Source organism: Pleurodeles waltl, chromosome 2_2 (assembly GCF_031143425.1).
Source record: "Pleurodeles waltl isolate 20211129_DDA chromosome 2_2, aPleWal1.hap1.20221129, whole genome shotgun sequence".
Taxonomy (NCBI): Eukaryota; Metazoa; Chordata; class Amphibia; order Caudata; family Salamandridae; genus Pleurodeles; species Pleurodeles waltl.
The window spans coordinates 487,683,440-487,827,618 of record NC_090439.1 but is presented as its reverse complement, the minus strand read 5'-3'; positions in this window follow the sequence as shown (position 1 = coordinate 487,827,618).

The following is a 144,179-nucleotide window of genomic DNA, read 5'->3' as shown; positions in this document are numbered from 1 at the left end:
ACATACCTGTGACAACAGGCACCACTGGTCTCGGTGATTTTGTGGCTGAAGTGCTAGTACGGGACCTATGAGTTGGATGGGGGGTGGTGGGAAATAGGTTAAGGGTGGACAGGAAAAGTTGTTTGGAGACACTGGGACGGGTAGCTGGAGGGGGTTTGGGAGTGGAGGAAGAGGAGGTGGTTGTAGGAGGTGTAACTTCTGTGGCTTTGGGTGCAGGTGCATGCGCTGGAGGCTGTCATGAGGTGGGTGTATGTTGAGTGGGTGTGTGCCTGCATTTGTGTATCTTGGGAGGGGGCGTCACAGACACACTGGGAGAGGACACAGGGGACATGTGTATGGTAGTGGGGTGGTGACTGCACGTGAGCGGGGTGTGCTGCTGGGTGTGCTGGTGCGGGACGTAGTGGCTGTAGAGGTAGTGCATGCAGGTGTGAGTATAGACGAGACTGGGAGGGAGGAGGGAGATGACGAGGAGGGGGACGCAGTGGAGGCAGTGGATGTTGGTGTGTCTGTATGTGTGTGATGCTTGCGTGAGTGCCTGTGGGATGTGTGGTGCTTATGTTTGCCTGAGCTTCCCTTGTGTGTTGAGGTGTGTGCAGGCTGGTCTGATGCTGTGCTTGGGATAGGCAGAGGTACAGGAGATTGGGTCTGGGTGGAGGAAGTTGGATGGGGGAGGCTAGACACAGGGACAATGGCTGCTGTCAGTGCTGAGGCCAGAGTCTGAACGGTTCAATGAAGGGCAGCCTGACCAGAATGAATGCCCTCCAGTAATGCATTTGTGTGTTACAACTCCTTTTTTACACCCTGGATGGCATTCAAAATGGTAGACTGCCCAACAGTGAGTGACCTGAGGAGGTCAATGGCCTCCTCACTGAGGGCAGCAGAGGTGACAGGGGCAGGGGCTGAGGTGCCTGGGGCGAAGTTGATGCCCACCCTCCTGGGTGAGGGGGCACGGGGCGAAGGCTGAGGGGCTGCTGGGAGGGCGGTGCTGGTAGGGGGGTGGCGGCTGTACCTGTTGAAGTGGGGGGCACAGATGTTGCCACCACCACAAGGGAGGTCCCCTCGGAGGACGAGTCCGTGTCGCTGGTTGCAGATCCTGTGACCGCCGTGGTGCTCCCCTCGCCCTCCGTCCCACTGGTGTATTCTGAGTCCGTAGTGTGGGCCTCCATGCCCATGTGGGATGCAGCTCCCTCATGCTCCAGTGCCACTGCACCTCCGCCTGATGATGCTAATGCACACAAGAACAGGGAGACCGCAAAAAAAATGGGGGGGAACAGAAGAAAGACATGTTGAGTGCATGCATTACCGCTACCATTGGCGGACAAGACAGACACAGCAGCCCCCTGCACAACGTCGCGCTGTTGGGCTCTACAGTGCAATTCCTGGGAAATGGCCTACAAGGCTATGGATGACATCTGCACACATAGATGACACAGGGGCATGAATACCTGTACTTGGCACTCTACAGAGGTGGGGTGGGGGGCCACAGGGCCATGCCTTACGAAGGGGCCTAGCCTACGGAATTCGCCCTGGCCTAGGGAAACCCACAGCCCTCCTCCACAACCGAGACACCTCTACTGCGCGCAAAGTCAGTAGAATGAGAGTGTACTCACCCCCTTGTGTCTGCTGTGATGCCCTCAAGCGCCCATCCAAATCAGGGTAGGCCACTGCCAGGATCCTGAACATCGGGGGGTCACGGTTCAACGGGCACCCCTCCCACGTTGGGAGGCCATCCCCAGCTGAGCCCCCGCCGTCTTCTTGCTCCAGCGACGAATGTCCTCCCATCTCTTCCGGCAGTGGGTGCTCCGTCTGTGGTGGACCCCCAGGGTCCGGACGTCCTTGGCGGTGGCACACCAAATATCCTTCTTCTGGTGGGTGCTGACCTACATGAAAAGTACAGGGGAAACAGAGAAGTCATTACCAACTGCACCGTCAAAGTGAGTGGCCCCCATCCCTACCCTTGCCATGTGGCACATGCACCCACCATCTTTCATGCACGCAGAACTCTGCCCCCTTCCTTCTTACAACCAGCCCTCTCCACACACGCATAGCCCATACAGCATGCTCCCTGTGTACTTACCTGTTGGTCTGGAGGACCGTAGAGTAGCGTGTACTGGGGGAGGACCCCGTCGATGAGCTTCTCCAACTCCTCCGCAGTGAAGGCAGGGGCCCTTTCCCCAGACGCACGAGCCATTGTCTCTTCCAGATCGAGGTCACAGCAGCACTTGCAGTGTAGGTCCTCTCCTGTCGAAGATCAGGTATCGAGTGATTCAACAGCTAGAAAATGGCGGTCACGTCCGCGGCGGTCACGTCCGCGGCGGTGCGTACCATCACCGCCGGCGTACATCGTCATTGGCTCCTGGGACCCATAGGGTCCAATGTTAACCAATGCAGCATTGCGCCGCGGTCTTCGACCGCCTACCGCGACGGTGTACAACGCCAGCGCTGTTACCTTACATCCCATTGTTCCGCTTTAGAGGTCAGGCAACCGCCATTTCAGGGGCCCACATGGCCTAATTACCAACTGCGTCACACATACCTAAGCCTATTCTCAACACACATACAGGCCAGAATTTGTGTATGAATCGTGTTCTGTCTAGACTGTGGGTACATACCTCTGAGTTGTTTGACTCTGTGCTCGCTGTTGTTCTTCATAGGCACCGTCCACTGACACATGTGAGGAGATGGCGGAATCCTCTGGTGTACCGACCGCTGGTGGACCTGTCGACAATAGAGGAAAGAAATTTGATCATCACCTACAGGTTTGATTCTGCCACAATCCAGGAACCGTGTACCCAGTTGGAGCCAGACCTGATGTCAGCAATCCGCCATTCCACAGGAATCCCCCCTCAAGTGCAGGTGCTGTCAGTGCTCCATTTCCTTGCAAGTGGGTCTTTTCAAACAACTGTGGCCATGGCATCAGGGATGTCCCAGCCTATGTTTTCCAACGTGTTGTCCAGAGTGTTGTCTGCCCTGCTGAAACACATGCGGAGCTACATCGTTTTCCCTCAGGTGGAGGACTTGCCTACAGTGAAAGGTGATTTCTATGCCCTTGGACATATCCCCAACATCATAGGTGCTATTGATGGGACCCATGTGGCTTTGGTCCCCCCCCACTGGAGTGAACAGGTGTACAGGAACCGGAAGAGTTATCATTCCATGAATGTACAGATGGTGTGTTTGGCAGACCAGTACATCTCCCATGTGAATGCCATGTTCCCTGGCTCAGTGCATGACGCCTACATCATGCGGAATAGCAGCATCCCTTATGTGATGGGTCAACTACAGAGGCACCGGGTGTGGCTATTAGGTGACTCTGGTTACCCCAACCTGTCATGGCTACTGACCCCAGTGAAGAATCCCAGGACAAGGGCAGAGGGACGCTACTATGAGGCACATGGGCGAACTAGGAGGGTGATCGAACGCACCTTCGGCCTCCTGAAGGCCAGGTTTAGGTGCCTCCATATGACAGGTGGATCCCTATTCTACTCACCAAAGAAGGTGTGCCAGATCATCGTGGCCTGCTGTATGCTTCATAACTTGGCTTTGCGACGACAGGTGCCTTTTCTGCAGGAGGATGGTCCAGATGGCGGTGTTGTGGCAGCTGTGGAGCCTGTGGACAGTGATGAGGAGGAAGCAGAGGAAGAAGACATTGACAACAGGGACTCAGTCATCCAGCAATATTTCCAGTGAGACACAGGTGAGAATACATTCCTGCCTACTACAAGTACTTTTTCACTTCTACCTCTCTCCTGTCTGTCGATTTCACCCAGTGTATGGTCACTGAGTTGTCACATTCCCTTACGGTTTCACAGGTGTGGGCCCCAACGTGTGTCATCTGCTTAGATTCCTCATGGACTAAAGCTGTGTGACAACGGTATGTTGACATTACTATTTCCTGGAAATTTTGTCACTGTAATTGCAAATACACTATTTCGAAATCACAGACAGACTCCAGATTGTTTAGTGCTTTAAGTGTGTTTATTTAAGTGCTCAATATTGGAGGGGGTAGTAAAATGGTGAGGGGTGATGGCAGAGGAATGTCCATGGCAGAGTCCAGTCTATTTGTTTCATAGGTGCATTGCCCATATGGGCATAGGAAGTGGAGCTGGGGCAGTTCCAATATGGACAGGGTGACAAAGTGGGACAGTGGGTTGACAATCAGGGTGGTCTCATTTCTTGGCGGGGGTCTTGGCATCGTGCTCTGTGTTGTTCCTGGATCTCAGGGACCCCTTGCGGGGTGGTTCTCCATCTGCAGGGGGTGGGGTGCTGGTGTCGTGGTCCTGTGGCGGTGCCTCTTGTCCACTAGCGGCGGCAGAGGTGGTGGGCAGTTCATCGTCCATGCTAGTGTCAGGGGTCCCTTGGATGCCACAGTGTCCCTCCTGGTGCTGAGTATTTCCTTCAGCACCCCTACGATGGTGCCCAGGGCGGAGCTGATGGTTCTGAGTTCCTCCCTGAACCCCAAATACTGTTCCTCCTGCATGCGCTGGGTCTCCTGAAACTTGGCCAGGACCATTGCCATCGTCTCCTGGGAGTGGTGGTATGCTCCCATGATGGAGGAGAGGGCCTCGTGGGGAGTGGGTTCCCGGGGCCTGTCTGCCCCCTGTCGCACAGCAGCCCTCCCAGTTCCCCTGTGTTCCTGTGCCTCCGTCCCCTGGACCGTGTGCCCACTACCACTGCCCCCAGGTCCCTGTTGTTGTTGGGGTGGTGGGTTATCCTGGGTTCCCTGTAGTGGTGGACACACAGCTGATTGATGTGTCCTGGGGACGGAGGTATGGGCCCGCTGGGTGGGTGCTGTGCTGGTGTTACCAGAGGGTGGAAGGTCTGTGGTGGCCTGTGCCTGTGTGAGGGGAACCGACTGTCCCGAGGTCCACGATGGTCCGGGCTGGTCATCTAGATCCAGGTGGACAGAGCTGCTGTCATCACTGTGGGCCTCTTCTGTGGGTGGGGTGGAGATGTCTGGACCCTCCTGTCTGGTGACGTTGGGTAGTGGTCCTGCAGGGGTGGAAAAGCATGATTATTGCATCTGTGTGTGTCATGGTGTGCAATGGGTGGGTGACCGTGTACCTCAGTGCTGGCATTCCTGTGTGGGGGCTTGTGTGATGATGGTTTAGGGGGTTGTATGGGTATGTGCAGTGGGCATGCTTTAGTGATGGGTGTCCATGCTTTGTTTTTGCATGCAGGGCTTGGTGTTGGGATGGGTGGTTTGTGATATTGGTAAATTTGTAAGGAGTTGGAGTGCTGGGGGTGAGGGTGAGGGTGGGGGTATGTGCTGGCATGCAGGTAGGGTGGGGGATGTAATTGTTAAGATTTGTCTTACCATAGTCCATTCCTCCACCGACTCCTGCGAGGCCCTCAGGATGCAGAATCTCCAAGACCTGCTCCTCCCATGTTGTTAGTTGTGGGGGAGGAGGTGGGGGTCCGCCGCCAGTCCGCTGAACCGCCTGGTGGTGTCTTGAGACCACGGAACGCACCTTCCCCCGTAGGTCGTTCCACCTCTTCCTGATGTCGTCCCGATTTCTTGGGTGTTGTCCCACTACGTTCACCCTGTCGACTATTCTTCGCCATAGCTCCATCTTCCTTGCAATGGAGGTGTGCTGCACCTGTGCTCCAAATAGCTGTGGCTCTACCCGGACGATTTCCTCCACCATGACCCTGAGCTCCTCCTCCGAGGACCTGGGGTGTCTTTGCCGTGCCATGGGGTGGTGTGGGTGAAGTGTGGGGTGGAGTGTGTGGTGATAAGTGTGGTGATATGTAGTGGTGTGTGGTGTTTTGTGCGTGGAAGTTGTGTGGGTGATGGTGTTGAGTGCCTGTGGATGCTAGTTTGTGGATGGTGGTGTCTCTCTCTGGCCTTCTCTCTGTAATATTGGTCATAGGGGTTTGTGGGTGATGTGGGTGTGTGTTTTATATTGTATAGGGTGTGTGGGAGTGGTGTGTGTGTGTGTCTCAGGTGTGTGTATTTGGAATTGCCCAATGTGGCGGTGTTTTGTAAGAGTGTGTGTATTTTGAGCGCGGCGGTGTGTACCGCCAATGGAATACCGCGGTTGAAAGACCGCCACGTGGATTCGTGTGTCGTGATAGTGTGGCCGTATTTCTGTTGGCGTGACGGTGGAGGTTTAGTTTTCGCCAGTTTATCACTGACCTTTGGTGTGACGGAGTTGTGTGGGTGTCTGAATTTTGTCGGATTCCGAGATGTGGGTCATAATAGCTGTGGCGGAATTCCGCGGCGGTGTGTTGGCGGTCTTCTGCACGTCGGTAAGCGGCTTTTACTGCCAATGTTGTAATGACCACCTCTGTCTTACTCACAAAGCATTACAGTCGGAGGGATGTGACTATTTGAAGTCTACTCTGCAACTTTATCAACCATCGAGATATCTGAGATCTTCTTCCGAATTTATGATCAAGGTGCCCTGCTGTAAAAAGGCCAGATGGGGAGACCGGGCTTTTACAGTGGAAGCGGCTAGGCTTTGGAATGCCCTGCCCCTCTCGCTCCGTCAAATGTCGATTCATTTTTCTTTTAGGAAAAGCCTTAAAACCTGGCTTTTTGTAAATTAGATTCTCTTGGGGTAGCTTGTGCTCTTTCCCTGTGTCTCTGGTTTGATTAGTGCTTCGATGCTTTTGCCGGAATGCGCTCTACAAATAAACCAATACAATACAATACAATACAAGGCGATATCGGGAGAGGCTGTCGTGAGTAGGTCCCAGAGCTCAATGGCGTGCTTGTGGACATAGCGGGTGTTGAGGAGGATGCAGCAGAGATGGTTGGGGTGTCTGGTGTTGTTGTGGTGTTTTGTTCGGGCTCAGACAGGCTTGCCTCTGGCCTTGAACTCGCGGCAGCAGCGAGGGCGGGGTCAGGAGCACGAGGGCAGTCTGTTGGAGCTGCTCATCGTGCAGAGTGGTTCCTGGCCTAAATCAGGTCAGGAGTCACTCTGGGCAGCGCGCAGCGGACGCCATTAAGAAGGGGTGGTGGGAGGGAGGAGCACCTGGGAGGTGGGAGGGTGTGACGAATGGGGGTGTGAGGGGGTGGGACACAGGGGACGCAGCGGCGGGAACCGGGCAGGACCAGAAATGGATGGGGAAGCCCGAGAAAGGCACAGGGTATGCAAACTAACAGGCACAAATGAAAAGCAAACTAAGATGGCACAATGAAAGGCACAATAGCAAGACACAATAAAAGGCACAACAACACGGCACAATCAAAGCAAAAGAGGCACGAGTTAAAAAATGGCACAACAGTCAAGGAAAGAACTTAACAAGAATAAGAACAGCGATACTCACACCTACCACTAGGCACCAGGGATGAGGCGCAGGTGGGTGCCTGCGGGTGGTGGAGGGCCTCGAGCTCGCGGCAGCAGAGAGGGCGAGGTTGGGAGCACAAGGGCAGTCTGTTGGAGCTGCTCGTCGCACAGAGTGGTTCCTGGCCTAAATCAGGTCAGGGGTCACTCTGGGTAGTGTGCAGCGGCTGCCATTAAGAAGGGGAGGTGGGAGGGAGGAGCACCTGGGAGGTGGGAGGGTGTGACGAGTGGGTGCGTGAGGGGGGTGGGGCCGCAGGGGACACAGCGGCGGGAACCGGGCAGGACCAGAAACGGACGGGGAAGCCCGAGAAAGGCATAGGAAAGGCAAACTAACAGGCACAAATGAAAAGCAAACTAAGATGGTACAATGAAAGGCACAATAAAACACACAACAACAAGGCACAATCAAAGTAAAAAAAGCAGCGAGGGCGGGGTCGGGAGCATGGGGGCAGTGTGGCGGAGCTGCTCATTGTGCAGAGTGGTTCCTGGCCTAAATCAGGTGTATGGGTGAGTAAGTGGGTGCATGAATGGCTCAATAGGTGAGTCAGTATTACATGAGTGGCTGTATGGGTGACTGAGTGAGTATGTGAGAGCTGCATGGGTGACTGAAAGAGCATATGAGTGTGTGTATGGGTAAGTGAGTGAGTACATGAGTGCATGATTTGTGTATGGGTGCTTAAGAGAGTGGATAATTGCATATATGGGTGAGGAAGTGAGTGTAGGAGTGTAACTGAGCGAAATAGTGGTATATGAGTGATTCAGTGAGAAGATGAGTGCATCTTTGAGTGAGTTAGATAATTAGTACTCTATGGGTCATTGACTGAGTTTATGTGTGTTTGTAGGTGAGATTGAGTGCATACGTGGTGTATGAGTGATTGATTGAGTGCATCTATAGGTAAATAAATAAGTGACTGCCTTAGAGGTGAATGTGCGATTAATTCAGTGCATGAGTGGAATATGGCTGATTGACTGAGTGCATGTATGGATGAGTGACTGACCCGAAGAGCAGTGTATGAGTGACTGACTGATTGGGTAAGTACATGAATGTCAAGAGAGTTAGTACATTAGTGTTGTATGAGTGAAGAACAGTGTATGAGTTGCGAAGGGCAATTGACAGTGTACATGAGAACATGTATGTGTGAGTGAGAGAGTGCATGAGAGTGTATATGGGTAACTGGCTGAGGCATGAGGGCCTGTACAGGCAAGTGAGGGAGTGCATTAGTGGTGTGTAGCTGATTGAGTACTTGACTGCATGTATGGGTGAGTGAGTGTAGTAGTAAAATCTTTATGCGGATATAATATTAGCCACAAAAGAAACACCAATAAAAACACACAGGCAAATCACCGAGACCACACATAAGTTCACAATACTAAAATTCACACAAGATAAATAGGCATATAAAATATAAATAACACTTACAGGTCCTCCCCTATATGCGATTCAAACAAGCACCTATCACATGAAATGTGAAAACACATAAAATATTAAAAACAATAACAGGTCCTCGCCTACGAACAAATCATCCCAACTGTTTTAAAACAGCATCCTCTCACGCCAGGCAACCGGTCCTTGAAAAAAATGGCCCACAGAGCTACATACCTCATAAAAAGCAAAGCAGCCCTGTAATTGGTAAAGCTATAATTTTTTAACAGAGATACCAAGTGCTATTTTCTTAGAGGTGCATAGTATTTACAGAAGAACATAAAATGTAGCAGCATTTGTGGGGAGTGTTCATCACAGGGGCAGAAACGGATAGTGCTGGAGGAGAACTGTCTTTGAGAAAAGGACAGTAACCAGTGAAGGGACCCTAGTTTGAAGCAGGTTTAAAGCAATCTCTCATACACATTATGTACAAACAATAAATGAGGGGCTGGGGCTGGGCCCGGGCACATTTGTACCATACAGTAATCTTTGTCAGTTACCTTGACCACTTCATTTGATTCACGAGCCGCCCGCCTTAACTCAAGGAAGCGGTCACATATCCATGTTTTGTCTTTTTTGGTAATCAAATACGTATTTTTAAACACGTGTGGGCAACCCACTTCATTCAGAAGTCCTTTGATGGGGGGAGGAGTCTGGCTGCCTTTGGAAAATGGCCGCCTCAACGTAGAGCTCCGAGACTTGAGGGGAGAAGGATTAACCAAACAGCTGTCAAAAAGCCTCCTTCGAGCCAGAATGAAAGGCAATATAAAAGTGATAACAGTGACATAACTCTGAAGTTATTTCGAAGTGGCTCCTCAGCTGAGCAAAGAACAACACTTTCTGTCAGGAAGCAGAGTCAGCTGCTGAAGAGATAAGGGGCTTTCTTCCTGTTTCAACTGGGAGGCTGCTCCAGGGGATTTAAATTACTGTTGACCTTTGGTTGAACTCACCACATAGTACAGGGAAGCCTCTGACAACTCTCAACTCTGAGGTATTTTCTCTGCATTTAACTGTTCAGATTCCATTACCTGAATATGTGAGCACAAGAATCTATTGTCAGCAGAGTCTGTGGAGCAAATACAGTTCGGAAAGTGAGTGTTGTACACAATTTCTGCAACTGGGAGAGTCTGTGAAAGTTACTCATTCTGTTGGGCAAATCAGCCATTTCCTTAACATATAAGTGGAATTCCCTTTCTTGAAAGTTGAAAGGCTACTGTAGGGGAAACATATGAACATTCACTTCTGAGGTATTTCTCTGCATTTGACATTTGAAAGTCTGCTACGCAATTAAGTAAATGCTGGAATTCCTATCAGCAGAGGGTGTAATGCGAAAAAGTATAGGCAGGAAAAGATGTGAGCTGTTTCTGATGCACTGGTTTTCAGGGACATTTGTCTGAAAGCATTCAGTCATTATTTTTTAAAATTCTAGAAGTCTGTGGAAAAGACTAAGGCCCTCATTACAACATTGACGGTATTGACTGCCTAGTGCCATGGCGATGGGTGCCAACATACCGCCGCCCTGGCTACCAGCCGTCTACGCGTATCATGACCCCCAACGGTATTCTGCCAGAATGCTGGCGGAACACCGCCGACAGTCATGGCGGCGGATGGCGGTAAGGCCGCGCTGCTGACAGCAGCACCGCCACGCCAGAAAAACACAGCTGACCGGATCATGACCAATGATACAGCCTGGCAGTGTTTTGCTGGCGGACGCTGCTGCTGACAGCAGCGCCGCGGAACGTCTCCAGCCAGAGGACCCCCTGCAAGCAGGTAAGTCGGGTTCTCCGACTGGAGAGGGGGGTGTTGTGTGTATGTGGGGTGTGTGTGTATGTTTTGGTATGCATGCATGCGGGTGTGAGTCACGTAGGATGCATGCGTGAATGAGTGATTGTGAGTGTTGTGTGTTGTGAATGCATGTGACAAGGTATGTTGGTGTGTGTTGCGGTGTGTGGGTATGTATGTGTGCATGCATGGGTGGTGGTGGGTATGCATGTGTGTATATGAGTGCGCGTGTGGGTGTGTTTGTGTGCGGGGGCAGGAGAGGGAGGGGGAGGGTGGTGGAGGACTCTTGGGAGGGGGGTGGGGAGGCCCCTATCAGTACCAGGGAAGGGATTCCCTGGCATTGATAGTGCCTACTGCCATGGTTTTCATGGCAGTAAGATTGGCACGAAAACCATGGCGGTAGGCCGGGTCATAATCCCGAGGATGGGATTGTGACGGCCACCAGGCTGGAGACTGAAGTCTCCAGCCACGCGGTCACTACTACCCTGGCGGTCGGTGTGTTAAAGTGGCGGTCTTGGATGGCAATAACCGCCATGGTCAAAATCCCAATTTCTTTACCGCAGGCCTGTTGGCGTTATTACAGCCGCATTAACTCCGACCGCCAGAGTTGTAATGAGGGCCTATTTCGGTCAGGAAACACAGCCAGCTGCTGATGAGATAAGTGAAAAGGCTGCTGTAAGAGAAGCATATGAGAACTCTCAACTCTGAGGTATTTCCCTTCACTTAACTGTTCAGATTCCATTACCTGATTATGTGAGCACAGGAATTTCTTGTCTACAGGTGTGTGGTGTAAATACAGTTTGGCAAGTGAGTGTTGTACACCATTCCTACAGCTGAGAGAGTTTGTGAAAATTACTCATTCTATCAGGAAAGACAGACAGTTTCTGAAGAGATATGTGAAATTCCTTTCCTTAAATGTCGAAAGGCTGCTGTATGAGAAGCATGTGAACTTTCACTTCTGAGGTATTTCTCTAAATTTGAAAATTCAGACTCTACTATGAAATTAAGTAAACGCCGGAATTCCTGTCAGCAGAGGGGGTAAAGTGAATTTGGATAGGCAGGCGAAAACTGTACAACATTTCTGATGCACTGTTTTTCAGTGACGGCCACTTGAAAACATATAGCCATAATCTTAAAATCCCAGATGTCTGTCACCATCTAAACATGTAGCTATATTTACATTGTTAATATCTACCTACTTTGTGAGCTGATTGGATCACTAAGCTGTACTTATTTATTGTCTTCTCTAACACTGAAGTATAACAGTATGAGCAGTGGCAAATCTAATAGAAAGCCTTTGTTTACACAAATAGTAGGGAACACTGTACCTCCAGACACTTCTACTAATGTCCCACAAGCCATTGCTTCTATGGACCTTACTTTAAAAGAGATCTCTGCTGTGGGGCAAAGATTGTGATCTATGGATGTCAAAATGTCAGACCTCGCAACAGAAATGAAGACAATACAGATGGATCTAAACTCTTTTCATACCAAAGTGGAAATTCTAGATAAAAGAACCACCTTTTTGAAAGAGAAATTAGATAATGCAGAGAATTGTGTCCCAGATAACTGGCACCTAAAACAAAAAGTTATAGATTTGGAAGACAGGGCACGACGAAAATAATATTTGTTTTTATGGAATTCCAGAAAAAATGGAAGTCAATAATAATGTGAAGAACTTGCTACTAACGTTAATACCACGGCTACTGAACATATCTTTTGAGCATCTGCTTCAGTTGCAGAGAACTTACAGAATTCAATCAAGAACTTCAACTTCAACTCTTGAATCTAGACTTAGACTGATTATAGCATACTTCTTACGTCATGAACAGGTCCACCAAATATTAACAGCTACTTATAAACATGGTCTGTATGACTTGGAATGCCATAAAGTATTCATTGCTGCAGACTTCCCCATTGAAACCAATGCCAAACAAAAAGCGTTCCTGCAACTTAGGCCAAGACTTCCCAAATGGGATATCAAAAATTATCTGTTAGAACCTGCCACAAAGTGGATCACAATGGATGAGAAATAAAGGGTTTACACAGAGCCAGAGGATCTGGTACGCTTCCTGGACAGTTTGGATGACCAACATATGGACTCAACACCAACACCACCACCCCTGAACAAAACATCTATGAATAGTCCACTTCAATTACAGAATGATCCACAAAGCCATCGTACCAATAGATTACACGTCCACACCTTTCAGAAACAGTTTGACAGAGATAAAGCAGTCCACAGCGTAGAGGTATTCACACAGGAAAATTCCAGAGACATATCAATATCACCACTAAAGTCATCCATGTCTTTTAATAAAGTAACTGACGCTCAAACTTCCACTATCACTTCTTCCAGCTAGATGAGTATATTTATACATGGTATGTATTAATATAATGTTATTACTGTTTTATTGCAGTTATTCATTCTGATGCATATGATTAATTTCCTTTCCTCATATATTGTTGTTAAAAAATCATGTACATTTAATACTGTATTTGTATATGCAGATTTTCACTTGGATAGAATATATAACTCCATGGAGTGTTTTTTTCTTATAATCTATTTACCATGATGAGTTTTCCTTTCCTCCCATGCAGAGTCTGGGTCTTGAAATGAGGTTTGGACCCACTGACGAAAGATACATATTCTTTGATCTGTAGTGTTCTTTTATATTTTAGCATTTAGAACTGTGTACTTACACCATTTAGAGTTTAGTGTTAACAATATTTTATGATTATAGTTCCACATATTGATTTCAGGTTTACAAAACTCCAGATAGTTTATTTTTTTCCTCCAGTAATTTCCCATTATCACATTACCATATAATGTATCTACTTCCTTTTCCCTTTTTAGCATTTTGAACCAGTTTCAAACAGTATGAATATACTCTAACATTTCCAGTCAGCATCATGACAAGTCCTATGCAACTTTCCTATTTAGCCTCCAAACATACAGACATTGCTCTCATCCTGGAGACTCATCTATCTGATATAGAATGAGAAAAATTGAATAGAGATTGGGTAGGCCAGATTCTTTAGAGTGAAAATCCCCGTCTCACGTATCAGGAGATCCTACATCCCATATTACTACTAGGAACAGTGGTGTAGCCATTCTAATACGGAAAACACTGCAATGCTAATTACTACAGTCATGGTCAGATGAGGATGGTAGATTTGTTTTAGCCAAGCTTAAAGTTAATAACAATATATTAGGAGTGGGTTCCATTTATGCCCCTGTTGGGACTAAAGCCTCCCTTTTCCTTCATCTAAATAGAATTCTAACAGAAATGGGAAGTTCCAGAATAGACACAACTCATGGTAGAGATCGAGCCATACTGGGAGACATCGAAGAAGATCATGGTTTGATCAATATCTGGTGTTTACTATATCCATCAGATAAGGGGTTTACATGTCACTCAACAGTACATGATTCCCATTCTAGAATAGATTGCTTCCTTATTTCACATTCTATTACACCACAAGAACTAGATTGTGATATTTTAGAAATTGCACTGTCAGATCACGCTCCTATCAGTCTCCAGCTTAATTAGGGTCTGAAAAGCCCCTGTAGGAAACCATGGTGATTAAACTACAAACGCTACAAACTACCAGCAGAAGAGTCACAATTACAATCACATTTGACTACTTATATGAAAGATAACAAGGGCTCAGGGGCATATTTATACTCCGTCTGCACCGAATGTGCGTCAATTTTGACACAAATCGGCGCAAACCTTGCCCCATATTTAAACTTTGACCCCCGAGCCCGCGGATGACATAATTCCCCGTGTCATTTTCTGGATGCGGGAAACTGCCTTGCATTGATCATATGCAAGGTAGGTGTCCAAAAAAAGACTTAAATGCCGTTTGTCCTATTTATGCTTCCAGGCAAAAATCCTGCACGGCCGGGAGGCGGAGTCAGAAAATGACGCACAGCCTGATTTGCGTAAAAAATTAACGCCTGGGTCAGGGCAGGCGTTATCATTGGGCAAACACACCTGTATTTAATCAGAACACACAGAAGCAACAGCAGAGCAGCAAAAGGGAGACATGGAGGTGCTTCTCATCCAGCGTGAAGGCAGACGCAGAGCCCAGCAACAACAACAGCAGCTACCACAACACCAGCAGGGACACCAAAGGTGGCGCAGAAGGCAGGAGAGGATATTCCGCACCAGGACAACCCTTCATGGCCTCAGGGAACATGACATCATCCAGAGGTACAGGCTGAACTGGCAGGCCATTCAGCAGCTGCTGCGCAACATAGAGCCACAGTTGGCACCCACCTTCCCAACAGAAACCAAGCTGCTAGCTGTACTTCACATTTTGGCAAGTGGCTCCTTTCAAAGCACTGGCGCCCTGGTTGCCAGGATATCACAGCCATCATTCTCTGCCTTTTTGCCCAGAGTACTGGATGCCATCATTGGACTCACACCCGCCTCATCTGCTTCCCAAACACACAGCAGAAGCAGCAGGAGACAAAACAGGGGTTTTACCTCATTAATGGATTCCCACACGTCCTTGGTGCCATTGACTGCACACATGTACACCGTGTGCCACCTGCTGCAACTGAACACCTCTACCGCAACAGGAAGCACACACATTCCATCAAAGTGCAGACCATTGCCGATCACCAAAGATTGATCACCAACATTGTGGTAAAGTATCCTGGGAGTGTCCATGACTCATTCATCTTCTGTCACTCTACCATCAATCAACACTTCCAGGATGGATGATATGGCAATGGACTACTTGTTGGTAGGTACAGAAACCTACTTATATACACACTGCACAGCAACCATCTAGGACACATAACACATACACCACGACAGCAACATGTGGACAGGAACACACTGAGGTCATGACACCGCTAGCCATGTTTGATAGGTCTGCAGTGAACCTGTCACACATCTGAAATTAGCGTACAGTCTAATGTCAATACGTCAATGATCACAACATATGGAGAGGTTTGGCTAATTGTCACCTTGCAAAATGTAAGCGTCTCACTGATGTTTAAATTAATCCATTGCATATGTCTAAAGGTATGGGATGTCCAGGGTACATAGATGCTAACGTGTTACCACCACTGTCAATTTGAATCTGTGTATGGAACTATCATCTCACCCCCAGTGAAGACACAGGGACACCTGTATCACAAGTCACGATGCTAGGGAGTGCACACTGTACTGCAAATCCCAAAACATACTGCTGACAACCGGTCAGCAGGCAAACACTCATTCAGCCAAGGAAACAACACAATGCAGATGGTACATCCTAGAAGCCTAGCGATCAACACAACAACACAAAAGAGTCACAGACAACACAAGACAACTACTGCCATGCAAGGTGATATTAATGGGGCAAGCTACATCAACATGATCCCAATAATTTTCTCTTTCAGCTGATCAGGGGTATGGGATCCAGCCATGGATTATGACACCATTTGGCAACCCAAGCACTGCAGCAGAGTGTGCCTACAATGAGGCACATAGGAGGACACGCACCATAGTGGAGAGGACCTTCGGCTTCCTCAAGTCGAGATTCAGGTGCCTCGACATCACTGGTGGCAGCCTCCTATATTCACCAGAAATGGTCTGTAAGATCATTTTAACATGTGCCATCCTGCACAACATTTGCATATGAAGGAACATTCCTCTATTAGAAGCAGAGTCACAAATGCCTGAAGAGGAGAAGGCTGGCCTGCAACATGAGGGGGAACAACAAAACACAGCTGCTGGATTGTGTAGGCGCCAACAGATTGTGAACAATTTCTTTTAAAACAACTCACCATCACCACTGTAGCAACATATGTAAATAATCACTGATAATAATCACCATATCATGGTCTGGGTAATCATTTTTGCTCACCTTTACTCTAACTATCAGAATAACAGTGTAGCCTCATGCAGCATTGCTGATATACCGATCAGGACACAGAAATTTCCAAAGCAATTGTGATGCGTATTACACAACAGTCACATACACACACACTGTAAATGACATACATCCTGTACATTTCACCTTTGAAGGGCAATAGCAGAGGACCACACCTATTTCACACATACATGTTGGCGATATGGTCCATCGCAGCATATGGCACACAACTAAGACACCATCAGTTTATAAGAGAAAAAAATGCCTCATACATGAGGCAGTGGATGTCAAATTGCATTGGTAACAGGAATGTATGACCAGACCCTTGACAGCAGTAAGTCGTACAGCACCTATCTTTGCAAGGACTATCTGTGACTAGAGTTCCATATAAGCAGAACATAGACAGCACAAGTGGCACACCTATGACAAGCATTGTGCACATGACATTCCATGTACGTGTCAGCCCATTTCCTAACTCCTGACACACCCATGCTCCTAGTCTCACTCCACATGTCTGAAGAGGTCCCTGGAATGGTAATATGTGTACCCAGATATTCCCTCCTCTCCACACTCAGACTAACAATAGTAATCCAGTGTGCTTCACCCCTCCCTATGGTATGCCATTGTCATAGTACATCTGACTGCATGAACGTCAGGTCAATTAATACACTGGCTTGTAGTTTCTAAGCCCTGTTATCACCTCTAGATAGCTTCCCATGTGAAAGGTACTGTTGGCCATTTGAACTCAAATCTCACCTACAGGACTTGTGATAAACTGATGCAGCACACACCTGTGAGCCCCTCCATGCAAACCACCCATTTGTACATGCACTGCCCTTGCAGATGCTTGGAACAGCATAGAAGTTGCCATTTTGTCAAATACACTGTTCTGCATTGCTAGAAAATAAGCAGTGTAATACAGCCCTTGGGTTTATGTGTCACCTTCCAAAACATAGGACAAACACCGTTTTCCATGTCAACTGTCTTGTTCTCCCTCCAACCAGTGTCAGTCAGACAACTGAGTATATACCTTGTGAAATTTCTGGATCCTGATTGACCCTGCATCCTGTCAGCCTGACTGGCACCTGTCTGTGCGTTACCCTAAAGGTTCCTTGTGGCTACATATGTACCACACTTGCTTTCCCAAACCTCACATTCCTCTGGGGGTATTTTGTCAGGTGTTTCCTCAATGCATACCCAAATACATTGTATAGAATCATCTGCTTTTTAATTGTACCATAATTGTAAAATTGTCTTGGAATACCAAAATCATGGCCTATCCCTTGTCTGGGTCTCATGTATGCATGAACGACAAAGTGTGACAGTGTACCAGGGCCGTATGCACGGATTGGGTATGGTACCTCCAGCAGAACCAGAAACCTCTGATAATGTGCATGAAATTTCCACACATGTTAGGACTCTGACAGATCACATGCTGAATCAGATTGCTCACAACATATTGATGGCCTGTGCATGCTGAATAGCTGCAAGATTAATCAACACAGAGGCTATGATGTTCCCAGATGCAGTGGGAACTTTACAGGCCAACCTGTGTACAAATGTTGTAATGACACCTGCAGGAACAGGGAAACATCCTTTTTTACGACTTTCTTTTTACAAAAGTCGTGGTTAACGAACGCTTTTTTTAACCACGACTCCGTTATTTTGTGCCTTAACTACGTATGTTCTGAACAACGAACATGCGTGGTTAAGGTACAAAGAAGGGAGTTGGCGAAGGAGGACGACGCAGGTGAGAAGGGGTCGACTAAGGTAAGTGGTGGGTTTAGGTTTTGGGGAGGGGGTGGGGGGTTTTAGGTTTTGGGGTGGGGTTGGGGGGGTGGGGCGTTTTTGGTTTTGGGGAGGAGGTGGGGGGTTAGGGGGTTTTAGGTTTTGGGGTGGGGTTGGGGGGGTGTGGCCTTTTTGGTTTTGGGGAGGGGGTGGGGGGTCAGGGGGTTTTAGGTTTTGGGGTGGGGTTGGGGGGTGGGGCGTTTTTGGTTTTGGGGAGGGGGTTAGGGGGTTTTAGGTTTTGGGGTGGGGTTGGGGGCGGTGGGGCCTTTTTGGTTTTGGGGAGGGGGTGGGGGTCAGGGGGTTTTAGGTTTTGGGGTTGGGTTGGGGGGTGGGGCGTTTTTGGTTTTGGGGAGGGGGTAGGGGGTCAGGGGGTTTTAGGTTTTGGGGTGGGGTTGGGGGGTGGGGTGTTTTTGGTTTTGGGGAGGGGGTTGGGGATCAGGGGGTTTTAGGTTTTGGGGTGGGGTTGGGGGGTGGGTTGAGGGATGTAGGGTGAATGGTGCCTATTACTAATGCTTTTATCAGGAATGCCTTTACAACTAAATATCGTTGTTAAGGCATTCGTGGTAAAATCATTAGTAGTAAGAACGAGGTCGGTGTTCCGACCTCGTTGTTAAGGCAGTAGTTGATTTTAAAGTCGGTGTTCCGTCGTACAATCGCCGGAACATGACTTCTGAGATATGATCTCACTCAGCACACCAAGGTGGCCCTGTTGACAGTCTCATAACACGTCTGCAGTGACAGGGTGGGACCATCCACATGTAGGTTCTCATGTCCTCATTGGCTTTACTTCCATTGATCTCCAAAGGATACTCAGTAGATACAGGAATAGCCGCCACTGACTCATGATGAGACCTGGACATAACTGTGACAACATAGACCCCTAAAAATATACAGGATCAACATTGGACCACACACATGAACCAGACACCTCTGTGCAATTGATCACTGGAAATATGTGGCCATGTGCTGCCTCGTCTGCTGGTCCACCACTGCCACAGGAGAGTTGTGGCTCAGTCATGTGACTACAACTGTGGGGGGAAATTACAGTTGTTGGTCACTTTTGGCTTTCCGTGTCAATAACATGGTACCCACTTAGTCTGTACATGTGCCTGACTCACAGTGGGTTCACCAACAAGTGCCCAGGAAGCAGTTTCCAAATTTCCTGGACACGTGATGGGCAACTTTTGGACCATTGACATGAACAAGTGACTGCCATCTATCCGGTGCATGCTGTGTCATTTGTGGTGTCTATGTTACCCAAAATCTTGGAAGTGCACACAACAGATGTTGCTACATGTATGACTAACACATGTCCTCTCTCATTTCCACACTGACTTGCATCTAAAGTTAGGACACGTTGACTTCACATTCATACAAGCATATTTTCAATAATGCATCCTGTGATGCACACAGACTGGGTCAACAACTACATTAGTAGCCAATGCACACACATTGAGCCATAGGCATTGAGGTATTGTACTTATGTGCGTCACCTTGCTACCTCTCCTGATGCCAAACATGCCCAATTTGTGCAGTACATATATGTAGGCCACACATATTGCCATCTAGTGCGTCAGCCAAGAGTGAAAATCATGTTAAGGAAGTAGCGGATCATGGTCCACAGCAGTATGATGTCTCACATGTGCCCATATACAGTCAAGGCCAAAGTGGGTGCAATCAGCCTATCGCAGTTGTGTCACGAATGTAACATTACATTAAAATGGTAAAATTACCCAAACCCAGTTAATGCCCTGAAATTTTTACGCATACGCATAAAAAAATGGCGCTTATGCCTGAAAAATGACGCATAATGCCCTGAAAATTGGTTGATTGTTAGACTATTTCAAAATTTATGGATGCAGCCTAATTTTTACACCTGTGCGTCGAAAAAAATGACGCCCAGACTATATGCGTCAAAAATGTTTGATGCACAACAATAAAAACGGCGCCCATTTTATGCAGGAAGTGATGTAATAGGATATCCTGTTTACAGATTCTGTACACTAGGTGTACTTTCACTTTCACTTTGCTGTCTGTGATTCTTCTAGACTGTGTGGCAGTGTTCAGAGTTTTGTCTAGTGAAATTGTGCTTTTGTCTCCTGTGTGGTCCATTACTTGTCAGTTTGTGAATAAAATATTGTTGTTGTATCCTCTCCGAGTCTTTATTGTATACTATTGTCTAGTATTGTGTTGTCTTTGTTGTTTTTGGGAGTCTGTTGTGGTTAGTGAGGGTTTGGGGATAGTTGGGCTCTTTTAGTTGTTTAGTTTACGTTTTTCTAATTCTACTTTCCCCCTATTCTCCTTTGTTCTCCTTTATCCCCTATTACCCTTTTTTGTGCTAAAATGTTGGGTAGGCCACGTCTTGGCAAGATGGGTGAGGAGGAGCTTGGGGAGTTCATATGGCTGGTGTGCCATTTCCTCCCCCTTATGATTGAGGCAGGTGGGTGGGTGATACAGGGGTATCACACCGAGGCACTTAGGCTCCGGTGGGGAAAGGTCCTGCATCACTTGCAGCGCGTATATTGGAGCCAGAGGAATGACCACCAGCTGAAGCACCGCTGGGCTGACCTCATCTCCAGGGAGCAAGATCTGCTGGATCACCTGGGAATTGCGATTGGTGGCCCTGTTGGTGAGTAAAAATCATGTAAATGTGCACGATTAAATGCTCTGTAGTGACATCAGATGATTTGTACAATATCTGCTGCAATGTTGTTGAGTGTGTGGAATTCTTAGGAAACATACAGGGTAATTGATGGACTATGTTAAGGACCAAAATTGCTAGCTGTCAGGAAGCAAGTGCTCTGCAAACTTACTGAATACTTTTGCTTAATGTAAGTTGGTGGCACCTTTGTGTGAAACAGCAACAGAAATCAGGAGCTAATTATGTCTATATAGGTCACATTAGCCTGTGAGGTATAGATTTTCAAAATCATTACCAACATTTGTTGACGCAACAGCTAGACTGACTTTCGAAACACTACATGATACTGAAAATGAGTGCAGGCTTCACGTCAATTGATGATAGCAATGTGGCCCAATCATATGTCTCATGTGTATCTGGTGAGTGTGTAAGGCACGCGATCACTGAAGTTCTATATATGTTAAGGATTATTGTGGTCCTTTGTCATTTTGGATAGATGTCAGATCTGGATTTGGAGACATAGGGAAAAAGTGCAAGGTGCCCTCAGCTAACATCTTAGACTGGTATTTGGTGTTTGTTGTTCCACCTTTCATTTAGGGATGGCTGGCCAAAGGTATGCACATGGGTTCATATCTCTATGGTTGGTGCAACTCATCATAGCTGGGCTACATCAAATGAAGAAACAGTAACAACATGAGGGCTTACAACTGTCCCTGCCCCTCTGTACATTGTACCTGTGTGTCATAAATTTGTCATGGCCACAATGGCTGGTTGAATGGTAATGCACTCCTCAAGGAAAGTGGCTTTGGATGTCTCTCTTAGATACACATGATTAGACCAATACACTCCATTATTATGTCTGCTCACTAATGAAGGAGCATGTTTGCCAACACATGATAGTTAGGGCCATTGCATGTGTGCAGATATGTGTGTAAATTTCCCAGGAGACCCATGGTATGTACATGTTAGCCGTGCTATATCGGATGCAGTATCATCATGTCTGAGTTGCTTTACTTACTTATGTAATCTTACACATATTTTTTGTCTTTGGAATTGTTGGACAGTGCACAGAATTTGAGCACATTTCTCCCTTTCGTGCCTTACAGGTGGACCTGCACCCTACACTGTGGGCGAGATGGCTTCATTCGAGGACCCCGACAACTGCAGTAAGTGTTGATATGTCTGCTATGTGTGGTGTTTACTGGTGATGTGTGATGGACTCCTGTGTGTTGAAAAAATAGCAAGGTGTGATGCGCTGGCCCATCATTTGTCTTGTTTCATTAGTGGGATTTCATTTTCTCACCATTGTAAAGTTGGCCAATGCTTATCCTATTGTCTTAGTTAGGGATTCTAGGTCAGTCCTGTAGGCCCTGCAATGTAAATGGGGATGAGTCATGTGGATAACACTTGTATCAGCAAGAGTTGCACTGGACCTAATCTGTGATTTAGTCAGCCTGTCAGACCCACATTCTCCCAGAATGGGGCTGCAAAATACTTACCAACAGACTTCTACTTCCATATTCACTAATGTACTGATTAAACTGTAGGTTGAATTTCCTAGCAGCATGTAGCTCCACATGTAGTGTTACGAGTATGTGGCACTTGAGTGCAATGGCCTAGGTGTGGATGCAAATCATGGCCAGGGGTGTTCTTGCATCTCTGTGTTAGTTGTATGTCATGGCTTACTGGAAGTATATGATGTGGACAAAGGTCTGCATTGCCAGACTTGTGTGGTGCTGGGATTGGTCAAGGGTTTGCTGTCTCCTATTTGTAGATACACCTTACCTGTGGTGTGTGTGTTGAACCAAACACATGTCCTGATTTCATAAGCTTCCTGGGTGTCCATGTTGTTTGAAATTGTTGGTTGTTTCTCCACCCCCCATCCTCAAACACAGGCATGGGTTTGTGAATAGTGTACCTAGGACTGATGATACAAGTTTGGTACACAGACATGTAAATCACTGAATCTTTTGTCTGAACCTAGTATACACACTCATGTTTAGCACATGAGTACTATACTAGCAAGTCCATTTACAAATTGCAGATCATGTGGCCCTAGATTTCCATCCCGTACAATGACATTTGTAGCCCTGGCATTGGTGGAGAATGTGCTGCATGATTGTTTTCTGACAACTGGCAGAACTCTGATGCCAAAACATGCCAGTTGTTACCCATCTTGTAGGGTGTGGATGTGCTATGTGTGATACGACCTTTGTAGGCTGGCCTGCCACGTACTTCCTCAGGGACATTCAATGATCTCTATGATGATATGAGCTGTTACAAGTAAAGTAGATGTATTGTCTGATTTACTTCTTGTGCCATTTCACACAATGCAGTTCCTAATGTAATTTGTTTTAATTGTCTTCACAGCTGCTAATATGACACCCATCCAGGTGCGGGAATTCCAAAGGCGGGCAATGTGGTACCAGTATATACCTCAGGTAGAGTTGGGGTACCAAAGAATGGCCCGCAGATACCGAAATGAACGGGCCTCCGGAGCCTGGAGGGCATTCCCACAGGGTGGCCCTTCTTTGCCCACCACAGCAACCACCACCACCACTACCATCCAGTGACCGTTGTGGCAACAACATCTGCAAGTGTTCCAGGCCCTAGCACAGGACCACCTGCAGGGCAGCCCACAGACATTGACCCTACACGGTCCCACACTTCCTCAGCTGGCACACAGACCACCCCAGCTTCTACTATTGACCCTGCTGCTTTTGTGGACATGCAGCGTAATATGGACCGTGTCCTCAGGAAAATGAGTCGCCTGCGGCAGGATGTTCTCAATATTAACCGGCGGGTGCGGTCCATTAAGCGGACCCTCCGGAGGGCCAACCTCTAGACATTTTGATGGACACTATTCCCTCCCCTCCCTCCTCTTTCCTTATTCTTATACTTTGTGTGTTTAGGGGGCTTAGTGTTAGGTTAGTATAGACTGTTAGTTTAGTTAGTGTTAGTTTTGGTCCTGATTATTTCTACTGTTTCCTTTTGCATGTGTGAGTGGGGGGCAATGTTGGGGTTCGTATGTGTTTTGAAAAAAAACAAAAAACTTATAAAAATGATAAAATAAAAAAGTACAAAAAATATATATTTGTTTAGTATAGGATAGTATGTGTTTAGGTTAGTATCTGTTGTCCTCCATGTGTCCCGTCTCATAAGTGGGGTGGGGGGTTGATGTTTAGAACGTTTCATTACATGTGATAAGTAAGTTTAGCTTCGGTTAGTTAGGGACAGTTGTGGTTAATGAGTAGTTAGGGTAGATTAGGGTAGGTAAGGCTTTTCCCCATGTTATCTCTTCTGTTTTTACAGTTTAATAAATTTGTAGTAAACCCTTTACAGTACATGTGAAATGCATGTAGTTCAGGGGCTTGGCATAAGTGTACATGATTTCTTTTGTATTACATTTGTGTCCTATGCTACAAACAAATCCCAAATTAGCTGTAACATTGGCAGCTACCACAAAGTTACCTTGCAAAGATTTGACCATTCATTGCAACCACCAATCACAGTTACTATGGATACCAACGTGTTTTTTTCAATAAGTATGTTTTCAATGTCACATACTGTGCTTCCAGATTTGGTATTGGGGACACTGTGTTATGTCTGACTTCAGTGTGATGTTCAAGGAAACCCTTATAAGGGGAGTGGTAGTATGCACTCTTGTAGTATCCTGATCATGACTCACATAGATCTTTTGTGACACTGTTCAGCATGATTACTTCTTTGAATGTAAACTCAGACACCTTCATTCATGCAGTTTGTTGACTGTTTGCTTAGATTTGAGGGCAATGTCATATGTGTTAGTATTGCCTGGAGGCGAACATTTTGCTGCCACTATTTAATGGCTTAGATATCCCATGAGGAAGCATTATTCTGTCCAACACAGCATTATGGTGTATGGGTTCTCTTTTCATCAGATATTACCCTCAGGAAGGGCAGAGTATGGTGCAATCCAGGCCACTGTGCATAGTTAGCAGACTACATTATTTCAGGACAGTTGTATTGACAAGCTATGTCATTTGACAGGAGGCAAAATTCAGTGATCTACTGCACGGTTGATTTGTCACATTACACAGAGACAAAGTGGTTGTGGAAGTGCTATTTATTGAAAAGTGCTGTAGTGTGATATATGTACATTGTCCATGATTGTGAGTCCATTACAGTGACATCTTCCATTGTGATCCTACACAAGTGCTACAGGAAAATGCATTTGACATGATGGGGTGATGTGTCAGACAGTGCAGAGGGACAGGATTTGCCAATGAGTAAGAGAGAGACAATCACTGGGCAGGCTGACAAGATATACAGTGGTTTGCAGAACAGTCATTGAGTACAGTTGTTGCAAGACTGGCATGTTACAAAGCGCAGGACCTTGGTAATAGGTGGCCATGTGGCAGGGAATAGTGCTTCCGGGTACTTTTACGTGTGAAGATGATCTGTTCCATGTCTTCTTCTTCTGATGTGTGTGTTGCCTCCTCTGTCCTTGGTGGTGGTGGTTGTGAAGAGGCAACACACACCGCAGTTTTTGAAGACGTGGAGTGAGACATCTCAGTCGCTGCTACCTGTGAGGGTCTTAAGGGCAGTACTGCTGCAAGGAGGATCTGCTGGTTCTTAAGAATAGCAGCCACATCACAATGGTAGGCAGCCAGGTCAGCCCTGAAGGGTTCAATGTTGCATTCATGCACGCGTTGACAGGATTGCTGTTGTAGGTGTTGGGTCAACTGTATTGCAGCTGTGCTGATTTCTTTCAGCCTTTTTTTTACTTCCTGCAAAATAGTTGTTCGCCCTTGCATAGCTGCTGCCTGTTCTTCAGTTGACATCATGCACAAACGCACCCCCTCTAGGCTGGCTGCCATAGTTTGCATCCCCACCCGCACCTCCTTGGCCAGATCCCGCTGTACTCCGACTGCAGTTCTCTCAAAGCTGGTGCCTGTGTCATCTGAGTCCTCAGCTGTATTGGATCTTGCAGATCTTACAATTGGGGTTGTGGGTGAGTCCTCTGTGATGGCTGCTTGTTCTGTGCTCCTCCTTGTGACTGAAGGTGGGGTCTGGAGGGTTCCAAGGACATCTTGGAGGGTCTGGTGGCTGATGTTTGTCAACTCGTCATCCATGTCATCAGGGTAGTCCTGGACAGGCATATCTGCAGGAGATCCATCGTCCTCTACAATGAAATAGGGTACAATTAGTGTATCTGTGTTGTGGCATTTGTGATGTGACATGCCTGCTTTATGATGATTTACACATTGTGATCTTGGTTCCTGTTCATTGATCCAGTCTTTCAGATGGGCATTCTCCCAGGCCTATGTCCCACCTGCACGTCACATGTATTGTGGTAAGTTTTTTGACTTGTCGGCATCATCTCCTCTAGGTGTTGGTTTAGGCCAAATAGTGAATTGCCACCTTCTTGTCCTACACAACCCTCCGTCTACATCCATTCTCATGGTGAGACCTTTCACTGGCTGTGGGTTCTCTAATGGCACTAGCAGCACACTTAACAATCTGGACCTGCCCCAGTCTCTGATCTTTCACATCAACTTATATGTAGTTGAAATGTAGCGTATCCTATGCATAGCATTGTTATGGCACGATATGGATGTTAGCATTGGTAATGTGTACAGCTGATGCTGGGGAATGTGTGGACATTGGATTGCCCTGATAGTTGTAGCAGTGTCCTATTTCCTCCTCTGACTGTGCAGATGTATTTCAGTGACCAGTTACATGTGTCCCCCCCCTCAATGCTGTTGTCTGAGTGGTATGACATTTGGGATGTTGCATTGTGACCCAGGCACAGGATGGACCCTGGCATGTGCTGCATGGGTGTGACCTTAGTGCTGTGTAGCTCCTAATGCTGATGACATTGGCTGATGTTTGCGGCAACTATGGGCATTCACAATTGACAGGACTGGAACATTAGTCTTGTTTCAGGGGATTGTTAAAGTTGTCTTCCTCAACTCACTAATTTAGGTGTGTATGATCCATGGGGACGGTACTGCCATTGGCTATTTGAGCTGCACACACAGCGGAGGTGGTATTGGCAACTGTTGTCAAGGTTACATTCCAGCTGTCGGTATGGCTAGAGGTTGTTAATTGGGACCTAGTTAATGTAGGGGGTATAGTGGCTGACGTGTGACAGGATGTCAGTTTGACGTTGTGGCCTTTCCTCCTGGCGTGGCTTTACCTTTGCTACATCGTTGGCATGGCTGCATGCCCCAATGGAACTGTTGTTGGTGTTGTGTTATGGTGTGCCCCAGCTTCTCTCTGTACAGGCCATGCCCCCGTGCCGTACCCCTTTACCCATGCCACTCCATGTATATGATGACTTCCATGCATTTTGTAGTCGGTATCCCCCCCCGGTTGTAGTTGACATTAGTGCATTTTAATTCCCCATGCAACTTACCCTGCCTGTGTGTTGTCTCCTGGTAGTCTGCGCTGTCCTGTCCTTGAATCCCTGTGACGACCTCCTCAGGGATGACGGCTGCAACCATCTTCTCCATGTGGTCCAGGGCCTCCTGGTGTGCTGGACTCCCACCTCCAGTCTGCAGTGCTGCCTTCCTGTTCCTGGCCATCTTTTCCTTGGTCCTGCGCTTGCAGTCATTTCAGCGTTTCTTGCACTCGATGACTGTTCTGCGTACTTCTGCCACACTGTTAATCTTGTCGACAATTTGTTGCCATATTGCCTCTCTCCTACTGATTGGCAACTTTGAGGTGACAAACAGTTGGTGCTGGTGTTCCGTCACCTCGTTAACCAGAATTTCCTGCTCCTCTGCACTGAAGCAACACTTTCTCTTCTTCTTAAAACTGTCCTGGGTCTTGTGTGGGTCCTCCTGGTTGGTTCCTGGTCTGTTGTCATCTTCCTGGGGTCTGTACAGGCATCTGGAATCCATTTTGGCTCTCCTCTGCTGAAATGGCTGTGTTTGCGGGAAATTTTGACGCTATTGCATTAAAAAACGCTGCATATCCGGTTTGCGGTGTCATAAATCGACCCACAGTCATTTCCGACGCGTTAACGTCATTTTCCTTTACGATGTGACGCTGCAGTGTGTGTAAAAAAAATGACTTACACCTGTGGTTTGCTCCGCTGTGCGTCAAAGTATAAATTTGATGCCTGCACGGCGAACAGAAATGCGTTAGCCGGCGGCAATATTTTTGACGCAACACTGCGCCGGCACAGTTTTGCATCAAAATGTATAAGTATGGGCCTCAGTTTCTTCTCCACAAATCTTATGGACAGCTGCTAAAGCCACTATAAGGGGGAAAATTATGAGGGATTCTGCCATAACAAATAAACGCACAATAGAACAACAGGCCATTTTGGAAAATTATATTAAAACACTGAAGTATTCTCATTTTAGTAATCCAACTGAAACTTCCAGATGCAGATTGGAAAAAGCTAAGATGGAACTTAATACACTAAGGGCCATATTTATACTTTTTGACGCAAAACTGCGCTAACGCAGTTTTGCGTAAAAAAAAATAGCGCCGGCTAACGCCATTCTGAAGCGCCATGCGGGCGCCGTATTTAATCAATGACGTTAGCCGGCGTTAGCCGTCGGCGCTGCCTGGTGTGCGTGGAAAAAAACGACGTACACCAGGCAGCGCCGTCGTAGGGGGATATGGAGCTTGGGCGCCAAAAAATGGGGCAAGTCAGGCTGAGGCAAATTTTTTGCCTCAACCCGATTTGCGCAATTTTTTTCGACTCCCAACCCCCATAGAAATGACTCCTGTCTTAGCAAAGACAGGAGTCATGCCCCCTTGCCCAATGGCCATGCCCAGGGGACTTCTGTCCCCTGGGCATGGTCATTGGGCATAGTGGCATGTAGGGGGGCACAAATCAGGCCCCCCTAAGCCACAATTTTTTTTAAAAAAAATACTTACCGGAACTTACCTTAATGTCCCTGGGATGGGTCCCTCCAGCCTTGGGTGTCCTCCTGGGGTGGGCAAGGGTGACAGGGGGTGTCCCTGGGGGCATGGGAGGGCACCTCTGGGCTCCTTCCGAGCCCACAGGTCCCTTAACGCCTGCCTTGTCCAGGTGCTAAAAAACGGCGCAAAAGCGGCCGTACGTCATTTTTTTTGACCCGCCCACTCCCGGGCGTGAATTTTGCCCGGGAGTGTAAATACGGCGCACATGCCTCGGAGTCAATTTTTTAGACGGGAACACCTACCTTGCATATCATTAATGCAAAGTAGGTGTCCACGCTAAAAAATGACGCAAACTCCATGGACTTTGGCGCTAGACGCGTCTAACGCCAAAGTATAAATACGGAGTTAGTTTTGCGTTGGAATTGCGTAAAAAAAAACGACGCAATTCCAGCGCAAACAGAGTATAAATATGCCCCTAAGGCCCTCATTATGACATTGGTGGTAAGTTCCGCTTACCGCCATGCCGACTGCCGCCAACATACGGTGACCGCGGCGGAATACCACTACCCATATTATGACCCACACATACCAATCTGTCACTATACAGCCACACACACAAGTCCGCCAGCCCAAAGTTCAATGATAAACTGGCAGTAGCAAAACCCACACCGTTAGGCCAACAGAACTACACCCACAGCATTATGACCCACGAATCACCGCAGCGGACATTCAACCGCGGTAAAACATTAGCGATACATATTGCCGCGCTCAAAATACACACACACTAACAAAACAACACTACATTGGACAATTCAAACTACACACACCTGACACACATACACACACCACGCACACACCCACACCACTATAAAACACACACCCTCACTACCCACATCCCTTTACGACTAACAAAAATTGACACTAGAGAGAGATACAGCAAGAGCACCCACACAATCAGAGCCACAGAACACCATCACCCATACTCCATCCACGCACCTCACAGCACACACCCCAACACATCACCGGACACACCCTCACACCCACCACTCACACTACACCCATGGCACCACAAGGACACCTCAGATTCTCAGAGGAGGAGCTAAGGGTCATGGTGGAGGAAATCATCCGGGTAGAGCCACAGCTATTCGGATCACAGGTGCAGCAGACATCCATCGCTAGGAAGATGGAGCTATGGCGGAGAATCGTGGACAGGGTCAACACCGTGGGACAGCACCTCAGAACAAGGGATGACATCAGGAAGAGATGGAACGACCTATGGGGAAGACACCAGATAGCTGTACAGACGACTGGCAGTGGACCCTACCTCCTCCCCCACACCTAACAACATGGGATTAGCAAGTCTTGGTAATACTGCATCCTGAGGGCCTGGCAGGAGTAGCAGGAGGACAGGAATCTGGTAAGTAAAATCTATGTTACTATCACCCCCCTACCTGCATGCCATCACATACCCCAATCCCCACCCTCACCCTCACCCCATCACCCCACAACCTCACATACACCCCACCATCGCAACCCACCCATCCCAGTGCCCAGCACTGCATGCAACAACAATGCATTGACACCACTTACAACCCTGCAGGGACACCCATCCCCACAGCATGCACACTAGAGAGAATCACCTAGCCCACAAAATAACTACTCACACAAGGCAAAGCTGACAGGGCACTCACAACCTTACAGACAAACACACCCATGCACAAGATGTCACACGCAGAAACAATAACACTGCATTTACATCCCCACATGTCTCACACGCAACGTCACCAGAGAGGAGGTGCCAGCAATAACCAGTGCCCCCATAGAAGAGACCCACAGTGATGACAGCAGCTCTGCTCGCCTGGATCTGGATGACCAACCTGGGCCATCAGGGTCCTCTGGACAGTTGGTTACCTAGGCACAGTCCCATACCACCACAGAGCCTCACCCCTCAGGAAACACCAGCACAGCACCCACCCAACGGGCCAATACCTCTGTCCCCAGAACACACCAATCAGCAGTGTGTCCACCACTACAGTGACACCAGGCCACCCCACAAACACAGGACGATCAGGGACCTGGGATCAGTGGCAGTGGGCACATGGTTCAGGGGACAGAGGCACAGGACAACAGGGAAACTGGGAGGACTGCTGTGTGACGGGGGAGGACAGGCCCAGGGAACCGACTCTCCATGAGGCACTCACCAACATCCTGGGAGCATACCACCATTCCCAGGAGACGATGGGCCAGATACTGGACAAGTTGCAGGAGACCCAGCGGCTGCAGGAGGGACAATACCTGGGGATCAGGGAGGACCTGAGGGACAACCATACCACCCTGGTCACCATTGCAGGGGTGCTGGCAGACGTGGCCAACACCATGAGTGAGGCAGAGGCACACCAACGGGCCCCTGAGACTATCCACACTGATGAACAGCCCTTCATCTCTGCTGCCGCTAATGGACAGGAGGCCCCACCACAGGAACAACAGGCCACCAGCACCCCTCCCCCTGCAGAAAGAGAACCACCCCGCAAACAGTCCCAGTGATCCAGGAAGAAGCCAGAGAACATCGCCAAGACCCCCGCCAGGAAGTAAGACTCTCCTGATTGTCACCCTTGTGTCCCACTCTGTCACCCTGTCCACATTGAACTGCCATTGCTCCCCGATCCAAATAGACTGCACTCTATCCTGAACTCTCCTCCATCATCCCCCCAGCCTGTAACAATACCCCATCCACTTATTAGCACATAAATAAACATCCATATAAAAAAGTATTGAGTCTGTCATGTGATTGAACAAGGTAATCGTTGAACAATCTGTAGACATTGCAATCAAACTGTACAGTAATGTATACATAGGTTTGATCTGTATTTTGCTTCAGTCAATATACCAGGAGCCAGAGTGGGGCACAGATATCTGTGAATAGACATGTCAAATGGTACAGTAATTGGCCATAGTAGTGGGAACATCAGACTGCCAGTGAAAATTTACAACACAAAACTGCAATGGTAGGTGAAGTTACAGTGTCTTACCTGTGTGTCACTGGAAGTACTGTTGAATGATTGCTGTTCTGTTGTCTACATCCTCATCCTCTGCCTCATCTTCGTCACTGTCCACAGGCTCCACTGCTGCCACAAGCCCATCTCCAGCCTCATCCTCCTGCAGAAAAGGCACCTGGTGACATAAGGCAAGGTTGTGCAACATGCAACATGCCACTATGATCTGGCACACCCTCTTGGGTGAGTAGCACGGGGAACCACCTGTTAGATGGAGGCACCGAAACCTTGCCTTTAGGAGGTCAAAGGTTCGCTCTATAATTCTTCTTGTTTGCCCATGTGCCTCATTGTAACATTCTTCTTCCCTGGTCCTGGGATTCCTCACTGGGGTCAGTAGCCATGAGAGTTTGGGGTAACCAGAGTCACCTGCAAATATCTAGGGATACCTGTTAGCCAGACACTAATCCATAGGGCCAACCCCACACCCATATACCAACATACACTGGGTGGGGACCATGGGCTCACTTATTAGCCACACCCAGTGCCTCTGGAGTTGAGCCAACACATATGGGATGCTGCTATTCCTCAGGATCAAGGCATTTTGCACAGACACATGATACCTTGCATTCACATGGGAGATGTACTTGTCCGCCAGGCACACTATCTGCACATTCAGAGAGTGAAAGCTCTTTCGATGTCTGAACACCTGTTCATTTCTCTGGGGGTGGGCAAAGGCAATATGTGTACCATCAATTGCCCCAATAATGTTGGGGATATGTCCCATTGCATAGAAATCAGCTTTCACTGTGGCCAAATCCTCCACCGGGGGGAAAACGATATAGCTGTGCATGTGTTTCATCAGGGCACACAACACTCTGGTCAGCACGTTTGAGAACATTGGCTGTGACATTCCAGCTGCCAAGCCCACTGTCACTTGGAAGGAGACAGTTGCCAAGAAATCGAGCACAGATAGGACTTGCACTAGAGGGGGTATTCCAGTGGGGTGACGGATAGCTGAGATTAGGTCTGGCTCCAATTGGGCACACAGCTCTTGGATTGTGGCCCTATCAAGTCTGTAGGTGAGTATAATGTGCCTGTCCTCCATTGTTGCCAAGTCCGCCATGGGCCTGTCCACAGGGGGATGTCTCCGTCTCCTATTCATCCTCAGCGGTTGTTACCTAGGTGGCAAAACGATTCACATCTGGTCAGTTTTCAACATTTCCTAAATGTACAGTGCATTGCATGTTGTGACAGAAACAGTATGTTGATGTTTAGCCCCAAAATGTGCCTATGTGTGCTGTGACGCAGTTAGGTGCCATGGTCTGCCACCCCCGGAAATTGCAGATGCCTGTCCTGTGTGGATGGACAGGTGGAAATGAGGTAATGCTGCTGACGTTGTGCGCCATTGCGGGAGGCGGTCGAATATCGCTGTGCAACTTCTCATTGGTTAACATTGGGCCCTAAGGGTTACAGTAGCCAATGGTGATGTACGCCAGAGGTGACGGTTCCCACCACTGCGGACGTGACTGCCATTTTCCATCTGTTAATTCACTTGCTACCTCACCTTCGACAGGAGAGGACCTACACTGCAAGTGCTGCTGTGACCTGTGTCTGAACCGACCATGGCTTGAGTCACTGGGGAAAGTCCCCTGCCTTCACTGCTGCAGAGTTGGCGAGACTAGTGGATGGGGTGCTACCCCAATACCGAATGCTGTATGGGCCTCCAGACCAACAGGTGAGTACACTGTGAGAACAATGCATGAGGCATGAATGCATTGAGTGCTGTATGTGAGGGCCTCGTGTAGGGGGATGGTTGAGGGGTCCTGGGCAGCGTGTTGCATGTATGGTGGGCAATGTATGTGCGTAAGGGGATGGGAGGGATATGGTGGGCCATGAGTGTAACAGGCTGGACGGTATGACTGATACCTTTTTCTATGTTTATTTGTCTGCAGGTCAGCCCACATCAGAAAAAGGGTATATGGTGTGCCATGGCCAAGGACGTGCGGACCCTGGAGGTCTACTGCAGGCGGAGTACCCACTGTCGCAAATGGTGGGAGGACCTGAGACGCTGGGCAAGGAAGACGGCGGAGGCCCAGCTGGGGATGGCCTACCAATGAGCAAGGGGTGCCCGTCGAACCCCGTCCCCCCTGATGTTCTGAATACTGGCGGTGGCCTATCCGGAGCTGGAAGGGCGCTTAAGGGCATCACAGCAGCCGCAAGGGGGTGAGTACAGTTCCCAATATACTACTTGCGCTTGGTGGGTTGGTCTCTGGGTGGGGGATGTGTGCCTGTTAGTGCCCCTAGGCCAAGTGTATCCTCTGTCTCCCCCCTCTTTAGTTTTGTCACCCTGTCCTTCTGTGCATTAGCATCATCTGGCGGAGGAGCAGAGGCACCAGCGACAGAGGGAGCTGCATCCCACAGGGCCCAGGAGGCCGAATCCACTGACGGTGGATACCTTATAAATAGTCTCATATATTGTATTTATTGATATCTGTATAATGTTTTTTGTGTTTAGAAATCTCAGAAGTTAATATTTCATAATATTTTTCCTATGTGGCCATAATTCGATTTATTGTTTCTCTTTTTAGCACATTGTTTATATACTGACATGCACTTCTCAATAAACATATGAAAAAAAAAAAGTCCTTTGATGTATTTCAGCCATGGAATTGAACAAGCGGGATCACTAAGAAGGCAACCCTGAATTATCAGCTGGTTGAGTGCGGCTTGTTTATTAAGCTAAATTGCACACCACAGCTCCAACGGGGAGATGCTAATTCTATCCTGTAATTCCTGGTGGACAGAAAAATGGGGAGTAGAGGGCGAGACACCCAAAATCTGGTGACAGAATCAATTTTCCTCTACCTCAATGTTTCCAACATCTTTATACCCCACAACCCCATGCCATAGGTCACAGCCGGCAGACATTTTCTCTTATAAACCTCCAATATGGGGGCAACCGGCTTCCACCCTATATTGGTGGCCAGGGAGTGGGTAATACCCACTGTACGCACCATGCGTAATACCCTGTTTTTTAAGCAAGGATGCCAACTACATGCTTCTTCAAAGGAACCTGCTTTTGTTAAAGTTAGTTCTTCTATCTGCATAAGGAGCGTCTTGGTATTTTTAGGGCCTCAAACCCTTACAAAGGTCTTCGAGCAGTTGGTTTCCAGGTCTAAATTTTTCATGAACTCAACAAAACTATCCACTAGCAGTTTTAGCCCATTTGCAGTCCTCGCCAGTAAGACTGCATCATCCGCATACAGTAAGGCTAGAATGGCGTTATTGTGTATGCAGGACACATCAGCTCCTGTGGAAACCAAGGCTTTCTCTAGGTCATTAATGTATAAAAGAAATAGAATGGGTTCGAGGACACACTCCTGGTGAACACTCCAACTTACACCAAAATGGGAGGTGGTCTTGCCATTCAACCCATACCTTATTTTTGTACTTTGGCCCTGGTGAAGGAGTCTCAAAAGATCTACTAGACCGTCATCAAGACCCATGTTTAGAAGAATTGCCCAGAGCTTTTCCCTATTAACATAATTGAACGAGCTAGACAAGTCCATAAAGGCCTAGTGAATGGACCCACCTTTCACATACTTCTACTTGGCCTTAAGAAGTTAAAGGTTCAGGCACTGCTCAATAGTGACTAGACCTTTGCTGAAACCATATTGGGCCCAAGAAACAATTTCTTTCTCCTGCACCCAAGGGATCAAACGTTTCAAAACCACCCTCCGCATTAATTTTGAGCAGGAGTCGAGCAGCGAGATTGGCTGATAACACTTAGGGTCTAGGGTATTGCCTTTTTTTTTTATTGGAACCACTACAGAAGTTTGCCACAATATAGGGGGTCCAACCCTACCCACCATATTAAAAATGCTGGTCAACAAAGGGCCCCAAAACTCTGGGTTTTTTATGAAAAGGTCGATTGGGATCCCATTCAGACCAGGGCCTTATTTGGGAGACTGTCACAAATCGCCTTTAGGACCTCACTCTCTAAAAAGCGGTAACCAGGGTTAAAGGGCAAAGTGATTTGTACAGATTGACCCCCTACCTCATTAGCTCCATAGATACCTGAAAAATGGCGAACCCAAGCATCAGGGGGGATATGCAATGTAATTGCTTCTGGCAGTTTACCATCTGAGAGGCCAGTCCGGACTACCCTCCAAAAAGCCTGGGAGTCCTTCTTTTTAGAGGCTTCTATTATATATTCCCACTGCTCCATCTTAACTTCAGCATTCCACTGTTTTGCCGCCTGGGTATATGCCTTTCTACAAGCAATTACAGTGGCTTTGTCTCTAGGATTTTGGCTAACCGCATGGTGCAGAGAGGCATTTGGATATCCTACACAATCTATCAAACCATGGGCAGTCAGTCAAAGAGACATTTTTAATTGGTTTACTCATGGGTTCCTTAATATAAGACGTGAGCTCAGCAAACCCTTTTAGGCAAATGGCAGGGTCCCCACTGCTTATTTGACTTAATGTTTGCAGTGATGGGGGGAGGTTGAACCTGGTCCATAATAAACGCCTGATTTGCTGAGCACCAAACTACTCTTCTACCATTGTCCTCCTTTGTCCCTAGTTTTAGTCTGGGACCAAGTTCTCTCAGTTTAGTCTGGGAGGACACTTTAAGTTGGATTGCCAAAAGGTTATGGTCACTGAAAACTGAGGGAATCACTTCAAGCCCTTTGATCAGGGGCAAGAGATTCTGGGAAACGAATATGAAATTAATTGTGGAACTGCAGCCCCGGCCAATAAAAGTTGGTGCCACCACGACATCTGGGCATGATTTGGGGCTAACCAAGTTGTCTGCCAGAAGGAGGGCATATAGGTGCCGTCACTTCATGTTCAGCCCCGTTTGATCCACTTCCATACTAGTGGGATCAAAGGGGGAATCCAATGCGGTGGATATATCTCTTAGTTTGGCATTGAAATCCCCTGCCAAAAGTACATTAAAGGCCCCACCACTCGCTTGAGCCCTATCAGCCAAACAACTGATAGCTAGAGAGAGGTCAAGAAAGGAAGAGTTGTTAGTAGATGCAAAGGTATTGTTGTAGTAATTCATCAGATAAATTCTTAACTTGCCACCCCAATGAACTTCAAACGTGTGAATTCCATCTGAGTCCATTGTTATTGGTAAGACCTTGTAACCAATATTGACCTTAAACCAGGCCACCAGGCCCCTTTTACAACGACCTGAAGGTGAGGGGGGGGCAAACTTACTAAAGCCAGTGTATCCACCAATAAACAATTCTGAAACAGCCCAGGTTTCCTGCATAAATATAATATCAAAATTTGATATAAATAGCCTCAAACCTCGACCTCTAACTTTGAAGCCAAATCGGCCACATTCCAACTAAGGAGTTTCCAGTGCCGAGTTTTATCAGTTGATTGGATGTCAAAGCAGCCAGTTCCCCTGGAACATTTACATGTGGATTAACTTCAGATATAATCTGCTTGGTGACAATATGCCCTTCTCCCTCAAATTCCCATCCCCAGTAGTTCTACTAGGCTCAATTTGAGCTGCCAGTGGTAATCAATCCACCTCTTCCAGTTCACTCAAAACTGAGTAGTGATTGCTAAGTGGAAAGTGGCTGGAAGGAGGTGGCTCCCTGAGCCCCATATAGGGGCTTGATGGAAAGTCTGGGTGTTCTCAGTGTTCTGAGCATCTCTAGTGGGGGCTAGATGGTTATAAAAATAAACCAATGGTAGAATTCTAATCTGTTTCAGCCTCACCATACTGGCATCAGCGAGCGCTAAAACTTCCCTGGCAACGTTCGGATCTCGTAAGTTGAAAATCACGAGGTCTCCAAGTGATTGTCTCCTCACTTAGCCTATACCACCTGCCCGATGGACAAACAGGGTCTCTTTAAAAAGGTCCTACTTAGATTTGTATTTAACCAAAAAATAACTTTGTTTTTAAGGGTTGAGGTAGATTCCTTTATGGGGCCTTGAAGCTTAGGGACATTATCCAGAATGACCATATATGGCAAGAGGCTGGTGGCAGATTTATAACCGGGTACTGGGGTAGAGGGTGGACAGCCTGCTGTTGTTCATCCAAGTGATGGAGTGCTATTTGCAATTTGAGGATTAAGCTCCTGTGTGTGTGAATTTACAGGAAGAGTGGCCAGCTGGTCAACTGAGCTGCCTTCTCTACCCCCATTCTCTAAGCCTGTAGAACTTTGTGTGGCTATTCTAGGAAGGTGATTAGGTCTCAAAACCATCCCCCTAACAGAGGGGCAATTGAGGGCCACTGACTGAGATGCTACTGACCATGCTTGCAGGGGGTCCTTCACCGACATTGAGACTAAATTACCCAAATTAGATTCTAGTGTTGCTAATCGAGTATGAATTAGTTGCAGCTTAGAGTCAAATAAATCGTTGAACCAAATCTTCAGCGAGGCCCAGCGGTCAACATTGGGGAGTGTGAAGGCACAGAACTAAAGAGAGTATCTTGAGTCAAGGGCTATGACTTTGGGGCAGATTTAATTTTTTATTTAGCAATCGTCCTTCGTTTTTTGGTAATGGGCTGGAGTCAAAGGAGCCACACAGAACATCTGGCACACCGAAACAATCAAAAATACTCACATCTACATCTCTAGCTATGTTATCCGGAACCACCCCTTCCAGGTCCACCCAAGGGGTTTGAGTATCAGGGGCCAGGGGTGGAGTATCATGCGGTGTATTTTTTGCAGAACCAATTTTGCATAGCGGCAGGGCTCAGGGGCTTGCTGGGGAGCCTAGATTTAATATTGTCTGCAACTAAAGAAAGGCGGCGCTCTGCCAACTTAATTTCATTTGAAACCAAATCCACTGCGCATACCAGAAAGTTATCAGTGGAGGACCAAGAATGAGGTTATGAAGTGGACGTGGAACTTGTGGTCACCTTCCTTTTCCCCATTATGCCACAGGTCACTAGGGAAAAGGCTACCAAGATCTAAAAATGCCTACAGCAGTAATAACCCAAATATATCCATCTAAAAGTTAGTCTAAAGAATATGGGCCCAGCCCAGCCTCTGCCGGGCTACAACAGGCCCGTCTTGGCCCGGTCTTGGCCCAGTCTTGGCCCAGGCACAGCACCGGCACGGCCCACATGCGCCCCATGCTGCGATGTGCCCCCACATGCTTTAAAGTCCTCATTGGTCTGGTCAAGTAGGTGCAAGTGCTGTGGAAAATGGCCACGTCCTGGGGCCTCAAAGCAGTCTTGGATATGTAATCCCTTCAAAGTTGCTAGCGCACCCCACGCTACGAGGTGCCCCCACGTGCTTTATATCGCTCGTTAGTCTGGTCAAGTGGGCGCATGTGCTGTAGAAAATGGCCACCTACTGGGCCTCAAAGCAGTCTGGAATATGTAGTCCATTCAAAGTTGCTAGAGAGTGAGTGAGTGAAAGACTGTATGAGTGCATGTGTTAGTGAGTCAGTGAATGTGTGAGTGCATGTATAGGTGAGTGAGTGCATGACTGGTATGTAGGCAATTTACTGAATGCATGAGTGCATGTATGGGTGAGTGAGTGCAAGAGTAATGTATAAGTGATTGGTTGATTAGATAAGTACATATATTGCAAGTAAAAAAGTGTAGGAGCTGTGTATGGGTGATTGAGAGTACATGCATGGTGTATGGACAATTGACAGAGCGCATCAGTACATGTATGGGTGAGTGAGAGAGTCCATGAGTGTGCCTGAGTGATTTTCTGAAGGATGAGTGTATGTATAGGTAAGTTAGTAAGTGGATTAATGGTGTGTGGGTGAGTGAGTGAGTATATAAGAAGTGCAGACATGAGTGACTGACTGTATGAGTGTATGTATGGGTGTCTGAGTGAATGTATGAGTGCAAGTATGAGTGAGTCGTGAGTACATGAGAGCATGTATGGGTGAGTAAGTGAGTGCATGATTAATGTATGAGTGGTTGACTGAGTGTATGAATGCATGTACTGGGGCCTGTGCGAGTGCATTAGTGGTGTTAGTGGTGTGTATGTGATTGAGTGCATGAGTTTGTGTACAACTAAATGACTAAGTGCACAAGTGTGCTTATGCAGGAGTGAGTGAGTGCATGTGTGTGTGTGATTGAGATGGTTGTCTCAGCAGAGTATGAGTGAGACAATGACTCTATGAGTGGTGTATGGGTGAGTGAAGACATGTAGCAGTCATATATGGATGTTTTATCGACTGTATGAGAGGCTCCAACCAGCAGCACAGGTTCACTTGCCCAAATACTCCTGTTTGTAGCCTCTCTAATGCTTTTCACGCACCTCGGATTATACCATTTGTCAAGTGTTGGGAACTAGAGGGAGTGCCATGACTGCAACTCCCAGAAGACCCTTAATCTGTAACTCCAAACATCAGCCCAGTGTACTCTTAGCCAAGGACCCTTGTGTCTTAACTCTCAATTGAAGTGTACTCACATGAGAGGATGATACTTGAATAGTGTGTGTAGTACAGGGAGTTACATAACTGCAACAACTAGGAGGCTCTGTAAGTGTCACCCCAACCAGTAGTCCAGTGTCTTCTCCTCTATAGACTCCTGTTTGGTAACTCACACATGAAGTATACACACCTGGGGGAAAACATTGTAAAACTGTGTAAGCTAGATGGAATAACCAGACTGAAACTCACAGAAGCCACTGTTTCAGCAACTCAAAACACTAGAACAGTGTTCATTCATGAAAAGATGGCTGTTTGGCAACCCTCAATGTAACTTTACTCAGCTGGGTGGATACCATTTGTACAGTGTGTGTAGTAGAGGGAGTGACATGACTGCTAAGGCCAGGAGGGTCTGTCACTGTTACTTCACTCACTAGCCCAGTGTCCTCTCTTCCAAAGACTCCTGTTTGTTAATTCACAAACTAAGTATACTCATCTGGGGGATAACATTTGTATAGTGTGTGTAGTACTGGGACTGACATGACTGCCAAGGCCAGGAGGCCCCGTTTCTGTAACTCCAAATACCAACCCAGTGTTATCTTGTCCAAAGACACCTGTTTGTCAACTCCCTAAGGAGGTTTACTCACCTCGGGGATAACATTGGTCAATTGTGTGTAGCAGAAAGAGTGACCTGATTGCAACTCCCAGTAGGCCCTGTTTCTGTAACTCCAACCATCAGCACAGTGGTCACACTCCCCAATACATCTGTTAGTAAACTCTCAAATGAAGTTTTCTCGCCTGGAGGGACAAATTGGTCAAGTGTGTGTATTAGAGAGAGTGACATGACTGCAACTCCCAGCAGGCCCTGTTTCTGTAACTACTGTTTACTGTTCTCTTGTCCAAAGACCCCTGTGTCTTAACTTTCAATTGAAGTGTACCCACCTTGGAGGATGATATTTGTATAGCAGGTGTAGTATAGGGAGTGACATGCTGCGAAGGCCAGGAGGCACAGTTTCACATACTCAAATCACCAGTCCATTGTTCATTTCTCCAAATACCCTTCATTGGAAACTCATAAATGAAGTGTACTCACCTATTGGGATAACATTTATCAAGTGTATGAAATAGAGGGAGTGACATAAGTGCAAAGGCCAGGAGGCTCTGTCTATCTAGCTCCAAACACATGCCCAGTGTTTTCATGCCCAGATACCTCTCTGTCTTAACTCTCAAATGAAGTTTACTCATCTGGGAGGATAACATTTACATGGTTGTGGGAAGTACAGGGAGTGAAAGGTATGCAAAACCCAATAGGCCCAGTCTCTCTAACTCCAACCACAAAAACAATGCTCACTTATCCAACTCCATCCATTTATTAACTCTCAATTGAAGTTTACTCACCTGGGAGGATACCATTTGTCAAGTGTGTATTGTATAAAGAGTGACATGACTGTAGCTTACTGAATGTACTGTTGTCCAAATACCCTGGCCTGCTAACTCTCAATTGAAGTTTACTCACCTGAGAGTTTCCAAGATACGGTAAATGCTCAACTCTGAGATGTGCCTGCCCACCTAGCTCCATCTTGAGCCACTTACCCAAGATGAAAATATTGAGGACAAGAAGGACACATTACCCATTGTGCAAAACAATGATCCCTAAGGCCTCAGGATGTATCACCAGAATGGTATTAGCAGCATACACATTCACAATGCACTGACCACATGATGACTCCAGTCACATATACAACAAACTCCTGAGTCTGCCTGTATCAGAATCAGCTAGGCCTCAAAATAGCCAGAAACATATCTTGCCTAGTCAGTGTTTTGCCTGCACTGGTGGCAAGATGGCATTTTCAGGCCATCCTCCCAAGTGCTAATGATATGCACATTTAAGCAGCTGTTTAACTTTGATGGAAATGTCAGGTCAATACAACCAGTATCATGGTAAATTAATTTGATCAAGGTCTGTGCTTCATGTAATAATAATTTTTGGGAGGTAGATGTTACAATACAACCAGTAACATTGAATCATTCACATCAATAGGTCGAGCTGCCACTGGGCACACAGAGGCCATAGAAGAAACTGCCACTACCCCTGTGGTTGAAGCTCCTGGATGTCTGTACTTGGAGGACGGTTCTGGCCCCTCTGGGAACCTGGTCAGTCACCAACAGTGAGTTTCACTGTGGCCACATCAACACCTCCCAGCCTGGTTGCTTCAACATCACATTCTCTTCTTTTCAGCCCAAATTGTATTTACTGCATCAGTACTGTAATAAATTTACCCATCACAAACTCATTGTCTGCTTGCTTAATTTCAACATTTTGCTATGTAGAGATGTAAGACCTTGTGAACCATATGATGAAGACATAGGCCCTCATTATGACATTGGCGGTAAATCCCGCGTACCGCCACGCTGGTGGCCATCAACTTACTGCCGCCGCTGCAGATATCCATTCACCATATTATGGCACACACCAATCCGGCAGAATTCACCCACATACACAAATCCGCAAGTCCAAAGGTCAGTGCTAAAGTGGTGGTATCAAAACCCACACTGTTACGCCAACAGAACAACTCCCACCACATCATGACCCATGAATAACCACAGCAGACAATCAACGGTGGTAAACCATTGGCGGTACTTACCGCCACACTCACAATGGACACCCACAGACAAAACAACTCCACATTGGACAATTCAAACAAAACACACCTGACACCCATACACACACTACACCCACACCACTACAAAACACACACACACATTACCCACAACCCTTTATGATTACAAATCATTGCCACCAGAGAGACACCAAGACCACTGAGACAACTAGAGCCACACACTGCTCATACCCATACACCACTCATGCACTCCATATCACACACCCCAACACATTACCCTACACATCCTTATCAACCCATCTCACATAACACTCATGGCACCACAAAGACACCCCAGTTTCACGGAGGAGGAGCTAAGGGTCATTATGGAGGAAATTGTCAGGGTAGAGCCACAGGTGCAGCAAATCTCTATAGCTAGGAAGATGGAGCTATGGCAGAGAATCGTGGACAGGGTCAACGTCGTGGGACAGTGCCTCAGAACAAGGGATGACATCAGGAAGAGGTGGAACGACCCACGGGGGAAGGTATGTTCCATAGCAGCAAGACACCAGCTCGCTATCTAGAGGACTCTCCTCCACAACTCATAGCATTGGAGGAGCAAGTCTTGGCAATACTGCATCCTGAGGGCCTAGCCAGAGTTGGAGGAGGACTGGACACTGGTAAGTCAACCCTCTACTATTATCACCCCCCTACCTGCATGCCATCACATCTCCTCACCCTCAGTCCCATCACTCCACTACATCCCACACACTCCACCATCACATCTCACTAATCCCAATGCCAAGTCCTGCATGCTGTACCAATGCATGGACACCCCTCACAGCCCTGCATGAACACCCATTACTAAAGCATACACAGCATAGAGAACTAACAATCCCACCATATACTAACATACAAAAGTGAAAGCTGGCAAGGCAAAACCAACCATAGAGGGAAAGCCAGGATGTACAATATGTCATACACATTGACCATAACACATTATTTACATCTCCACAGGTACCCCAGTCAATGTCACAGGAGAGTAGGTGCCAGCACTATCCAGTCCGCCAACTGAAGAGGCCCACAGTGATGACAGTAACTCTGGACTTCAGGATCTGGACGACCTACCTGGCCCAGTCACAGACCACTACAGAGCCCCCCTCCCTTCAGGAAACACCACCACAGCACCCACTCAGCATACCCACACCTCTGTCCCCAGGACGCATCAATCAGCAGTGTGTCCACCTGTACAGGGGCCCCAGGCCACACCTCGCACACATGACAATCAGGGACCTGGGGTCAGTGACAGTGGGCACACGGTTCAGGGGACAGAGGCACAGGCCAACAGGGAAGCTGGGAGGAGTGCTGTTCACCAGGGGGAGGACAGGCCCAGGGAACCGACTCTCCAGGAGGCACTCTGAGATCCTGGGAGCCTACCAACATTCCCAGGACACGATGAGCCAGATCCTGGACAATGTGAAGGAGAACAGGCGACTGCAGGAAGGACAGTACCAGGGGATCAGGGAGGACTTGCAAGCCATCAACAACACTGTGATCTCCGTAGCAGAGGTGCTGGCAGACATGGCCAACATTATGAGGGAGGCAGTCTCACACCAGCGGGCCCCTGCCACTAGCCAGTCATCTGAACAGCCATCCACTTCCGCTGCTGCTACTGGCAAGGAGGCCCGACCACAGTACTCACAGGCCACCAGCACCCCTCCCCCTGCAGAAGGTGAACCACCCCGCAAACTTCCCTACGATCCAGACAGAAGCCAGAGACACTTGCCAATACCCCAGCCAGGAAATGAGACTCTCCTGATTGTACCCCTTGTGTCTCACTCAGTCACCCTGTTCACCTTGAACTGCCATTGCTCCTCTTCCCATGTCCCCTTGGACAATGCACCTGTGCTACAAACAGACTGTAACAATACCCTGGACTTTCCTCCATCATCACCCCATCCCATTGCACTTTCCCCCTATATGTTAGCACTTCAATAAACACCCTTTGACAAAAATCGATTTCAAGTATGTCATGTATATCAAATATGTATTGTTTGAAACAGGTACAACCTTTGCCAATGAACTGTACATAGAATGAGCATAGATTTAATGACCTGCAGCTGGCTGTAGTGATCACACCAGGAGTATTTGTCATATCACTAACATCTGCAAAATGAATAGCCAGAGAGAACAGTAAGTGGGCATTGAATTGGGAATGACCAGCATGCCAATGCCACACAGATTACAACCAAAGTCATTGAAATGTAAAGTTACACTGTCTTACCTATGTGTCATTGGAAGTACTGACAGATCACAGATGTTCTGTTGTCCTCATCTTCATCCTCTGCCTCCTCATCCTCACTGTCCACAGGGTCCACTGCTGCCACAGGGGCATCTCCAGTCTCCTCCTCCTGCAGAAAAGGGACATGTCGTCTGAGGGACAGGTTGTGCAACATGCAGCATGTCACCACTATCTGACAGACCTTTGTGGGTGAGTGGCACAGGGATCCACCTGTTAGATGGAGCCACCGAAGCCTAACCTTCAGGAGGCCAAAGGTTCTCTCAATTATCCATTTGGTTCGCCCATGTGCCTCATTATAACGTTCTTCAGCTCTTGTCCGGGCATTCCTCACAAGGGTCAGCAGCCATGATAGGTTTGGGTAACCATAGTCACCTGCAATTATTGAGGGACAACATTTAGTCACACACTATCTTATATGGCCCACACCATACCCATACACCAACATATACTGGGTGGGATACAGGGCTTACCTATAAGCCACACCCTGTGCCTCTATAGTTGGGCCATCACATTTGAGATGCTGCTACTCCTTAGGACAAAGGCATCATGCACCTACCCAGGATACTTAACATAGATCTGGGAGATGTACTGGTCCACCAAGCACACCATCTGCACATTCATGGAGTGGAAACTCTTACGATTCCTGAACACCTGTTCATTCTGGCAGGGGGGACAAATGCAATATGTATTTCATCAATCACCCCATTTATATTGGAGATATGTCCCATTGCATAAAACTCAGCCTTCACAGTGGCCAAATCTTCCACCTGGGGGAATGCAATGTAGCTGCACATGTGTTTTATCAGGGCAGACAATACTCTTGTCAGCACTATTGAGAATATTGGGTGTGACATTCCTGCTGCCAGGCCCACTGTCACTTGGAAAGGAGTTGGAGCGACTGGTGGATGGGGTTCTACTCCAGTACGTACTACTGTATGGGCCTCCAGACCAACAGGTGAGTACACTGTGGGCAGTATGCATGTGGCATGGATGAATGGAGATGTGTGTGAAGGCATTGTGTAAGGGGGGATTATCTGTTGGCGGTGTACATATTGTGAGCTGGGCTATGTCTGTGCCAAAATTGATGGAAAGGAGTATGGTGGGCCATATGTGTGACAGGCTAGACTTTTTGTCCAATGGTGTTCTCCTGTTTGTCTTGCCTCTGCAGGTCAGTCCCCATCAAAAGAAGGTTATATGGCGTGCCATCATCAAGGAGGTGCAGACCCTGGGGGTCTATGGCAGGCGGAGCACCCAGTGTCGCAAACAATGGGAGGACCTGAGATGCTGGGCATGGAAGACCGCGGTGGCCCAGCTGGGAATGGCCTCCTGAGTGAGGAAGGAGGGAGCGTTGAACCCTGACCCCTCTGATGGCCCACATACTGGTGGTGGCCTATCCAGAGCTGGCTGGGTGCTTGAGGGCAACACAGCTGCCACAAGGGGGTGAGTACAGTGGCTATCATTACAGCTGTTGCTTGGTGGGGTGGTATCCGGGTGATGGGTATTTGCCCTTGGGTGCCCCTAGGCCAGGCCAGACATAGCAGCGTAGGTCCTCTGGTGCTAGGGGTCTGATTGGAAAATGATGGCTACCTAGCTTGTTAGCATCCACTATGGACAGGGCTGAGTGGGTCCCAGGTGTGTTGCAGTTGGCTGTGTGTGCTCCTCCTCATGCCTTGGTGGCTAGCAATATCACTGGTAGTGCAATGCATAGTGCGTAGGCCTGTTCCCTGTGTGTGAGGGTGCTGTGTACGCCAACGGTGGTGTTGGTGCAGTCATTGACCCTGTATATCCTTTGTCTCTCTCCTGCCTTTTCTTGTTTTGTCATCTTGTCCTTATGTGCATTAGCATCATCTGGTGGAGGAGCAGAGGCACCTGTGACAGAGGGAGCTGCATCCCACAGGACCCAGGAGGCAGAGTCCACAGATGCTGAGGGCAGCAGTGGGATGGAGGGCGAGGGGAGCACCACGGCAGAGACTGGAGGGGACAATACAAACTCAGATACCTCCTCCGATGGGAGCTCCCTGGTGGTGGTGGACACTTCTGTGACCACCCCAGGTACAGGTACAGCCGCCACCCCCATACCAGCACCACCCTCTCAGCAGACCCTCAGCGAGTTGCCCGTGCCCGCTCACCCAGGAGAGTGGGCATCTCCTTCGCCCCAGGCACGTCAGGCCCTGCCCCAGTGAGCCCTGCTGCCCTGAGTGAGGAGGCTATTGACCTCCTGAGATCCATCTCTGTAGGGTAGTCAACCATTGTGAATGCCATCCAGGGGCTGGCAGCCCAGATGCAACAATCTAATTCATTCCTGGAGGGAATTCACTCTGGACTAGCGGTCCAACCGAGATCGATTCAGGCTCTGGCCTCCTCTCCGATGGCAGCCATTGTCCCTGTTTCTACCGTCTCCCCTCCAACTTTCACTTCCCAGTCCCATTCTCCTCAATCCCAACCCATCCCAAGCACATAGCCAGACGAACATGCACACAAGACAACACCCAAGAGTGTCACAGGCAAACAAAGCACCACACTTCATCCCACAAGCACTCACACAAACACCATTCAGTTGCAGACACGAACAACATCCACTATTTCCATTATCTGCCCCTCCTTCTCCTCCACCTCCCACCCAGATACGTCCACACTCACAGCTGCATGCACTACATCATCATCCACTACCTGCATCATCACCACACCAAGCAGAACACACATCTCAATGGCAGATGCCTCCACAACAGCCATGCACACGTCCCCTGTGTCCTCTCCCTCCGTTTCTGCCCCCCAAAGGTACACAAACAGAAGCACTCAGAAACCCAACAGCCATCCACCTCACAACAGCACACAGCCCATGCACCCATATCCAGAAAACACCTCCAACAACCACTCCCTCATTCTCCACTCCAATTACTTCTCCCTCTTCCTACCCCAATGTCCCTAAAAAGCTTTTCCTTTCCACCATCGACCTCTTCCCTACCCCTCCCCTGTCCTGCACGTATGGCCAGAGAATCAAGAACCCATCCCAGCACCTCAGCCAAACAGTCCACATGCCCACTTCCATCCGCATCTACTTTTGGTGGAAAGGATCCCAGGACACAAATCCTGAAGGGGAAGGTGCCTGCACCCGCCTGCGGAAATAGAAAGGAGACTGCACCAGCCAGCAGAAACGGGGAAGGAGCCCGCACCAGCCATCAGAAAGGGGAAGGAGCCTGCACCAGCCAGCAGAAGGGGGAAGGAGCCTGCACCAGCCAGCAGAAAAGGGAATTAGCCAGCACCAGCCAGCAGAAAGGGGAAGGAGCCTGCACAAGCAAGCAAGAAGGGGAAGAAGCCTGCACCAACAAGCAAGAAGGGGAAGGAGCCTGCACCAGCGGCTGTCACAGAGTCACCATCACCAACCATGGTTGTGCAGCTATCAGTGAGCGTAGGGGATGAGCAAGAGCCTCCCACTACCTCCACCACCACCACAGTGCAGGCATCACAGGGTGCAGGGTCTGATTAGGAGTCTCCCACTACCTCCACCACCACCAAAGTGGAGCCATTGCAGGGTGCAGGGGCTGAGCAGGAGCCTCCCACTGCCACCACCACAGTGCAGCCATCACCACCGGCGGACGCAATGTGATCCAGCCTCCATGGGCTGCTGGGCGGCCTGTTCCCTCCAGAACCAGTGGGCAAGACACCCACCGAGAGACTGTGGCCTTGCACTCCCCAGTACCAAGCACAGGGCATGTTGCCCCCTCCAGGACCAGTGGGCAAGTCACCCACTTGAGAGACTGTGGCCTTGCACTCCCCAGGACCAAGCAAAGGGCATGTTGCCTCCTCCTCAACCAGTGGTCTTCTTCCCGCATCTGGTTGAGGTGCCCCTCCTCCCCCTGAGGTGCCTGCCTATTTGCCAACTGATGCCCCTGCAGTGTTCTCTCCATATTGATGCAGGGAACAAGTGGGGTCTTGGACTTTGACCTGTGGCCATGTGGCCCCGGCGAACTGAGGACTGGGCAGTGTCCCTTTTTTGTACATTTGTACAGACATGTTGCATTGGCAAAATTATTATTTATACTGTGTTGATCCTATTACAATCACTTTAGTCAATTCCTGTTGTCCTTGCATTATTCAGCCGATTTACGGGGATTAACTTGTTTTCTTGGGCAACTGGTTGTGTGTATGGCGTGTGTAAGTCGGGTGTGTGTTGTGCGTGTGTGTGTGTCACTCTCATTTTTCTCCCACCCTCCCTTGTGTGCGAGGCAGCTGTACTCACCATCCTCGTCTTCGCCGGTGTTGATGTTCGTGGTGGAGCAGGACATACAATATCATCGGGAACACTTGAAGTTCTGGTTCCATGGCTGCATGGTTCTTCCCTGTGTCTCCAATGGTGAGTCCTTTTACTTCTGTGCAGTGTTTCCACCAGGCTTTTAATGTCATTGGTACTGTCCCAGAAAAGGTGGCGGATTGTCTTGTTATATTATGGTGGGTGGAACTTTGACTGCCGCCTGGCTATAGGCGGCTACCGCCGTGGTGCCAGTTGTTTCTGCCCTGGCGGTCGGTGTGGTACATTGGCTGTCTATCGGAGATATCACCGCCATGGTCATAATTTGGCGGTTGTTACTTCCAGTCTGTTGGCGGTATTACCGACATTTTATCAGTGACTGCCAGGATCGTAATGAGGTCCATAATGTGTGCAAGGAGGGATATGTGACAGGTACACAGTTTCCTGCTTGGAATAACAACCATTTAACAGAAACACATGCGTACAAACGTCTGGTCAGACCAACATTTTATTCCAATGTACAGCACATAGGCTGTACATATGCCTGGACCTTTTTGACAGAAGAATGTTTAACTCATAATAAGTTAAAGTACATATTCCAAGGTACAGATCGCAGACCATGGATGGGAGGGATTTGTCAGACATGGTCCTGTAGAAAAGGCAAACATTAAAGTGGATGATGTCAGCAGCTTGAGTTTTTTCACATACCATACCAAAGTAATCACATGATCCAGGATACAGACAGATGGTAGTACAACAGTCCCTAAATACAGCCCCATCATAATTCACTGACTATGCATCTGGTGTTATGACACAAATATATGTCAGTTTTGTGGCACAGGCACTGTGGCCTGCATTGATGATACACATCTACAGCTACATACAGGTAATTCAAGAATATTGTTTAGCCAATGTGAAGGGTAATGACTTGCTCACAATCAATGACAACATATGTCATGCCCACATAATGACACACATTATGCAATCACCCCAATACAGCACACAAAACAAGTCCAATGTGCACTTCTGACCTTCTACCCAAACACTGTGCAAGCTGCCTTGGCACAGATCTCCTATTCTCCAAATCTGTGACCTATGTTACTTGGAACAATCCATGTCCACTTTGTATGTCAGAACAGCATCAGATACCTGGAGGATGTCATGGTGAAGGCGCCTGTACAAATACAAAACAAGGTGTATAGGCTTGTAAAACTACCTATTACACAAATTACATAGCAATCAACTGGAAATTTAACTAAATTGCAATGAAACTGACACAAACAAAGCAAAATCATCAAGGTATGGATATGTCAAAGGGTAACTCTTCAAGCAACCTTTTGCTGATTATTGCAGAGTATCATCTCCCTAGTTGTTGCTAAAACACTCAACTCCACACATTCTAACAACTACAGTCCATTGTAGTGTCACAGTAATTATATCACATTTGGCATTTCAGGATTTTCACCCTGTGGCACTGCAGGCTCCCCCTCCTCTGGGATGTATAAGATATTCCTTTGCAGGGCGATGTCATGAAGCATTCAGCATGCCACAGTGATCTGACACACTTTTCCGAGTGAGTAGAGGAGGGCTCCACCTATCCTGTCCAGATACCTACATCTGGCCTTTAGGAGCCCAAAAGCCCACTCCATTACCTGCTGTGTTCTTCCATGGGCCTCATTGAAGTGCACTCCCCCTGGTGTAGTTGGATTCCTGAGTGTCGTCATTAACCAAGGAAGGTTTGGATATGCAGAGTCTTCTGTTAAGGAATGGGTCAAATGTGAACAATGAGTCATTCACTGCATGATTGTAGCACCTGACATTGCACACACAGAAAGAAGGCAGATGTGACTTACCAACCAGCCAGGCCCTCTCTGGATAAAGTTGTGACATCAGCTGGGGTATGGTGATCTTCTGCTTCATGAAGGAATCATGGGCTGATCGCGGATCATAGGCACAGACATGTGAAATGTAGAGATCTGCTGAACAGACAACTTGCACATTGATAGACTGGAAGTTCTTTCTGTTGTGATAAACTTGCGGTGGGATCAAGCAAACATGTGTGCCACAAATAGCCCCCACCACATGCGTGCAAAACCATGAAAATCAGCCTTCACATAGACTAAATCCTTACATTGGGAAAACTGGATATAGCTGTCTAGGCGTTTCAACATTTCTGGGAGGACATCCTTCAACAGCAGACTGAACGTAGGTTGAGACATACCGGCAGTATGTTTGAAGGACCTTGTGGTTAGGAAGTGCAATACTGACATGATTTGTACAATGGGTGGTATGCTGATTGGATAAATAATAGCTGGCATCAGATCTGGCCCCAACTGACAATGTAAGTTCATTATTGTTTTCCTATCCAGGCAGTGATAAGTTATCATGTGCCTTTGCTCCATGGCTTGAAGGTCTGGCAGTGGATGGCAAACAGGAGATTGTCTCATCCAGCCTCTCCCTGGGTACTTATGTATGACAAGACATGATTTATAATATTAGTCAGTATGTCCACAGCAACAAACATGATGCACGTCAATGATATCATGTGACAAGGCAATTCTGAATGGATAGATATGGCAACCACCACACATCACAGCTGCATATTACACAAGGTCACATGTTGCACTCATGATTTTCCACAAATGTGTCCTCAACATGCATATGGACCAAACTCAAAGATGTGCAACACAATTCCCCTTGAAATGTGACTGTATATCCAGACCGCCAAAATGACCGTTGGTGATGGTGGACTGTGCCCCACTGTTAAATGCCATCTGTTCCCTGCTGCCTACTGCAATGGTGTTTGAGTAGGAGGACCTACATGAAAAGACAGGATACAGATGTTAGTGAGGTCAAAAGTCCTTTTTTCAGATGTGATGCAGTTTCTAAAGCCCAATATAGCATTTGAGGCCACATAAATGGTAGCTGCCTGACATACTCCACTGGACATTAGGAACCACCGGCGATCACCAGCGGAAGTCGCCAAGGCAGTTGCAACCGTGGCAGACACAGCCATAGGCTAACATTGTTGCCAGGGGCGGTCGCAGGCCAGAGGCTGTGCCCACTGGTGGTGACGATGCATATGTGGTGGACATGATCTTCAGATTCACTCATTTGACTCCTGACACTGCTGCAGCAATACCTCTACGACCTGAGCTTCTATGTGCCACCTCTGGGAGCAATCATGCCATGTCCAACAGGTGATAGGGCCCCTGCCTTCTCACCAGGGGAACTAGAGAGGCTGGTGACTGAGGTCCTACCCCTATATGGACACCTCTATGGCTCACCAGAGGAGCAGGTAAGTACCTCATGTAAACAATTTTCTCTGTACTTCACCACCCTTTCCCTCCTTACAGGCTAGAATGTGCTCTTGTGTGCCAGTTAGAATTTTTGTGTGCCTGTTGTTACAGTCTGTGTGGAATCAATGGGACAGACAATGTGCAGGTATTGGCGGCCAGTGCCATATGTTAAGTTTATTTTATAAAGGAACACGGGTCCCTTAGATAAAAGGACTATAGATTTATATACCACATAGAATTACTATGAAGTCTATGGAAAACATGTAATAAACCAGTATATTTATTCCTAACAAAAGTGAGAAAACTGTGTAGTGGTAAAACAAAAACGTCTTGGAAACCATAAATCATAATTGCTCAGGCATACTCCATATGACAGAAAGCACAGTTAAAGTCACAATTTTACAGTACTCTTGCTCATGTCAAAATATATTGGGCCTTATTACAACTTTGGCGGAGGGGGTTAATCCGTCCCAAATGTGACGGATATCCCGCCCGCTGTATTACGAGTCCATTATATCCTATGGAACTTTTTATTCAGCAGGCGGGGTATCTGTCACATTTGGGACGGATTAACCCCCTCCGCCAAAGTTGTAATCAGGCCCCTATTATTGGACAGAGTCCAAGTACTAAATCTCGACAACGTTTCAATCCCTTATTTGATTGTTGGGATCATCATCAGGACATAAAAATTATGATTGAGATTCACAAAAGTAGTCACTGACTATATAAACAAGACCTGTTAAAAACAAGGGAAGAAAAAAAGAAGAAAAGAAAAAAGTTAAGAGAGAAAAAAAGATATTGCCATATGCTGTACCAACACTCGGATTAGGATGATAACTGAAGCTAGTAAACCACTGAATGTGTCTTAGATCAGTAAGGAATCAGATCCAATGTATATAGTCACTGGTGTCACAAACATTGTGAGCCCAATCAATGCTTACACAAACAGATCACTTTTTGTGCTGTACCTACACCAATGCAAGGTTATGTGCCATGTACCTGCGAAGTCATTCCATGTTGAGGCAAACTAGTCACTCAGTGAGTAGCACAGCAGAAGGGTTCTAATGGTACAACCCCCCAGAATAAACCTTTGTAGAGACATCTGTCAATTAAGAAGTCCTCTATAAATTGACCGTGGTTATGATCCTCAATCAAGGCTCTCAATGGGCAATTAGCAGTAATTTCCGGAACCCAAAAAAACTAATTACTACCAAATTATCAGTACTAGAACCAATTGTGCAGCATGCGAGTTACCAACTGACCTTATGGCACAACAAGTTACCAGATGTCCCGATCGGAACCAACAGAGTCTAGAAAATAGCAGGGCACACCAATTATTACATGCAATAAAATTGGCACTTTATAACACATGTTACCGGCTATATCATTCACCTAAAAGCATAAGATGTAAGTATATGCCAGCATGCAAGCGACTTATTGACAAAGAAAGCCTGAAGCCAAAAACAGTCACGCTTCTTGCTCCCAGTGTCTGTAGGCCAGGGACTGACTTTAAGTAAGAATGGCAGCCATATTGAGGAGAATGTGATTAAAAAGTTAAGAAAATGTGGTGGCCATCTTGGAAATGAAGTTTCCTATATACCCGGTCAAACCAGTTACAAATTGTAATGGAATCGGTGTTAGATAGCCAAATAACACTAACAATATCTCTCACCTAAAAAATAAACAAGTGTACACATGTGCCAGCATGTAAGGGAAAAAAATGCTTGGTGACTAAAGCAGACATACATAGCATGCCCAGAGACCAGGAAGTGCATTTGATTTAGTGTGGTGGTTATTTTGAAGAAAATTGAATAATAAATTGGGGAAAGCATGGCGGCCATCATAGAAGGGAGTATTTCTTTATGTCAGGAAATACACCTTTGTATTCTGATGATTATATTAAAAAAACTTTAAAAGGTCCATCCCTTTTTTCTGACTCTATTGACCCTGCACAACCAACTAACCTAACCTTAGCAGACGAGCTGGAAAAATGTAATTAGAAGTACGCCAGATTACAACTAATGATTCGCTTGCTGACCGAACTACATGCTGTACATGGGCCTTTGACCATGCACTGCGGGAGTTAGCTCAGGCCTCTCTAGGTGTGAGGATAGATGTAAGAGGGTGCATCTGGGGGTGAGAGTGGCTGTGAGACTGCCTGTCTGAGTTTGAGAGTGCGTACATCAGTGTTTTAGTGGGTGCGTCAGTGTGTGCACAGGTTTTTGAGTGGGTGCATGAGGGTGTAAGTGGGGGCCTGTGAGTAGGTGCTTGAGTGTCTGGGTCTATGAGTGGGTGTGTGAGTATATGAGTGGGTACGTGAGTGTCTTACTGGAGCTGTGAGTGGGTGCAAGAGGGTCTCAGTGGGTCTGTGAGTGGGTGTGTGAGTGTCTAAGTGGGTGTGTGAGTGGGTGCGTATGTTTCTCAGTGGGTGTGAGTGACAGAAAGAGATTAAAAGAGAGAGAGATAGAGAAAGAAGGTGAGAGTGAGACAGAGACTTTTTAATTCTTTGATGTATGATGTACTTAAAATGACATATTTTTGTTTATTTCAAAAATGAAAATGTATTTTTTATTTTTAAGAAATAAAATCACCTTTACTTTTTTAAGTGAACATTTGAAATTTAAAAAAAAAAATGAGGGAAATGAGATCAGCTGGACTGAAACCCTCTGTGCGAAAGTCCTTGACTTTCCTGCAAAGCTACTTTTGTGTTTTCATATCCAGCCTTGTTTTTATCACCCTTTAAGGGCTCATGATCCCTGTATGTATTTTTTTTTAATTTATGATTTACAAAACAAGCCCTTTACAGGCTATCTGGGACCGCAGGGTGCCCTAAAAATCTCCCCTGCAGTCCCTACTTTTTTACATTATTTTATTTTACAAAAATGCCCTTTAAGGGCTACCTGACACTAAGGGGGAAGCCTTAAGGCTTCGCCGCACAGTGCCATTGTTTCAGCAAGCAGGGAACTGCTTTGACATCAGCTCCCTGCTTGCTGAAGCATTTCATCTCTGTCCCCTGCACACCAGCAGGGGACAGAAATGAAAGCTTCTGACTTTGGCAGTGGGACGTGCTTTAAAGGTCCCGCAGCCAAAAACCAAATTGTTTGCTGTGGCTTGCAGCAGCTGCAGAGCTGCAGCTTAATCACAGCAAACAGCTATGTAAGCCACAGCAAACAGCTATGTTTCCCCTGGGGTTGGTATCCCCGGGACATAGCAGGAGTTGGCTCTGGGGGGTGGCGGTCCAAAGGGCCATCAGTGGCTCCCACAGCCCCCTTCCAAAGTTTACATAGCCCTGGGGGTCGTGGTCACTGGGGCCTGGAGGTCCAAAACGGACCCCCTTTCAATTCTTTTCTGTTTTCCTCAGGGTAACAGTGGGCCCCAGGGCATGGGGGGCCATGGGCCCCCACATATATTTATACAGAAGCCCCAGGCAGTGGTGGTCCCCTGGGCTTGTGGGTCCCATAGGGAACCCCTTTTTAAAGATTTGCCCCAGGGGGTGGTGGTCCCTGGGGCTAATGGGGATCCCAAAAGTACCCCCTTTTCTTTTTTTGAAATATTTATCCCAGTGGTGGTGGTCCCTCAAGCACCTGGGGGGCCACAGGCCTCCTCACATATCATTTCCTAAATGCCCTGGGGAGGTGGTGGTCCCCAGGGCAGCGGGAGGGGGCTGGGTGGTCCTCATATATCATAACACCCTTAGCAAGGTGGCAGTCCCCAGGGCAGAAGGGGTCACGCGGCCCCCCTGCATAAACAATATAAGCCCCAGGAAGGTGGGAGTCCCTGGGGCTGGGGTAGGGTGCTAGGAGGCCCCCCCTGCATTTCAAAAACAAATTCCCCTGAGACTTGGTCCACTCGGGGGCTTTATAATAAGGAAGCGCATAGACTGCTCTTTGTTTTTTATTTTTTTATTTTATGGTGGATCTGCGAATCTACCATGGATCTAACAGTAAAATCAAAAAAATGCTTTCTAGCCTTGCTAGGTCCTTGGGGACCCTACCACCAGAGCGAAGTGGTCAGGGTGTTCGTACCCTGGCTCCTTTCGTATTTTTTATTATTTTTCCAACACTTCTGTTGGTGAAATGTCATCAGCCAATCAGGTCTCTGCACGAGATCAGGGGTGATCGCAAATCCTTTGCGTCAATACATATACAAATTTGTATTTTATTAAATTTCTCAAAAACTACTAAACGGATTTACACCAAATAACAAAAAGGGCTTTTTCACAACCAAGAGCTACGTTTCTTTCAAATTTGGTGTAATTCTGTCCACTGGTTTTGTGCTATCGCTGTTCAATTTTTCCTACTTAACATAGGAAAATCTCTAAATTTCACCCCCCTTTCATCTCAGCCCTCACTTGACAGATCACCCTGGAATTTTCCAGACAGCAGCTCACGTCACTGTTGAATATTTTTGGAACATTTTGTGAAGATTCGTCAAGCGACACCAAAGATATAGACAAGCGAAAAACAGCTTTTTCTATAGAAATAAGGTCCTAACTATAACTACCCAGTGCTGACCGCCACTAGGTAATACAAACATACACATATCTATATCTATATATAACTATATCTATAGCTATCTATATATATATATATATATATATATATATATATATATATGCGTGTGTACAAATATATAACGTAATAAGAATGATCCTGCATTACCTGATTACCTCCATCAGCTAGCCGGTGCCGGGCAAGCGGGCGCTGGACCCCCTAAAAATCAAGCAAAACTCCTTCGTTATACACTCCAGAAAATGCCCACGCTCCAGGATGTTGATACAAAATTTTATTAAGGCTCACGCATATCGACCAACACGGTCTTCGTCAAAAAATTTTCACAGCATCCTGGAGTGCAGGCATTTTCTGGAGTTTATAAAGGAGTTTTGCTTGATATATATATACATAATTCTATTTCTTAACTATAACGTCCCCTTAACCTTTGTTTTTTTTAGTGAATTTCTAAGGTTTTTTCAATGTTGTCTCCTAACTTAACTATATTGTCCTTAGTAGGTCTGTGAGTGGATGTGACAGTGTGTGAGTGGTTTTGTCAGTGAGTGTGTGAGTGTCTGAGTAGGTCTGTGAGTGGGTGCGTATCTCTCCGAGTGGGTCTGTGAGTAGCTGCGTGAGTGTTTGAGTAGGTCTGCGACTGGGAGCGTGAGTCTCTGAGTGCACCTGTGAGTGAGTATTTGAATGGGTCTGTCACTGAGTGCATGAGTCACTGGGTTTATGTGTGAATGGGTGCATGAGCCAGAGTGGGTCTGCGAGATGGTGCATGAATGACTGAGAGAGTCTATGAGGGGGTGCGTGAATGTTTGAGTGGGTCTGTGAGAGAGTGCATGATTTTCTAAGCAGGTCTATGCGTGAGTGTGTGAATGTCTGAGTGGGTCTACGAGTGAGTACATGAATCTCTGAGTTGGTCTGGAAGAGGTTGCATGAGTGTCTTAGTGCATCTGTGAGTAGTTTTGCACAAAATGTTTACCCAACTGAAGTCCTTTCTACTGGTTAGTTACTAAGCCCATATTTAAACTTTTTTTGCTCTTCATTTGTGTCGTTGTTTGACACAAAAGCTGCACAAACGTACAAAATAGAATTGTATTTTGTACGTTTGCGCCACTTTTGTGTCACAAAGTGACACACATTTGCTGCAAAAAAAGTATAAATATGGGCCTAAGTGCTTCCTTTGTTGGGTAGATGTCCACTCTGTATTCTACACTACAGTTGTACAATGGACCATGTGTGCATTTAGTAATGTGATTGTTCCTCATGCATCTTTTGTCAGAACTCCATGATAACATGAATCCTCCTATAGAGAGGCCAGAAAGACTACAAAAATGCAAATCTCCACTAAATCAGTGTCTTTACTCTTTTCTAAATGACGTAAGTGCTTCTTTATTTTGTGAAGATGGCTTAGTATCCCTTGGCATCAAGAGTGCACCACCAAAATTGTCAGAAGACGAACAGGTGGCCCCTTGGTAAGCTGCCCATCATCTCGCCAAAAGGGAGAAGACCTTTTATTATCCCTGATCAATTTAGGCTCCGGGACCCCATCCCCTGGGGTCTTCCCCAATTTAGGGGAGGAGTCCTAGGGCCCAGCCATGTGTCCCAAGGTGCCCTATTACCAGCCAGGGCACCCAGTTTGCAATAGGACCATGGGGGAACCAAGTCAGATCAAATACTCCACTTCCAGAGGGCGAGAGCTGTCAAACCTGTTGGAAGTGGAGGTTTTATCTCTTTCCCTGCCCACTATCATGTCGGCAAGGAAACAGATGAAAGATTGCTCTCACATGAAGTGAGCTGCATATTTAGCATCTCCCTCAGTGCAGGAGCAGCTCTGGCTCCTGCAGGATGCGGGGAGCTGGCTGGGTATGGACTGCAGGGACCTTGAGGCTCCCCCACAGTACCCATCATTGTAAGCAGGGTGCCTTGGGGGGGGCCATGGCACTCAGGTGGACTTGGCTGGGCCCTAGGGATTTTGGTTCCGGGACCCAAAATCGGCCTGGGGAGGAGGGCTTCTCAGGCCCCCTCCCAATTAAAATGATGTATTTAGCCCCATGGATGTGGAGGTCCCTGGGGCTGGGCGGTCAGTGCAGCCCCCCTTCCTAGTTCTAAATTTAGCCCCGGGAAGGTGGTGGACGCTGGGGCATATTAAAGCACTAGGAGGGAGGGTCCATGTGGCCCCCCTTCTTTCTATAAAATAAAGCCCCAGGCAGGTGATGGTTCCAAACACTCAAAGAGCCAGAGGAGGAGGGTCTGCACGGCTCCTTCCATAAAAAGATTCAAGCCTTGGGGAGATAGTGGTTCCAGGGCTGTTAAGAGCCGTAGGAGACCTCATGTGCCCACTCCTTTTTTTTATATATCCTTATGCCCTGGCCCACCTGGGGGTTAAAGATTCATGAATCAGCCATGATTTTGTGGAAAAACATTTAAAAATGCTTTTTTGCCCTGGTGGGGTCCAGAGGGGACCCCCCTACCAAGGTTATGAGTGATGTAGTATGTGGGGTACTTAGAAGTGCATGGCTAGGGTGTGAGTTACAGTTACCTGTGGCCAGGACCTGTGTCCAACCTCCTATTAGCACCAAACCCTGTGTAATGCACAGCCAAAGGCTGTGCACAGTGAGGGTTGGCCTAAGTTGAGGTGGCACCATAGAACTGCCGCATGGGAATCTATGATCCAGCCATTCTTCTTTCAGTTCTCCTGCTTGCTCAACAATCCACCTCTTGTATTGTGAAACATCCCCATCATAAAATTGAATGATAGTGGAAATATTTTTTTTGTAGCATGGATCAAGTAGGCTGGCACAAATGTACTCTTTACACAAGATTATGTCATTTTTCAGCCTTGCATTACAAATCAAGCAATAGGTTAGGCTATTAACCAAGACATGCACGTCTGGGTTCTCGTTCGTTCGCACCCCGGAATGCAAATCTTTCAGACATCTTCTTTAGCTGCTCCTGTAGCAGATGCAAAAACAGGATAGCTTGGCCCATTGTACTGTCCTCCTTGCTAACTTTTCACATACAAACATCAAAAGGGAGCAGCATCTGTGGGAGGCATTTGACTAGGCCCATTTGGCTGCATCCATGGCCATAGCTTTCCCAATTGCATCAGCTCCTCTTTGAATGACATAGTCATTCATCTGTTGGTACTGCTTAAACATACGTTGCAACATATAGTAGGAAGAGTATATGAGTTGAGTAGTAGGTTGAGTTTCAACATGTTGGCGCGTCCTGTATCAGGGCTTTAACTGGTACTCTGTTATCATGCTGAACAATCCACAACTATTTCCAGGCTTCAAAAGAATGGCTGAAATGAGTGCGGTTGCATCTGCAGGTGGTCAGTATGTTGTTGACTATGGGGGTCATTATGACCCCGGTGGTGAGTGTTAATGGGGTGGTAGTACCGCCAACAGGCTGGCGGTACATACTGCCACATTATGAGAATGGTGGGTTGGCTCCAGCCAACCCGGCACTTCTCCACTCATACCGCCATGGCGGTATCAGCTGCTGGGCCGGAGATGTCAATCTCCAGCCTGGCAGCCGGCACAGTACCGCCGGCAGCACTATGAGCCTGCCTACCACCATGGTTTTCATGGCATTAGCAACGTCACAAAAACCATGGAGGTAGGCCCTACCGGTGACAGGGAATTTCTTCCCTGTCACTGGTAGGCGGCTCCCCCACCCCCCCAACACACATCAGACGCCCCCTCCATCCAAAGCCCCCCCATCCCCACATACACACACTAACCCCCCACCCCTGACAATCAAATACGCCCCTTACCCCACCGATCCAAACACACACCCCGCACCCCCTCTGATCCAAACACACACACACACCCATACATGCACACACCCAATCACTCACACTGGCATACACGCATTCATACACGAATACTTCCAGACATGCTTGCACATATTCTAACACACAATCACACTGACATGCAGACATGCAGACACGCACTCACTTCACCATTCTTATACACATTCACTCTCACGCATACAACAACAACACAACAAACACAGACAAATTCACACACTCACACATTCATGCACACACTGAGACACACACACACAACACCCCAACCCTCCTGCCTCCCCTCCCTTGTCGGAAGCCTGACTTACCTTGCGCAAGGAGGTCTTCTGGCAGGGAACGGGAAGGGGCATTGCTACCGCCAGCAGCACCGCACCAGCAGAACACTGCCAGGCCATATTACTTATCATAATACGGCTGGCAGCGTTCTACTGGCATGGCGGTACTGGTGGTAGCAGCACCACCTTACTACCATCCGCCACCATGAACACTGCTGGATTTCTGACCTTCTTGTGGCAGAAGTCCGGCAGTGTTCATAATATGGTGGACGGATGGTAGCTGCGGTCCCAGTATTTTGGTGGCCGTTACCATGGCGGTATGTGGTTTTCTACCGCCAAAGTCAAAATGAGCACCTATGTCTTCTTTTTTAAGAAAGTCTTGTGCAGACAGGTTGATGCAGTGCACCAAACACAGGACCCTGAACCCTGAAATAGTCACTGTCTGCCATGGCCTTGACTAGTTACTGCCATTGTTCATGGCAATATTCCAACTTGAAGACCTCTGGGTCACAGGCATTCAGACACCTTTCTATTAAATTCCTCCAAGATGTTTGCAGCTGTGTATGACTTTTCCATGGCGAACGTTGCTACTGTTGCACGTCACCAAAATCTCTTACAAACGTCTTCAGGGTCAAGACATGTAGATAGCTTTTGCTTTATTCCCAGAAAAGAGATCCAGTGTGCAGTGATGCACATGTAATCAGCCACCTGATAACAGTCATGGTGCAGTCACTGTATTCTGTGGTGACTCTATCTTCCTGTGCCATTGTGAGGTCACTGAGGTGGGTGATTCTGACGCACTGCTGGGTACAGGGCTGCTATGCGTGAGGATGTTACCCTGTTCTTCCTCACCTTCTACCGTGATTTGACCAGATGTAGCTGATGTTTCCTGGCTCTCCTCACCTTCACTACTATGACCACGTTGAACCGATTGTTTAAGGTGCTACTCCCGCCGGATTGCATGATATTTTTTCTTATGGGACATCTGGCCTCCAGTACAATAATGTTACCGAGGCTTACCTCAACAAAATCTTGCGTGGCAAATGGAGCATATAGCAATGGTCCCCTACTGTTTGCTAATCGTAAAAAAGTCCCAAACTGGGGACGAGTACTTTCTTATTCGGCCACTGCCAATGCCTGAAGAAGACCTGGTTGTAGGTGGTCGTGGGTGTGCAGATTGCATCTCTGCAGTGCATAAGTGTACTGCGGCATGGGTAGCTGCAGGTCTCTGCTGGGGTCTTACAAATATGGGAGCTGGGGGTGCTGCCTGTGCCACACCCCTCGGAGCAGGTAGGATAGTAATGTAAGATTTCTCTGTGCCAGCTATCACAATGACTGTCCCATCGCCATCATCCTCATCATGCCCTTCCATGATTCTAAAGCTTTCTGGAACTTTTATTTTCCCTTGCCTCTCCTTGCATATCCCAGACTCTGTCAGGGTCCACTATATGTACCTATCATCATCATCAGAAGTGGTGCTTGGAGAAGATGGTGGAGTAGTACCCTTCCTTTTTCTTACTGGAGATCTGGGAGCCCTTGATTCTAAAAGAGGAGGTTCTTGCTTGACACAAAGCTCAACCGCCTGTTCTACCCCAAATTCGGGAAGATCTGGCTCTGGCTGCTGTGCACTTTGCTCAGTTTCCTGAAACAATTGGCTACTACCTTGCGAAAAGGGACAAATAAAATCAACATCTCTGCTCGTCAGCATCACCTTGATTGCAGTGCCTGCCTCACTGACAGACATGATCTGGGTCTGAGGTTGGGGTGGTGCTGTCTATGGGGGAGTGCTCCCAGGTTCCTCCTTGGAGGCCGGTTTGGCAGGTATATGTCTCCTGAATGAGGTGATGATCACTCCAGGACAAGAGAGAGTTATTTACAACTGTGAGAAGATTCTATTTCTGTAGCATAGCAGCCCAATGAATGCTGTAGCTATACAAAATTCACAAGCTCCTTTATCAGCTGTATTATCTATATGCACTTTGAAATCACGCTATAGTACTGTGATACTAAATTACAGGAGAATTAGTCACAAAGTCCTAGGCATCCATCAGTATTTTCTTTGCTGAGGTCTGGAAGTAGTATCAGATAACAAAAATGGAGGCTGTTGGGTTTGGAATGTACCTTGCATGGAACATGGGTATGTTCCCCTGCTCTGAATACCCAGCTGAATGTGTATCCATTATCCTGACATTTATTTCGGCCACATAGTAATGTTAATCTTAGTGTGAGCACAAATCTTTGGCCCTATCTTACACAAGCTCCTGGACCTGTCCTGTGATTACTTATCCCCTGATAATGAACTGTGGACTCCTGCCTCTGTCCTGGGTATGATATAAAAAAGCGATGGTTGTAGCATACTGTCTTCTGAGTCTGATTGTGTGATTAAACTTTTTTATCTGTGTCACTGACAGTGTGGCCTACAAGCACTCCTTGTGTAATGTTGTGCTACTATGAGGGTGCTTAGACCCATCTGCTGACATCTGATGTGTATGTTGAGTGTATATACATGCATAATGTGCATGTATCACAAGTGCAGTAATAGGACGCTGTGTTTGAGTGAGTGATCCATGTATGATGGCACTGGTTTGGCATAACACAAGCTGGAGGATGAGGATAGCTTCCTCAGATAGTTGAAGTGTATTGCTTTCATTCCTGTGGCTGGATGGTGGGGATCCAGACACTGAAATGAAGAGGATGAAGGGACTACCTTTAGAAAATCCATGAAGCCTTTTGCTAGTAAGGGACTGTTTATTACATCTTTCTGAGCACTGCCATTTGATTGGTTGTAGGGGGGATGGGTGAGGCAACAGTTTCTATTGTGCATGGTGAGGAAGTGTCTAGGCCTGTCCTTAAATTGATCCCTGATTCCTGCTTTAGAGGGGGATTGAAGCCAGGTGCAGAAACCTTACAGTCCATGTGTGAGAGCTGCACTTTAGAGACAGCCTCAGCTCTCCCTGCTTTGCGAAGCATCACTCTACAGTAAGGCTATCTCCGGAGAGGAGCTTGAAAAGGACACTGAAAAAGACAAAAAAAACTAAACCGGTTCTAAAGGTTGAGCCATGGATCCAAACTCCCTGACTAGAAACATGTATATAAGACTGGGACTTAAAGCAGCTCACTTGGTTTCAGATTCAAATCTTTCATGGCCATGGCCAAGGAAGGGAGTTAGTCACCTTGAAGGACTCCTTTGCTACCAGGTCGGGTGTCTGCCTGACAACCAGTCTAGCAAAGGTGATGGAACATCACCTGAAGTCTGCACTTTCTGCAAGAGGAGCTGAGGGTCTACCTACTACCTAGAGATCTATGTGCCTGATGAGAGAGGAAATAAGCCTAACTAAGCCTGCCAGAGTAGAAGCCCAGCATGCCCCTCAACAGATAGAACCCAGACAAAGCTGATTTCTAGGAACAAAGCCAGAAGTGACCCATGCCCAAAAGGATCTCCCAGTCTCTCAGAATGTTCCTGGCAGAGACCAAAAAGCCTTAATGAATGCAGTTGTCTGGTCATGGTTGCAACTAATTTTGGGAAATTTATCACTGTTAAACCTTTCAGCTGTAGAGTGATCTTCCTCCACCTGCTAACCAGTACTAAATTCTGTGTGCTCCCTCCTTTAAACATGCTGAAATTGGCTTACACCCAACTGGCACATTTAAATTGCTTGTACATCCCTAGGAAAATGGTACTACATGTACCAAGGCCTGTAAATTAAATGCTGCTAGTGGGTCTACAGCACAGATTGTGCTAACATCTTAAGTAGCCTTTAAACATATCTTTCACACTTATCATTGCAGGCTGGATGTGCAGTTTTAAACTGTCATTTTGGTCATGCAAAATAAACCTTCTGCCAGGCCTTAACCTTCCTTTTAAAAAACATATGTTAACCCTAGGGTAGACCTTAAATAGCCTCTAGGGCAGGGAGCAGTGTATTTCAAAAGTTGGAGATGCACTTTTAAGTCTTATATGTCCTGGTATTGAAAACTCATAAATTAGTTTTTCACTACGGCAAGGCCCACCTCTCTATAGGATTGAGTTAACGTATTTCATTTAATAAGTAACAACTTTCAATCGGGAGCAGGTAGGATTTTCAAGTTTCATATCTACAGGAACTGTAATTTAAAATCCTTTTTAATGATAAAGTCAGATTTTAAGTCATAATTCTGAAAATGTCACTTTCAGAAAACAGGCTTTTTATTGTCCTGACCATTTGGTGTCTGCAGTCTGTATCCTGGGTTCCTGGGTCACATTATTAGGTGCAGCTAGCAGTTTGTCTTTGTATATTGCTCACAGGTAGTGAGACAAAGAGCAGAAGTTGTTGGCAGGATGCGCCCTTACACATCACAAAGGGTCTGCCTGGGCACACTCATAAAGAGCTTTACACTAGTCTTCTGTGACCCCAGATAAGCTGAGGCCAGGACAGGAAGGCAGGAAATTCAAAACAACCCTATGGGTAGAAGCATCCAGAACCTTTATCTATTTCATAGCTGGCATCAAGTATAAATAATGGACCCTCATACGGAACTCTTCAGTACACCTCTGTACTTATGGAAGACTCAGAAGGACTGCTGTGCTGCTCTGCAAAAAAGAGAGCTCCTCTGTTGGCCTGTTGGCCTGCTGCCTGCTGCCTTAATGCTTGAGTGAAAGGACTGTACCTGCATATTGAACCTAAGCCCATCAAAGTGACCCCAAGGGCTAATTGACTGGCCACCTGATAAAAACAAAATACCTTAATGAAGCATCCTTGAAATTTCTTTAGTAAAGTATTGACATCAATGCACCAATTTATAAGAACTAATAGGTCATACTAAGGTCCTCATTACAACCCGGGTGGTAAATCCCGCTTACCGCCGTGCAGAAGATCGCCAACAAACCGCTGCGCCCCGTGGAATTCCTCTACAGGTATTACGACCCACAGCTCGGAATACGCCACAATACAGATACCCACACAAGTCCGCCACACCAAAGGTCAGTGATAAACTGGCGATAACAAAACCGACACTGTCATGCCAACAAGAATACGCCCACACTATCACTACCCACGAATCAACGCGGCGGACTTTCAACTGCGGTAAACCATTGGCGGTACACACCGACGCGCTCAAAATACAGGCAGGCTGGACCTGTATCATTGGTAACATGCAACTACCCAGACCAACTAAACTGACGTGGTGTTGAACCACACATCTTGATGCTGAACTGAAATGTGCCACTACAGAAAATATGCACCACAGATTGCAAACAGTAGGTCACTACAGTCACAGGCTGAGCCCACGACTACTCTGACACAACCATGTCAGACACATGTGAATGTGGAAATAAACACACACATACAACACATGGGGTATGACTGTGAACATAATGGTGTACAATTCCACTTCGACAGGAGGGGGATGGTGCATGGGCAAGTCCAGTGTTGGTAAGACTGCCAGTGCAGTGTACACTTTGGGGTTGCCAGTATGAGTCACAGGTTGGGATGGCGGCTGGAAATCTGTCTGCTCATGGTAGTTCTGTGGGGCACTTACTACAACATTCTTGATGAATCAAATAGACTCAGTTCCAGTTTTGGGCTGCAATGGGTGTGACAGGACACACTGCACTCAGTGCTACAAATCAGGCAATGGGAAGGGCAAAGGACTGGGGCATGGGAAGCCCTGCACTGCCCATGCCAAGTGCATGGGCTGTGCAGGGGCACCCAGGGACACACCACATCACATCCCCAACAACCTCTGCATGGGGGTTTCATCACCATGCAAGGGATGGTGGAAATGCGGAAACAGACCTGGAGGGTAGTGTTGAATGTAATACTGGTCTGGTGTCACAGGACAGATGGCATTGCCAGTCTGTAAGCTGCTTGAAACCTCCCAGTGCCAGGCCATTGGTCCATAGGGCATTCCACATTGAGCACAGTTGCGACTACCACCTGTGCTGCTGGGGGGGGGTCAAAAACACACTGGCAGTCAGGTGCTCATAGGACTGATGCACTTGTAATGAGGGACCAGTATCACTACCTGTAGAATCACCTCAAACTAGCTTCAGGCCCTGACCTAACTACAAGTCCTGTTAACTGGCTATGTCCATAGACTCATTTACCATCAGCCACTGTCACATACAGAATGATGTACACAGCAGAAATGTCATACCCATGCAGGCTATCCCGGGGTTTAACCCTGTGCTTGTGTCAAATTAGCTGCACTGTCACCATGCTGCACTCATGTATCATAGTGTAAGGAGGGCTGCATTGAGGGGGAGGACATAGATGTCTAGGAAGGCAAACACACCTGCACAGACAGAAGATTAAATTGAACTCTGCCAGGTCCATGAGTGCCATGCAATGTAGCACACATACTCAAACAACAACATGAGGAGCCATCAATGGTAACAAGAGAATAATGTCCTGGCAATGCCATCACTGGGGTGGTGCAAGGTCTCAGCACTGCATGGGAGTATGTGAAACATGTAAGACTGTGACAGGTGAAAATTGCCATGAGTGGTCCTGTGGAATGAGCACAGCAACACCCATTGCAAGGCCTCACTATGCAAATGGATGCATAGGGAGGGTTGATAACGAAAAGATGGTGTTAAGCCACAAAAATGATAGACATCACACCAAGAAGATATGATGCAGCCAATTGTGCCAACTGGGCTTCCCTTCATGCGACATGCAGGTGGGGTATAGGGCTGTAGACTGCAGCCATGATGTACAAGAACAATGTTTTGGAACTAAGGGCATTATAGGCCCCTAGTGCCACAGGACCGTCACTTTTAGTGACACTCCTGTGGCGCTAAGCACTGCGCCGTATTGACAAGGTGGCGTTAAACCACTTTTTGTGGCTTAACATCACCTTGTAAATACACCCCTTCCCACGCAGCACTGTGCATGGACGAGGCGTGCAATGGGTGTAGCTGTGGGCCTGCCACTGCAACACCCGTTGCGTTTTGATGCTGCCTCAGATTTATAGAATTTTGTAAACCTGAGGCTGTGCCAAAATTTAACACCACCCCCAGGGGTGGCGTTAGAAGCGTTCAACGAGGAGGAATACTTTTATTCCTCCTTGTTTTATGATTTTCCAATGTGTGCTGCATTCTGCAGCACGTATAGGAAGAGCAAAATGCCAGAAATGATTGTTTATGTGCGTGTCCCTTCCTGCACATAAACAATCATTTGAAAATTACGCCTTGGCACTTCTGTGTGTGCTGCATTTTACAGCTCACATAGAAGTGCCAAAGCGCCATTAGTGATTGTTTATGTGCAGGAAGGGACACCTTCCTGCACATAAACAATCACACCCCTCAACGCATACATCCTTGCACAATGGTGCCTGCATTGGCGATGGCAGCTAAATTTTGCACCAGTGCAGGGACAACACAGGGGTGTGCCATATTCACTTAAATACAACACATCCCTGCGTTTCTAAAGTGACGGAGCGCTGTGCTGCAAATTTTGGCACAGCACCACGCTGCACCACTTTCTGCATAAATCTGGCTCTAAGATGACAATGAGCCTCAACTATCAAGTCAGTGACGTGATATATCAACTGCCACAATACAAATAGACCATCTCATTGCAGAGGCTGATGGCTCTCCTGCGGATCTGCCTGTCCTGGAGTACCCTGCTGACCTGGATGACCAACTGGCAACCATCAGCCAAAAGACCATCCATGAAGTCCTTATAAACCTCCAGACACCACCTCCAGTCACAAGGAGGAGTATTGGTGTAGCAGACGTCCCACAGGCCCCACTTAGCACCCAAATAGTATGACCTGCCAGCACTGACACAGCTGAGGACTCCGAGAACCCAGGGACCAGCTTTGAGAGGACAGTGGTAGGAATCTAGCAGCGCAGACCAAGGAGATGCGGGTGGGGGTGCAAACTATGGCAGCTAGCCTCAAGGGTATGAGCACGTGCATGGTTACGGCTACTGAACAAACTGCAGCCAACCGAGGCACACTCTCTCCAATGCATGGAGTCCAGGAGTGTCTGAGGGATATAGCTGCTACCATGAGGGAGAGGCCACAACAGCTGCCCTCCCAAACTGGCATCAGCATGCTTGAAGACAAGTTGGACTACATGCACTGGGAAGTGGTCTCCTTCAGGGCAGACATGACTGCCTACCACAAAGATGTTGCTGCTATACTAAAAAATCTGCAGCTCCTCCTTGCTGCAGTGATGCCATATGTAGTTTCACAGATGGCAGCTGCCGGAAATTGGGAGTCCTCATCACTGACCACTGATGTGTGTGGCCCCCTCTACCTCCCCACTACCACCATCAAGGGCAGAGGAGACACCACACACATCAGAGGATGAAGATGTGGAACAGATCCTCTTCACCCGTAGGAGTTCCCGGTAGCACCAGCCCATGCCACATGGGCAGTGTTTTCCTTTGTCCTGTGCTTGACATTAAGCCAGTGTTAGCACTGTCGCAGATATGTACTCTTCACTGACACACTGTTGACCTTTCTGCTGTGGACTGCAATTGTCTCTAACTTTTCAATTGGCAATGTATGTTCCCCTGCACGGAAAGACACTTTACCCAAGCATGTCCCATGACATGTCCCTCAAACCTGGACTTGTGTTGTGTCACAATTGGATGGATTCCACTAATGGGGTCACAGACCTCGACATTGTAAATATTGCACTACAACACTTATAATTAAGGAACACCTATACAACCAGCATGTCTTTGTGTGTTATGACACATCTATTACGCTTCGGAATTGTGATGTGTGTAACATGTCTTTAGTCACAGAGTGTCAGTACAAGAGTGCAGGAATATGGGGCACATATCTACGCACATGGTACCTAAATTGGTGAACGTCAATGCTGGTCTCATCCCATACAAGTAATTCATTGAGTATGTCAAAAATGTTGAACACATGTATACTTCACCCAGTACATACGGAAGGAATGGCTGTGAAACAGTTCTTGGGAAATATCGTCAGCTGGGAGTACCAGTAGAACACATTAGTGTGAAACAGAGGTACTTAACCTCATCTGTAATTGCCACTGGTCAGTTTAGCAGGATAGATATGAAATGTAGGCTGTTGTCAGATGTCCCACAGTGCCCAACATTCTGTCAAAGGACCCAAACAATGGCAGCTGAATTACCACACCTACCTGTCCAATACATGGTTAACATAGTCACCTTGAGTGGTGGGTACACTGGATGGGAGATGTACAGACAAGTAGATGTGTTATAGCTGCCAATGTGTTAGCTCAGTTGGAAGAAGGTGATGAACATGTCAAGCTAGGGATCTGGAGGTAGGACAAAACTCTAGGCCAACACACAATTTTCACAGTACACCAGTGGGAAGCCCTGGAGACCCAAGCATGACCCAAGGATAAGACACATGAAGTAAGGGCGTACCCAAAGAATTTTAATTATAATTAAACTAAACTAAAATGAATAAAGAACACCTATCCTACCCTAACCTATACTAACTATACATAACCAACAACTGACCCTAACCACTCTATGCTAAACTTACCTAACACATTTAACAACACACTCTAAACATTGGTCCCCCAACCCCTTTATATCACGAGACACATGCAGGACAACATATACTAAACTACACATATACTACCTGTATCTAAACAAATATCTATCTATATTTTTTATGCAACACATAAATGCTCCAACATCATTGCCACCCACCCACCCACAAAGTAACATGTAAAAAGTAGAAAACCCACACCAAACACACTTATCATAACTAAACTACTAACCTAATCTAACCTGACACTAGCCCTCTAAAACACACTATAAAACATTAAAACAAATGAGGAAGGAGGGGACTGAACTGGGGGTGAGAGTCATTTACCCACTCACAGATTGGCCCTCTTGAGTTTCCTCTTGATGAACTTCAGTTTCTTGGTGTCCGTCTCCACCTCCTTCTCAAGAGTGTCCAACTTTTTGAGGACCAGTTTCACATCCCTCTGTAAGTCCTTAATTGCACTCATGTCCATGGCAGCAGGTGGGGTTGGCTGTGGCACAGATGCTGAGGGTGTAGCAGCTGGGACTGTTGTGATGGTGGCAGCTGTGGCCCCCTGCACAGCTGTGGTGCTTGGTCCTCCCTGTGTGGGCAGTGTGAGTCCCCCTTGGTTGAATGCCTGCCGTTACCGGTGGATCGCTCCGTGTGATGTTGGTGTGCCATCCTCTGGAGCCCAGATTCCACTGCCAGGATGTGCCTATAGCAGACTGCCCTCTTCTGAAAAGCCCGCAGTTCCTCATTGTTCATGTTGGCAGCTGTTAAATTGAGACAGGCAACAAACCATCAGTGTCAGCATTGTGTGGAGTATGTACAGATTATTAGCTTACACTCTACATTGAATTGCACATGCTCTCCAACTCACATTCTGGATAAAACAATGGCCCTGATGAATGAATCATTTCATTGACTCCAAAGCCACTCACAACAAGATCAGGAAACAAACCAAAATAGGTGTGCATTGATTTTATGTCATGTGTAACAATGCAAAGACAGCGTCAACTTCACATAGATCAGGGCCACTATTCCTCATCATCTGTCTCAATTTTCAACCATACATCACCAGTAACTTGAAACTGTTATTGGGAGTATGGGATGCAGTTAGTAACCATATGGGGTCAGTGTTGATAGGTACATATGCAAGCCTGATCAAAATAATCTACCTACACAGTGAGCATCACATCTATCTACACATTTGTTGTTCCTCACCCCCTGTGCCTCGGGCGGATGGCCATGCAATCCATCATCTCAACTGTTCAGTCATCCACCAAGGGATGCCCACTCATATATGGAGTCAGGGAGTGGACCATATGTTAGGAGGGCTGACACCTAGGAAGCTGGTATCCATAGGTCTTTCACATCTATATTCATGTGTCCAGGTGTAGACACCCATCAATACCTGATCAGCAAGTATTGTTCCTTATACACTCATATCCATACCAGCACACGTCTGGCCTTGACCAGCATGCACGCCTATTACATTCCATATAAGTGTCACGTAAATGGAGTAAAAAATATGGGGCACCATGCTGAGGGACAATTGCCCACCCAGTCCTACATGTACATTACAATACATGGATGCACCAATTTGTGTTCAAAATATCGCATCACTGTGTTGTGAGAATGACGGTGTGTCCCAGTGCCAATATTCTCACAGTGGTTCACTTCTAAGTCACATGTGGGCCTACATGTGGCTTTTCATCACCTTGTTTATACGATGCTGCCCATTGAGCACCACAAGCCTCACAAGATATTACTCTCTGCTTGCGCATGGGGAACCCTTAAATGGGACACAATCTCACCATCCAGCCTACTTTGATATCTGATCATGTCACAGCTCATCACTTCTATCATTGGGTGCAACACACATAACTCACTCACATGAAGCCTCGATCACTACACAGGATAGACATTTTCAAACTTACTGGATACATCTGGCTTCTCAAATCGTACCACTTTACCGATGCTGTAGGGAAAAGGTCTACCTGTAGGATATGGATGGAAAACCATGCTTAGTGTCATATCACTATCACTACTAGTGGACAACATATTACAGTGTGTACTATTTTAGAGGAGTGAGCTAATTATCCATGTTGAAGACAGTACAACAGACACACCACTGCAAACTCACAATGAAACTGACACTCAGGTCAGAGACAGACACACATCTGCACACTTACACTGGACCTGAGACTCAAGTAGTGTTAAACCCCGCAACAACCATATGTGGCCAATCAATAGAAGATGGAACTCCATGACATGAGTGGGGGTTGGGTGACAGATACATGCCACTACCCTGGTGCTCTGCAGGACAACTGACTCCAGCAAGGTACACAGAGGCACTTTGTGATGGCCAAGCGGCTCTATTTTTTGTCTGCAATGATCATGCATTGAGTAATCTATGACTAATATGTCAAAGTTGTCTGATGGTATCAAAAATGCCCATTTGCCAGTTCCCTCTAAGGCGGCTCTGCAGCTTTGCTAACATAATGTCAGGGATAATGTGTGTGAAATGATGACAATGTACGCTATACATGGATTTCCCTACTTTGTTACCACAATCCAGTTACATATGGTATGCTGGCGGTGTCTTGGCTTATCATACATGACACTATGCTGGGTCACAGGTGTTGCCAGGGTCCCTGAAATGTGTGACTTAGTGAAGGTTGTGCATGACTCACCAAACATCTGACTTGCAGTGGTAAAATGGTAGGATGCGTGAACTCCATGTCTATATTGGCGCAGTGACACTTCATTCCGGTTGCATGCAACCTGTCCACAAGCATTTCATGCAGCATGCCAACACACTGCTGCTGTCATTCAAGAGTGGTGAACAGTAAATAGTTTGCCAATGGGATACTCACCAACAGAGTCACTGATCACCACACCAAGATGGTCAAGTAGATCCTGCTCCCTGGCCACCAGACCTGCCCAGCAATGCTTCAGCTGCTGCAGTACACCCTCTTCAGGTGGTGGAGCACCTTGCCCCACCGCAGCTGCCTTGCCTCCATCCGGTAACCCTGGATCACATGGACCCCCCATCTTCAACATTAAGCGGCGGTAGTGGGCTACCAGCCACACAAAGCATCCCAGCTCCTCCTCCCCCATCCATGTCATCCTCCACCAGACATATCTCTTAGGTACAGGTTGACAAAAATTATGATTATAAACAAAACTACAATAAAGGAAACTTAAGGCCCAAAAAAACAATCCCAACTAACCCAACTTAACAACTAACCCTGACAGACACCCCAAAGTACAATGATAGATACAAAAAACACACAAATTTACAAACACTGGAACAAAGTACAGTCAAAAATACAAAAAACACAACAGGAGGGCCACCAGGAGATAAAATACAGAGCAAGAACACACCACCAACTCCAGGACACAACCACACAGTCAAAAGAGGCACAGACTCTAAAAAGAAAGTGAAACTACACCGACTGTACCGTGCCTGTAAATAGGATTTCCTATTACATCACTTCCTGTCCCCGTGCGTCACGTTTTCTGTTATCCGTGTATTTATTTGATGGATTTGATATTTGCGTGAGTTAATCAGATGCATGACCTATGTGCAATTTTTTTTTAATGCATTATCTTTATTCTGCGATTTAACATTATATCAGCATTGAGATGAGTGCGAAGGTGGAATTCACTGTAAGGGCCCATGGTTCATATACTTTGCATTTGCGAATATTTTTAAACCATTTGCGTCATTTTTTCCCTCTATTCCTGATTGTGTGAGTTTGTTGTATTGTCTATGGATGAACACTGTATCAACATAAAAATGGAATGGGCTGGGCTGCAGTGTGGCATTTTGTGTATGGCCACATGTGGGAGTCCATACAACAATGTGATTTGGGTGTGATTGGTCTGTTACACCAATGTGTGTGTTACAGAATCGACAGCATGCAAATGTATTCATTTCATGCAGATGTATGCATGTGTGACAACACTGTATCCACATATGTATGGCAGTCAGTACTATGGTTTGTGATTGTGAATTGTGCTTACTTTTGTGATGTGTGTAGTTGTCTTACAGAGTATAACATTTTAGACGACATACACAGCTCGGGCATTATTGATGATGGCTGATGAATTCTATCTAGGAAATGTTACACAACAACTGTCTCCATATGTTGATGTTGAGTATATGGTGACTTGTGTGTGGACTACACATATATCTGACATGTAGACATATTTGGTACATACAGTGATTGACACACTCTGCCTACATCCCACCCATATCATGTTTTGAACACTATAGTCAGATTAAAGTCATTACATTTAGCAATGATTGTTGCTTTTGTGTGGTGGACCTGCAGCCCTAGATGCATACGTTCTCATCCATTCTAATGAGCATTCCACAGACGTGTCCGTGCAAAGTGTGAGGTCATGTGTACCCTGTGGCAGGACTGATTTCCATGGATGTACTGCACAGACTCAAATTCTTTCATTGCTTGTCATACCTGGGCTAATCATGATAACCATTGTCACCAATGATGTCACCCCCTTGTCACACATGCGCCATGCAGCTATTGCAACTCTCACACTGAGTTGTGTCAGTGGTCTGTTCAAACATTACAGTCTCACCATATTTTGAGATCCATTGCCTCATGTTTGGGCCCCTTGTTTACCTTCTATTTGGACATGTTGTAGTTGTGTGTGATGAGCTCTTGTTGTACAAGTTGTCAACGTGGATGTAAATAATATATTATGGTCCATAGTTTGTGTCCTTCAGTTGTCACATTTAAGTGATGAGGCTATTTGTGATATGTGTGACATAGCAGTTCAATCTTACGCATCACATGTGATGTTGCTACAGTACTCATCACATTAGTGTTTTCTAACATGTTCCCTGAGGTTGGACTCACAATCCTGAGGTACATGTTGTGGAGACTGAAAACACCAAAGCCAGATTGTGTGAATAAGTGAGGTGTTTATTGACAAAATATACAAGGTAAGTTACATGATTATTAAGTGAAGAAGTACTCAAAGATGTGCAGTCTGCGGCATATCCCAGCAGCTGGGTTATGCTGTTTCCCCTCATTTTCTTCAGCATCATCCTCCTCCTTCTCGGGCAGGTCATCAATCTGCTCATATAGGGGGACATTCATACGCACACATATGTTGTGCAGGATAGCACATGTCATAATAATCTTGCAGACAATGTGTGGGGCACATAGGAGGCTTCCTCCTGTGATGTCCAGGCACCTGAATCTGGACTTCAGGATGACAAATGTCTTCTGCACAATAGTCTGTGTCCTCAGATGTCCCTCATTATATGCACGCTCTGCTGCTGTGCTTGGGTTAGGAAATAGGGTCATTATCCATGGCTGTATGCCATAACCCTGATCCACTGCAAAATAATAAAGGAGTAAGTTGTTGTTAGGGCTTTCAACAGGTTTGTCATGTACCATGGCAGTTGATATTTCGAGTTGGTTGGATTCCAGACTGATGTTCATAATGTATGCACCATGCATTGTGTAGTGCACCTTTGTATCTGTGTGCTATCACTAGAGGGGATATTACACATTCTCACAAAATATTGGGGTCAGATGTGGTGGCAACATGGTAGCACTACAAAGCCTGAACATCCCATCCATTTTGACATGTGTCATTGCAGACGATATGCACCACTTAGGGCCTTTGGAGTAAGTTGGTGTTAGGGCTTGCAACAGTTTTATCATATAGCATGGCAGTTGATATTTTGAGTTGGTTGTGACTCATATGTATTTGTGGTATGGTGTGAGTTCCTATTCTTGTGTAATGTCTCTTCAGCACTGGGTTGTTGGACATGACAATCTTGTGCTTGGCTCAAGGACCTAGGACATATGATTTGGATTCCAAACTGATGGTAATAATGTATGTACCATCCATTGTGTAGTGCACCTTTGTATCAGTGTGCTATCACTAGAGGGCACGTGACACATTCTCACAACACAATGGGGTCAGATGTGGTGGCAACATGGTAGCACTACAGAGCCTGGACATCCCATCCATTTTGACATGTGTCATTGCAGATGATGTGTAACACTTGGCTGCACTGTCCTGCAACATTTCGACTATGCAAGAGTGCCCCATGTGTGACATGTTACTTGGCAACCATTTGTTGTCCCCTGCGCCAGTTGCTCATATGCAGCCATGCACCTACATTACCTACCTTGCACCAGGGTACTTGGCAAGCTGCCTTGTGGAGGTGGGTGTATCTGTGCAGGAACAGACACCACCCTATACATATGCTGTTTTGATGGCCAATTGGCTCTTTCTGTGTGTGAAGCAGTATGCAGCATGCATTGGTGGCACAATCAGTGGAGTTCAAAGCACAGTCTACTTCCTTATTGCAACCTGCATACAGCACCCCTGAGGTGGTGATTGTTGTTGGCACTGCCTCAGGTTTTAGGTGACAGCTACATCTGAGTCAGCATCATCATGTTATGTATCTTTTGGTGACTGACATGCTGCGACACACATTGCACACCCCTTCCTCACTACATACAGCATGGGAGGCTGGCCGATTTACAATGTGGCTTCAAGTCATTATGAAATGGTCATCGGCTAAGATGTACATACAGTGCAGGCCACTTTGACTAGGCATTTAGAACTACATGCTAATTCTTGAATTCCCCTTTTCCTACACACGTCACCCATAAGGTAGGCCCTAGATAACCCATAGGGCGGGTGCTATGAAAGTAAAAGGCAGGACATGGGGTTATGTGTTTTATATGTCCTATTAGGGAAATACTCACACGTTTGTTTTCCTCTACTGTGAGGCCTGCTCCTCTCCTAGATCAGCATTAGAACTGTCCCTATATACTTTTAAATGGTAGATTCAGATCCGAAAGGAGTAGCCGTGTTATGTTTGGTATGACCAGAATGGTAATAGAAAATCCTGCTTACTGGTGAAGTTGGATTTTATATTAGTATTTTGCAAATGCCACTTTTAGAAAGTGTGTATTTCTCTGTACTTACTGCTATCTGTGCCTTACAGTTTGTCTCCGTTACACGTCTGGTCTGTGCTAGTTGACAGCTCCTACCCTTGTGCATTCCACCCAGATGGCCATAAACACAGGACACTCAGTCACATCTGCATCTATCTGCATAATGAATAGGTCTCCCTAGGCAGGAAAGGTGGAGGGGCTCTCTCTTACACTTCAAAAAGCCATTGACCTGCCCTCACACAGAAGACTGATAACCTACCACAGGTACCCTGGCAGACAGGACTGGGCTGAAAAGGGAACTTGTGCACTTTAATACCATTCTTTGAAGTTTCCCCCACTTCAAAGACACTTTTGGGTATATATCTATACTGGCTCTATGACCCCAGCAAATAAGACACTTCTGGATCTACACCTGGACTCTGTCAGAGGGACTGCCTGGCTGCCTCAAGGACTCATCTGGATTGCTTTGCTGAGAAGGACTGCTGCTCTACCTGTTGCCCTGCTGCCTACTGGCCTCTGATTCTGCTGGAAGGACTCTGCCTTCTCCACATGTACTCTCCAAGGGCTTGGATTGAGCTTGCCTCCTGTTCTGAAGTCTCAGGACCACAAAGACTTCACCCCAGAGAAGATAATCCTCATGCATCAGAAAGACGATGCAACACCTGCAGAAATTAACACAGCGCCTGCCTCGCGGCTGAAAATTCGCTACATCGCCTACTGGATTGATGCAGCGCCTGCTCTATCTCACCAGCACATCAAGGATTTTCAATGCATCCCCTCTGGGCGTCAAAGTATCCCCGCATCGCAGTGAGGAACCAAGGCTGAGCCCCTGTAAATGGCACCATCTTGCAGCGTGGAAAGAAACTATGCATCTTCTGTGCCGTGCCAGAAAATCCAATACACCACCTTATTTTTCAATGCATCTCCTACAATGCGACCCTTGTGCATTGTTATTTGTGATGCATCCCATGAACTCTAAGTTACAAAGATGCAACCACTGATTCTTAGGGATTGATACTCTTTTTAACCTTTAAAAAGTGATATCTCGACTTGTGAATATTGGATTTTTTGTCGCTTTGATCTTATTTTATTCAGAAGGATATTTTCTATTTTCCTAAACTCTTTTGAAATACTTTTTGGGCTGTTTTCACTGTGTTACTATATTAGTTATTGCACAAATACTTTACACGTTACCTTTTAAGTTAAGCCAGACTGCTCTGTGTCAAGCTACCAGAGGGTGAGCACAGGATAATTTGGATTGTGCTGTGGTTTACCCTGACTAAGATTGTGGTCCTGACTTAGACAAGCATGTATACCTCTGCCAACTATAGACCAGATTTCTAACAATTGTTGAAAATCATCTCTTCGCCTTGTTTTTTTACATCATATATGCTGTATTCAAAGTGGGGAAGTCTACATATGTTGGTGTTTTGCTTTGCTTTCAACATGATACCTTGGAACACAAAGACCCTCATTACAACCTTGGTAGTAAATGCCTACCTCCGTGCTGACGGCTGCCAACATACCATGACGGTATACCACTAGGGGTATTATGGCCCACACAGAGAAATCCACCACTATACAGGCACCCACACAAGTCTGCCAGACAAAAGGTCAGTGATAAACTGGCGGTACAAAAACCCATACCGTTATGCCAACAGAACTACGCCCACAGTATCAGGACCCACGAATCAGCGCGCACGTACACACCACCGCGCTCAAAATGCATACACACTAACAAAACTACACCACATTGGACAATTCAAACTACACACACCTGACACACATACACCCACCACGCCCCCAGACCACTATACATAACACACCCACATTACCCACAACCCTTTCAACGAAAAAAAAGATTGCGAACAGAGAGAGAGAGTCAAGCCAGGAGCACCCACTCAATACACAATCATACACAATCCACGCACCTCACAGCACACACCACAACACATCACCTCACACATCACCCCAAACATCCTCACACATACCACTCACACCGCATCCATGGCACCCCAAAGACATCCCAGGTTTTCAGAGGAGGGGCTAAGGGTCAATGTGGAGGAAATCATCCGGGTAGAACCACAGCTATTCGGTTCACAGGTGCACCAGATGTCCATTGCAAGGAAGATGGAGCTATGGCAGAGAGTCATGGACAGGGTCAACGCCGTGAGACGGCACCCAAGAACAAGGGATGACATCAGGAAGAGGTGGAACGACCTACGGGAGAAGGTACGTTCCGTGGTAGCAAGACACCAGATAGCTGTACAGAGGACTGGCGGTGGACCCCCACCTCCTCCCCCACAACTAACAACATGGGAGGAGCAAGTCTTGGCGATCATGCATCCTGAGGCCCTCGCAGGAGTAGCAGGAGGACTGGACTCTGGTAAGTCAAATCTTTACTACTATATCCCCCACCCTACCTGCATGCCATCACAAACTCCTACCCCTACCCCTACCCTCACCCCATCACTCCACCACCTTACATATACCCCACTATCACAGCCCACCCATCCCAATACCAAGCCCTGCATGCCACTCCAATGCATGGACCCCCATCACAGACCTGCATGGACACTCATCACCACACAATGCCCATTAGAGAGACTCCCCTAGCCCACACAATCACAACACACACAAGGCAAAGCTGATAAGACAATCACAACCATACAGGGAAACACACCCATGCACAAGATGGCAAACGCAGATACAACAACACTGCATTTCCATCCCCACAGGACCCCCACTCAACGTCCTCAGAGAGAAGGTGCCAGCCACATCCAGTCCCCCCACAAAAGAGGGCCACAGTGATGACAGCAGCTCTGCACGCCTGGATCACGATGACCAACCTGGCCCATCAGGGACCCAGTCGGCTACCCAGCCACAGTCCCAACTCACCAAAGAGCCTCCCCCTCAGGAACCACCAGCATAGCACCCACCCAGCGGGCCCAAACCACTATCCCCAGGGCACGTCAGTCAGCAGTGTGTCCACCACTACAGGGATCCCAGGCAACCACACAAATCCAAGAAAATCAGGGACCTGGGGTCAGTGGCAGTGGGCACATGGTTCAGGGGACAGAGGCACAGGACAACAGGGAAACTGGGAGGACTGCTGTGCGACAGGAGGAGGACAGGCCCAGGGAACCCACTTTCCACAAGGCACTTGCAGGGATCCTAGGAGCATACCAACATTCCCAGGTGACATTGGGCCAGATACTGGCCACGATGCAGGAGACCCAGCGGCTGCAGGAAGGGCAGTACCTGGGGATCCGTGAGGACCTCAAACACATCCACACCATCCTGGTCACCATTGCTGGGGTGCTGGCTGACACGGCCAACACTATGAGGGAGGCAGTGGCACAACAACAGGCCCCTGACACTAGCCACACTGATGAACAGCCCTCCACCTCCGCCAATGATAGTGGACAGGAGGCCCGCCACTGGAACAGCATGCCACCAGCACCCCACCCCCTGCAGAAGGAGAACTACACCACAAATGGTCCCTGCGATCCAGACAGAAGCCGGAGAACATTCCCAAGACCCCTGCCAGGAAATAAGACTCTTGTGATTGTCACCCTTCTGTCCCATTCTGTCACCCTGTCCACCTTGAACTGCCATTGCTCCACTTCCTATGCCCCATTGGACAATGCACCTGTGATACCAAGAGACTGGACTCTAACTGGACATTCCTCCACCATCACCCCAGCCCAATGCATATCCCCCTCTACCTATTAGCACTTAAATAAACACCCTTGGAACAAATACAATTCTGGAGTCTATCAATTGATTAAAATATGTATTAGTACAACATTCTGAAAACATTGCAATTCATATGTACAGCAGTTTATACATTGGTATTACCTGTAGTGGGCAGCAGTAAACACACCAGGAGCCAGAGTGGGGCACAGAGATCTGAAAATAGAGATGCCAAAGGGTACAGTAAGTGGCCATAGACATAGGGAAATCATGCTGCCATGTACAATGTCCAAAAGAAAACTGAAAAGTAAAGTGAAGATACAGTGTCTTACCTGTGTATCACTGGAAGTACTGCTGTATCATATTACTTCTGTTGTCCAAATCTTCTTCCTCTGCCTCCTCTTCCTCACTGTCCACAGGCTCCACCACTGCCACAAGACCATCTCCAGGCCAATCCTCCTGCACAAAAGGCACCTGGCGTCTCAAGGCCAGGTTGTGCAACATGCAACGATGATCTGGCACACCTTCTTGGGTGAGTAGTACATGGATCCACCTGTCAGATTGAGGCACCAGAACCTGGCCTTCAGGAGGCCGAAGGTTCTCTCAATTATCCTCCTTGTTCACCCATGTGCCTCATTGTAATGTTCCTCTGCCCTTGTCCTGGCATTCCTCACTGGGGTCAGTAGCCAAGAGACGTTGGGGTAACCAGAGTCACCTGCAAATATCGATGGACAACTGTTAGACATACACTAACCCTTAAGGATAACCCCATACCCAGACACCAACATATACTGGGTGGGGACCTTGGGCTCACCGATCAGCCATAGATGCTGCTATTCCTCAAGATAAAGGCGTCATGCACAGAGACAGGATACTTGGCATTCACATGGGAGATGTACTGGTCAGCCAAACATACCATCTGCACATTCATAGAGAGATAGCTTTTTCAATTCCTGAACACCTGTTCATTTCTCTGGGGGGGATAAATGCTACATGTGTACCATCAATGGCATCAGTGATGTTGGGTATATATCCCAGGGCATAAAAGTCAGCTTTCACTGTGGCCAAATCCTCCACCTTGGGGAATATGATGTAGCTGCGCATGTGTTTCAGCAGGGCAGAGAACACTCTGGTCAACACGTTTGAGAACATTGGCTGAGACATCCCTGATGCCATGGCCACTGTTGTTTGGAAGGAACCACTTGCCAGGAAGTGGAGCACTGACAGGACCTGCACTAGAGGGGGGATACGTGTGGGCTGGCGGATAGCTGACATCAGGTCTGGCTCCAATTGGGCACACAGTTCTTGGATTGTGGCCCGATCAAGTCTGTATGTTAGGATAATGTGCCTGTCCTCCATTTTCGCCAGGTCCACCAGGGGTTTGTACACTGGAGGATGTCTCCATCTCATATTCATCCTCAGTGGTTGAAACCTAGGGAGGAAAACAATGAGCAGAGGGTCATATTCATAAATCTATTGCAATAATGATGCATCTCTTCATTTACAGAACCAGTATGTGAATCCGAGAGTCAGTTGATGTGCCAATGTCTTCTGTGACGCTGTTAGGTGCCATGGCTTGTGCACCCCTAAAATGGCAGCTGCCTGACCTGTGAGGAGGGACAAGTGGAAATGAGGTAATTTCACTGGCGTTGGGCGCCGCTGCGGTAGGCAGTCACGCCCGTCACGCAACTTCACATTGGTTATCATTGGGCCCTATGGGTTCCAGGAGCCAATGGCGATGTACGCCGGCGGTGGCGGTACTCACTGCCTCGGACATGACCGCCATTTTCTATCTGTTCACTCACTTGCTACCTGACCTTCAACAGGAGAGGACCTACACTGCAAGTGCTGCTGTGACCTGTGTCTGGAAGCGACAATGGCTCATGTTTCTGGGGAAAGGGCCCCTGCCTTCACTTTGGAGGAGTTGGAGAGACTTGTGGATGAGGTGCTACCCCAGTACACTTTACTCTATGGTCCTCCAGACAAACAGGTGAGTACACTGTGAGCATGATGCGTGGGCCATGAATGTATGGAGTGCTGTATGTGTAAGCCACATATAGGGGGGGCTGAGGTGCCCTGGATGTATGGTGATCAATATATGTGCATTAGTGGATGGGAGGATATGGTTTGCCATGAGTGTGACGGTCTGAACGGTATTACTAATCCCTTTTCTGCTGCATTTTTCCTGCAGGTAAGCGCCCATCAGAAAAAGGGTATTTGGCGTGCCATCGCCAAGGAGGTGCGGACCCTGGGGGTCTTTGACAGGCGGAGCACCCACTGCCGCAAATGGTGGGAGGACCTGCGCCGCTGGGCAAGGAAGACAGCGGAGGCCCAGCTGGGGCTGGCCTCCCAACGAGGAAGGGGTGCCTATCGTACCCTGACCCCCCTGATGTTCCGCATCCTGGCAGTGGCCTATCCCCAGTTGGATGGGCGCTTGAGGGCATCACAGCAGCCACAAGGTACAAATTCAGAGTCATGAGTTGGCGCGCATTAAGGTTTTACCTGGGTGACTGTGCGTGCCCCTATGCCAGGGCGAACATGGCAGGGTAGGTCTCTTGTTGGGCTTGCTCTGAAGCACTCCATACCCAATGGTGTTATTGGGCATCTACTACTGGGCAGGGTCCTGTGGGTTTCAGGTGTGGAGCTGATGGCGTTATGCCATGTACCCCATGGGCTGGTGACTAGCATTGTAACTGGTAGTGCATGACCTAGTGCATAGGGCAGCTCCTTGTGTGTTGTGTACGCCAACGGTTGTGTTGGTGTTGGCATTGACCAAGTGAATCTTCTGTCTCTCCCCCCTTTTTGTTTTGTCACCCTGTCCTTGTGTGCATTAGCATCATCTGGCTGAGGAGCAGAGGCACAGGTGATGGAGTAAACTGCATCCCACATGGGCCAGGAGGCCGAATCCACCGAGGGTGAGGGCACCACGACGGAGACAGGAGGGGACACTACAGACAATGACTTCTCTTCCGATGGAAGCTCCCTGGTGGTGGCGGACACCTCTGGGCCCACCCCAACAACAGGTACAGCCGCCAACCCCCCTACCAGCACTGCCCTTCCAGTAGCCCCTTAGCGTCTTTCACGTGCCCGCTCACCCAGGAGGGTGGGCATCTCCTACGCCCCAGGCACCTCAGGCCCTGCCCCAGTCAGCCCGGCTGCCCTGAGTGAGGAGGCTATTGACCTCCCGAAATCCCTCACTTTTGGGCAGTCAACCTTTCTGAATGCCATACAGGGTGTCAAGAGGCATTTGCAGCAAACAAATGCATACCTGGAGGGCATTCACTCTGGCACGGCAGCCCAACAGAGAGCATTTCAGGCTCTGGCCTCAGCACTGATGGCAGCCATTGTCCCTGTCTCTAGCCTCCCCCCTCCAACTTCATCTACACAGTCCCAATCCCCTCAACCCCAGCTCATCCCAAGCACACCTTCAGACCAGCATTCACCCAAATCAACACACAAAAGTGGCTCAGGCAAACACAAGCACCACACTCCATCTCACAGGCACTCACACAAGCACCATCCTCATGCAGACACACTAACATCCACTACCTCCACTGTGTCCCCCTCCTCCTTGTCATCCACCTCCCTACCAGTAGCGTCTCCACTCACACCTGCATGCACTACATCCTCATCCACTACCTCCATCACCAGCACGCCCATCACTACACACCCCTCACTTGCAGTCACCACCCCCACATCCATGCACACGTCCCCAGTGTCCTCTCCCTCTGTGACTCCCAAAGTACACAAATGCAAGCACACACCCACCCAACAGCCATCCACCTCACACAGCATCCAGCTCATGCACCTGCACCCAAACACAGCAGACTGCCACCTCCTACAACCACTCCTTCTTCCTCCACTCCCAAACCTTCACCTTCTTCCCGCCCCAATGTCTCTAAGAAGCTTTTCCTAGCCAACATTGACCTGCTTCCTACACCTCCCCCCCATCCTTCCCCTCGGGCCAGGGTTGCCAAAACCCATTCCAGCACCTCAGCCACCAAGTCCATGTCCGCTGTAGTTCCTGCAGCTGTCAGAGGCTCAAAGGGGGCACCCGTCAGCCCAGCCAGTGTGCCACCAACCCCTGCCAAGGCAAAGAACATTCTGCCACCTGGCAAGGTGAAGAAGGGGACAGTATCCAGCAAGGAGAGGGAGCCACAACCACCCAGCAAGGCCCCCTGAAAGACTCCAGCTGCCAGACCCAAGGTGACACCACCATCTGCAAGGGCAGGAAGGTCACAAAGCACCAGCCAAAGGCACTTCAGCCGTCCGAGCCTGTAGGTGAAGGCCTGGTGGCTACCAGCACAACTGCCAGCACCGGCGCTTGCACCGCAGCCAGCACTGCCACCTGCACCGCTGCAAGCACCACCACCTGCACCACCGCAAGCACCACTACTGTCAGCAGCAGCAGCCCCAGTGAGCTGCCGTCTAAGTCTGCAGGAGAAGGGCTGGAGCCTCCCCCACCACTTGCAGCACCGGCACCTGCACCGCAGCTAGCACCGCCACCTGCACCGCCGCAAGCACCGCTGCAAGCCCCGCCACCTACACTGCTGACAGTAGTACCACTGGCAGCAGCAGCAGCCCCAGTGGGCAGCTGTCCGAGACTGCAGGAGAAGGGCTGGAGCCTCCCCCAACAACTGGCAGCACCCCCACCACCACCTGCACTACCACCACTGTGCAGCCGCAGCCGCCGGAGGATGGACTGTAGCCCTGCCTCAATGGACTACTATGTCTCCTGACCACTGCAAATCTCGTGGCTCTGACACCCAGGTGAGGGACTGTGACCTGGCACCCCACAAGTGCTGTCTCACTGGGCACAAATGCCCCTCCAGAACCAGTGGAGAAAGGCATCCACTCACCCTACCCTTGGCAGGATGAAGCACACTGGGTACCAAGCCCCCTCCACAACCAGTGGAGAAAGGTATCCACTCACCCTATCCTTGGCAGGATGAAACACACTGGGCACAAAGCCCCCTCCAGAACCAGTGGAGAAGCCATCCACTTGAGAGACTATGGCCTTGCACTCCCCAGGAGCAAGCAGTGGGCAAACCACCCATTTGAGAGACTGTGTCTTTGCACTCCCCAGGACCAAGCAGTGGGCAGACCACCCAGTCGTGAGACTGTGGCTTTTCTCTCCCTAGGAGCAAACAGTGGGCAAACCACCCACTTGAGAGACTGTGGCTTTGCACTCCCCAGGACCAAGCAGTGGGCAGGCCACCCACTTGAGAGACTGCGGCTTTGTACTCCTCAGGTGCAAGCAGTGGGCAAGCCACCCACTTGAGAGACAGTGGCTTTGCACTCCCCAGGACCAAGCAGTGGGCAGACCACCTACTTAGGAGACTGTGGCTTTGTACTCCCCAGGAGCAAGCAGTGGGCAAACCACCCACTGGAGAGACTTGAGATACTGTGGCCTTGCACTCCCCAGGAGATTGCTGTGGGCAAGGAGCCCCCTCCAGGAGCAGTGGCGTTGTAACATCTTCTGGCTGAGGTGCCCCCCTCCCCCTTCCCCCTGGGGTGCCTGTGTGTTTTCAACCTGATGCCCCTGCAGTGTTCTCTCTGTATTGAGGCTCGAGTCAAGTGTGGGCTTGGCCTATGTGTTTTGGCCCAGTGGGCCACAGACATTTTGGGTGGACATTGTCCCACCTTTTGTACATATTGTATATTTTGTGAATACAGTTTTTGAGATATTAACATATTTCTGAGTCTTTCTAATATAACACTATTTTGACTCAATTACTTTTGTCCTTGCATTATTCCAGAGGGTTACGGGATGTATAAGTAATATTGTTGCATGTGTTTGTGTGTATCATGTTGGGGGTGAGGATGGGGGTGGGGATGTTGTGTGTGTGTGTGTCACTCCCTTTTTCCTCCCCCCTCCCCTGTCTACTAGGTGCTGTACTCACTGTGGTCATCGTCGCCCCCGTTGGTACTCCTGATATATGAGAAGATATACCAGCATGGGCAGGGCGTGCAGCTCAGGCTCCATGGCGTTGTGGTTCTTCCTTGAGTGTCGAGAGGTGAGTGGTTTCCCTTCCAAGTACAGTTTCCGCTGTGCTTTTGATGGCGTTGTTACCGCTCTGGAAAAGCTGGCGGATGGGTGTGTTGTAATGGGGTGGGTGGTACATTGTCTTCCGCCTGGCTATTGGCGGTTACCGCCGCAGTGTTTGTTGCTACCGTCGTGGCAGTCGGAGTGTTAAAGTGACTGTATGTGTTGGCTGTTTCCGCCGTGGTCGTGATTCAATTTTTTTACCACCGGCCTGTTGGCGGTATTACTGCCACTTTAACACCAACCGCCAGGGCTGCAATGAGGGCCAAAATGTCCTATAATTCAACATGTCTTATTCACAGACATTTATAGTCACATATTTGTCCTACAACCAGAGTAAGAATTTGACCATCAACAATGATTAATCCATTTAGGATTGAAGTACCGAATTGTGAATGATTTCCCATACGTAATCTGAAATGTAAGACAGAGTAAACCCCATAGCACGAATGTCCTGCCTCACATCAGATTGTTGTTGGAAAAGATCTTAGTCCCACTGGCTAACATGAGCATCAGTATGCCCCCCTCTGCATGGGACACCCTCTGATATGACCATCAGGCCCTCAAGCATGGGGAAGGGTGGCATGTGAGAGGCTGTGGGGAGGAGAATCATACATAAGGGATACCTGTTCCTTACCAGAGGTGTTAGGTCCTTCAGATGTTTGAGAGAAGACCTGAGATGATCTGTTGTAGGAAGAACATAAGAGAAGCAATACTTTGACCTTGGATGTACGGGATGTAAGGAAGTGATGGTTGTGTTGGGGGAGGTGATCTATGTGGCTGGTTGACTGACTGCTAAGAATAGGTAATCCTCAGAAGGGAAGTGGAGTGTACAAAACTGAATAGCCATGATGTTGTTGTCAGCCTTTTTGCCAGTGGTCCAACAATGCACCTCTCCTCACCCAGGTGATGTCAGCTGCAGAAACTGCCTCCTTGATTGTATGGCAAAAGACATGATTGGTGATCCAGAAGCTTCAGAAGGAAGTGACACCTTAATTAATGTTTAGCATGAATTATAATTAAAAATGCAAAGTAAACATAGACACCACTGATTATGTAAGGAACGTATCACATAACAACATTAGATACCTAGAGGAACTGGTGATGGCTGCAAATTTACTTTCACAATGATTTGGTTATTGTGAACTATTTAAAATAATAGTTAACAAAACTCAATAGCACACTTGCATAATGGATGGATGCTAGTAAATCTGACTACTGCAAACAGAAGTTCTCCCAAATTCCTCGATGAAGCACTATGGATGACTCCTGATAGCAGCTGTAATAAATCAAACATATCCATATTTCAATACAAAGGATGATGTGTATTATTTTACATGCTTGTGTAATTCAATACACTTTCAACATAGTTAGTACTACTCCTCTTTAGATGAGACAATATAAGCAATTTGGTACATACTTTATTACTTAAATTGATATGTAGAATCATCCTCTCAGTAGCCAACACGAAATGAAGTATATCTGAGCATATGAAGATGGGTGATAACAGTGACAATGCAGTCACCACGCACCACCAGTGCATCAGAGCCTCCAAGAAAGCTTTGATTCAAAAATGGCTCAGGACCAATGCACACAACAGCAAGGAGATCTTCACCATCGTCAAAGTGTTCACAAACCCCAGAATAGACACCTCAGACATTTCCCCCTCCAAAGATCTCTGTGACGACCTCACCACCTTCTTCCACTGAAAAATCAAGGACATAAACAAAGAAGTCAAGAACCAAAACCTGCACCCACCATCCACCAGCACCACCACAGATCTCATGCTGCACCAAACAATGAATCATTGGGCCCCCATCTGTTCCGAAGACACCCATGAACTCCATCCACTCAGGGGCACCCTCGAACCTGTACACACATCACATCTTCAACCTGGCCAGTGCCACCATTGCATCATAACTCTGAGGATTATCAACCATTCATAGAGATCGCCACCTTCCCATCTGACTTGAAACATTCAGAGATCAAACAGCTCGTAAAGAAAACCCTCCGCCTACCCAAGGGAGTGGAAGAACTATATCTCTCTGCTCCCCTTCCCATCCAAGGTTGTTGTGTAGCTATTTTAGCTATAGCTCCACGCATGTTATTTTAACATACTAGGCCAAGCCACTGTGCCCCTTAACCTAGATATATTTTATTCGGCTTCATATTGTTACAATAGCCACTTTTACGGTCTTGTTTTGTTTTCTGTTTATCTAACTGTTTTTGCCTAGGCCAGTACTCTGTTCTCAAACAAGACATTCTTGATCACTCTGTGCTTCTTCCAAGGCTACAGCATGGTACATTGCCAGTGAACATGGTAGAAGTTTAGTCTCCAACATTCGTAGAAAACACACATCCTTACGTAGGGACATTTTCCCAGAAAATCAGCTGTGTTGTTATAAAAACACTTCCTTGACCCTTACACGGTAGAGGGAGATTCCAGCCAGAGAACCATGACTGTAGGCTGCTTGCTGAATGCTTCGCTACAAATGCTAATGCAGAGCGCAGGCCTTTGCTCAGGTATGGGGGATGATGTCTTCCCAGGGGAACCTGAAGGCAAAATTTGAGCTTAACATGCTGTGCTCTAACATAGTCTAGGTAGGAGTTAGTCTATTGACAATAGCGACAATATGATAGCGTTATTTCTATGCTTCACTCTCCTCGTAACAATTTTAATACTGCCATGCTGTGTCATCCTGGTTATTGCAGCTCACGCTTTGCTATCTAAAATACAGTTGTTTTATTAAACTCATCATTGAAACATATACTGCCTCTGTCTGTCATTCATATATGAGACTAAATGTAACTGAGAGAAACGGATGAGACCTGAGTGACCACAGCTTCCCTGAGAAACCAAGTATGTCATGCGCTCGGCTGCCCAGTCATCCCTATCCTTGGGTAGAGATGAGGCACTGCTAGTTAGCTGGAGTAAAACGCGCATTGGAGCGACAGGTGTGACCCGCAGTGGGTCAGACTTAGTCCCCCACACCGCGGGCGATTCTGCCACTCAAAATCCAGTAGTCTCATTAGAATAATGAGAGCCTACGCGACATGGCGCTGCCAACGTTTGGTCAGGCTGTAATTTTCCGGAGGATCTGTGTCTCATTATATACAATGATACCTCAATACTGTATACGGAGACATCTGTGGTACTGAGGATTTCCACTCCAGCTACGTAGGCTATCCTATTTAGGGCTGGAGATTGTTCAAGCTTGAACTTTAAAAGGAAAAAACCCTGTTTGGTGTGCCTTCTTTAAACATTTCTTCGATCTAGTATGGCGATTCCACAGCAGATAGCAATAGCAGTTAATATGAGATAACCTCTGACTGCACACTTACTAGCAAATGGCCTAATGGCCCAGGGGGTTTCAGTCATATTTGTGGTGGATGCCCATCCAGCTTATAGAACAGAACTCTTCTATTCTTGGGTCACATTTCCAGCAGTTGATGGGAATACAAATACATTTGATCACTATACACACGCAAACGCATCTGGACAATACAGGGCATATGCATATTTAGAAATACCATTATCTTATCAAGAACATAATAAATGGCTTGATGGCGCCCTACCCCACACAATATTACCAGTAAAGGTAGGTCCTCTAAGTAACAATTGTCCTACCTGGCCTTTATTGGCCACTTATACACCACATCCTGCAGTAGCGAATTTAGCAGTTGCTGAGGTTCGTCACTTATATACTGAATTACCAGCGACAAATAGACTATTAGTACAGTTTGTGATGCAAACATTAAATACAAACCCAGCTCGTGCTGCTCCAGCACAACCACATGCAGTGACTCCAGGCATAAATCCTGCGACTGTACATTCGATCATGGGTAAAGTACCAGCCAAACGAGAGGAAACTCCGTTTTGGTTAGCACAAAAAATAAATGTGCTGGAAGCAGTATTTCCCCATACGGGACCTCAGGATAAACATAGAATTCTAACAATGTGCTTGCCCTTTGGGATGGTCCCTACAGTAGATAACTGTAATACTTGGGGCACGGTATTTGCCGCGCTCTATACAACCACACACGGTACACCAACACTTGCCAACTTCCCGGAAGTGTTGAAACAAATTCAAGATGAATACGGGGCAGTCCCGGCCCTGGACTTGGGGATGCACCTAATGGCCAATTTTGCCACAGTATTCTCAATTATTTTAAGTAATCTTAAAGGGGAAGCAGTTGCAATAGCAGTGCGCATGCGGCTCCGTGACATTCCTCAACAGGATTAGGAACGCGAGCTGCCTAAGATTATTGCAGACACCTATACTAGCATTGGTCGAGATAGTTTAGGGGCCAGACCAACTAAACCACAATTTCAGGGCAAATCTATTAAAGATTTTTCCAAGCAAGCTCCTGAGGGTAATAAGAAACGCTGGGATAAAAAACAACAAACTCCTCAAAAATAGAGGGGAGAATCTTCACGTATTGAGATCCCACAGAATAGATAGAATATCAGAAATAGAGATAATATAAAAATGCCTGATAGATATCAATATACTGATACACGTCAATATAATTCTTTTCAGGACTCGTTGGAAAAACAAAATGAGGGAGGTGGGCGATCAGAGCGAAGAACAGATATGAAACCGAGACAGGAATCACAACGCTCATCGGAGGTTTCAGTTAAAAAGGAAGAGAAACCTGCCCAACAAAACCCCAATTTAAAAAGAAAAAAGTGGCAACAGTCGCAATTCGACATGCCACTCAGGAAGAGGGTCATCTCTAAGAACAGGAATTGGGCACTAGCACTGCTAGACCGCACGGAAGAGGTCACAATAGTTTGCCAGAGTCTTCTAGAGCATCTGGAGGTGAAAGCAACTGATGAGTTTATACAAGTAGAAACTGCGGACATGTGTGCCTCCACGCCTGATAGGGTGTATAAGGTAACGTTAAAGTTAGAAGGAGACAATGAGTGCATAATAGATGCAATCTTTTGAGATCATGTAGTAAACATATATGATTTTTTGTTGGCCAAACAAAATTGACCACCTGAATTTGTCCGTTCCTGCCCATATGGAGAAGATGTTATTAAACCTTCTTTCTTGCCCCTTATTCCAGAGGAACTTGCTGAATCCTATGCCATTGATTGGGCGTTGGCACAGACACCTGAGCTATATCGCAATCACGTAGGATGGTATAAAGAATCCCCCTACCATGTAATTCCTATTCAAAATCAACCACAACCTCAGTATCCAATAAAACATGATGCAAAAAGCACTTGTGAGGGAAATACTCACACAACTAGAATACCAGGGTGTAATTGAACCCTGTGTCTCCCCAATGAATAATCCATTATTCCCAGTAGCTAAACCAGACCATTCATATAGAATAGTCTTAGACTATAGACCCTTAAAACAGTCACACACGCACATATGCTATACAAAACTCACACAGCACAGCACTAATGAACAATATAGTGCGTAAAAAATACAAAACAACATTGGACATTTCCAAAGGTTTCTTCTGCCTGAATATCGCACCTGAGAGTAGTGACTTAACAAGTTTCAGTGCACTAGGCTCCTAGAAAAAATTCTGTTGCTTACCTCAGGGGTATAAGAACAGCCCAGGACAATTTGTATTTCGTGTGACAGCAATTTTGCACGAGATTGACCCTGAAGCATTGTCTTATGTAGGTGATATATATCTTATGGATGATGAATAGCTACAACATTTAAGACGTGTAGTCCGCATTGTCATAGGATTTGCTGAATTTGGCTACAAGTTCAACTTTAAAAAACAAAAATTGCCTTCCTCAGCGTCCTGTTTCTGGGATATGAGCTGTCAAGTGAAGGAAAGAGCCTAGCGCCACAATTCTTAGAAAAATGTGCACAACTACAACCCCCAAATATGATTTAAAAAACTCCAGTCTCTATTGGGTTTCCTAAATGTTGGCAGAACTTACATTCCAGATTATGCCTCACGCATAAAACCTTCATATGATTTGATACATCCTGATTTTTCAAGTAAATTTTGGACAATTGAACATACACGCATTCTCAGAGAACTGCAGACAGACATGCTTGCAGCACAAAGTTTTCATACAAGGGACAACAAAACACATTTGGTCATCAGAGTAATTGCTGGTGCCATCGGTTTCACCTATGTGACATTTAATGAAGGTGAGACAGTCCTAATTGCATACAAATCACACTTGTACTCAGCAGCAGAACAACGCTTTGCTCCCACTGAGAAAATACTCACTGCTGTACAGATGACGGTCATTAAAGAAAGACCTCTAGCTCAAGGGCAAACTCATAATTGTTGTTTCCACAATCTCAGACCTTGAGGCTGTTACCAAAGCCAGCGTTCCAAACGCGAAAGCATTACATCCACGCTGGATACAATGGGCCACGTCTTTGACAGCCACTAATGTAGACTACATTTTTTAACCAAAATTACGAACTCAAGAATTTTTGCAGTACGAACTAGAATACCCCATTCCAGCAAACACACTTCCTATTGAACAATATCATAGAGTCATGTACACTGATGGCTCTGCACAATCTGCAATTGGTACAAAGCACCAATATTCTGCTGCTTGCGCTGTCGTAAGCGGCTATACAGAGGACAATAAATTCTGTCCCCTACACACATTTACGCAAACCCTAGGGGATTGCACAGCAAAACTGGCAAAGCCAAGAATTTTTGCAGTACGAACTAGAATACCCCATTCCAGCAAACACACTTCCTATTGAACAATATCATAGAGTCATGTACACTGATGGCTCTGCACAATCTGCAATTGGTACAAAGCACCAATATTCTGCTGCTTGCGCTGTCGTAAGCGGCTATACAGAGGACAATAAATTCTGTCCCCTACACACATTTACGCAAACCCTAGGGGATTGCACAGCAAAACTGGCAAAGCTAAAAGCTCTGTTGATGGCACTGGAACATACGTATCCTGCAACGCTGATTGTTTGTGATTCATATTATTGTGTCCAATCCTTCAATGAATACCTGCATTATTGGCGCCAGAATGGGTTCAGAGATTCTAAAGGCAACACCATTAAACACAGAGTTCTGTGGGGGAGGGTAGCAGATCTGAAAGAAACGCTACCAAATGTCCATGTTGTACATACACCAGCGCATTGGAATACATGTTGCTGGGAATACATTGGCTGATGAAGCCGCAAAGTCAGCAGTGGCTGTGGCTGCTGTTGCTGCAGTAACTCGTTGAGTTCAAAACGGGATTCAGACATATGGGCTGCCGTGACAGCTCCGGCGGATGGTAGGCTCTATCCAAAAGGATTTCCTGACAAATAATCCTACCGAATAAGAGGTATGCTGAACGCTGATGTTAAGGTACCAGGCTTAGGGGTACGAGATATTCCCAGCAGTGCATGAAGGGGTGGCATCTGCCCATGCTGGTGTGGCGGCTACAATCTCAATCTTACAAGCCTGCTATTGGTGGCCAGGCCTCTAAAAAGAGACCAAGCAGTATGTCCTTTGCTGTGACATCTGCCAACAAATAAAAGTTTCCACTGCCAAACGCCCACCACAGACACCCCTCTTGATTTCAAATAAACCATTACAATGTGTGTACTTGGATCCTTGCCGTCCCCTAACACCGGATAGTGCATACAAGTATTGTTTATTAGTCACTGTTGATTCTGGCTCCAGACTTTTATGGGTGTGGCCACAGCACTCGGCTGACGCTCTGACTGTTATTAAAGATTTGCAAGTCTTTATCGGTACACATGCAGTTTCGGCTTTCCATTCGGACCAGGGCCCTGCTTTCGCCTCAAGGGCATTCAGGGACACCATGGCTTCATTGGGGGTCCAACTCCAGTACTCGTCTCCATTTCATTCAGAGGGAAATAGTGTTGTGGAGTGATTAATCCGTGATTTAAAGAAATCCTTAACAGCCAGAGTCTTAGGTACAGGTCGTAGTTAGCTTCATCGCCTGTATGGAGTTCAGAGAGCACTTAACAATCTGCCTAGAAGGTCCCTGGGGGTTCGTACTTCATATGAGTGCCTGTTCAGAACTCGAAAGTATGTTCCTGATCTTGATGGTCCTGGCGTGGAGGTGGCAGAAACACCTTTTGACATAAATGAACGTGTCACTGTCTTACAGGAATTGCAGCAGTTCTGTGATGACAATTCTTCTATCAGTGCTGCCTCTACAGGAATCAAGGTTGTACCTGTAATGCCTACTGGCTGGATTTCTAGAATCGGGGATCTAGTATGTGAAAAGGTTGCTGTGAAAAAGGAATTTGGTCCTTCCTATCGAGCACCAGTCCCAGTCTTGGGGGTACACAGTACCAGAATTGTACTTCTACCGCCGTTGGCAGGTGCTAAAGAAAATCCTTTTGTCTCCATTGACAATGTCAAACTATACCATTTGGCCGATCCTGCACAGCAGACCAAGAGGAGGACCCGGTTGTTCCCGAATCCCTCTTGCTACTGCTCAAGAAGTTCCTCTACAAGTTGTGAGCAGCAACACCGACACCTCTCCGAGCATGGGGAGGGTGGAAAGTGATCTTGCATTGGTTCCACTAACATCAAATAATACAGAGATAATTGATCAATTTGATACAGCTTTAACACAAACGGATGGTGCTATTTATTCTGTGCCACTGCGAGAAACACTAACTCCACCAATGACCACAACTCCAGCTTTTGCACGAACTGTTTCTGGATATTTTGCTGACATCAATGATGACGTCTCAGACTCATTCGCCTCTTCGGCACCTGAACTGTCAAATACACGTAAGCTAATGAACTGGCTTAAAATAACATACTTTATTTTTCCATGGAACTATCTATGGCTCTCTTTGAGTGTACTAGCTTTCCTGCTTTAGATTGGTTTTGTTGTCACTTTCTTTTTATTAATACATGGTCATTTTTTTCCTGAAAAATCAACAGTTGTATTGGTGGATGTGGTCCTAAAACCACACTTTTCATCACACAAGGTCTGAAGAGACTTATCTTTTGTGAACATTTCCGCAATACCAATTCCTGATGGGATTGTTTGGGATAAAGTAATATTTGACATAAACGGTCAGACGGAAGTTATCCAAATACCATATGTGTTCAAACTATCAATGAATGATAGAATAATACCAGATATTGTTTCTGATGATTGGGATGTGAAAACAGTTGATATATGATGACTGAATTGCAGTATTATACTGTATTTGAAAACGAAGATGTTTGCAGTACTTAGGATTATGGGAATTCTAGAATGATAGGTGAAATTAAATACATCAAATTCTAATTTGCAATTAAAATTTTCCTAAACTTGATGTGACTTCCATAATCACATTTGCAGTTCATATTAACCAGTTATCAAATTAAGTCATTGTTCAATCATAACACATTGCCTGGCACAACAATAAGGTAATCATTCACAGACAGTCCATGCAGCAGGTGGAGGTGCATGGTGGAGAGGATGTCCATCTCAAGTGATGTGAGATGGAGACAGGGTCCAGTTTGTCCAGCAGGGAAAGCTCTGGCCACCTCTATCTCCTTCACCCACCTCCACTCATCCTGCCACTTCTCTTTGATGTCAGTTATGGTCCGGACATCCTCCCCCAATGCACTGACTGCATTAGCCAAGTGCTGCCAGAGGGCTGTCTTCTGTGTTGCACAGCTGATGTATGGAAGACGACCAGGTAGTTTTTGTAGTTCTCAAATACAAATCTGACAATCATCTGGGTCTCCTCCTCTGTGAAGTTTTTCTTCTTCCTCACATTTAACATGCTGATGCTTGGTGTCAAGAAAAGGTGCAGAGTAGGCAGGTAAAGTTATGTATGTTAAAAAACAGAACCTTGGATGTGTGCTGTTTCTACATAGTTGTGCAGTGCATGGGTTGCAGGTGCTATAAATTCCCTTATTGTGGAGTCTCCGCACTGAGCGTGGGAGTTCCACTCTGAGTGCGGAGATCCCTCACTCAGGGCAGAGACTCAGCCTTGAGTGAGGAACCTCAGCCCAGTGTGTAGAACTCCACGTATGTAAAGATACTACATGTAAGTCCCTTTGTGAATACCGAAAAGTGATAAAGCTATACTTTTGATCTAAAATGAGACTTTTGGTCTAACTTTACCTGCGTGAACCGGGTCCCATAGTTTTTCACAAATCCTACTTGCAAAGAGTCAATCAATGAACTCTGATTTTTTTGCCAGTGTTTTTGTGTAAAATTTGTGTTCTAAATTGATAGCAAAATGTGTCTATAACTTTTTACATTACAGAGGTCTTTGCCCTGCTTCAGGAGCACCATGAATATAGCCATACCAGGTGTGCCAGAAATGACTACGGATTCTGTGAATCTGTTATAAAGTCGTATCAGTGGACAAGTTAAGAAGGTCTTGTACATTTTTGTAGAGAACCTATCGGGGCCTGGGGCTTTGCCTAACTTGAAAGTGTGGATGGCTCTTGTGATTTCCTCTAAGCAATTGGCATTGTTTAGAGAGATTTGGTCAGTTTCTATTATGACTGGAATGTTAAGCCTATTAAAGTAACAATTACATTATTTCACATTGATTGGCCAATCATTGGAGTAGGCATTTTGTTAAATCCCATTAAGATATGTGCTGTCTTTTCTCAATTTGTATGTAGGAAATCATTTTCATCTTTAGAGCAGGAGATGATTTGCTTGTTTTGTTTAAATTTAAGGGTGTAATCTATTCTCGTATAAGAATTGTGAGGTGTGAAGATAAAGTTGAATCTTTGGTGTCTCATTGTTGCAATTTCTGGCTGTCTTTTAGGTGGTGGTGGTGGAGTATACGTTCTTCATTGCCTGATGTGACTTAGGTGTGTGATGTCTACATAATGAATATCTATCAGAAGTGCATATTGGAAGAATAAAGTCACCCCAAATCACCAACATTTCGTTATTAGGTATGTTTTGCACTTTATTAGAGAGACGAGAGACGTGTCCAAAATCTATGATCATCGTTATTGGGGCTATAAATATTACTTAACTTAACATATTTCCCATCTTTATTCAGTTTTCATATAATCACTTTTAAGGGGTGATAACACTTCTTTTATCTAATTACTTTCGCGCGTGACTCAGTTTCTTTTACACCTATTTTAGTTTCTTGGGGCATCCTTTCTATTTATAGATGTAAACTAAAATTGTACATCTTTTGAAGGGGTGGGTCAAGCCCTTTGGGAAATAAAATGAAGGTTTTTGAGAGAAGATGTTGTTCCTAGTGGTTTTGTATGTTTGATTTTTTTCGTATAGGAATCATAATACATATTTCTATGTGGAAGTTTTGTCCCATTTTTACAGTACACTGGGCCACGCGTAGCAAAAATGTTTGCATTCACAAAGTGTGAATTGGTAGAATGTAGAATAGCCTTTCAGCAATGTATGAATTGCATTTTAGTCCCATTTTAGAGATTTACAATTTTTCATGATTCCCCAAAATAGCGACTCCAAATAGGGAATCGCAATTTGTGATTCCCTAAATAGGAAATCAAAATAGGGAATTCCTATTTGCAATTCCCTATGCACATATAAGTAGCATTTCCTAAACGTGAAAAGGACATTTAGGAAATGCTATTACCATCAACTCCAAGTTGATTGTAACTATGTGTAATTTTAAAAAATTCATTGAAAATGAATTTTTTTAAGTAGCCCACACATGCCCCTAGCACATGTGTGCACTTTACATGTGCACTATCTTTTTGGTGGGGTGCATCAAAGGAGGCCTTAGGCACTCAGCACCCTTGATTTTGCATTTCCTAATTTGCTAATAGGAAATTGCAAATTAGGAAATGCAAAACCATTCACACCTTCAGGCCCATAGGAAAGAATGGGTCGCAATCCCTAATAGCGATTCCCTAATGGAGATTGCGATTCTGTAGGGATCGCTGTTAGAGAATCGTTAATTTGTACAAAACATTTTGCATTCCCTAAATAACAATTTCGCAAAATTTGCTATTGAGGTAATGCAAAATGTGATTTTGATACATCTGGCCCACTATGTTTAACACATTTCCAAAAGTCATTTGATAGTTTATTGTGCTTGACAGGAATATATTCTAAGCTATAGTTACATAAAGGAAATAAACACAAATATAGCAATAAAACCAAGAGCCCACAATCCCAACCCTTGAACTTTTCTGCCGCCCAGCATCCTACCAAAACTGCAATTCAGTAGAGTGGTGATAAGTTATTGGCCCCAAATTGAACTGCATAGTAATGAAACATTTGAACAAATTAGAGAAAATATGAAGTGGAAACCTTATTTCCAAGCATTTTGTGGCTTAACAAGGCCATACTAAGAAGAGGCTTATAGAACAACAATTGAAAAACTGGTCAGAGTAGGGCATAACTATTGATTTATTAAAGTATGTAGACACCCCCATGCGCTTACACTTTAGTAATTAATAAAAACTTGATAACATAAATAATTATAAACTAGTATCTTGGTAAGACACTGTGTGAACTCAGGTGTATTAGAGAATTTATAAAAATAAGCAAAGTATCTGACCAAAGAGTCTGTGAACTGACTCAGCCAACCATATATCTGTCCTATTGAGTAAAGGATGTAGCTTAAACCAGACATAATAACAAACTATTGTATGGTAAGAATACCTGGCATGGGTATGGTTTGAAAATGGCCCTCTTTGAAGGGTCACCCCAAACCTTTTGCCTTCCTCCTCCTCTTTTTCCCACTTCTTTTTGCTGGCTTTAACACTCTGTGGGCCTGATTTATGAAATGTTAGTGCTGCCTTTGCGTCATTTTTTTGATGCAAAATCAGAGCAAACTTACAAAATATAATTATATTTTGTAAGTTTGCATTTTATTTTGTCTGTTTGCTCCGATTTTGCATCAAAAAAATGCAGCAAAGGCAGCGCTAACTTTTCATAAATCAGGCCCTGTGCACATTGCTACTGCTAACCACTGCTAAAATGCTTGTGCTCTTGCCCCTAAAACATGGTAGCATTGGCTTATACCCTATTGGCAAATTTAATTTCCCTTTAACTTCCTACCAAAGTGCACTACATGTGCCCTAGGCCTTTAAATTAAATACTACTGGTGGTCCTGCAGCACACATTGTACCACACACCTAGGTAGTCCTTTAACCATGTCTCAGGCCTGCCATTGCAGAACCTGTGTGTGCAGGTTAAACTGCCAGATCGAACTGAAAAGTTAAACCTCTTGCCATGCCTAAACCTTTCCTTTTAATATATATGTCTCCCCTAAGGTAGGCTCTATATGCCCAACTGGGCATGGTGCAATATATAAAAAAAGGCAGTACATGTACTTTGAAGTTTTATATGCCCTGAGAGTGAAAAACTCCCAATTAGTTTTTCACTACTGCAAGGCCTTTCTCTCCCAGAATATAACATTAGGATTACCTTATCACTTCTTATAAGTGTAATTCCAAATCTGGAAGAGATAGGTTTACCAAGTCTGATGTCTAGGAATTCACAATTTAAAATCACAACTTATGGTGAAGTCAGAATTTAAATTGCAGTTCTGAAAATGGCACTCTTAGGAAGTTGGCATTTTTGTCCTTTAGCCATTTGGTGTCTACTTTCTGTCAACAGTTCAGGTCTGGGGTGGGATGAGAACTGGACTTATGCATTTCCCCTAGACAACCACACACAAAGGGGACTTAGGTGTGACTAATAGGCCATCAACATCCTGATAGGCTTTCATGGGTAGGATGGCAGGAAGGGACTGACACTAGACTGAAAGGCTTCCCATTAATGTACATTTAGTAGAAGTAGTCATGAATTGCCGATAATAACCTGATGAGATAATGATGACGCATCCCCTCGAGTGACGCTAAGCATGTGAGCATTGTGTGCTGGTAAATGATATTCTGAATATGTCATAAGGTATTTTAATTTTCTTCAGTTTTTCAATTTAAATCTTATGGTCTGTATTTACAGTCTGCCATAAATGCCTCTTTCTCTGATACAGCAGGAAAGAATGAGGTTTAAAACAGATAGTAACCTTAGTTACGTTTCTTCAAGCTCAGAATAGTTGTACACCATGCAAAAGGGCATCTATTGTGCCACTGTTATTGCAAAAGTTATAATCAGCTTTCACTCGCTTTACCAGGGTGCTCTGATATCATGCTCTTCAGACTTGGTGGTTCAAATATTAGCAAAGATCGATCTTGAGACGGGAGCCTGGAGTTGGAAGATCGAACTCAAACATTTCACTTTGGTTCTTCTCATGTCATCATTTTGGATTTATCCCGGGATCCGATTGCATGAAACTAACCACTCTTCTTTATTAATCTTCTGAATTTTACAATTTGTTTATACTGTAGTCCTTAAGTTGTCATGTATGATGATTGTGTGTTGAAACTAACACCCTATCTGCTGGTTTTTGGAAATATTAACCCACAGAGGGACAGGGCTACATGGCTAAGCAGCTGTCTTAAATTCTGGCCACGCCATGTCATGTGGGACAATCCCATATGCCATGATTCTTAGTATGGAATACTGAATTACATAAAAATTTATTTGCTCTTGTGATTTCCTATTAAGAATTTACAAAAATAGATTTGGCAGACGTGGGTGCAGTTTGCACACTGACGTCTGTTAACACTGATTTTAGTTTTGAAATTATTAGTGAATATTCATGTATTTTGAACGTTGAATATGTATAGAAAATGTAATAATATAGGGAAAAATAATGCACGCATCTGAAGGTGCGACTACTTGGGTGGCCAACAATGTTCACGAAGTCTACTTATTTATGGCTTATTAATATGAACTGTTGAGCTTATGTTTGATTGATGTAGTAATATGTCATATTTAGGGTTGTGCCTTATGTATTAGCTCTATTATTTGTAGGCCTTAATTTAGCAGAGGTCTTGGCCTAGCTGCACGGCCGCATATGAAGCTGCATTTATGGTGTTTAATAAAATGTCTGCTTAGAGAATTAAATTGTGATTTTCCACTGTACTGTCCATGTGCTTGTAGCTACAAGCCTTTCTCATGAGAACTGCTTGCTAGGAGATGATGTGCTTGCGAACGCAGCATTGTTTTTTTGTAATGTGTGTAAGACTGACTTTCTCAGAAGAATACAATGGAGACTCTGACTGGATTATAAACTGCAACAATATTGTTACCTGACGAGCCGGATGAATGAGAACAGGACAAGAGGAGACAATCATCAACATGTGAACCATGTACTAGCAGAAATGTAGATTTGAAGTTTTAGTTTTATTGGACAAAGTGTGAACATGCGATCCCTTGACCAATAGGGACCTGGGAAATAGTTATAGAAAATCTAACTTAGCCTGACTGCACTGAGAGGAGAGAAGCCATTCTCCCCATTCTTACCGAGAGGTTAGACTCATTTTGCCCATTTTCCATCTCGAGAAGAGACGTGCTTAACTTTACTGCTTAAAACGACTTTGCCTTTTCTGAACTTTGATACTGAATCCTGATGCCTTGCTGACCAGGCTGATGTCCTGATGACGAAGACTGTCACAGATCGCTGAGCCAAACTGAGGATAGGTTTATTGACTTTGATGTTCTTCTCTATGTCTATTTGCTTTTGTTTTTAGGTACTCACCGCTCTATTTTGACAGAGCCATAGTTAGATGTTTTTCCAAATTTGTGTTGACTAAATTGTTTTGTATGAAGCCCAACATGCGGATTCTAATCTGATGTTAGTTAGGGAGCTCACTGATGAAGTTCAATAATATAATAAAATAAAATATGCAATAATAGCTGATGTATTTTCTTTGCTGAATCTGAATGTATGTGATATCGTTTGCGTAGCTGTTCTTGTTATTAATTTGCACTGTTATTTTAGAATGTGAAGAGGCTCAAGCGTTGGTTAGATTGCATTGCTTTCATTGTTTCGGTCAGACAGTGATGTTTCTGTATGTTTATCATTTAATTCTTAGATTAACCTACATGACATTAGCATTGTTATTATAGGGAAATAAATATTCTAACTTTTTCACAAAGGAGTGGTTATTCATGACTGCAAGGTCATGGTGTATGACAATTACTGACTCCATTTGATTATTAATGTTATTGATTGTTATTGATTATTGAACTGCATGTGCAGGATATATGGTGGGAGCATCTTAAGCGCAGTCAAAAGGTTCATCAAACTATTTGCGTCCCCTAAGTTTACTTATTAAGGCCAGACGTGCCAACACATCCACCAAATGCTTTGGTATTTTGTGAACCAAACTTATGAAATAATAAGATTCATAGTGGTTTGCAATTCAACCTACATTATTAATATGAATGAAATACATCACAACTTGTACCACACTACAATTGGTTAGAGTCAGGCCCGGTGGCCGGCTGAGGTCAGTGGATCACCAAGTTTGCGATCGCTTTTAAATAAAGCAATTTTTAAAAAATGCATCCCGTTTTCCTAATAGAAAGTGGGATGGATTTAAAAAAAAGATTATAATAATTTTTCTAACATTATTAGTCCCACGGACCACTGCCTTCTCCTAAAAATATATACATTCACAAAGGGCACCCTTGGGTAACTCTTCCTGTTTGCAAGTGGTTACATACAATTTGGATTTAGTGGTAAAATCTTAATATTTATGACCAACTTTTTGTGGCAAACCATTATTATATAAGTTATGGATTAGGTATTTGAAAGGGACACTTTTTAGATGCCCCTCCCAAACACTGATTCTGTATTTTTTCTGAAACCCAAATTTTGATTTGGAAACTGGTTACAAAATCATAATTTGGCTTTTGTACATTTAAAAAAACACATTCTGCAGTCACAAAGGCTCTAATTTGATGTTTGTGACCGGAAATTCAGCTTGTACATCATCCCCCTAATGAGTAAGTTCAGATTACTACGCTTTCCAAATCTGAATTCTCTAAACTGATCTATTTGTACATAGATCGGTTCAGAAAATCATTTACTGGTAGCAAAAATACTTTTTTACAAGATCCTAGAGGTACCCAGAGTTTTTGGGTTTCCCTGGAAGAGACCAAGAAATTAGTCAAAATACAGCAAAAATGTTGTTTGTTTAAAAAATAGGAGAAAAGAGCTGCAGAAGAAAGCATGTGTTTTTTCCCCTGAAAATGGCATCAACAAAGGGGTTGTGGTGCTAAAATCACCATCTTCCCAGCATTCAGGAGCAGCCAGACTTTTTTTTAAAAAGATATCTTTTATTGCTTTTATAGTAATGTTATAACATACACTTAATAAGAATATACTTTGCAAAAAACCTCAACGGTGTACTTAATCCCTCCTCCCCCAGTTGGCACAAGATTCGTTCGCAACTGATCTTAGGTGGACAATTCTCGTAAACAAGCAATAATTTGCAAACGTGCAACGTTCTATGTTATAGGTATAGAGGACTGTTCGGTTTCAGATTCCGAGGTAGTATTCTCCTCTTTTGATATGGGGGCATCTATAGTTCTCAGATTCTCTAGGATCATGTTCCATTGTGTGACATTGTCTCTAGGTCTTTGTCCTTGTATGGCCATTTTCAACAGCACCGCTTCCTCGATCTCTGCCCATTTCTCCAATGCGTTTTGCCATCTAGTCACTTGTGGGTCCACTGTATCCTTCCAATGTGTGGTTATCTCTCTCCTAGCTAGATTCAGAGCCAGGTCAATGAATCTGTTGGATATTTTGTGAGCTAAGGGACGTGGGAAATCCCCCAATACTGCCACGATTGAGGAGGGGGATAACGTTCTTTCAGTGCAGGAGGAAATCTTCTCAAAGATTACTACACAGTAGACTCTAAGCAGAGGACAGTTCCACAGCATATGCAATAGACCTACTGCAGGCTCAGTGCATCGAGGGCAGCAGGAGTTGTTCGCACCATACATTTTAGTTATCATTTGGGGGGTTAGGTACGCTCCATGATAGATATACAAATGTATTAATTTAAATCTTGCGTTTCTCAACACTGCATAGACGTGGGAGGTCATCCTGGCCCACTGTACATCATCTATAGTAGTTTCTAACTCTGTCTGCCATTTGGTTTTAAGTTTACTCAGGGGTAAACATGTGCTGTTCTGTAAAGATTTATATATTCCTGAAATCACCCCTTTCCGCTCCCCAATTGAACAGATAAGGCTACAGCCCTCATGTGTAGGTGGTTCAAGTAAACCCGCTCCCCATCTCTTATTAATGGTTCTAGCTATGGCGTTATAGGTAAGGAACATTCCTGACGGAAGAGCAAACTGTTCTTGCAATTCTGTGTATGTGCATAGCCTCCTGTTATTAAACAGATCATCCAATTTTGTAATGTTATCCATCATTAATTTAGTAATGCCTATTATCATAGGGTCTCCTGTAATGTGTTTCAGGCAGGTTATGGGGGCTTCAGGTGTGTATGGGGCCGTAGTGTGGGTGTGTTTTAGGTATTGCTCCCAACAATATCTGGTCGATTCCCACTCCAAAGGAAGGGGCAGCTTCTGCTTTTTGGGATTCAGTAATATACCCAGGATTTGTGCAAGTGGGCAGTTCAGTGGGATCCGTAAGTCCCCTGGCATTGGGGGCTCTGTAAGTAATTTTGCCAACCATTGTAGTTGTCCTGCCCAATAGTAAATCTCTAGGTCAGGGACAGCTAATCCCCCCTCAGCGGTAGGTCTCTGGAGAGTATGTATCACAATTCTGTGTCTACTCGATCTCCATATGAAACTCGTAACCATGGATTCTATGTTCTTGAGCACCGCTTTTGGAATTGAAAGTGGGATAGTAGAAAAGTAGTAGAGTAGTCTGGAAGCACTATAATTTTAAGCAGAGCAACTCTTCCAGAAACTGTCAGGGGGAGTGTCTTCCAGAACTGCATACTAGCCCCGATCCCTCTAAGTGTTCTATGTATGTTCCCGTCCAACAGGTCGTCCGTGGTATGGTATATATTAACCCCAAAATATTTAAATGTATTCGGGGTCCAGGGCAGACCTTTGTTGTCTATAGGTTCTGCGGCGCCCTTAGTCGCTGGTAAGATGGAAGACTTTCTCCAGTTAATGCAGAGACCAGACGCTACTCCGTAAGTCTCCAACATATTAATTGCTCCCGGTAGGTCTACTTCTGAGTTCTTAAGAAAAAGTAACATGTCATCTGCGTAAAGCGCAATATGATGTGTCTAACAATTAATCAAAATACCTTCAAAGAACCCTCGGGATCTGGCCATTTGGGCAAGCGGTGCTACTGCCACTGCAAAAAGAAGAGGCGATAATGGGCAGCCCTGTCTGGTACCCATGCCTATGGGGAAAGAGTCAGACACAGTGCAACCCGTTCGCAGTCATGCTGAGGGGTTGGTGTACAGAAGTCTCGTCCAACGGACAAAGCCTTCACAAAGCCCCTTCTGTAGCATGACCTGCTCCAGATAGTCCCATCTCAAGCTATCAAAGGCTTTCTCGATGTCCACTGATGTAATCGCTGCATGTGGTGTTGTCAGAGGTATGGTGTGGAGTACAGAGATCAGGCGTCTAATATTTTGAGCAGTGCTGCGTAATGGGATAAAACCCGACTGATCCCGATGGATCAATGAGGTCATATGAGGCAATAGGCTATCAGCCAATACCGGCTAAGTATTTTATAATCAAGGTTAAGCATGGATAACGGACGGTACGAGCGGACATCAGTGGGGGGTTTATCAGGTTTCAATAATGGAATCATTATGGCTTCGGAGGTCGATTGGGGCAGGCTATAATTATTCCATGCTTCAGCGTACAGTATGCAAAACTGTGGAGCTAGTAAATCCTGGTATCGGAGATAAAACTCCGGACTCCTATATTTTCACTAATACATTGACCCCTGGTGACTACTTTGAACGTTTCCCACTCAATGGACCTAGAGGAGGCAGTCCCAGCGTTTTGTTAAAAATAGTCATCAATGTTTTTATGCAAAAATTGTTTAAATGCTTCGTCTTCCAGGGTAGTTGCCCTCAGACGCCAGGTAGGAATTGAGGGTCTCACCCCACTCCAAGCTAGTGAGAGCACCAGGGGGTTGTGGTCCGATATGGTGTGACTAAGATATTCAGCTGCCATCACCGCACTGTGCAATTCCGGCGACACCAAGAAGGTGTCAAGCCCAACATGCAAAGCATGCACAGCTGAGTAATATGAGTAATCTCTAATATGTGGGTTGAGTTGCCTCCAGCAGTCTTTGAGCTGCCAATATTGTTGCCAACTTGTGAATAGTAGGGCAGTTTTATGGATCGGGGATTGCAAGAGGGGTGGATGTGACCTATCCAGATCAATGTTAGCTATGCAATTAAAGTCACCCCCAATTATTTTTGGGCCTGTCAGGAGTGGGCTTATATCAAGTGATACCCTGTCAAAGAATTTCCCTTGGTCTTGATTCGGAGCGTATATTCCACTAAGGGCTATCTCTCTTCCTTCCAATCTCCTGGTGTCTACTACATACCTCCCATCCTTGTCTATGATCTTGTGTAACACCTGGAAGGGCACCCCAGGACGGATCCACAATAACACTCCCCTTGCAAACGCAGAATAAGTAGTGGCAAAGATTTGGCCACTCCATCTTTTTTTTAGAGCATTAACCTCTTGTTCTACTGGGTCGTTTCTTGTAAGATAGCAATGTGTATACCCCTTCGTTTAAGGTAATTGTGTACTTTGCACCTTTTGGACATTATTTAGGCCACTAATATTCCAGGTTATAATTTTATATTGTGTGGCCATGATCTATATTGGCAGTGTGATGTGGCTAGAACCCGTATTCCTGACGCAGCGTTTGGAATTGTAATGACAAATCAATTTTTTAAATCGAGAATTGCCTGGGTCAATACCTACTTGTGCACTTAGTACCCCCAAAACTAAATTAACCAACTCAATTCCCGACTCCCACTCCCCAGGACCGGTAACTATAACTCTCCCCATCCAAACCATATTAACAGTCTTAGTTAGTGTCCTATAGGTGGGTGGCGTGCCAAGGACTGAGAGCCGTCACCCCGGGCCATTCCCCGGGCCCAGCTGAGTTACTTCTGCAGCCCAATGAAGTGTATTTGAGAGGCTTCACTGAAATCAGTCTCGGAGATTTCTTCATCTGACTTTTGTAATGGAATCGCAAGATTCAAATCAGTACTCAGGGAGTGGTCAGCCCACTCAGGGAAAATTCAAATAATCTTGTCCTCTGTTCTTGGGGTCACTGGAGGCAGACTGATGAGGGTGTCCCGCAAAGATACTGAGGAACCTCCACAGCTCGAGTCAATATCCGAGACATTACCAGAGGCTGGAGAAAGCGGGAGGATCCTTCCGCTCAGCGCCGCCGCAGTGTCTATGGCATCCCTCATCTCTCGCAGTGATTGATGTCTTGGAGGGGCCACCTCAGTTATCTGTTTCCTCGATCTACTGCGCTTCCTTCCGGGTGTACGGAAAGCTCGAAAGGCGGCCGGCCGGTTTAGTTAAGTTCAAGGATTCCAGCCAGTCTTCCACTGATTGCGGAGATAAAAAGAAATGTGTTGTATCATTGTATTCCACTCTGAGCATGGCCGGGAAGAGCATCGCATATTTTATACCATTCTCGCGCAAGACCAGCTTAGGTTCATCGAAGGAGGCCCTTTGCGCTTGTGTTCCCCTGTTAAAGTCAGGAAATATCATAATTCTCTGGTCCTCAAACATAACTTCGACCCAAAGGCGGGATTGAGTTAGTATTTGATCTCTGTCTTTATAATGAAACAATTTTGCCATTATTATTCTCGGTCTGGTTCCGGGAGGGGGTGGGCCTGCTGGGTACTCTGTGAGCTCTCTCCAACGCAAAGAACGCCGAGAGGCCCTCAGGGGCTACAGTATCTCTAAGCCACTGTTCCAGGAAAGATTCCATATTGATTGCTGATGATTCCGCTCCTTCTGGTATGCCAACCAGTCTAAGGTTACTCCGACGAGCCTGGTTTTCAGCATCTTCTGCTCTAATTTCCAGGGTTTTGACCCTTGATGTGAGTTCCATAAGCTCTGAGGATGTAGATTTCTGCGTTGCAGTCACAAGGGTAATCGTTTTTTCGTTCGTTCCTACTCTCTCAGCTAATTTCCGATGATCGTCCCCCAACATTGAAAGGTCTATTGTTAGGTTGTCTATTTTGCGTTCAAGCGCTTCGCGGGATTCTTTAATGGTGAGAACGGTGTCTAAAGTCGTCACCTGCGGTTCCTGGCCCTCTTGTGGGCCCAACGGTGGGGATTGTCCAATCGGCCTGTAGTAGAGGTATCATCCTGATGGTGCTCCTCTCGTTTTTTGGGCTTACCCATTGTTGGAGCAGGGAAGCAGGCCGGAGGCAAGACAAGTTTGCCCACAAGGTTTTAAATGGTCCTCTTCGCAATAAAGTCACCCGACGGCCCATCCAGCTGGTTCCAGTGTCCACCACCACTCACAAATGACGCGGGCACAGGGCTGCTGCAATGGAAGGTCACGACTCTCCGCCTCCTCCGGTATGTTGTGGCTCTGTTGGTGGTGGGGCAGCAAAGAAGCGAACAGTGGGTCCAGGTAGACGGGAGGAGAGGCCAGTGAGTACAATATCTTCGCAGCACTAGTGAACTCGTTCAGTGCAAGGAGATTAGCTTGTGGTGAGCATTGTGTTACCCCCCTCCAGGGGAGCAGAGAATCTCCTGATTGCTCCTCCCCAAGTGGAGCGCCTCAGAATGAGGGATCGTGGGCGGAGGCCCTGGTGCACTCTGCTCGAATTGCTGCCAGTGCGCACTTCACTGGGGGGGCTCCCCCATTGTCCGCGACTCATCACCACCTCCAAGTCTCCCACTGGGGGGTTGACCGCCCCCCCAGATACAATCAATCATCCCTCATTCCCACCACCAAGCCACTCGACTCGCGCCTTCACCGCAACTCATTGCCGCCGTCTGCCACAGGCAAGGGGTCCGCCATCAACTGGGGACAATTCTGAGGATCGACGCGGGACTACCACTTAAGCGGGGGTCCGGCCTCCCCCCACAACCTCACCGCCCCAGCCGAGGCGTCACTCGAGCACAGCCGCCATCTTGAGGCTCTGCGGCCGCTGAGAGAGCAGGACACATTCCTCCGATTCCCCTGACGATTCAGGCCGGCGGCGACTCCGCCATAGGCTGCCAGCCCTCTGATAGCAGATCCGCTTATTACAGTGGTAATTGGGCTTTATTTGCCGAGGATATACTGGCCGGGCCCAGTTCGCGGCCCCGGAGCTCCACACTAGACGTGCTGCTGCATCGGCTGCAGGCCACGCCCCCCAGGAGAAGCCAGACTTGAATAATAAAACCATATTTTTCAACACAATTTTGGCATTTTATCGGTACCGACCCCATTTTTACAGTTTTCTATGCTTTTAGCCTACTTCCTGTCAGTGACAGAAATGGGTGTAAAATCAATGCTGGATCCCGGACAGCTAAACATTCCTGAAAAGTAGTCAAAATTCTGAATTCAGCACAGGGTAATTTGTGTAGATCCTTCAAGGTTTTCATACGGAAAGTAACGCCTAAAATAAAAAATAATGAAATTGAAGTGAAAAAAGAGACATTTCGATCCATGTTTTCTTATATACCATTTTCCAGCTATGGCAGGTTTTCGAAGGCAATATACTGTTACGTCTGCTGGACTCTACTGGTTGCAGAGATATATAAGGCTTGTAGGTTCATCAGAACCCTAGGTACCCAGAGCCAACAAAGGAGCTGCACCTTGCACTGGGTTTTCATTGTATACCTGGTATACAGCAGTTAATTTGGTGAAAAATAAAGAGTGAAAAATAGGTATCAAGGAAACCTTTACAATTTGAAAATGGGCACAAGATAAGGTGTTGAGAAGCAGTGGTTAGTTGCACATCTCTGAATTCCGGGGTCCCCATACTAGCATGTGAATTACAGGGCATTTCTCAAATAGACATCTTTTTTACACACTGTCTTGCATTTGGAAGGACAAAATGTAGAGAAAGACAAGGGGCAGTAACATAAAAATGGTACCTCACTTGTGTGGGTAGGCCTAATGCCCATGACAGGAAACGCAACATGGACACATCAGATCTTTAGTTTGAAATCTGACGTGTTTTTTTCGAAAGTGCCTAGCTGTGAAGTTTGGCCTCTAGCTCAGCGGGCACCTAGGGAAATCTACCAAACCTGTTCATTTTTCAAAACTAGACACCTAGACGAATCCAGGATGGAGTGACTTGTGGGGCTTCCACTAGCTTCTGTTACCCAGAATCCTTTACAAACCTAAATATTTGGCAGAAAAAAAACTTTTTTCTCACATTTGGGTAGTAGAAAGTTCTGGAATCTGAGAGGAGCCACAAATTTCCTTCGACCCAGCATTTCTTCACGTCTCCCAATAAAAACGCTATCTCACTTGTGTGGGTAGGCCTAGTGCCCGTGAAAGGAAATGCCTCAAAACACAACATGCAAAAACAACAGATGATGGACGGAATGTAGAGCAAATCAAACATTCACCCCCAGTCACAGATCTGGGTTTAATACATCTGTTTTTTTGCTTGCCATGCCATTCCAGTTTGGATGCAGCCATATGCAAATCAATCTTGACCCTGTTCCCCATAGGAACAGTCCAGCCCGAACTGCCATGCCAGGTCCTCACTGGACCAGAGAAAAAGCATCCTGAGACTGGTTTCAGGGTATCAGCCTTTATCAGCCAGCCTGGCTTGAATCTGGCGTCATAGCAAGCAAGGGACCCACGTCTGGGCATACCCTTCCCACTTGGGGCGACAAAAGCAAAAACAACAGATGATGGACGGAATGCAGAGCAAATCAAACATTCACCCCCAGTCACAGATCTGAGTTTAATCCATCAGTTTTTTTGCTTGCCATGCCATTCCAGTTTGGACCCAGCCATATGCAAATTAGTCTTGACCCTGTTCACCATGGGGACAGTCCAGCCCGAACTGCCAGGCCAGGTCCCCCCTGGACCAGAAAAAAGCATCCTGGGACCAGTTTCAGGGTATCACCTTTCATCAGTCAGGCTAGCTTAAATCTGGTGGCATAGCAAGCAAAGGACCAATATCTGGGCATACCCTTTCCACTTGGGGCGACAAAAGCAAAAACAACAGATGATGGACGGAATGCAGAGCAAATCAAACATTCACCCCCAGTCACATATCTGAGTTTAATCCATCAGTTTTTTTGCTTGACATGCCATTCCAGTTTGGACCCAGCCATATACAAATCAGTCTTGACCCTGTTCCTAATGGGAAAAGTCCAGCCTGAACTGCCAGGCCAGGTCCTCCCTGGACCAGAAAAAAGCATCTTGGGACCGATTTCAGAGTATCACCCTTCCTCAGCCAGGCTAGCTTGAATCTGGTGGCATAGCAAGCAATGGACCCACTTCTGGGCATACCCTTCCCACTTGGGGCGACAAAAGCAAAAACAACAGATGATGGACGGAATGCAGAGCAAATCAAACATTCACCCCCAGTCACAGATCTGGGTTTAATCCATCAGTTTTCTTGCTGGCCATGCCATTCCAGTTTGGACCCAGCCATATGCAAATCAGTCTTGACCCTGTTCCCAATGGGAAAAGTCCAGCCCGAACTGCCAGGCCAGGTCCTCCCTGGACCAAATAAAAGCATCCTGGGACCAGTTTCAGGTATCACCTTTCATCAGCCAGGCTAGTTTAAATGTGGTGGCATAGCAAGCAAAGGACCCATGTCTGGGCATACCCTTCCCACTTGGGGCAACAAAAGCAAAAACAACAGATGATGGACGGAATGCAGAGCAAATCAAACATTCACCCCAGTCACAGATCTGGGTTTAATCCATCAGTTTTCTTGCTGGCCATGCCATTCCAGTTTGGACCCAGCCATATGCAAATCATTCTTGACCCTGTTCCCAATGGGAAAAGTCCAGTCTGGTGGCATAGCAAGCAAGGGACCCACATCTGGGGAATACCCTTCCCACTTGGGGCGACAAAAGCAAAAACACAACATGGACACATCACATTTTCCCAAAGAAAGTGAACCTTTTTTTTGCAAAGTGCCTAGCTGTGGATTTTGACTTCTAGCTCAGCTGGCACCAAGGGAAACCTACCAAACCTGCACATTTTTCAAAACTAGACACTTATGGGAATCCAGGATGGGGTGACTTGTGGGGCTCTCACCAGGTTCTGTTACCCAGAATCCTTAGCAAACCTCAAAATTTGGCAAAAAATACTTTTTCCTCCCACTTTGGTGCTGCAATGTTCTGGAATCTAAGGGGGGACACAAACTTCCTTCCACCCAGCATTCCCCCAAGTCTCCCGATAAAAGTGGTACCTCACTTGTGTGGGTAGACATAGGGCCTCATTACAACATTGGCGGGCGGCTACTGCCGCCCGCCAAGCTGTAACCGCCGGGCGGCCGCCAATGCAGCCGCACTCCCGCAGTGCCCATTTGGACATCCCTGCAGGGCCGGCTGGAATGTGGGCCGCAACATGGGAGCCGGCTACAAATGGAGCCGGCGGTGTTGCGGCCGTGCAGACAGTGAAAAGCCGCATGGAGCCCTGTCAGGGGGCCCCTGCACTGCAAATGCCAGTGGCATGGGCAGTGCAGGGGCCCCCAGGGGCCCCACGACTCCCCGTACCGCCAGCCTCTTCCTGGCGGTGCAAACCGCCAGAAACAGTTTGGCGGTAGGGGAGTCATAATCCCCAGGCCAGCGCTGCTTGCAGCGCTGCCCTGGCGGATTATTACCGCCGGGGCTAAAATGGCGGTATACCGCCGGCCCCGGCGGTGCGACCGCGGCGCTTCCGCCACGGTCGTAATAAGCCTGGAAGCACCGCAAGCCTGTTGGCGGTGCTTCCGTTGTTTTAGCCCTGGCGGTCCCGTACCGCCAGGGTCAAAATTACCCCCATAGTGTCCACGACAGGAAATGACCCCCTCCAAAACACTACGTGAATACATCAAAATGATCAAATACATAACTACCTGTTTTTGCGGGGGCACCTGCGTTTTTGGTCCTGGGCTCAGCAGCCATTTAGGGAAATCTACCAGTCCCAGACATTTCTGACATCTAGATATCCGAAGGAGTCTAGGGGGTCTGACTTGCGTGGATCCCCCAGTGTTTTCTTACCCAGAATCCTCAACAAACCTCAAATTTAGCTAAAAAAACACATTTGTCCCACATTTCTGTGTAGGATTATTGCACCAGCACAAATTTCCTACCACCCAACATTCCGCTCAGTCTCCCGATAAAAATGATACCTCACTTGTGTAGGTGGGCCAAGTGCCTGTGACAGGGAAGAGCCAAAAACATGTCAAAATTGAGGGGGGACCCAAAGGGAGTGCAAAAGAGCAGTACAAAAAAAAACATTTATAGGCTGACAAGTGAGGCAGAATATTTATCGCTATAGATGCTACAATGCTGGGTGGTAGGAATTTTGTGGATTCCTGCAGATTCCGGAAGGTTCCATCACAAAAATGTGGGAAAAATGTGTGATTTCTAGCAAAGTTGGAGGTTTGCATGACATTGTTAGTAGGAAAATGTGGTGGGTGCATGTGCAGCACACCACCTTGGACTCACTCAGATATTTAGTTTTCAGATGTGTCTAGGTCTCGTAGATTTTCCGATAATTGCACTGTCCCAAAGTCCAAAAAGTGCAGCCCCCACCATTCCAAGTGGAATGATTTTGAGAGTTAGACAAGCTCTCATGGCCCAAATGTAAAACCAAAACCCAAATAATCAAATATCCTCTTGCTTGCCATTGGGAAAATATAATTTAGTGTGTGGTGGGAGAGCTGAAAGACTGTTACCCCCCTCAGTTGAGGTGGGGGCATAACCATGCCCATACTGGTTGGAAGCCAACACCCCACTATATATATTTTTTTTTATTCCCTGGCATCTAGTAGGTTTTCTTGCAACCGGGGAGTGCATCGGGGGTAATTGCCCCATCTTCCCACCAGTGGGCAGAACCACTTTGTCTCCATTTATTTGGGGTGGGGTTATGGCCATATCCCCACCCTCTTTTTTTGAAAAAAAATGTTCCCTGGTGTCTGGTGGGCTTTCTGCCTCCCTTGGGGGTAGATGGGCATTACAAAAATAGGCTGATGTACCCCAAAGGGGGGAAGAAATGGCTGACAGTATTGTACCCCCATGGGGAGTGACCCTTGCCCAAGGGGCTGCCCGTCCCAAACAAAACAGACACACACACCTATTCCTGGTGCCTAAGTGGTTTCTGCCCACCCCGGGGGCAGATCGGCCTAATAGAAATAGGCTGATCTGCCCCCAAGTGCGACAGAAATGGCCTAAAATAATTTTTTCCCCCAAGGGAGCGACCCTTGCCTAAGGGGCTGCTACTTATCTGTAAAAAAAAAAAAAAAAATCCCTGGTACCTAGTGGTTTCTGCTCCCCTTGGGAGCAGATTGACCTAATTAAAATAGGACGATCTGCCCCCAAAGTGGGAAGAAATAGCCTAAAATAAAATTGCCCCCCCAGGGGAACGACCATTCCCTAAGGGGTCGCTCCCCATCTGTAAAAATATTTTTTTAATGCCCTTGGGCCTAGTGGTATCTGCCCCCAAGGGGGGCAGAAATGGCCTAAGATCAATTTGCCCCCCCCCCCCGGGGAGTGACCCTTGCCTAAGGGGTCACTCCCCACATGTAAAAAATAATTTTAAAAAATTATCCCTGGTGTCTAGTGGCTTCTGCCCCCCCTGGGGGCAGATTGACTAATTAAAATAGGTCAATCTGCCCCCGGGGGGGGGGGGGCAGAAAAGGCCTAATTCAAAATGTCCCCCAGGGAAGCGACCCTTGTCAAAGGGATCGGTCCCCTTTATTGTAAACATAAAAAAAAAAATCCCTGGTGTCTAGTGGGCATTTCTGCAGCCCGATCACTTCATGATCCGGCTGCAGAAATGCTCAGAAAGACATCAAAGGAAAGGAAAGGCCTTTCCTTTACTTTGATGCCTTTTTGCCTGCCCCCACCCCCGGATCGGTAGATAAATGCTTTCACTGCTCTTCCGATCGTACTGGAAGCTGAGCTTGCAGAGCGATGGGGTGGCCTCTGATGAGGTCAGCGCATGATCGCACGCTGACATCATCAGACTTCCCTTGGGGGGCTGTGGGTAGAAGGGGAAGTGATTCCTCTTCCATCCTTGCCCATTGGAGGGGGGTGAGAGGCCCACGGGGGGAGTGCTAGCGCTCCTCATTGTGGGCCAAATGCAGGACAAGATGGTTACGTCTGTGGCACCTGTGAGCCACTTCCTAGGACGTAACCTCCATGTCCCCGGCACCCAAGGGGTTAAGGCAGACAAAGGCAATAATTCAAGACTTTTTAGTTTTTAGGCAGTGTTTTACTGGGCAAGTAAAACAAATGTAGACATTACCAGATGTGTTTTTGATTTTGTTTTTCTTTCTTCCAGATGTCTTTGAATCTTCATCTGGCATATGTCAAGTCTTTTCTCCAGATTTGAACCACAATACACAGCCCATGGGTTTCATCACAAAAACATGTGTTACTTAAACAAAATGTCTAATTTCTAATTTGAAATAAAATGTCTAATTTCTCATTCCTATCCATGGATTGCTTGTGCCCACCAGGTTTAGTATCTTGAGCACATATAAAAAAGAAATGTATTTTCAAATTTTTGAAATAGGTATGCCTTGACAAAACAAGAAATTCTCCAAAGCAGTTAGGTCTTTACTTCACACTAGATATTTGTTGAGACGTTAAAGGCATAATACTTAAGTGTCCCCTCAGGTTTTTCTTTCATTTGCACTCCCTATACAATTTTCCCAAGATGCAAGGGGGCAATCAGATAAGAAGATGGAGAAAGTGGATGGTGTGGCAGATACAAAGGAAGCACCAGAGGTCAATATATTGTGAGAAATTGGGTTGCTGATTGACTGGGGTGTGGCCCCTAGTCAATCGGCAACCACAATTAGTTTCACGGTAAAGCAGAAGCAAATCCCAAATGAACCTGAGCTCAACTTCTGGTAGCTTGGCACAGACAGTCTGGCTTAACTTGAAGGCAATGTGTAAAGAATTTGTGCAGCACTTCAAACAATAAAGCTGTGAAGCATCACATGAAAAGGATCCCACATCAGGTTCGAAAAATAGATCTCGATTTAAAGAATAAAACAAGACCAAAATAACAAAAATCCAACAAGTAGAACTTGAGTGATGAACTTCTAAATAATAAACTGTAAAACAGTGCTTAGAAGCATGAGGTGCCATCTTGGGATATAAGGTCGTGCCTGGGACAGCATGTAGTGCAGCGGTCACAGCAAATGCTTCGAGAGCTGGAGGTCTGGGTTCGACTTTGCATTGGTGCAACGTCCTGTGATTCTGGGCAAATCACTTAGGCCCTCATTACAACCCTGGCGGTCGGTTTTAAAGCGAACAGACTGGTGGTAAAAAAAATGGGATCACGACCAAGACAGAAACCGCCAACACAGACAGCCACTTAAACACTCCGGTCGCCAGGGCAGTAGCAACAAACACTGCAGCGGTCAACGCCAACAGACAGGCGGAAGACAATGTACTGCCTATCCTATTATGAGAGGCCAATCCGCCAGCTTTTCCGGGGCGGTACCAACGACATCAAAAGCACGGCGGAAACACTACACTGAAGGGGAACCACTCACCTTCCGACACTCCATGAAGAACCAGGACGCCATGGAGCCCGAATTGCAGGTCCTACCCATGTTGGTGTATCTACTAATACACCAGGAAATAGAAAGAAGGCCACGGCGACGACGACGGTGAGTACTGCACCTAGCACATAGGGGAGAGGTAAAAGAGAGTTACACACACACGCGGCACGCAACACCCCCACGCCCCCATTCTCACCCACAACACCATACACACTAACACATCCATCACCCCCTGGAAGAACGCAAGGACAAAATGGAAATTAGTTTAACCAGTGATATTTTTGAACATTCAGAAATAGCAATCGATTAAAAATAATTCAGTATATACAAATATTTACATTATGTACAGAAGTCTGTACACTGTCCCTTGTAAATGTCCGTGGACCAGTGGTCCCAAAAATCATGGGCGAAGCCCACACATGACGCCTGCCTCAAAATGGAGAGAACACTGCAGGGGCATCAGGTCAAAAAAACACAGGCACCTCAGGGGGATAGGGAAGGGGGGGCACCTCAGCCAGAAGATGGTACTACACCACTGCTCCTGGAGGGGGCACCATGCCCACTGCTTGGTCCTGGGGAGTGCGAAGCCATAGTCTATCTTGTTGGTGCTTTTCCTGCTGCTTGCTCCTGGGGAGGGCAAAGCCACAGTCTCTCAAGTGGGTGCTTTGCCCACTGCTTGCTCATGGGGAGTGCAAAGCCACAGTCTCTCAGTGGATGCCCTTTTTCACTGGTTCTGGAGGGGGCCTTGTGCCCAGTCTGCTTCATCCTGCCAAGGAAGGGGTGAGTGGATGCATCTCTCCACTGGTTCTGGAGAGGGCCTTGTGCCCAGTCTGCTTCATCCTGCCAAGGAAGGGGTGAGTGGATGCATCTCTTCACTGGTTCTGGAGGAGGCCTTGTGTCTAGTGATGCGGCCCCTCACCTGGGTGTCTGATCTATGAGATGTGGAGGGAACAGGTAGCATGATACTCCATGGAGGCAGAGCCACACTCCAAGGTGGCTGCGGAGGTGGCTGCGGCGGTGACTGCAGCGGAGATGTTGCCAGTGCTGCCCGTGGTGCAGGTGTCTGTTGTAGTGGAGGGAGACACCAGACCGTCTCCGGCAGCCTCGGATGGCTGATCACTGTGGAGGATGCTGGTGACTGATGTTGTGGCAGCGGCGGTGCTGAGCATGGTACAGGTTGTCTGGGGAAATGGTGGTCACCAGCCCATCACAAGGAGGCTTTGTGCCCGGAGGTGACATGCCCTTGCTTTTGTGGCCCTTCCACACCTTGGTAGTCGCTGCTGGGACCTTGGCACTGTCCTCTTTGTGTTTGGATGAGGCCTTGCTGGGTGGGTGGTACGACTTTTCCCTGCTGCATGCCGGCCCCTTCCTAACCTTGACAGGTGGCGGAATCAGGTGGTCCTTATCATCTCTAGGTGGCACACTGGCAGCCCTGACGGGTGCCCTCTTCGATCCTCCTGGACTTGCAGGGACCACAGCGGACGCCCATTTGGTGGCTGAGGTGCTGGCCTGGGATCTAGACATCCTGGCCCTAGGGGAAGGACGGGGGAGGTATAGGGAAGAGGTCAACGTTAGCTAGGACAATATTTTTTGACACAATGGGATGGGAAGATGGAGGGGGTGTGGGAGTGGAGGAATAGGTAGTGGTTGTAGGAGGTGTATGTCTACCTAGTTTGGGTGAAGGTACATGGGCTGGAGGCCGTTGTGAGGTGGATGGCTATTGAGTGGGTGTGTTCCTGCATTTGTATACTTTGGGAGGAGTGCTCACAGACACACTGGGAGAGGACACAGGGGATGTGTGAATGGGTATGGGGATGGTGACTGCTCATGAGGGGTGTGTTGTGATGGGCGTGCTGGTAATGGAGGCAGTGGCTGATGATGTAGTGCATGCAGGTGTGAGTGGAGATGATACTGGGAGGGGGTGGAGGAAGAGGAGGAGAGGGACACAGTGGAGGCAGTGGATGTTGGTATGTGTGCATAGGTATGGTGCTTGTGCCAGTGCCTGTGTGATGATGTGTGGTGGTTATGTTTTCCTGAGCCACTTTTGTGTGTTGATGTGTGTGCAGGTTGGTCTGAAGGTGTGCTTGGGATAGGCTGAGGTAGAGGGGATTGGGCCTCGGTAATGGAAGTTGGAGGGGGAGGCTGGACATAGGGACAATGGCTGCCATCAGTGCTGAGGCCAGAGCCTGAAATTCTCTCTGTTGGGCCGCCACGGCAGAATGAATGCCCTCCAGGTATGCATTTGTTTGTTGCAAATGCCTCTCGACACCCTGGAAGGCATTCAGCATGGTTGACTGCCCAACAGTGAGGGATCTCAGGAGGTCAATCGCCTCCTCACTGAGGGCAGCAGGGCTGACTGGGGCAGGGCCTGAGGTGCCTGGGGCAAAGGAGTTGCCCACCCTCCTGGGTGAGCGGGCACAGGAAACACGCTGAGGGGCTGCTGGGAGGGGGGTGCTGGTAGGGGGGGTGGCGGCTGTACATGTTGTTGGTGTGGGCCCAGACGTGTCCACCAGGGAGCTTCCATCGGAGGAGGAGTCGCTGTCACTGGTCTCTCCTCCTGTCCAAGTTGTGGAGCTCCCCTCGCCCTCAGTCCCACTGGTGGCTCACACTCTGTGGATTCACCCTCCTGGGCCATGTGGGATGCAGCTCCCTCCGTCACCGGTGCCTCTGCTCCTCTGCCAGACGATGCTAATGCACACAAGACAAAGTGACAAAACAAGAAGGGGGGGATAGACAGAGGACACAAATAGTCAATGCCAGCAACACCACTACCGTTGGCGTACACAACACACACTGAGCTGCCCTATGCACTAGGCCATGCCCAACCACTCACTAAGGTAGTCACCAGCCCATGGGGTACAATGCCTAACACCAGCACCTGCACACCTGACACTCACAGGACCCTGCACACTAGTAGTTGGCCACTTGTACAATTCGGACAGGGGTTCCTCAGTGCCTGCAAATAAGGGACCTACCCTGCCATGATCAAACTGCCCAGGGGCACACACAGACCCCAGCCATCTAGTTCCTAAAGCGCGCAAAGTCAACTGTCTGAAATAGTACTCACCCCTTTGTGGCTGCTGTGATGCCCTCAAGCGCCCATCCAACTCCGGATAGGCCACCGCCAGGTCGCGGAAAATCAGGGGGGTCATGGTGCGACAGGCACCCCTCCATGTTGGGAGGCCAGCCCCAGCTGGGCCTCCGCCGTCTTCTTGCTCCAGCGGCGCAGGTCCTCCCATCTTTTGCGGCAGTGGGTGCTCCACATGTGATAGACCCCCAGGGTCCACACCTCCTTGGCGATGGCATGCCAAATACCCTTCTTCTGGTGGGCACTGACCTAGAGGGTAAAGACAGCAGAAAATGTAATTACTCACCCGTCTGGAGCATCATACTCATTGCCCACCAGTTCCCACCCATGGCCTGACGCACATACAGTGACCACCTCTCAAGCAGCAGTCAGGCCAGCACGCCTTAGCAACCCCAACATGTGGCTTCCATGCACATCACTCCAAACAGACATTGCCTACGCATCATGCTTACAATGTTCCCACCTGTTTGTCTGGAGGACTGTAGAGTAACGTGTACTGGGGGAGGACCCCATCCACCAGTTTCTCCAACTCCTCTGCAGTGAAGGCAGGGGCCCTTTCCCAAGACACATGAGCCATTGTCACTTCCAGACTCAGGTCACATCAGCACTTGCAGTGTAGGTCCTCTCCTGTTGATGGTCAAGTATCAAGAGAGTGAATGGGTAGAAAATGGCGGTCACGTCCATGGCGGTGCGTACCGTCACCGTCAGTGTACATCGCCATTGGCTCCTGGAACCCATAGGGCCCAATGATAACCAATGCAGAGTTGCGCAGCGGTCTTCGACCGCCTACTGTGATGCTGCACAACGCCAGCGCAGTTACCTAATTTCCCCTTGTCCCTCCTCACAGGTCAGGAAGATGCCATTTCAGGGAGGCACATACCATGGCACCTAACTGCTTCACAACACATATTGGCACATATACTGACTCTCAATGTCACACCCTTCTTCTGTAACATTGATTCAGACACAGTTGTGCTATCTATGTGGTGAATTACCTTTTGCTCACCGTTCTCCTCCATAGGCTACAACCGCTGATGCAGATGATGAGATGGCAGAATCCTCCAGTGTACAGACCCCTGGTGGACCTGTCGACAATGGAGGACAGATACATTATAATCACATACAGACTTGATCGTGCCACAATCCAAGAACTGTGTGCCCAATTGGATACAGACCTAATGTTAGCTATCCGCCAGCCAACAGGAATCCCCCCTCTAGTGTAGGTCCTGTCAGTGCTCCATTTCCTGGCAAGTGGCTCTTCCAAACTACAGTTTGGATGTCTCAGCCAATGTCATGTGTTGACCAGGGTGTTGTGTACCCTGCTGAAACACATGCGCAGCTACATCGTGTTCCCCAAGGTGGAGGATTTGGCCACAGTGAAAGCTGACTTCTATGCCCTGGAACATATCCCCAACATCATTGGTGCCATTGATGGTACACATGTGGCATTTGTCCCCCCCGCAGAACTGAACAGGTGTACAGGAAAAGAAAAAGCTACCATTCGATAAATGTGCAAATGGTGTGTCTGGCAGACCAGTACATCTCCCATGTGAATGCCAAATATCCTGGCTCTGTGCATGATGCCTTTATCTTGCGAAATGACAGCATCCCTTATATGATGGGCCAACTCCAGAGGCACCGGGTGTGGTTAATAGGTGAGCCCAAGTTACCCACACAATATGAGTAGGTGTCTGGGTATGGATTTGTCCTTAAGGGTTAGTGTGTGTCTCACAATTGTCCCTCGATATTTGCAGGTGACTCTGGTTACCCCAACCTCTCATGGCTACCGACCCCAGTAAGGAATCCCAGGACAAGGGCAGAGGAACGTTACAATGAGGCACATGGCAAACTAGGAGGAATATTGAGAGGACATTGGGCCTCCTGAAAGCCAGATTCCGGTGCCTCTATCTGACAGGTGGCTCCCTGTACTACTCACCCAAGAAGGTGTGCCAGATCATCGTGGCATGCTGTATGTTGCACAACCTGGCCTTGAGACGCCAGGTGCCTTTTCTGCTGAAGGATGAGCCTGGTGATGGTCTTGTGGCAGCGGTGGAGCCTGTGGACAGTGAGGAAGAGGAGGCAGAGGAAGAAGATGTTGACAACAGAACAAACATTATCCTGCAGTACTTCCAGTGACACACAGGTAAGAGACTGTAACTCCTCTTCACCTTTCAGTATACTTTAGGACATTGTACATGGCAGCCTCTTACACTCTGTCTATGGACATTGACTGTTCCCTTTGGGTTTCCTTTTTTCAGATCTGTGTACCCAATTCTGGCTTATGCTAAGTGTACTGCAGCCCAACAACTGTCATACATTTGTATGTGTAAATGAACAGAAACCTTGCAATGCTTTGCTAATGTTGTAGTAATACATTTGTGAATCATCAGACTGACTCCAGATTGGTCTTTGTTTCAAGGATGTTTATTAAAGTTGCTAATAAGTATAGGGGTATGTGCAAGGGGCTGGGGTGATGGTGGAGTAAGCTCCATGGTAGAGTCCAGTCTCATGGCATCACAGGTGCATTGTCCAAGGGGGCATAGGAAGGGGAGCAATGGCAGTTAAGGGTGGACAGGGTAACAGAGTGGGACAGACGGGTGGCAATCAGGAGGATCCTATTTCCTGGCGGGGATCTTGGCAATGTTCTTTGTTTTCTGTCTGGATCGCAGGGACCATTTGCGGGGTGGTTCTCCTTCTGAAGGGGGTGGGGTCCTGGTGTCCTGTTGGTCCTGTGGCGGGGCCTCCTACCCACTAGCGCCGGTAGAGGTGGAAGGCTGTTCATCGGTTTGGCTAGTGTCAGGGGCCCTTTGTTGTGCCACTGCCTCCCTCATGTTCTTGCTCATATCTGCCAGCACCCCTGCAATGGTGAGCAGGATACTGTAGATGTTTGTGAGGTCATCCCTGATCCCCATGTACTGTCCCTCCTACAGCAGCTCGGTCTCCTGAAACTTGGCCAGTACTGTGCCCATGGTCTCCTGGGAATGGTGGTATGCTCCCATGATGTTTGACAGTGCCTCATGGAGGGTCAGTTCCCTGGGCCTGTCCTTCCCCTGTCGCACAGCAGTCCTCCCAGCTTCCCTGTTGTCCTGTGCCTCTGTCCCCTGAACCGTGTGCCCACTGCCACTGACCCCAGGTCCCTGATCGTCCTGTGTTTGTGGGGTTGCCTGGGCTCCCTGTAGTGTTGGACACACTGCTAATTGCCTTGTCCTGGGGACAGTGGCATGGGCCCACTGGGTGGTTTCTGTGGTGGTGTTCCCTGAGGGGGGAGGCTCTGTGGTGGGTTGGGACTGTGGCAGGGGAACTGAGGGTCCAGAGGTCCCAGATGGGCCAGGTTTGGTCATCATGATCCAGGTGTGCAGAGCTGTTGTCATCACTGTGGGCTTCTTCTGTGGCGGACTGGATGTAGTTGGCACCTCCTGTCCGGTGACGTTGGGTAGGGGTCCTGTTGGGATGTGAATGCATTGTTATTGTATCTGTATGTGCCATCTTGTGCAATGGGTGTGTTTCCCTTCTAGTTTTGTGCTTTCCCTGTCGCCTTGGGCTTGTGTGATTGCTGGTTGTGTGGGCTTGGTGGGTCTCTCTACTGGGCATGCTGAGGTGATGGGTGTCCATGCATTGTTGTTGCATGCAGGGCTTGGTATTGGGATGTGTGGGTTGTGTTGGTGGGGTGGATGTGAGGTGATGGAGTGATGGGAGTGAGGGTACGGGTGGGGGTATGTGATAGCATGCAGGTAGGGTGGGGGGATAAAGCAGTTAAGATTTGCCTTACCAGAGTCCAGTCCTCCTGCTACTCCTGTGAGGCCCTCACGATGCATTATTGCCAAGACTTGCTCCTCCCATGTTGTTAGTTGTGGGGGAGTAGGTGTGGGTCCACCACCAGTCCTCTGTACTGCTATCTGGTGTCTTGATACCACAGAACGCACCTTCAACCGTAGGTCGTTCCACCTCTTCCTGATGTCATCCCTTGTTCTTGGATGCTGTCCCAGGGCATTGACCCTGTCTGCGACTCACCGCCATAGCTCCATCTTCCTTGTAATGGAAGTCTGCTGCACCTGTGATCCGAATAGCTGTGGCTCTACCCGGATGATTTCCTTCACCATGACCCTTAGCTCCTCTTCAGAAAACCTGGGGAGTCTTTGCGGTGCCATGATGTGGTGTGAGTGATATGTGTGTGGTGATGTGTGGGGTGGTGTGTTGGGATGTATACTGTGATGTGCGTGGATGGTGTATGGGTGATGGTGTTGTGTGCCTCTGAGTGAGTGTGTGCTCTTTGCTTGTCTCTCTGTGCTTGGTCTCTTTTTTTTGGTTGTAAGGGTTTGTGGTTATTTTGGGTGTGTGTTTTATAGTGTTGTGGGTGTGTGGGTGTGGTGTGTGTATGTGTATCAGGTGTGTGTATTTTGAATTGTCCAATGTGGTTGTGTTTTGTAAATGTGTGTGTTTTTTGAGCGCGGTGGTCTGTACCGCCAATGGTTTTCTGTGGTTGAAAGACCGCCGTGTTGATTCGTGGCTTGTGATACTGTGGGCGTATTCCTGTTAGCGTGACAGTGTGGGTTTTGCTATCGCCAGGTTATCACTGACCTTTGGTTTGGCGGACTTGTGTGGGTGTCTGTATTGTGGCGATATTCTCAGTATGGGTCATAATACCCGTGGCAGATTACCGCCGCGGTCATGGTATGTTGGCGGCCGTCAGCACGGCAGTAGGCGCCATTTACCACCAGGATTGTAATGAGGGCCTTAATCTCCTTGTGCTCATGGACAGCGCTTTGAGACCCTAATAGAGTGATAAGTCGCGCTATATCAATCTAAATTTCATTTCATTTCAAAGTCAAAAGCTCAGGCTGACCACAATGGAGCGTGAGCAGCCTACAGGGTCCCAGTTGGGCCCACTGAATCAAAGTGCCTTAAATCCTGGTTACGGAACTTTGTGTTGGTTCCGTAACACACAGTAGAGGTGATGTGTCAGTTCTGCTTCATGCAGCAGTGGCAATGCGTCATTCTGAGATGAGGTGAAGCTCCAGTGAGTTCTCAATGTTTCAATGGTAAGGATCCAGGTGTCTGGGGCTTGTGATGCAAAGACCGGTATCTAGAATGCATTGTCAGTTGAGTCAATGCATCAGCTCCGATGAGCTCAGAGGCTGCGATGTGGAATTTCAGCATCATTGTTGAGGTTGACGTTGATGTGGATGCAAGGACCTTGCATAGAGAAAAGCTCTGCAGTATCGGAGTGTCCCATTCGGATGCCCCAGTGCGAAAATGCCAAGTGCAGCAGTGCTGAGAGTCTGGTTGCGTCAGCTCCGACTCACACAGTAGAGGTGATGCATCAGTTCTGTTCCTCGCTACAGCGCCGATGAGTCAATTCTATGCCTGCAGCAAAGGATGCATAGGAATGCTCAAGCAAACACCTTAGTCCCACTTACAAGTGTTCAGGACTGGGATGGCACAACTTGGCAGGACAGACTCACAGATGGCAGAGTCCAGGTGCAGGAGCTAGGTGGTTGGGAGTCTTTTATATCCCTGAGACTTGAAATCAGGAGGCCAGCTAACTAGCCCTTGGAGTCACTCTGGGATCTGCATTGGAGAGATTCAGGTCAAGTCCTTCTCACTTCCAAGTGAGAGGGCAGCAGGTACAGGTCAACATAGCAAGGCAGGAGTCCAGTAAACAGCAGTCTATCAGAATGACAGGCCTTCAGCAGGACAGCATTCCTTCTTCCTGACAAAGTATCCACAGGTCCAGCAGTGTACTGAAGTGGTGGTATCAGGGGCCCAGTACTTATAACCAGATGGGCCTTTGAAGTGGATGAGACTTCAAAGACATATCTTTGAAGTGAACAGGTCCACTACAGAGGGTTCTGCACTCCTTTGTATGTGGACAAGACACAGTCTATTCAGGTTTAAGTGAGTTTGTGCCCAGCTCCTCCCTCCAATTCTGTCCAGGATGTCCCATCAAGGCCCATCAGATCACACCTAAGCTCCCATTGTGTGTGGCTGTTTCGGGGGAATACACAAAACCCAGCTGTCACCCCACCGCAGACGTGTGATCAGAGAGAAGCACTAGGCACCAAATAGTTAAAGTAAGAAAATGCCAACATTCTAAAAGTGGCATTTTTAGTATTGCAATTTAAAATGTGACTTCACCGTAAGTTAGGATTTTAAATTGAGATTTCAGGGTCACCAAACTTGGGGGGGAGGGGTTATCTCTTCCCATGTGTGCATTACGCTTACCAGGTGTAATGAGGTATCTCTAATGTTATCCTATGGGAGAGCTAGGCCTTGCAGTAGGGAAAAACAAATGTAAAAGTTTTTCACTGTTAGGACATGTAAAAGTTAAAACTGTTTTAGATACACTGGGGGTCATTCTGACCCCGGCGGTCTCAGACCGCCGGGGCCAGGGTCGGCGGGAGCACCGCCGACAGACCGGCGGTGCCCCGCAGGGCATTCTGACCGTGGCGCTTTGGCCGCGGTCAGTGCAGGAAAACCGGCGGTCTCCCGCCAGTTTTCCGCTGCCTGTCAGAATCCTCCAAGGCGGCGCAGCATGCTGCGCCGCCTTGGGGATTCTGACACCCCCTACCGCCATCCTGTTCCTGGCGGTTCGCCCGCCAGGAACAGGATGGCGGTAGGGGGTGTCGCGGGGCCCCTGGGGGCCCCTGCAGTGCCCATGCCAATGGCATGGGCACTGCAGGGGCCCCCGTAAGAGGGCCCGCTTGTATTTCACTGTCTGCATAGCAGACAGTGAAATACGCGACGGGTGCAGTAGCACCCGTCGCACCTTCCCACTCCGCCGGCTCGATTACGAGCCGGCTTCATGGTGGGAAGGTCGTTTTCCCCTGGGCTGGCGGGCGGCCTTTTGAAGGCCGCCCGCCAGCCCAGGGGAAAACTCAAAATACCCGCCGCGGTCTTCCGACCGCGGTACGGTATTTTGGCGGCTCCCGCCGGGCGCGCGGTAACCGCGCCCGGCGGGAGTCAGAATGACCCCCACTTTGCCTTGCCCTTGAGGCTATTTAGGGCCTTACGGGTGACCAATATGTTTTAAAAAAAGAAGGTTAGGTTGGCCCTGCGGAAGGTTGGCTTTGCCAGGTTTACATGGCAGTTTAAAACTGAAAACAGAGGCTCTGCAGTGACAGGCCTGAGATGTTTAAATGGCTACTTAAGTGCGTGGCACAATGAATGCTGCAGGCCCACTAGTAGCATTTAATGTACAGGCCCTGGGCACATGTAGTGCACTCTCCTAGGGACTTATAAGTACATTAAATATACCAACTGAGGATAAGCCAATGTTACCATTTTTTAGGGAAAGAGCACAAGCACCTTAGCACTGGTTAGCAGTGGTAAAGAATGCAGAAGCCCAAAGCCGGCAAAAACATGAGGTCTGAAGGCAAAAACTTAGGGGAAACAAAATCAAGGATGCAAGGTTTATGTATGGTAAAACAAGTGACATTATCAATTTAAGAATCCAGATTCTGCATTCTTCTTGTACCATAGTGTTAGCTGCTTCAACTAGCACTAAGGCACTCTCATCATAGAAACTGGACCCCCATGTCTCTTCTGCTACATTACATCCTGACATTGGGGCTCAGCTCATGCATCTATTTTCTGTGGTCCTGTTCTTGGGGCCTAATTTGCTGCCAATCACCTCCACAGGCACCATCCATTCTTCCAATCCACCACCTGCTTTGGTATCCATCAAGCATTAGAACCGAAAGACAAAGGGGGTCATTACAACCCTGGCGGTACAGGACCGCCAGGGCTGAAATGACAGAAGCACCACCAACAGGCTGGCGGTGCTCCCCTGGTCATTTCGACGCGGTCGCACCGCCGGGGCCGGCAATTTTCCGCCACAATGGCCCCGGCGGTAGTAATCCGCCAGGTCAGCGCTACTAGCAGCGCTGCCCAGGGGATTACGAGTCCCCCTACTGCAAGCCTTTTACCGTGGTTTGAACCGCCAGGAAAAGGCTGGCGGTACGGGGAGTTGCGGGCCCCTGGGGGCCCCTGCACTGCCCATGCCACTGGCATGGGCAGTGCAGGGGCCCCCTGACAGGGCCCCATGCGGCTTTTCACTGTCTGCTCTGCTCTGCAGACAGTGAAAAGTGCGAAGGGTGCAACTGCACCCATCGCACGGCCGCAACAACGCCGGCTCCATTTGGAGCCGGCTCCCATGTTGCGGCCCACATCTCAGCTGGGCCGGCAGGCGGAAACTCTGTTTCCACCCACCGGCCCAGCGGGGATGTCATAATGGGCACCGCGGGAGTGCGGCCGCATTGGCAGCCGCACGGCGGTTACAACTTGGCGGGCGGCGGGCGGCGGTTGCCGCCCACCAATGTTGTAATGACCCCCAAAGTGCTATTTCTAAGATGTTCTACTAGAGCTCAAAGGACCCCTTTGGGTGTCTGCATGATACTGCATCCAGAGAAGGAATTTCCCAGGAAAAAGGGGAGGTGGGCTACACTCAAAAAGAGTCAGTGCAGAGCAAGAACAGAGGAACAAAGAATAAACACTACATGGCTTGGCTTCAGAAAGGTATGTTGAATTGTACATCCTTAACAATAGGGACACTTAGGGCCTGATTCCGACCCCGGCGGTCAAGGACCGCCGGGGTCGGCGGGAGCACCGCCAACAGGCTGGCGGTGCTCCCCAGGGTATTCTGACCGCGGCGGTTCAGCCGCGGCCAGAAAGGGAAAACCGGCGGTTTCCCGCCGGTTTTCCGCTGCCCTGTAGAATCCTCCATGGCGGCGCAGCTTGCTGCGCCGCCATGGGGATTCTGACCCCCATACCGCCATCCTGTTCCTGGTGGCTTCGGCCGCCAGGAACAGGATGGCGGTATGGGGTGTTGTGGGGCCCCTGGGGGCCCCTGCAGTGCCCATGTCAATGGCATGGGCACTGCAGGGGCCCCCGTAAGAGGGCCCCACCCTGAATTTCAGTGTCTGCTTAGCAGACACTGAAATTTGGCGACGGGTGCTACTGCACCCATCGCACATCCTCCACTCCGCCGGCTCCATTCGGAGCCGGCATCCTCATGGAGGGGTGTTTCCCACTGGGCTGGCGGGCGGCCTTTTGGCGGTCGCCCGCCAGCCCAGTGGGAAACCCAGAATACCCGCGGCGGTCTTTTGACCGCGCAGCGGTATTCTGGCGGTTCCCTCCAGGTGGGCGGCTCCCACCGCCCGCCGGGGTCAGAATGACCCCCTTAGTGACATGCATCTGCTTTCAGAATGTCAATGGTCAGCTCAACAAGTCTGAGGCCGAACAATTTCTAAATGCTTTAACCTCTTAGGTTTGGTCACGACCAGTGGCCGACACCAGGGAGGGGGTTGAAAAAGCCTCTGGTGTGCGCACCAGGAGGATTTTTTTTTATCTGAACCCCCACCCAGGAGATACAGAAGAGATTCTGTGTCTCCCCCCACCCACCCCTTTGTCACATCAGCGCGCTGCGAGGCGCACTGACTTCACAATCTGTTTTCCCCAGAGGTAAGGCCGCTTCCTGCTCTGGTGGGGAAAACGGCCCCAAACAGGCCTCACCACCATTCAGGAAGGCCTCTTTTGAAAGGGGGGAGTCTCCCATTTCAAACGAGGCCTTCATGAAATGGTTTCCTGGCCCTCAATTGCAGTGCAGCTGTGATCGAGGGCCAGGAAACCCCACTAGACACCAAGGATTCCACTTGGGGGGGTCGGCCCACTCTGAAAAATATGGCGATTACTTTTTTGGTCCTCCGTGTGTTTGGCTGCAAGCGCCAGTCCTTTTTTTATTTCCACGAATTCAATTGCGTTGTGCATTTAAAATGGGCAGAGGCTGCGCGAACCTCCTGGTTGCCTGCATTCTCCAGCATTGGAAGAGACTGAACTTCACGGTGAGCCCTCTGTCCTTATTTTTAATAGATTATTTATTGTGTGTTACACCATTTCTTGAGGTGCACGTATCCTGTAGTGTGGAACATGCTTCCCACTGTTTAGCTCACCTTCTTAGGGCGAACGATTACACCCTGTTAGAATGAGGCATGGTATTTTGGATTTTCGGGGCACAGAGTGGTCTCACCCCAATTTGGGATTTCTTTACCTCTTGTTACTCCAGAGACATGCCGAACGATAGCCGCTTTATGTTTTAGTTACACTATTTTTACATCACTTACATTATTTTCATACACACGAATTAGCCAAATTGGTCTGGGGTCTTTGTGTGGGGCGGTTCCTGCTCTCATGTGCTCCATGCCAACTTTATAGGTTTGTAGATGCCCTAAGACATCAGTCTTTGACTTGCTCACTTTCTTTAATTTTTGGTGATTTTCCTTCGTGGCATGGATAGGTATGAGGGAATACGTTTTGTTTCATATACCCTATTTTTTGCTTGGGTCATACCATTTTATCTCCTTCTTGGTGTTTCCTGTTGGTATACCCCCAGATTAGCATGGTCTATTGTTGTTCTTGTTTCCACCGACTTATCAAGGTCGCAGCCTTATATTGCTTTTGAGCATATCTTACGCTATACTTACGCATGACGTACATTGGACTCAGGGTATGTCCAAGGCACAGGACACTCGCCATAATCTGTGCAATTTTGGTTCAGCTTTTTCATTTATGGTATGTATTTGTTTATGTGTACTGATTGTGTGATTTGCATAATGATAGACACACTTGGTGTATATATGGTTTTGGGGAACCTAAGGACTGGACTTTAGATAGGATCTTTTTCTTTATCACCATTATTTATTCTGTTCCTTTTGTACACATGCCAAAATGTGTGTGCTTTGGATACTCACGACTTGTTTATTTAGTTATTCAAGCATGTGTGCATCGGGTTGCATGTAGGCACCCTGTTATTCAATTCAAAGAAGCTTTATTGCAGCTACAAGAGCCAAAAAAGCGCGAGCAGTAATAAATACAAATAAATACACAATAAAATTGCAGGTAAATATAGTGATAAAAGGGAGTAAAAGATAAGAGAAAAAAATGGAATAAAAATGGAATAAAATGAGACAAAATGAAATGAAATGAGATGCGCTGCACAGGATGTTGGGACAGTCTTATTTGGAGTCTTTGTCCGGAAGAGTTTTCCCTCTGACAAGCCAACTGGCTCCGAGGAATTTGGCGATAGCGATCACTAGCGTTGGCCTGGTGTCTGATCTAAGGATTCGCAGGGCTAGCGCAGAGCAGCGTACTTCCAGTAGTCTGCATGCCGGGGCCAGCCATTTCCTACAGGGGGCGGTATACGCGGGGCATGCAAAAAGGAGGTGAGGGAGATTCTTGACGGGGGCTTTGCAAGCAGGGCATGCGGTGGATTCATTGTGTGACCAGCTGCTGGTGAAAAGTCTTAATGGGAGTGTTCCAATGCGGAGCTGGAAGTACAGTTTCCTTTCCCTTGGGGCCGTGATTAGGTCCCAAAAAGTTTCGTACTTGCATGACTCTTTTAGGTTGGCAAAGTCACAAGATAATGTAGTGTGGAGTGCAGCCCGTGTGTCTTCGTGGTTGGCCATATGCCAGTATAGTTTCTTTAGTTCGCTTTTCGAGGGACAGACTGACGTGGCTGGTGAGTTCCAGAGATCATCGAGCCCGAGGGAGTATAGTAAATCCTTGATGGATCGTAGCCAGGGGATTCTGTGAAGGTGGTCGGCTTTTAGGATGACCTGTAGAGCTTCGGTGAAGATGTCAAGCTCCGTAGTGGTCCAGAGACGCCGCCAGTACAGCAGAGGTCGCAGGCGGGCTTTGTGACCAATGCGTTTGATGCCGAGATCCTTGAAAAGAGGGAACAGTGGGGTGCTTAGCGGAAGGGACACAAGGTTTCTTAGGAAGTTGTTTTCAGCGGTGGTTAGGTCTTGGGTTTTGGTATAACCCCAAAGTTCAGCCCCGTAAAGCGCTGAGGAAACTGCCTGGGCTTCGTATAACTGTAATGCTGGGCGAATTGGTTTTGTGTGTGAGAGGTGGAAATTTTTTAGTAGAGCCCCAGTTGTTTGTCTTAATTTAAGGGCTTGTTTTCCTATGTGTGGCTTCCAGGACATGTTGTCAGTGAGTGTTATGCCCAGGTAGCTGAAAATGCCCACCTTCTCAAGTGAGGAGCCCTCTAAAGTAAATTTCCCTTTGAAAGATCTGTGGGGATTAAGGGTCATTAGTTTTGTTTTCGAGGCGTTGATTTCAAGTCCCTGGGATGAGCAGAAATGCTCGAAGCACGCAAGGAGTTTCCTTAGACCACTGGGGGTCTTGGATATCAAAAGAGTGTCATCGGCAAAAAGTAAGACTGGGATTTTTTGTGTGCCAAGTGAAGGTGCGTCAGCCTGCAGTCTGAGGAGAGAGTGGACAATTTCATTGATATACAGGGAAAAGAGGGTCGGGGCAAGTACGCAACCTTGCCGCACACCCCGGGAAACGTGAATTCTATCGGTTAGTTGGCCCTTGATGCCCCACCTGACTTGTGCGTAGTTGTCCTCGTGGAGTCGTATCAAAATGGCAAGGATGTGTTCCGGGATTCCCATCCGAGAGAGTGTGACCCAAAGTTTGTTGCGAGGTACTAGGTCAAAAGCAGATTTGAGGTCCACAAAAGCTACATAAAGGCTGCCTTTACCAATGAACACTGATTTCCAATATAATAATAGGAATCTGAGGGCTTGATCAGTGGTGGAAATCTTCTTTCGGAAACCGGCTTGGAGGGGGCTAAGGATATCGTGGTCAGTTATCCATTCTTCGATCTTCCCTAGGAGGCAGTGGCAGAAGACTTTTTGGACACAGTCAATTAGGCTAATAGGTCTATAGTTACAGGGAAGAGATCTGTCGCCCTTTTTAAAGATTGGAATAACAATGGCCGCTTTCCAAGAGTCGGGAATTGGCGCCCCAGATGCTATTGCGTTAGCTAGAATGGTGAGGTATCTTGACCAGGATGCTAGGTCTGTTGAGAATAGGTCTGCTGGGACGCAGTCTGATCCAGGGGCCCTGCCGCGTTTTAAAGTGCTTAGAGAATAGGTTATATCACTTTGAGAGAACAACAGGGGTGCTGCGGTGGTGGGTGCTAATGAGTGAAATAGGAGGGGGCCCGTACAAACAGAGGTGGGGCTGTCATGATCAGGGGAGTACAGACTACTAAAGTGGACTATCCAGTCTCTTGGGGCAATGTTGATTGTAATGTCCAAACTACTGGTTTCTGGGCCTCGCGCTGCCAGGGACCAGAACAGACTATAATTCCTCTCGCGCACAGCGTCGCTGAGTGCTGTCCACCATTTGTTATCTTGATCACGCTTGGCTATGCATATTGCAGATTTATAGGACTTCCTAGCTACGCGGATGGCGGTGGGGTCCTTGGATTTAATGGCTTGAACTAGGCGCTTGTTTAGGGACCGACACGTTTTGTTGAACCAGCGGTGCCTGCCTTTGGGTCGTTTGTCGTCTTGGGCTGGGGGTGCTGAGAAGTGGGCTGCGATATCCCTAAAGCAGGAGGTGTGGATTGTGCTTATTTCCTGGTGGGGAGTTGCAGAACCTGCCTCTAGGTCCATTAGTGTGGATTTTAGGGTGTTATTGGCAGCGTTGATGAGTGCGGGCCGAGCCACGATGTTGTCCCATTTTAGGTGTCTTTTGTTGTTGGCCAGGCTAATACCCTCAGGTGCTACTGCTGCAGGGTTAGACGTGGCTGGGAGGTTACCTAGGGCTAATGTGTGGACAGAGAGAGGGTTGTGATCACTTTCAGTCCTTTCGATGATTGTCATATCGATGACTAGAGGCCATAATCTTATATCGAATAGGCAATAATCGATTCTGCTGGTGTGGTTCGTTTTGTTGTACGTGTGACTACTGTTGGTGTCTGAATTGGTTCTGCCATTTAGCGCCCTGAGTCCAAACTCCATGGTCAGTGATTTGACCTGAATAGCAACCGACTTCCACCTCTTGATGGGTGGGATTGACAGGGCGGGGATAGACCAGGCTTGATCTTCCTCGCGGGTGGACCTGAGATCGTCCCAGTCAAGGGGTTCGAATGTGACTTTGAAGTCCCCAGCCACAATGGTTTTGTGATGGCGGGGATAATTTTGTAAGAGGGCTACGAGGGCGCAGAGGGTTTTGGAGACTTGACCCCCCCTGACCCCTTGAATGTAGATATTAAAGATGTTCACCACAGAGTCAGGCCCAAAGGATAGACGAAGGCCTAACAGGTCGGGAGAGACGGTAGGTAGCTATGAAATATTGCAGCTAAGTGATGTTTTGATCCAGATGGTCAGACCCCCTGAGGGCCTGCCTCTCGTGCTGGCCACAGCGGGGATGTGGAAATTTGTGTAGCCTGTTCGGAAGAGTGGGTCGAGTGACCATGTTTCCTGGAGGAGCCATATGTCATGTTCGTCAATAAATGAGGAGAAGGATGGAAGGGGAAGAACAGATTTCAGACCTGCCACGTTCCATGAGACAAGTCGTACCCCAGATTGTGGCTGAGTTGTCCTGTCTAAATGCCCGGGGTTTGTAAAGTTGGCTGTCAGGGTTGGTCTGGCAGATGTGGCTGAGGGAGCAGAGATGGGTTGATACCAATGTTTGCCCGTGAGGCTTGCGGTGGTTGGTGATGTTCCTCTGTTGGAACTGGCCTGGTCCTTATCCAGGAAGTGCTTGCAGGCCTAGGCAGCAGCACTAGGTTTGGTGGGCAATGTGCCTGCAAGATGGAAGGAGCATCGTTGTCATGATTGCTCAGTGAACCGGAAGTGGTCTCGGTGTCATGGGTAGGGGAGTGAATACATGGACAAACAGTGGTGGGGTAAAAGGGAGATCTGGGGGTGATAGATGTTAGAAGGTTGCAAGGTTTGCCTGCATAGATTTTAGGTGGGGCTGTGAGTCAATCATATTTACCAAGAGATGATAGGTTTTCTGCTGGGTGGTAACTCGGGCACTCCTCGTGGAGCGTGGGTGACCTGGGGTGTTTAAACTGGATGCGTGAGTGTGCAGGTGGGCTTGTTCTTGCATCTAGGGCCACCAGATTGTTCACCATGGTCCTGTTCTTGAGTGTCAGTTTTAGGATATCAAAGTGAGTTCCCGGGTCTGGCCGTCGTACTACGTTAATTAGGTCCTCGCTTATTATGGATCGGCAGCCTCTAACGTGGCGAATCCAATGGATTGCCTTGTTTTTGATAGAGTCTACCCCTTCCTTGCGTGTCAATGTGGTTAACTTGGGAACGTTAACCATTAGAACTATATTACCTAAATGGGACTGATCAGTGGCAGGTTGCGCAGAGTATTTTGAGGCGGTGCTGCTCATGGGTTTGAGGGTATTATGATAGATGTCTAGTGAGTTTCCTATGCCTCGATTGTGGAAAAAGGGTGTCTGGTGAGAGTTCATGGTCTTTTCTTCGATAGGGTGAGGGCCAGCGTGGCAAGAAGCAGAGGAGTTGGGCGGGTTTGTTGTGATGCCTGATAGTGTTGGGTTTTGGGCATGGTTAGTGGTGGTCGTGTTATTTGCGAGGGTTAGCTGTTTTACTATTGCAAGTAATGAGTTAACCATATGCTTGAGTTCTGTGACTTCCTTCCTTAGAGCTTGTATGCATTCGATATGCTGTGGGGTTACATGAGGAGAGTGCATGTTGGTTGCTGCTGGCCCATCTGCCAGGGTGTCTGGGTTGATGTCGTCGTGTGATTCAGGGATGTTGGTTAAGGGATTGAAGCGGTTACTGAGCTGGATGGAATCGTTGGTGGCAAGTGGTACGTCTTCTGCTAGAGAGGGGGCGGCATGGGTGATAACATTCCTACTTTCGCCCAAACCTGTAGTGTCAGTGACTTGTTGCCCACGTTTCACGAAAATCTCAGCGATTTTCATGGAACCATCCTTCCTGTTAGTTGAAGTGGGCCCCTCCCCAGTTTCAATAGAAATATTTCCCTGGGAGCTAGTTAGTATTCCGTTGCATTCGCACAGGAGGGAGTCGATTCTATCCATGATGCAGTTGCTAGCTGCATGCTTATGCCTTTTTCGCTTGGCTTTTAGCACTGCCCCGGCCCCTACCTCTATTGCTTTCCTTTTGCCCATCTGATGTTAGTGTAGGTGCAAGGTTGAACGATAAGGTGTCAGTTTAAGTGGAGCAGCTGACTGGGGACACAGAGTTGGAAATAACAAATGGGACTAAGTACGATGTGGCCTTCTTGGGAGATAGATGTTAGGGGGGTGGCCCAGCCCAGCCTCTGTCAGCCGCTGACGGGCGCAGGACGGGTCCGCCCTTGGCCCGGGCTTCGCCCGGGCGCCGCCCGCGCGCGTCCCGCGCGGCGGGGTTTTAAAGGGCTCTTGCCCCGCCTCCTGACTTCACAGCGCTTCCCGCGACGGCCGGAGCGCGAGAGAGTTTTAAAGGGCTCCTGCCCCGCCTCCTGACTTCACAGCGCTTCCCTTTTATTCTTCTTTGGGCACCATGTTTTACATTTCACTAGGAAGTCACATCGCTTGTTGGGACCCCTGTGTATGCTGCTTCTTTATCTTTTTTTCACCTTCTCTTCCTATATTTTTATCTCTACACTTTCAGCTGTGGGGCTCCTTTTGAGGAGGAGCTTTAAGCTTTTTGATTTTATCAGGATTGTATTACTGTACCTCTACATGTTTCTTTTTCTGTATATTCGCTTTACAGCCTTGAGGAAGTCTTTTAGACGAAACACGTGTCGGGCTGTTTGGCTGTTTTTCCATTGGACTTACCGTTGTTCTGGTTTGAATCACTTTCCAACGGATGACTAAAATCCTCATGATATACCATATACCCGTGTGACGCGCTGATTGTGCACAGTAGATTGGACTTTTTGGACTTTGCGGTGTGGCCCAGTACACATTCTCTATACTATTGAAGGTTGGTGTTTTCACCAACACAATTGCACCTGAAGTGGATGCGTGCAGTACCGGTGGGCACTCTTTGGCAGGAATAAGCACATCATTTGATCAATACTTTGATATGCATACATAAGGAGGTGTGAACCATTAGCACAGCCACTGCTTTGTTTGATTCATAGTTTCCTTGATACCTATTTGTGACTCTTTATATTTCACCAAATGAATTGCTGTATACCCGGTATGCAATGAAAACCCATTGCAAGGTGCAGCTCATTTATTGGCTCTGGGTATCTAGGGTTTTGATCAACCTACAAGCCCTATATATCCCTGTAACCAGAAGAGTCCAGATGATGTAATGATATATTGCTTTAAAAAATCTGCCATAGAAGGAAAAAGTTATAGAAGAATACGTGGACAGAAATGGTTAATTTTTCACCTAAATTTCAATATTTTTTATTTTAGCTGTTACTTTCTCTAGGGAAACCTTGAAGGATCCACACAAATGACCCCTTGCTGAATTCAGAATTTTGTCTACTTTACAGAAATGTTTAGCTGTCTGGGATCCAGCATTGGTTTTACACCCATTTCTGTCACTAACTGGAAGGAGGTTGAAAGCACAAACAATAGTAAAAATGGGGTGTGTCCCAGTAAAATGCCAAAATTGTGTTGAACAATGTGGTTTTATGATTCAAGTCTGCCTATTCCTGAAAGCTGTGTAGATGGTGATTTTAGAACTGCAAACCCTTTGTTGATGTCGTTTTGAGGGAACAAAACACTTTCTTTCTTCTGCAGCCCTTTTTTCCCATTTTTCAGAAAAAATGAAGTTTTTGCTGTATTTTGGCTAATTTCTTGGTCTCCTCCAGGGGAACCCACAAACTCTGGGTACTTTTAGAATCCCCATGATGTTGGAAAAAAAGGACGCAAATTTGGTGTGGATAGCTTGTGTGGACAAAATGTTATGAAGACCTAACGGTGATCTACCCCAAATAGCCAAAAGGGGCTCAGCACTGGGGGCTGGGGGCGGCAGCTAATGGGTTAAAGCAGTCAGATTCAAATATCATTCTCCTTTGAAAAGCACACTTCAGTGCCCAAGAGGTAGAACTGGTCTTCAGGGCCTATTATCTCCGCAAAATATAATTTGCCTCAAGCCTGGAGAGAACGATTAAGCTTGCAAAACTTCAAAGGCCAACTCAATAGTCTGTTTTTCACAGGTAAGGTCTGATAGATTAAGGAGATGGCTGTTATGTAAAGCATGGCAGTAACATGATGTTTTTCTATAAGATTGCTTTTTGACCTTATTGACAAAAATTTTATTTAAATCATCTATCGCCTTTTTGTCTTACCAAACTTCCCAAATTGATTCAGGTGGTGTTAACGTGGTTCCAGATTTTCCGATAGATTATGCCTTGAAAAATTTGTTAGGTGGCAAATGATCACGGCAGCTTTAAAACATTTAGGAATCATGAGATCAAGGGCTACTGATTTCATTCTGACAAGCATGGCTACCATTGACATTTGTAATATTTTATGCTTGATAAACACCTATGCAAAATGGGTGGTTAAATAGTCTCAAATGATAAGCCATCTCTCAGATAATGCATGAGCCAAATTGTTTCTGATAACGCTTTAACTAACAGCCCTCAAAGGGTGGACTATGGACTGTAAAATGGCATTTGATCAAGACGTATTTACTGTTAGGAACATGTGAATGAAGTTTGTGAAAAGACATCATAATGAGATGAGCCTAAGGAAGCAAGCAGGGGTTAGGAGTACGTAAGTGAACATTTAATTTTTTATATTAACTTAGAAATTTAATATAAAAAGTAGCAAAATCAATATTTAATAAGCAGGCTTAGAATTTTAGCAGCAGAGAAAGAATTTGACAGATGATAGAACTGAAAAGGCAGACCTTTTTATCTTAGCAATGATGGGATACAGGTCTTGCTTATTCAACTGGAGTTCTCATACCATTTGCAATCCTAAACAGTTTTCTTCAACAGTAACATAATCAGTATGAATTTTAGGATCACATTTAAATATTTGAAATAGCAGTAAGCTAAGGGGCTACATGGCCTTATGGCCAAAGTATTTAAAGTATTAGAATTCAATATGAGTGAGGCTTTGGTCGGACAAAAGTTTCTCCCAAGTTTGAGAGATGTCTCTATTACAAAATGTCTTAAAAAAGGGAAGAGTTTGATGAAGCCTGAGGAATATCACACAATTCCCATTCTTAACACTAATAATAAAACTCTTATCTCAAGTCCATGGATCATGGCTCAGCCGAGAACTGTCATATCATCCATGATACCAGCAATGCTGTTTCTCAACAAAGATTAATGACTTTTTCAACACACAAAAAGGATAAAAAACCTAATTATTCAGTTACGCTGATTTGTAGCTGGCAACCCCCTGCGACATAGAGCTTTATGAGCCTAGCCAGCAACCCACTAACTGCCCCAGAACATGAATTTGTTCACTTTGGGAAGAGAATTGTGAGAGTGTGAATTTTTTAATATGTTTATTAATGGTTTTGGTTAACTAAATGTATGATGAATTAACTGGTAAAACAGGTGACTTTTGAAAATGGTTGCCACAGTTCATTTTCTGTTCCTAACTGAGCAAAACTCTAATTAAACATTGTGGTTATTTTCCATAAGTCAATGCATACATAAAAGTGCGTTCGGAGCTTTAGTAGATGTGTCCACAGCAAGCCCTAGTGGGTTGCTGCATTAGATCTTACAAGGTCATGTTTTAACCGAGCATTGCATAAGTTGAATGTTCTATTGTTTGAGAATGTTACTAATGCATGATTTTTCCTCGAGGATGGAAGTGAGGCGATACTGTAAAAGTTTCTTCCTGAAGAGAGGTGTTTGGATGAAGATGGAACAATGGAGCTATGGACAAGAGGGAAGAGGGAAAGATACTGTTGAAGAAAATGTACTAGTTAATGCAGTATTGTCGTATTTTAGGTTATCGATTTAGTTTTTGATTGGCTGAAGAGTAACTACCTCATAGACCGACCAATCATAAGCTTTTTAGAATTTGGTTTAACAATTTAGGTAGAGTCGGAGGAGTTTTTGATGAGATGCAGATGATGAAAGATCAGAGTTCAGACAAGAATGACCAGAGTTTGGATGACTATAGTCAAGATTCCAGTGTTTCTGTAGCAGTGTGGGTTTAGCTGTTGTTAGGCCCAATTCTTCTGAAGACATAACTGATGTTGTCCACTAGCTGAAGTAGACTGCTTGTTGCTATCGATTTTTGGGTAAAATATGTCAATGTAATGTTATATGTGTCTCTTTTGCTTCCCACGTACCAGCTGCAACTTATGATCCAATTGCTGCATATAAATATTTTTTTATTAACCTGAGTTAAAGAGTTTTTCTAAACTTGGGTTACTAAATTCGCTTCACATGAAGCCCAACATGTTGATGCTAATTTGTGGTTAGTGAGGGAATTAACTTGAAATGCTCATGACTTACATTGACAACTTTTGAGTGTTGTACTAATGTATGCTTTGCCATTATTACCAGTCTTTATGTTATTAATAAGTGTGATTCTCCTGGAGATTATTTGTTTTGTTTTCTTAATTAAATTGAGATATATAAGACATTCTGATCAACCGTTATTAATCCTATATGCTTACCATTTGTGTTTGAGAGTTATTTTTGTAACATTAGCATTGTTAATCTAGGGAAATAAAGTTTAGTCTTCTTCTTAATAAACAGGTGTGGTTATTGACTGACATTGATTATGCTGATTATTATTCATGCTCACATTACTCATTGATGACATCTTCTCAAACCTATATCGCTTAGATCCATTGTCCTCTAGCACAGAATCCACTATTCAGTGTAACTAATAGCTAGGATTCCATGTCACTGCAGCAGTTTTTGGTAGCAGATTACGGTAACATCATTGTTTTGGTGATGTCATGATGAGGTTAATGTGAAGTTCATTCATGAGAATAAAATTGCTTGGTTTGTTGGGTTTTCTTTTTCTAAAATGTCATACGGATTTAACAAGATGAGTTGCTAGTTGCCTTAAGTGACTTTCCCTGGTTCTTGGAGACCCCCTAAATTGAAGGGTATGTTCTGAGCGGTGTTTGGTTGAATTGAGTGGAGTGATTTGTGATTGCACAGCTTTAGCTAATTTGCAGATGGTTGAGGTGAATATGAATTTAGAGGAGTGGCGATACTCAAGTAGTTTTTAGATGGAGTGGGCGTCCTCTTACATGCATGAGAGTAGGGAAGCGGCGTACTTCATTTGAGTGTGGCGCTTGATGCAGGAAAAATTATCCACATGGTTGTTGATGACAGACCTAAGGAGAGAGGTCTGGGACTCTGGAGTAAATTGACAAGTGTAGGGAGACGCTTGGTGTATGTTGTAATTCATTCATTTAATAGGCCGATCTTACATGATTGGTAAGTCGAGTTTGTGAGAAATTGGTGTGATTGGAACTATATTGAAGACTTGGTGAGTACTAAGTGCACTAGACTATAGTCGAAGGAACAGTTGAAAAGGGAAGTTCACAGATCAAATTTTACTCACGATTGTGGGAACTGTTAGAAAGAGTAGGCAAAAGCTGAAGGTTACTTTGAAGGTTCTGAAGCGATTGTATTACCCTACCTGTAGTAAATGAGCTAATTTGTTTTCTTATTTTTAGGTTTAAGTTAGCTCGCAAATTAATATTGTGTTGATTTTGTGTGTGGGTTGTGAAAGAAATTGGTACAATAGGCTTTGTCAGTGTCTCAGCGAGTGTGCTGAGGAGGGGTGAAGGTGTCAGTGTGGCATAAGTGATGCCACGCTGGTACTGGTTGATTAGTGAGAAGAGTCGCGTACGGATTCATCAATCAGTCCGACAATACAGTAAGACGATTAGAAGGCGAGAGGGTCGAAGAGAATTGTGGGATCGAAGTCACTTTTCATGATTGTTTTTTTTGTTTACTATTTGTACTTGCTTAGATTAACTGAGTTTGTAAATAATTTTTGTTCTGGACATCAGGTTTAATGGCGGTATTTGGACCCGGCTGACCACCATGGATTTCATGCGGTTTGAAACCGCCATGAAATCCATGGCGGTAAGCACTATCAGTGCCAGGGAATTCCTTCCCTGGCACTGATAGGGGTCTCCCCTACCCCCACCCCCACCCCGACTCCCTCCCCTACACCCCCCACCACCCCTGCCACCCCCCAAAGGTGGCAGGACCCTCCCACCCCGACCCCCAACATTACAGCACTCATGCACACACGACATGCATGCAGGCACCACCAACACACATACATGCCAACATCCACACACACAGTCAGACACGCACACCCACATTCAAACATACATGCACACAACCATACAGACATACCTACAGACATACACGCACTCATTCCCATACTCACAACACCCCCGCAAGCATACAGGCACTCACACATCCCCACTACATACACACACGCACACCCCCATGCACGCACACAACACACAACATCCCCCCACCCCCCTCCCCTCACGGACGATCGACTTACCTGGTCTGACGATCCTCTGGGAGGGGACGGGAGCCATGGGGGCTGCTCCGCCGACACCACACCGTCAACAGAACACCGCCACGCCGAATCACAGGACGTGGTTCGCTGGGTGGTGTTCTGTTGACGTGGTGGTGGAGGTGGAGGTGGAGCAACTTCCTCCACTTCCCTGCCAGTATGGCTGTTGGCGGCTCTCTGTTCGAAAAAGGACGGAGAGCTGTCAAGGGTCATAATACGCCAAGCGGCAAACCGCCACCACTGGCGGTCTTCCACACAGCGGTCCCTCAGCGGTCTTGGGAAAAGACCGCCGAGGTCAAAATGACCCCCCATGTCTTTAGTTGAAACATTGAGTCAAAATTACAAAGAAAGAAGGTTGTTTAGCTTTCCCAGAACATGGTACATTCAATTTGAGAATTTTGGATAATTTGAGATGTACAGTTTAAAACCTTCACAGAGGCCAGCACAATACAAAGCTTTAGCGATGTGGGAGATGGTAGCTAAACAGCAACAGGGATTAAAAATTGAAAAGAAAATAAGGAGAGTGGAAAAGACATTAGTGGAAGCTAGATGAGATGAAGAGCAGAAAAGATAGAGAGTAGAAACATTATAGGGGATTAGATTATTTCCTGCAAGAACGAAGGAGGACGACACTGAAACAAAAGATGGAAAGAAAAAGAAAAAGGGTTCAACAGAGACCAAAGAACAAAATTTGAAAGATTTGAAAAGAGTCATGTTCAATGATGATGATGAGATGGGTGAAGATGAGATAATTTCTCAGATTTTAGAGACTTATCCTCCACCAAATGAAAATAAGAGGAGTGATAATAGATCAAATGGGAGTGGAATTGGTAATACAATTCCTACTGCACCACCAACTTCAGAATTATCAAGGAGTATCCTGGATGCAGAGTAGTTTCAATGATTCATTGAGCAACAGACAGCAGTTCGAAATGAACATTCCCGAAATACAGCCAGAGGCTCAAATTGTGACAACTACTAATTTAGTGTTGTCACACAGTCAGCAAGGGATAAACTTAAGAGAGCCTGTTCAAATACAGATTCCACAAATGCAGAGCATGGGTGCAGGACAGATGCAGAGGGCTGGATCGTTGACTAATACAGATGCAATTACTGTACCTATTACAATGGGTCCGGTA